The sequence below is a fragment of the Serinus canaria genome, chromosome 1A (genome assembly GCF_022539315.1).
Source record: "Serinus canaria isolate serCan28SL12 chromosome 1A, serCan2020, whole genome shotgun sequence".
Taxonomy (NCBI): Eukaryota; Metazoa; Chordata; class Aves; order Passeriformes; family Fringillidae; genus Serinus; species Serinus canaria.
In genome coordinates, this window is record NC_066314.1 from 68,170,565 (window position 1) to 68,314,743 (window position 144,179).

Sequence of the window (144,179 nt, forward strand, 5' to 3'; positions counted from 1 at the left end):
GATCTGATGATGTCAGGCAATGTAACCTTGTCTTCTTGTGGGACTGTGGAAAAAATCAGGCAAAATCAGCTGTGATTGTGGGGCCATAAACATTGCACCACAATTTTGTGTCACACCCTTTTTGAACTGAGTGTATTCTTTTCATTATACCACAACACACTGTGCCTCAGGAAGATGTAAATATATTTTTTCACTTTACATGTTGAAAACCCTATTAAATTTGGAAGTGATATCCTGAATCTTCAAAGTGCATTGACTAGTCAAATGTCAGTGAATATATCTGTAAGTTTGCTTTCTCAAGTAACATAACTTTAAAAAAAAAAAGCAAAGTAATATTTTGTTCCTCAATTTTATTTTATGACTCTTTCTAAGTTAATATATCCTGAAGCTGCACTGGAAAATATTTAAATATTTGTTCAGGGAATCTAAATGGACTATCTAAAGCGAAGGGTGATCTTTCCTCTCTTTTCATTTTCTCCAATAGGTTATTTTACATATTTCAGATAACATCAAATGGAGAAAGTTTCTTCCTTTGGGCTGCTTTATTAACTTCTTTGGGTGCATAGCAGAGATAGATTGTTCCAATGTATTTGCTGAGAGCTCTGAAAGCACTCAGCATAAGGGCATGTGGGAATGTGAATGGGCTTTTCTGCACTTTTAAAAAATTATCATTGCTGGGGGAAAAGACTGCTCTACTTCATTTAATGTATTTTGGCAAAAAAACCAAAGGCATCAAGAAGTGTCAGTTTTCTTTCCCCTTTTCCAAGCACTGCCAAGAATGTTTGACTGTTCTCTTCTCCATCACCCCTTTTCATCCATGCAGTGCTCCATTCTCTTTTTTTACTGATAACACATAGAGTGAAACTTCTAACCTTAACCTACTCTGATGTGTTTTCTCTGAAAGTGCCAATTGGATTTATGTGCTCTGCTGAGCTGCACTGCATTGTCCTCCTCTGCAAATGTTTAGGACCTTCCTCCTCCCTGTGTCTCATCTGCTCTCTGGGTCCAGCTGTTGTTTTCCAGAAGGCAGCTCTGTGACCCAAACACCCTGAGCCCTCTGAGCAGCCAGCAGTGTCCCTGCAGCTGGGATCCCAAAGGAAAAGCCATTTTAGGTTGTTCCCACAGCCCAGCCTTTTTCTTGACTGCTTACTTTCTCCAGGGCTTGCCATTTCTGCTCTCCTTCCAGAGTTTTTTTCTTCAGATTGGGAACTGACCTGTTGACCCCAGTCCCTGCATCAAGTCCATTTTATCTCTGAGCTGTTTTGTGCTGCTTCAATGATGCAAAACAATCTTCAGGGCTGCTTAGACAGAGAAGGGCTTGGTTAAGTGGGGAGTGTGGAAATTCTCTGACCTGGCCTTGGAACTCTGCTTAGTTCACATGTTTGCTGGCTGGTGAATCAGACATCAGTATTGCTTGATCTGGAGCTTGATACAGAGTTTAGATCTGGAAAGGATCCAGATTTGAGGGATGTTCAGACCTAGGGTTTGAGACCAGCTCAGAGCAGACACAGATCCCAGCAGCAAAGTTTGAAACATCCTTTATTCTCCAATCACTCTCCTCAGTTTTTAACCATTCTCTGATAATAATAAAATTCCATCAAAGGGACAGTGGAAAAGAAACATCATCAGCTGTTCCTTTGGCCACCTTGGTGCCAGATAGACATGAGCATTCTTGGTGTATAAACCTTGCATTGAAAGACCAAAAACTCACACCACCCACCAAAATGGCACTTTGCATTGACCAATAACATGTTTCTGGCCAAATTCTGTGGGTTCAGCACTCTGGCCTCTCTGGAGTTGTACTCTGGCCCCAGAGTGTCTGTTCATTGTTGTTTTGAAATTCAAAAGAGAGAGAAAGCTGATTATGTCAGCATCTTCTTAAAGTCATAATTCTTCCTGCTGTTTCCTTTAGAAAATATTCAAGATGACAGGAATTCTTGTAAATTCTATTCTATCACACATCAAAGAATTGGCCATGATATTCTACTCTTTTAAAAGATGCAACCATGGTTGCACAGTTTTCTCTATGAGAAAAGCTTCCAAGTTCATTAAGATCCTTGGGAGTGAGTATCTAAAGTTCAAATTTTTCTCCTTTTTATTTTTTTGTTGTTGTTGTTGTTATTCTAATGGTATTCTAAAACTAAAATTGTTATTGTCTGGAAATACATCTGGCAAACAAGACTCCTCACAGATAAAAGTCTGAAATTCTGGATATTTGTCACTCTTCCAGTTATCACCCACCATTTCTCTTTGAAGTTCTTATCTTTGCTGAGTGGCTCTGCTCCATACCTCCAACCTGTCATCAACCACATTTCACATGTGTATTTCAAATAAGGAAAATTTGTCCTTTGCCCCATTTAGAAATAAAAAACAGGCTCAGAGGGCTGAAGTGATTTTACCAAAATCATGGAGAAGAATGAGGCCAGGGCTCTTGTGCTGTTCATCTCAATGTATTGGGTCTTTTTTTTCCTCCCAAAGGTTAGATCCCCTTTATTAACCATTTAAAATTTCACTGTTTTCACACTTAGATGAAATACATGGGAATGGTGGAAACAATGCAGTTTTCTGTGGGATTCAAGGGGTTGTGAAACCACCAGCTGACCTTGAGGAGGGGGAGGAGGGGACTGTTTAACATTCTTTTATTGCCTAGCAAAACGTTCAAGGTCTTGTGTACCGAAAGGAGCTGCCAGGGGAGCTCCAGCACAGACACTTTTCCCATTTACCTTCACCTCTGGTGACCCTGGGAGGGTGGCAGCACACCATAAACTCTCCTTTCATGGTCTCCTCACTGAGATAGCCTGGCCCCACAGGCAGTCTCTGCTCAGCCCCTGCTCTCCAGGCAGTCTCAGCCTTGCAGGGTGAGGTTCCCTGGCTTTTATCACAGAGCAGAAAGTGAGGTTGCAATAAATAGCAGAAGATGTGGCTGAGGTGCACTTGAAGCAAGCAAGTCAACCCCCTTAATAAACTCAAGCTCAGGAATCCCCATGGGGTGGATAAGGGTTTCCAAATGAGCAGTCTGAGCTTGGTGCCAAGAGACAGAAGTTTTGTAGCAGAGCCCAAACCAGACTGCTGATCTTTCATTTCCTAGATGCATTTCTTAATTTTTGTTAGTGAGGCTTGAAAAGAGAACAATTCCCTGCAGCTGAGGAACTGTCCCTGTAAACCATCAGTGCAGTACTTAATGTACTAAATAATTTTTAGTACATTAAGTACTGCATTATTTTTTTATTTACATGCATACATGTACTACTAATGTATGCATGTAAATAAAAAAAAAAAAATTAAAAAATCAGCCATTCCTTAGGTCATGGAGAAGCAGCCACTATTCTTGTTATTACAATGAACCTGTGCCTCTAATTTTGTATGATTTCCAGCACTGCCAGCTCGGACAGAGAAATGACAGCAGTTCTTGGTTGTATCTTTTATTCTTTATTTGCAGCATTGCATCTGGGAGAAGATTTTTCTTGGGGCAAACATCCACTGAGGACAGGAGGAGAACATTGGAGCAGCTGTGATCACAGTTAAAAAGCTGCAAAGCTTAGATTCAGTATCCTCTATTCAGAAATTCATTTCTCTTGCCTTTCTTGAATATGGAATCATGTAGGCCTTGGACAAGGTGATCTTTCCAGAGTGATGAGCTGATTTCCTATGGACAAGGAATTGTTAGAGGAGGATAACCCAAGTTAGGGGTTGGAGGTGAAAGGGTTGATGTGCTTTTGGATTTCCTGTTTACCAGAAATAGCTGCCATTAAAAGTAAGAATATAATTTTTCTCTGTTTTCATCTCCTTGCCTTTCAACATATAGGGCTAAGAAATGCTAATTATGCAGTTACCCTTTTCTGCAGCCCTTTTTAATAGAACTTCTCATTGTTGTGAGTGAAATAAGGAGTCACCCTTTCTAATGCAGTGGTGTAAATGTGTGCACTCTGCCATCCCAGGATTCTTCAAATAAAAAGAGAAGTAACAAGCAACAGTGAGATTTTCTATTGGACTTTTTTTTCTGTCTAGAGGTCACTATTTGAGGTGTGCCAAGTGCTCCTGCTGTGGTGATAGTTATTTGATCATCCCTGGGTGGAATATACAGGAAAAAAAAAAAACCTTTCATTGCAAAAAACTTGATTTAAGAACTTGATTTTTTACTTAGCGAGCAAGTGATTTTTGGACTGAATTGGAGGGAGAATATACCTACAAATAAGGGTAGAAAAAGAAAATACACAGGCCTTAAAAGATGTTATTGGTTCACTTACAAGAGTGTAAGAGTGGATGAGACCTTAGGGAAAAGCAGCTCAGAAAGAGTTGCCAAAGCCTTTGAAGCCAGAATTGGCAATTGTTGTGGTTATTTCTATTGGAAAAATTATAAATCTCTAATTTTTTTCCAGGGATGTCATTGGTCTGAAGGGATGACTGAGTGTGTAATTTTTGAGTTCATGTTTAACTGAGTGTGGAAGGAGGCAGGAAGAGAACTGCACTGTGGGAATCATGGAGTGAAAATGGAGATGACTGAAGGGTAGATCTGTCTTTAGATATTTGGACAAGGAGGAGCAATTAGAACATTTACAACAAAGATGTTTTTATGATTAAAAACCCTCCCCACTATCTAACTGTAGTATTTTTAATGTTCATGACATGTTTTTAATCATCAAAAGAGAAAATAGTAGTTGGTTTGAATAAACATCTTGATGCAGTTTAATCATTCTGGTAGGAACACTATCCTTGTTTCTCTCCATTTATTCCAGAAGAAAGGAGCATTGGCTATTGATAGGAGCTTTTTCTTGATTTTAATGACTTTTTTTTAATTACAGGTGCTATCAGAGGGCCATCCCTCTTTTCCATGGGAGAATCACTTGGTGAGCCTCTCAGAGGAGCTGACATCCAGTTCTCCCTTGTGCTGCAACAAGCCATGCTGCTTTAAAGAACCCAATATTCATGTAAAAGAGAGGAATTGGTTGGAAATCTTGAAGCTGATAGGAGGATGGACTCACAATAAATACAATAAGTAGTTTCAGCTTTTACAAATTACTCCCTGTCCACTAATAGAATAAAATCAGTAAGACAGTTGGGCAATTAACTTTGGTCATGTCCACTTTGGTGTGGTTTCCCTGAGGCATTTTAAAGGGGCTGAGGGTTAATAAATTATTAGGAAATTATTAAATTATTATATCAATATATAATTATATAACTATATGTAATGTCTATAATATATATCATTATATCATTATATATCTAATAGTTAGATATAATTATATATAATTCTTATATATATATATATATTATATATAATAATTATAGATATAATATTATATCCCTGTATCCAGTTAAGGGAACAGAACTTAGAAGTTTAAGGGTAAAGATTCAGATCCCAAAGCTCCTGAAAGCATACTGGGAATTATTTTTATTAACTTCAGTAAACAATGAAACAGCTCTAATTCAGGATCAAAAGGGATCTGTCTGAGGCAGTCTGAAAAGTGAATTTAGTCTTGAAGAAGGTGTTTAAGTAGTGAATTATTTTGCATTCTAGTCCTGTCCTGCTATGTATTTTTGAATATTTTGCAATTCAGCAAAGTGCCTCTCAGTACTCTCACCAGTCTTTGGGAGTCTCTGGAAACTTTCTCTGACTTCTCCTGGGGTTTGCCATTGGTACACATCCACTTCATGTAATTAGAAGCAGCTTATTCCCTTCCTGAAACTTGATAAGCACAATAATTGCATGTTGGAAACACCAACTTTTCCAAAAAAGCACTTTTTTGTGCTTTTTTTGTGCTCGGGGTTCAGGCTGGGTCCCAGAAGCCACTGGATCAAATCCATGAAGAACCATGTGGGAAAAGTGAAGGCTTTCTGACTGAGCTGAAATGCCTGCTGTGGCTGTAAATCAAAGCCAGCTGACAGATTAAGGGACATCATCTGGAGCTGCTGGTCAGCCAAGTGGTGTGGCCAAGGACACTGATGTGATAATTATTGTGACAATTCCTGAATACAGGGAATTGATTAGAGCATGCTTAGTAACCTCTCACCTGCTGACATCAGCTGTGAGATCATGGCATGCTCTCTGCAACTAAAATTAATCAATGAACTTGTTTTCATAAAGGTCTGTGGGAGTCTACAAGAATGTTTAAGTGCCCTACTGACCAGAAGTTCACACTAGAAAACAACAGAGTGCACTAAATTGTGTATGAGCTGACAAAAAAAATAGGTTGGATTAGCTCTCTTTTTAAAATAATTGTGAGAAATAACTCTTTTAAGCAGTTATTGAGATCTTTGCACTGAGATCATCACAGTAATCTAAATCAAAGTGTGGTGGGGATTGTTCTTTTGGAAATGTTTTCCAAATGTTTCAGTGGAAAACCAAAACCAAACTGACTTCAAATCCCTAAATTTTGGACCAGCAATTTTCAGGTCTTTCCTTGGAGAAGACAAAGGCACCAAAACAGACCAGAATCTGGTGGAGAAAACTTGGTGCCAACACCTGGGAGAGGCATGGCAGAACATTGTGTAGCTTATGGATTTCTGTCTGCAGCCACTTCTACAACCCCAGGAACTGTTCATGGGCTACACAGGTAAATTAACCTAAAGATCTATTCTTTGCTCTCTGCAGTAATAATTATCTTTTAAAAATCTAAATTTAAAATTCAGGAAACAGCTCATCACTATATGAAAATGTCAGGGTCCTTCCCAGAACTTTACTTAGATTCTTGTCTAGGAAGTTGAGGATGTCACTCTCCCCTTGCTTTCTGCCTCTCTAAAATAACTCTTTGTCCTTCCTGCTATATTTTCTATTTTTTATTGAGTTATAAACTTGAATGTTTTAACTCTATTGCATAAAAATACTGTCCTTCCCAGAAATTCCCTAGAGGAAGTTGAAGGCTTTTTGTGTTTATTATGGTTATTTCAAATATTGAAAAAAACAGAGAAAAGAAGCTACAGGCAATTTATTGGTCTGTTACAAGAGGTTTAATATTTACAGAACTATCTAACATTCCTTTGCCTTCTTCAGTTCTCACAGACAAAGCATTCATTTGTTTATGGAGTTCTGTTAGATACAGAGTAAAACTCTCTGTATTTTCTGTTGTTAATAACACTCATTGCTTTAGAATTGAATTCTGTTCCAAAGAGGGGAAATACACCCTGAGTGCAAAAGTGAAATAATTTGGATTGAAGTAGGAGTAATCTTCTGTCCCAGGTTGGAATTGAGCTGAATGTTTACATGAGTGTGGTTTGGATGGTATCTGTCCTTAGGAGGGACAGGATTTTTGGATAGCAAGTGTCAGTGATCAGTGTTCTAGCACTGGCTTTGGTGAGGAACTGCAGAACTGCAGAAAGCTCTGCACAGAGAAACCCTAACAACAAGGAGAAAATTATTTGGACTTTTTAAAACTAGATTTTTCTCCTTTTATTTTCTTTTTCTCTCTTTCTCTCTCTTTTTTTTTTCTTCTCCTCCTTTCCCTTTTTCAGTTTTCTTTTTCTTTCCCCTCTCCACTTCTCTCCTCTTGATTTTTTGAAAGTTGGATATTAAAAACCTGGCATCAATTACAAATTCCAGACCGAATGTCTGTTGAACAATAATAATTTTACTTCTTTACAGTTAGACTTGCAAAAAGAAATCCAAGTTAAAACCTCAAAGTATTTCACTGTTTCTGATTACTTAGTTTGGTCAGATCACCTGTGTACCAGCACTGGTAGAGGAAATCTTACAATTGCTTTTCAGGAAAATGGGAATTCAACCTTTATTTGGATTATGTCTCTCTGGGGTTATTTATTGGGGGTTTTTAATTTGATTTTTTTTTATATCAAAAGTTCCATCTGGGTCTCCTTGATATTCTTTGTAGTAATGACAGCTTTGACCAGGCTAGAGGAAACAGAGTGGAGAGTTAAATCATGTGTGCTGACAAAGGAGTTTGATAAAAACCCTTATTTTTTACATTTCTGATATATTCTTAGCCTCCAGAACCTGCTGGATTTTGAAATGAGGTTCTGTAAATTCCTGATACCACATAAAATTTAAAAAGAAAGAATGTGCAGGTTTCTTCTGTGAGGTATAATTTGAAGTCTGCCCATAAATTGTTTCCAATTTTTATTATTATTATTATTCTGCATGTTAATATTTCATGGCAGGCCATGGCTGCTCCTTATGATGCAGAATATTTCAGTCTGGTTTAGGGCTGGTACTTGACACACCCATCTGTACTACAATGATGAGAGGTCCCCTTATTGAAAAAAAAAGAATTATTTCCAACTCTTCAGAGCTGCTGTGTTCAGTGTTAATAATTTATATCCAGAGGCATTTGCAAATATCCATCCTTGTGAGAGTGACCTCTGAGAAGTGATACAGCCTCTTTGCCCAGGTCAGAGTCTATTAAAAAAAATCTATTTAACAAAACCCCAAACAACCAAACAAAACTCAATATTACTTTGTTTAATATGATGGAAACAGCAAAAGGCAAATGATGCTTTGGGGAATCAAGCTGGAGATGAAAGAGACCAATCCAAAAAGGCCAAACTCCCCTCAAAATATTGGTTTTGTGTGGATTTAGGGTTTCCTGCCAGTCTGCTTAAACAGAAAATGGATAAAATCCTTCAGGTGGATGAGAGGACTTGGCCATTGGAGTGTGTTCTCCACACTTTGGCTGCCAGGGCTGGGGACCAGGGCTTGACCCAAACCCCCCAGAGCCAGCAGAGTCCTGCCCCAGGGATCTGCCACCTCTCCTCCTGCTGCACCAACAGCCCTGCCCAGGGGCAGTGCTGCTTGCAGAAGCCAGGCTGAGCTGGCCTCACACCATTACCACCTCCTAGGAACCTTGCACAGCACTGGACAAGCTGCTGCTTTGTACTTTCATAGCCTGAGGTCATTAGTGCCTGGCATCTGTAAAGGAAATGCACAACACTGGAGTCTCTAAGATGACACTGTTTTCATTACAGGTTTAATTTTGCAAAGAGCATAAAGGCAGATACATCAAAATGCCAAGAAGCCTCTGTTAATTAAAGCCTCTTTTTCCTTTTCTTCTTAAGATTTGCATATGTATTGAGCCATTAAAGAGAAAGATAAAAGGAACCCCAAGACTCTTTATGCATAGCCTTTATGACTGCAGCTACTTACTTTGCAGGAGACATTATTTTGACTGGAGCAAAATAATGTTCTGTGGCTTGACAGGACTCAAGGCTGCTTTGTAGTGCTCCAGAGGCAGACAGTGACTGGTGTTGGGAGGTTTCACCTCCCAGCACAGATCCTGCACCCAGGTTTTATGCAGTTCTGACATTCTTGTACCATTCCTATACCCCCCACTCCTGTTCACCCAGGTTGGCCCAGGTTTGGGGGGCAAAGAATGGATTACAGCTCCCCTCTGCTGTGCTGAAGCTTCCTCTGCTACAGCTTAATACCCACACTGTGTTTGATTATTTACCATTCATATAATGTACCTTTCATAAGGTACAAGTTTTGTACCTCCTCCTCAGATTAACAGTGAATTATCCTCAGAACACGGGCAAAGTTGGCAGCAGGTGAAAAGTTGCCTCTGTCCAAATCACCAGCATAAATCTCCCAGACTTCTTGTCCCAGGATTTCACCTCAGAAGCTTGGGATCAAGGTCTGTGTTATTTAGTTGGCAGGACAGATTTTGGTGGGTTTCACTGAGGTTAGTTAATTTCCCTGTAACTTTTTTCATCAGCCTTGAAATCGTTAGCAAGGACATTTGGAGCTGTGCCTCACTGGAGATGCTGTTTGACTCCTCTATTCCAGGACTAACAGCAAAATAAGTTCAAATAAAATGATCCAAATTTTACAGTGCTTATTCTGGTACAATTCACTGTTTGTTTTCCTTAGATAAAGATTAAAGAAGAACCAAATCAGAACTTTTGGAACTGGCCCCTTAATAGCTGGAAGGAACATTGGAGACATCTAATGGAAGATCAATATGTGAGAGTTCAGTACAGAAAACACTATATTTGCTTTTTCTTTTTTATTTTTTTTCTTATATATTATCTACAAGCACGAGCTTTCATATTTTTTAATGTAAAAATGCATACAGATCATTATATATATAAAAATCAACTAGCCTTGTAGCAAACTGCCAGATCCAACCATCCCCAGGTTGGGGACAACCTGTCTGGATCCAGGTGCAAACCCAGTGGCTGATCCTCACCTCCATCTGTAGTTGCACCAAACCCCCAGATACAAAGATTCTCAAAGTTCCAGGGAAGTTTTGGGTCCTGATCCAGGTCTTGCAGCACGGGCATGACTAACTCTTCATCAATTGAAGATAAATATTTTAAAAACTTCATAAATGACAGTCAACTTGTTGAAGGTAACAAGTATCCCTTTCACCTTTTCTCCCCATTTTTATCTTCTTCCCTGTCCTCTCTCTGCAGAAATGGCAGAGAGAAATTCAATGTTAGTGTCACATACACACACTTCAACAGCAGCAGGAGAAAACTGAACAGAAAATTCAACAGAATTGAATCTGTTGATGTCTGCTGCAGAAAGGCTACTGAATGTGGGTTCATGCTGCACTCAGCCTTTTCAATGCTTGGGCAATTTTGGGCTCAATTTGCACATTGTTGGAATATGAAAGATTTATAACATAGGTTGCAACGTTGTGAGCATCAGTAGATCAAGTTGCATTTAGTGCTATGAAATGCATATCAACAGAAGTGGCTTAGAGGGAAACCAATTAATGAGCAATTAAGTAAAGAAGTTTGTGTTAGTTTTGGAGGAAAGGTCACAAAATGGCAGCCTCCTTTTTGACCAAGTGTTTGGCAGTTTTCAAATTCACTCTTTGCAAAGGAATGTTACTATTTTTATTGTAGGTTCTTTATGTAACAAGGGATGTTTGCACAGTGGAACATTTTATTTTCACCAGGATTTTATAATTTATCCACAGAGATGTTATTAAAGAAGATACAATTTGCTGGAAATCTTTTGGAAAGTATGAGGGTTGTAATTTAGCTTCTCCTTCCTTTCAGCTCTTATATGAATATGATTAATTATTTTCTCTTGTCATTCATTGAGAACCTTTTTGTATTTTAAATGCAGCTCCAACCTGAACCCCAGGAAAGGATTTTGAGATGAAAGAACTGTTGAGGTTTTCTGAGCAGGATGAACCAATTGATTAGCATACCAAAGTAAAGACATGACTACGTTGCCATGGGATTGCAGGTAAGGATTTTGTTTACTTCGTGCACCAGCACTGATTTGAAAGATAACAGAACCTCAGTGCTTCAACTTACAAATGCTCACTCTGGCTCCTAATGTAACTAAATTGCTGGCAAGTTCAGTCCCTCAGCTAAAGAATTCTGGTTTGTGAACAGGCACTAGCTCACTCTTTTACACTTGTGTTGATTCTACAATACTAAAAATGGCTAAACCTCTATTTTTTTTTTTTATTTTTATTTTTTAAAAAAGTTAACGATATGATGAGCAGTTTGGGAAGAAGTGTGTCACAGAGGCCTGTTGCAAGAACCCCCTGCCTAGAAGCACACAGTGAAGTTTCCATTGCAGTGTGTCCAACTGATGTACAGCAACACATGTGAAGGTGAGGACCAAAATATAGACATTCCAGGATAGTGAAATGAGTTTTTACCACCTAGAATCCAGAAGCAGAGAAAACAAACAACAGCCCAAATAAAATATACATCTGAATGTGATGTTCTTTGCTGGCTGGGTAAAAGTGAAAGTTAAAAAAAAAAAAAGTACTTTGGTAAAATATCTTTAAGTGAATACTTTTAATAGAAGTCATAATTTGGAACTTTTCTCTGTTCACATGGATATACAGATCTGCCTCTTCAGCCTGTTCCACCACCTATATGGCTACCTATATAGCTCTACAAAGTGCTAGCCAGGTAGATTTACTCACTTGCCTACATCTGTGGCAATTTGCTTTTGGAGTCACTTCCTCACAAATAACCACAAGAAGTACAAAGCAGTGGAGAATAAAGTTGTAAGCAAATGCTCCAAGGGGCTGTTCCTCAAAGGAGAACACTGCTAATCTGTCATGCAAACCCTTGGCTGTGGTTTTACATGTTGACAATCTGAGCTGCCCAAAGGGATGCTACACCACTGGTGGGAGACCAGCACAATCTGAATTAAAAACTTCCAATCTTGCTCCTTGCATCTTTTAGCAGTTAACAAACCAACTAGACAGGAGGCAAAACTTGGCAGCTGGCTTAAATGCGATGATGAGGGAGAAGGAAAGCACTGGGCACCTTTTATCCCAGGCACCAAAATCTGATAAACTGCATTTCTGCTTCAATGTGCCAGATAAAAGTCACAAAAAACCTGCACTGCTTGGAGCTCCAGAGTGCTCCAAGCAGCATCTGGGAGTTTAAACAGCTGAAAATTATAGTCTTTTGATATGGTAGAGGCCATTCAGATCTGATTTACATTTGGGCTTAGACTTTAAATTCTTGCCTTCCCAAGGATTCCATTCTTCTTCGGTCTAAAATAGACTATGAGGAACTACTTGAATCGAAAAAAAAGACCAAAAAACCAAAAAAATCTAAAAACTACCCATAGCTACATTAATAGTAATATGGTTCTTTTTTTTTGTTTTCAGTTTGATTTCCCAACACACATACTCCCATTCCCCCAAGCACAGTATAATGCTTTGAGGAGGAAATGGTGAAATGCTGCTGGACTAGATTATTTTGGAGAACTCTGCAGTTTCAGAGGAGCTGGAAGAGCAGCTGAACTTTAGCTCTCTTGAAATGTGTGTCTAGCTGGATAAACACCCCAGGAAATAGACCTTTCCTGTATTTTTTGCATACCTTGCTAAGAACATCAGCACTCATGGATTTGACAAAAATAACAAGGAAGGAGTGAAAGCATACACTGAGCCAACTCAGAGCTGGTGAAGGTGTCAGGTGAACTTTCTGTTTCAACACAGCAGCCTCTACACACATTCAGTCCTGCAGAACACCAGTTGTGATGGCTGTGGATGGACTGAGGGCTGAATCTTCCTCTCCAATGGCTACTGAGCAGCTGTCTGGCTGGAAGTGATGTTTAGGCACTACTGACTTGCAGGGGATTGGAGCTAGCCATGTAGAAGCAGAAGATTCTCTCTTGCTTGCCAATCCCCACAATTGTCTAGTCATTTGGAGTTCATTTGGTGTTTGTTTTTGTTGTTGTTTTTTTTCTTTCCCACATTAGTCAGAAGCAGTGTGGCTAAATACATTTCAAAACAGGAAAACAGTAGGATTCCGTGTTACTCAAAAAACTGGTGGTGTTTGTCTTTTTGTTGTTTTTTTTCTTCATTGCAAAGATTTGACCATTCCTCGTTAAACCTGCTCTGCTTGCCCCACCCCAACTCCAAGCTAACACGCCCTAAAACGCTTCTCTGGCTTAGGACAGCTCTTTTTTAGCTGCTGATTTTGGTGAGCATCTTATTGATGGCCTGCTTGACGTGGGTGGTGGAGCTTCGCCTCCGAGTCTTGCCCTGGACCATCTTGCGGCGCCGCACCTCGCGGCAGAGCTCGTAGAAGGCCTCCATGATGTTCCCCTCTCCCGTGCAGGCGGAGCACTCGTAAAAAGCACACGCGAGTTCCGTGGCCAGCTTTTCACCTTCCTCCGTGCTGACTTGCCTGGAGTGATCCAAGTCTGCTTTGTTGCCCACCAGGATCAGGGTGACGTTTTTGGGCTTTTTGACCTCGTCCAACAAGTTCTTAAGCGGCAGCATCTCCTCGAAGCTGCCTCTGTCCGTGATGTCGTAAACCAGCACGAAGCCCTCGCCCCATCGCACGTGTCCCTCTTTCTGAATGGCATCCTCCTGGTGGAAAAGACAGGAAAATGGCTTAGGAATTTCATTTATGAAGAAGACAGCAGGGCTTCAGAGAGGTGCTGGTCCTACAAAACTGTGTGCATCTGCTTTACCTTATACTTTGCTCATATCACCTTTTCTCTCACGTGGCATAGGAGATCTGTTCCACCCAGTGCCATGATCTATCTGGCCTGTGCAGCACCTGCACCTGTCATGTTTTACAAGGGAGACCTGACTATGAGCAAATCTGCTCTTCACTTTGGTGGGAATCATTGGCTGAAGTTGCCAAGCTCCATCACTTGACTAGAAATAGAGTGTGACTTTGTGCCTTCTTCTTGGGCTGGCCCTGAATAAAAAGGCATGAAAGCAAAATCATTTCACCCCCAGAGTAAACCCCTTGACTTGTTTGTTCTTCCAAGCAGGATCCCTTGCAGAAGGGTGATTTATGAAGAAGACAGCAGGCCTTCAGAAAGGTGCTGATCCTACAAAGCTGTGTGCATCTGCTTTGCTTTATACTTTGCTCACATCATCATTTTTATCACGTGGCATAGGAGATCTATTTCACCCAGTGCCATGACCTATCTGGCCTGTGCAGCATGTTTACCTTTTTTAAAAGGGGGAACTGACTATGAGCAAATCTGTTCTTCACTTTGGTGGGAATCATTGGCTGAAGTTGCCAAGATCCATCACTTCACTGTAGAAACAGACTGTGACTTTGGGCCTGCTTGCTGGGCTGGCCCTGAATAAAAAGGAGTGAAAACAAAATCATTTTACCCCCAGAGTAAACCCCTTGACTTGTTTGTTCTTCCAAGCAGGATCCCTGCTCAGAAGGGTGTGGATCCAGCACGGGGCAGGAGAGGGGGTTCTGCCCAGAGGCAAATCTGTGTCCCCAGAGTAGGGCACACCTGCCAGCCCCTGCACTGCTGCCACCACCACAATTTCCTGCCCTGCTGCACACCCAGCCAAGGCACTGGGTAGCAGCAGCACAGGCACCCACGCACCTGGCCAGCTGTGTCTAGTATCTCCATGGAAACCACTTCATCATCAATGGTAGCTTGGTGACGGTATGTCGACTCTAAAATAAGAACACATGTTGTGAAACGTATTAGAAGAACGTAATTTTCTTTTTTTCTCTTTTTTTATACCTTCCTCACAGATCTCCCAGCACAAGAGCAGACATGTGACGTGCAGTTTGGCTAAATTTTCCTTGCTGGAGCTCTTCCAGACATCCTGGAGCACACTCAAATCCTCTTTTCTAAAACAGCAGCACTTACCTCTCTCCATAGGGCACAACCTTCATTTTCCCATGGGTTAGACCTGCAAAAGCCTGCTGGATGCTGCAGTCTGCACCCAGCAAAGGACAGTTTGCTGTGGCAGAGAGCCCTGCAAAGCTGCATCCCATTTTTCCTGTTTGCCCCCAGGAAAGGCTGCTACCTTTAGAAGACAATACCAGAACTCTCAAAGTATCCAGCTCAACAGACTGTCACTGCATAGCTTGTTGATCAAAACCAGGATGGATGCAGATCAAGGAACCCAACCACTAAGCTCAGGCCTTATACTGTGAAAAAAATTACAGACCAGTTAGGCACGTTAGGAATGTGTGTTTTAAACATGCTGAAATCATCACATTCCCTTCTTCTAGCAAGGGATCAAGCAGTGATTTCCCTGTTTATGATTTATAAGGATAACCAGTGGGCATTAAGCATTTACACTATGGAAAAATAGAAACCAACGACCCTATTTACTGTCACAGGTTTTGGAACCAAGCAACTAATCAGAAAACTAATGACAAAGCAGCTTGTTTTATCTTAATAAGCTGATAAGCTAAATTTGATAGCATTTGACCTAAAATGTGGAAAACTATCTGTGCTAACATTCAGATTTATTTCTGCTGCTAGCTCACAGATGTCCTATATCAAAAGACAAATATGTATGCTGTAAAAGTCTGGCCAGTGACCATGAATGCTTTGCATTGTCAGAGACAGAATTCTTTCATTTGGTGTAAATCTCTTCAATAGGAACAAAGGAAGGAAACTCATTTCTTTAACTTGAACTTCTGGAAGGGCTCGTGTTTGGTGAATGCCTGTTTTCATTATTCACTTAAGAATGTCACCTCTTCACAATCAGGAATGTTTCTGTGCTGTCAGTGCTGCAAAGTCTCTTCCCAAACCAAAAATGTCACTCCCTCCCTGTGCCACCTTAATTGCTTTAACAGCCCAGCTGTCTCCAATAGGGACAAATGGCCAATTGACTTGGGCAGATGGCAAGCAAGCTTGCTGTAGGGTTTCAGGCCATGAAGATTGGCTTCCCTGAAGGCTGTAAATACCCCTTCTGGATGGTATTTCCAGGCTCTTGAAGAAGCTGGAGTCTCCCTTTGTGATCCTGAGGCTATGCCTACACAGCAGAGTGAGGTATGTTAAAGTCCCTGGGTGGAATGTCTTATCTGTGCCTTCCACACTCCCTCCTGGCTCAGCAATTCCCTCAGGGAATGCAGAAAAAGCAGGAAACTCTGGCTTGGTGTTAGAGCTGCACCTTCAATGAGTAATTTCAGTGCTGGGTTGGGATTCCCTGTGTAGTACTCCAAGCTGGAGGTTATTTAGGAACTGCTGCTCTGTTGTTTTGGGGGAGGGTGCTGTGCAGGAGAGATGGCTCTGCAGTAAGCAGTGAGATTTTGGCTCCTTACTTGCTAAGGCTTTGCAATGCTCATTTGCCTTCAACCATCTGGCCCTGCTTGACAAGTGGCTGCTGAGAATTTTTCCACAGAACCTGAGAAAGTGCTCACCCAGCCATGACTGCAGGATATCTGTGAAATGTCCTCAGGAGGCAGGAGGGGGTAGGCCATCCTGTGACATTTATAATAATATAATAAAAATATCATATACAAAAATAAAATATATACTCTATAAAAATATATTCTATAATATACTGTAATATATAACATATAATAACTTATAATAATATAATCAAAATATAATATATAATAAATCCTTGATATTTATTCTCACTATGAAATGGATAATAAATCTCAAGGAATAGACTTTTGCTCACCATGCAAAAGCAGCATGAATCTTAAATGATACTTCTCAAAATAGGACTCTGGCAGCACTTTATGTTGCAAGTTTAACTTGCTTTGGCTGCTCATGTTGGGAAGGAATTTGATCTTGGATGAGTAGCACCGATTTAGGTCAGATTGGTGTAAATAAATCTTCCTAAATGTGCGTCTGCTCCTGTGCTCTGGAATGCATGGTAGCTGGGTGAATTTCAATGAGGAGTGTAAAACAGCTGGATGTTGAAAGCATTTTTGGTGTAATCACAGACATGGCTTCTCCTTCAAGGGAACAGAAAAATCTGAAGAATCTGGTTGTCTTGTAAATTATGAGCCCTGAAGATGTGAGTTCCAGTCTGCTCACACTGATCCCATGGTACATCACAAAAACATTGCCTTGCTTTGGGATTTATTTGTGTCATTTTCCTTGTGGCACTGCCTTTCTTTTTCACTTTTTTTCTTTTTTTTTGAGACATGCAGCCAGAGAGTAACTTCAGGGCTTGAGACAACTGCTGGACCCCTGACTGAAAGAAACACTGACAACACAGGTGTCTGTGACTCAGCTGGGCACCCCTGACTCCTATTAGAGTTGGTGAAATAAAATAGGTGCTGCTGGATATAGCTTGTCTGAGCTCTCTCCTGGATTAAACAGCACCTCAGAAGTACCTGGAAGTCCAAAACTGGTCAGATGAATCCAGGCTGTAAAAGTTTCATGCTTGCATCATCGTGGTTAAGTCGAAAAAAACAGGTGCAACACTCTACCAGCAGCTCCCAAGATGATTTCAGGCAACTTTCTGCACTTCAGACTTTGCTTTGCACCAAGTGCTGCCCATCTATTCCACCTCTGGCTGTGTGGCTGAGCCCCCAGAGATGAACAGACACCACAGAGCTGTGCTTTGCTCACAACAAACTCAGTGTCAGAGCAGAGCCAGGAGCTGCTGTGCACATGAGCCTGCCTCAGCCTGGGAGTGCTGTGGACAGAGTTTGATTTATTTGCTCTGTTTCAAAATAAATCAGTAAATCTGACCTGTTCTTGCTGTGCTGCCTGTCATATTCCCAGTAAGAGGCTCAAGGTGTGGTGATGCCAGATTTCAGAGTGGCTCCTGGTCATAAAGCTGAAATCCCCCAGCACTCCTGCAGTGCAGAGCACTCTTGGTTCTCGTGGCTCCATTGTTTGAAAAACTCAGGTTTATTTCAAATCTATTTAGGGCTGTTAAAAGGCCTGAGAAGCATGTTGGAAAATGGCAGCAGTTGGTTTGGTTTTTGAGCCACAATAATTAATTAATTAATTAATCAAATGACCACGGCTGCTGAATAATTGTGGGAAAATTATTTTGCAGGGAAAAAACCAACTTCCCTGGGGGCTCTTGGTGTTGATAAACATATTATAAAATATTTCTATTCTTCTGAGCAGTATGATTAAAAAAATACACGGAAAAAAACGACTTTTGTCTGGAAAACTTTGAAGCCCATGATCCACAGACTGTCTATGGATGAAATATTCAGTCACAGCTTTTTCACATCACATCCTGGCACTGCTGTGACATTTTAAACAGAGCTTTGGCCTATGAGACTTGGCTGGTCATCTCTCAAACCTTTGTTTTGTCCAGGACTATCCTGTTTTTCTGAGTGTATTTGTTCCAGAATATTGTAGTTTGTAGAGAAAAACTATTATCTGGAAATTAATTTCTAGATTTTTGAGTTATATTTGCAGTGATATAAGATGTTTTAGTGATGTAAAAAAGTTATTTTCAATACTTGTTGATGTTGAACCAGCAATATATATTGGGCTGTGTCACAGCTCTAGAAGATATTATCTGCATGGAAGTGTTTCTTGGTTTTGGAAGTTGGTAAATCAGCTGAGATGGAGCAATTATTTTTTACAGACAAACTTAAGCCAGCCTGGTCTGTTTGCTCTTAAGGGATAAAACCTCTCTTTTCATACATAATTTTAGTTTTTTTTTTTGTTTGTTTGGTTGGGTTTTTTTTTTTTTTTTTTTTTTGGTTTTTTTTTTTTTTTTTTTTTTTTTGTCAAGAGAGTTTACTAAAACAAGGCCATATAAAAATGCTTTATGTAACTGTGGTGTAATGGTGGTTTTCAGCCAGGTGGATCTGAGAAATGCAGGAGTTCTGGAGAAAGACTTTTTGTGTAGAGATTGCAGGAGAGTTTTCAGACCAAAAACCTCAGCTAATAGACATGAACTTTAAAATCATGGTTAAAATCCTGTTGGATGGCAATGTCTAAGACTGAAACTCCCCATAATTAGTTCTGTTAACAGAATAAATGTTCTTGTTTATTGTTTGGGGTGGGTTTGTTGGTACCTCACTACTCATCTAGACTCCTGCAATCTTTGACACCCATCAGGTGCCTCTCTCTGTCACATTTGAGAACAGTGGCTTTGACTCAGCTTACAGGGGTTGGGGAAAAAACACCCCAAAAAAATGATTACTAACCGTGGTGTTGTTCCCCGAACCCTTCCTTGCCCCAGCCTTGGTGAGGTGTGTCCCCCTCTGCATTTCTCTGCTGCTGCAGGAACTTTTCACCTTTTAGAGAGCCCCTGTAAGCTGAGTGTGTCCTCCTGAAAGTCTCTCCTGCCTCCTTCCTTCCTCAGCCCCAGCTTTTTCCCAAGTGGAATTTATTTTTCTTGCTTTGCCCCTGGCTGTTACATGTTCCCTCTGTTGTTTACCTTACAGGAGGGTTTTTATTTTGCCACCAGCAGTGGTTTTACAGTAAGCACAGTATAACACAGTCCCTTGTGTATTTAGCACATTTTTCTAATGCTAATGCAACATAACCTCATGTGTCTCTCTATTCATTAATACCACAGGCCCACAAATGAGAAAAGTTGGGTTTTTTATTAATAATAGCATCAAACAAGATCCATGAATGGCCATTGCATCATTTTTATCATGTGTAAAAGGAGAAAAAAACTAGTAAAAATAGTGGTTTTGAAAGGAAGCCTTGTGACTGATAATTGGATTTGGACTCTCTAATGTTGTGCTGTGCATGTGCAGCCCCAAGTGTCAGGAAATAAGGAAGGAAAAGTTCCTGGAGGTTGTGCACTTTGTCACTGTCATATTTCCTGAAAAATCCCTTCACCAGGATTTCTTCTCCTGGGAAGCTGAGAAGCCTCAGAGAAAAAGGAAAACAATATTATCTGATTGCTTCTCCTGTGCTTTGCTGCTTTGGAATGTGGTTGGAGATTATTTATCCAACATGTGAATTGTTTTTATTTAATGACCAATCACAGTCAGGCTGTGTTGGGACTCTGGAAGCAGCCAGGAGATTTTCATTGGTATCTTGTTAAGCCTTCTGTCAGTATCCTTTCTCTATTCTTTAGTAGAGTTTTAGTATAATATAATAAATATAATATAAATCATAAATAAATAATAAGTTAGCCTTCTAAGAACATGGAGTCAGAATCTCAATTCCTTCTTTGTCCTAGGGCCCCAAAAAATGCCACACTCACTCCCCATGGGTGTTGTGTGCTCTTCATGTGCAGCTCTCAAGCTACACAAACCCTCTGTCCAGCTACAAATTTCAACCAAAACATGGATGAAAGAAGACATTTGTTGGCAGAGATATTTAAACCAGATCTGGGGTTTCCAGCCTGCCTCACATGCAGTGGATGCTGCTCTGGAATTCACATGGTGATGTGCAAACTGATTTTTTTTTCTAACTTTGTTTTTTGCTGCTCCTTCCAAGGCCACCTTTGCCAAAATCAGGATGGTGACTGCAGTGCTGCAGGTGTCCCCAAGCTGGGCACAACAGGAGCCACGTGGGAGGCACTGAGGGCACCTGTGCTGGCTCAGCTGCTTTCAGTGCCTTTCTCAGTGCCTTTCTCAGTGCAAGGTGAAGCTCTCAGAGGTTTCTGTTCTGTGTAAATCCGGGCTGGGTGAGGCATAGCAACCCCACTCACATCCCTAAGTGCTGGAACCCTGGTTACTGAGAATTTTAGACTTCGTGCTGTTAGGCACTGACCCCCAAGAGATCACTGCATTTGACCTGAGGCTGAAAAAAAAGCTTTCAAAATGGAATGATAAAACTAAGATTATGAGTGTGTAGTTTGAATAGAAGTGTGTAATCACATAGCAGAAAACTTAGAGTTTAAACTTTTAGAATATAGTAATATATATAAAGCAAAATAGAAGTTTAGGACAGTGGCTAATCCTTCCTTTTCACCTTCTTCTTCATAGGTTTAGGTAGTATTATATAATTAGATAAAAAAGTCTGCATTGCAGGCCATGAGTAGTTAGTTATCAAATTAAAAGTAAAAATAATTTAGGTGTCATTTATTAATTAAACAGTTTATCCTTAAAAAGCCTTGTAGAAAGAAAGATAGGGCTCCATTTTTAGTTTAAGTCAAGTGCTGTAGAACTCACAGCTTGTGAAATTATAATATAGATAAGAACTCATAAATATCTAAGTCAGAACAAGAAATATCACCTCACACATTTAATCCCAATCTTAACAAAAAAACCCCAAAAATCCATTACCTAAGGGGGCACAGGGCAGTCAGCAGGCAAGAGGCTCTGCAGAGGGCTGGGGGTGTCCCTGCTCCATGGAGATGGGAAGAGAATATTTGTGGGTGACCTGAGCAGAGCTTCAGGTGCTGTGGGGACTCCTGGGGGAAAGGATGCTCCATGGAGCACAAGGAGACATGCAAAAAACCAGCTACTGTAGAGGGGAATATGGAGAACAAATCCAGGAGGAATGAGGCTTGATCAGGTTGCTGCTTAGTGAGAAGTTTTGGTTTTATCACATTTTCCTATTTTTGATTAAGGGGAGAGGCAGTACATGGCTCGTGTTTCTATAGCCCTAATAGATATCAAGTTCTAATCTTGGTATGAGAGGATCTGTTGCATCCCTAGAATTTCCTCTTTTTATGTAGAACTCATGGGTAATATAAACCTAGTCTAGAGAAAACCATTTTTTCTTGATGTGTTGATATTTTCAATAAATAATATTTTGGCCTCCAAACAGAAATTGCAGAATAGTTTTCTTGAAGAGGACTCTAAAAAGAATGAAAAATGTCTTTGTTTCCTGCTGCATGTAAATATGATTTTTCTGCTGCATGTGAATATTGGGTTTGTTTTGGGGAGTGAAGTGGTGCTGCTTTTCCTTTCCTCTAGGTTCTGTCCTCATTCAGCTTTTTCTGGGAGAGGCCAAGAAAATGTGGGCAGGTACCTGGAGCTGAATTCCTCAAGGCATGCTAAAAGCAAACCAATAAAGCCAGAGCAGTGCTAACAAGTAGGGAGTAAGCTCAGAGGTTTGAACAGTTGTTGGTTGTTTTGGTCTGTTGGTTTTTTGGTTTTCATTTAATTTTCTTGCCAGTGCTTGGAAGGGAAGTTGGTTCTTGGTAGGAAATACGTCCCTGATAAATTTAAGCCTCAATAAATAATATTTTGCTATGCCTTTTTGTCTGATTTGTTGGTGAAGCTGAGTTTCACCTAGCTTCTGACAACATAAGTGAAAACTAACCAGTGAGACTTTTCTCACACCCAAAACAAGTAAAACAAAAAGCCCTCTCTCCTGAAGGAGCAGAGGCAAGTACTGGAAAATTCTGCCCATCTGGGAAACATTTCAGAATATGATGAGCAACAAAAGTAGGGGAGAAATATTTTGCAGCTGTAGCTATAGCAAGAACAGGCACTGCCATTCCTGAGTTTTGCTGTCTGTTGAGCTACTGTAAAAAAGCAGTGTTTTTATTACTGGCATCAGGAATATCTTCATCTTGAGACTCATATGAAAGAAAACAAACCACATTTCCAGATAACTGCCTCCCATGTCATTGTAAGCATCCTCTGTTGCTGCTCTCAATTACAATTTCATCATTTCAAGGCTTTGTTGAGAATTTTAGAAGGCAGAGTTGGTGTTTTAAGGTGCTTTAGGCCATGTGAGCCCATTTCCTTAGAAACACCTCAGAGAAACTGGGAATTCTTTCATGGCTCATTGCTATAATACATTCAGTATCAATTCCTCCTGCTGAAGAGCACAGTAAAAATGATACAGCATATTAAATGTACATCAAGTTAAATAATGTTTCTGCTGTTTTGATGTAGGAAAAATATGATCACAGGAAGATGCCTAGGAAGGCAAAACCTAGACTGCTGAGGACTGAATCCCTTAAGCACCGAGGCAGAAGGAATGAGTAACTCTGTCAATAAAAATCCACGAATAGCTGGAGTCTGGCTTGAGAATAAGGCTGTTTCCCAGTGATTTATGAAGTGCCTACACATTTGTCAGGGCAGTCCCTGAGGCACAGCCTGGCAGCCCCAAGTGCTGGTTACCATCACACCCCATCAGCACCACGTGTGTCACTGCCAGCCTGTGCTTGGGCAAGCTGGACTTGTCAGCACGGGTGTTCAGGTGAAATATGCAGAAGGCAAAGTTCTGCAAGATGCTGGCAGAACTCTCTGCCCTTCTGCTCACTGTAGGAAATTGTTATTTCCATCATGAGCTGCTTGCAGACTGCACTGTCCTGTGGGGCAGCTGGAAGGAGAGAGACTGGCAATCCTTCCAGGGCTGGCAGCCTTTCCACCCAGGGGCTGCAGGGGCATCAGTTAATGATTTATAAACCCCTCTTTTACTCTGGGCTGCTCTCTTAGAAGCTCTGTTTGCTGTCTGGGCAGTTTCTCCCTCAGCTGTGCTGCTGCAGGCAGTTAAACCTTCAGGAGTGTTAAGGCAAACTTGCTGAGTAAGCCACCAGCCAAGAAAACCAAAAAACCCACAATGCACAAAGAGAATGTTTCTTTAACTTGGGATCTGCAGCAGGGATGGCAATCCCAGGGATCAGGAGTTTGTATTCACATGGTATTCCAGCTGTCCAGACAATGTGTTTTATTAGCATAAACCAGACAGCAAAGAAAATCCTGGAGAGCTCTACTTGGACCTGAGCTCTTTATCATGGCTTCAGGGGCACAGAGTTGTCCCAAAAAGAGAGTTCTTTTTTCTTCTCTTGCTAGGATATAGTATATAATAAATTATACTAAATAATATAGAATTATTTCTATAATGCAATATTATAATTATATAATAATTTATATAATTATAGTGTTATTACTATAATACTATATCTTTGACATTTATGGTATTGTATCTTAGTAATAGATAATAAATTATATTAATTTTATTTATGTTTATATTAAATATATTATTTATATTTACATTTATTTAAAAAATAAATATATAATAAATGATACTAAATAACTATACTTCTACTCTTTAGTGAGGTTTTGATTTCCATAGCTAAGCTGTTTCTGGTTCTCAACCATTTTGAGGAAAGCCAGTTTGGATATATTCCTGATATATTCCTGATATATTCCTGATATATTCCTGATGTATTCCTGATATATTCCTGATATATTCCTGATATATTCCTGATATATTCCTGATGTATTCCAGATATATTCCTGATATATTCCTACTTTTCTCTGCTGTTTATGTTGCTCATACAGACCTGTATTTATCCAGTGCAAAAAACAAACTCAGGCCAGCATTATTTGCTAGTTTTGCCATATTATTTACATCCTGTATGGGACCTCCACCATTTCCTTGTGATTCCTGAGTGATACTGTTCTGCTAACAGAACCCCCCAGCTATCAATGCAAGCCAAACTGCCCTTCTAATGTAAAAATAATCATCCTTGCAAGAAGTTTTCCAGTGGGAAAAGCCTCCTTGCCAGTGTAAATACCTCCACAAAGTCATTTCTGCTGTTCTTGCCACAGTGGTGTGATTTGCAAGTCTTGAGCTCGTCTGCAGGAGATTTAGTTTTGTGCTGTGGGAGAGTTCAGGGCTCTAAGAGAGGTTTCTGCCTCCTTCCTTCAAGCAGTTTTTACTACTTTGTCTCCTCTCTTTCTTGCTTTGCTGATGCCTCACATCTTACCCACGTTTGAAGGTCTCTTATGGGCTGTCTGTGTGTTGCACTAGACAGGACTTTATAGAAACTCTGTTCAGTGTTTTATTCTGCCAGTGGAGAAAAAGAGTGAATAAAAACCTGTAAAGAAATTGTGATACAGTTGCAAGAAATACTCTTCAAAAATGTCACTATTAATCTACTAGTCCTGGCAAAATTGTAATTTTTCTTAAAACCACCATTTCTAACAGTTATCTCTACCCCTCTAAAGTAGTGAAGTAAAGTAGTGAAGAGTCTTCTCTCTATCCAATTAAATTCTCTCTCTTTCAAATGAATTCTCTCTATTTCAAATTAAATAAACTCCTTTGCTTTGTGTCTTTCCTTGCCTTCACACACAGTCCTGTTCTACTGATCATCTGCTGATTGAGGGTTTTCTTTTCAGAGGATTGCCAAAGTCTTATGAACTGTGTGAATAGCTGGAGAAAGACATCCAGGGGCAGTGTGAGAAAGCCAAGACACTTTGAGAAAGGTCAGCAAAAATATCCTCTCCTTGTTTGCTGACAGAAGTTGATTTTTGTTTCATATCCAGGCTTTGCTTGGTGTTTCTGTGTGCCTTTGAGTGTCCTAAATGTGAGTATCAGTTACTCTGAGGATTTGGAATCCTTCTGTAAGATGAAGGATTTTGGAGGTGAGACACAGAGACTGCAGGCAACAAATCAGTCACTGAAACAAGGAAAGAACTGAGGAGCCTGTCTCCTGCATTTACCTGGGGTTTTATTTGTTTGGAGTTGTTTCCTATATAGCAAAAACTGATATTTAAGCCCTTAAGCCTCAGGAACCTCCTGATTCTCCCAGCTGTACATAAAAATGCTAATCCAAAACAAATGACAAAACAGAGTTCAAAATACTCCCCATTTTGAGGGTTTTTTTGTGTTTTCTTGTTTTGTTTTGATTTTTTTTTTCCTCCCAATTGTTGGATACCCCAGCTCTGTTTCTAGTAAAGCAAATTGTTCAAGTTTTGGTGGAACAACAAATGTGTACTTAGAGAAATGCTGCAGAATTATCTTTAAAAGTGCTCAATTAGAATTTTTTTTCTTTCATCATTTGATCCAGGAGATTGTCCCTGCATGCCATGGCTTTTGGAGGCAGGAAATTTGCTGCTACCCGTGAAGTTCTCTGCAGGCCCCCCATCTGTCTGCTGCTGTGTTGGCTCTTTGGGCTTTCTCCTCCTTTTTTTGCCTCCCAGGAAAAAATAAATTTAGCAGTTGCCTTGATTGCTCTGATTCAGCGTCTCCAATTTTCAAATCAATGAAATATCAAAGTCAACCACAATCTCTCTCCATCTTTGAGCTCAGGAGAAGGCACCATAAATTCTGGGCACTGCCAGTGGCTCCTGGGGGGAATTGCTGAGATGCAGGCTCAAAAATTGATATTGCAATTTACTGGGCCTGGGGAGAGCAGCTATTCCCTGCTGAAATCCCTGAAAATGATGGGGTCAGGCCCTGGAATCACTGAGGTCCATGAGAGCCCCACATTCATGGCAAGAGTGTGACTTCACTGGTGCCCTACCCAGGGAAAGCATTTTGAGGCTTTCTAACATCACACTGAGCTTGCTTCTGTGTTTTTCAAGTTTTGTTCTATTTAAAAACACATAAACATGAATGAATTTGGGTGAAATCCATGTGGGAACTCAATCCCCTTTCTCAGTGCATATTTAACTAGCTAAAGAAGACTAGTTTAGTGCTGAATTATTCATGTATTTAATATTTTAGAAAACAACTGCATTTATTTTTTTTTAAATGTGCTATTCCAGCCCATTTCTACATAGACCTCTTTCATCTAATTCTGTTGAAAATGTGAGATAGCTGCAATTTTCTGTAAATGAAGATGGATGTGGAAACCCATTCACCTTAATAATGCCAGGTAGGAATTTACCTCGAGGAATTTAGCACCTTTTGGAAAAGCAAACAAAATCCCCATGCCAAGATGGTGACAATGAGCTGCCAGTTAAACAGAAATATTGGACAAGTCAAGGCTGGTGGTTAACACTCCCCAGAAAATGACCTTTGCAGAGCCCTGACTTCAGCAGCAGCTCTGTTTTTTGATTTTTTTTTTTTTTTTTTTTTTTTTTTTTCAGGGCTCAGTGATGTTCCTCCTGACAGAAAATGTTATTTTGTGGTTGGTGATTTGGCTCCTGGTGGGTACAGCATTCTATCCAGGTGCTGCTAAAAATATGGCCCTTCATTTTCTCCTGGCAGGTTGGAATAGTAGGGAATATTTAGAAGGTGTGTTTTTTCCCTTCCAGTTAAAATGTGCCACTCTTGAATAAAAAGAGGAATAGTTTTTTTTTAATATGATGCTTACTTTAGGTTAATGTTGAATTTCCATCAGGCCTTGAGCAGCTTGGTGAAAGCTTTCCTAAAAATAGGAATTATCTGGGGGTTTCTTGCATCAGAGGGCTAATGGGTGGTTGAAAACTTGACATAAGAAATAAACTAGAAATTTGATGTTCTTGTCTCAGCCCCAGTGATTTTTGGCAAAAGCTCCCGTTGCTCAGGAGCTGGATGGTTTGCATCTGTTTTACTCCTGTCCTGTTAGAATAGCTTGACAAAGCTGCTTATTTCTCCCTGTAGAGGAAATTACCCTCACTGACACAACTTTAATTTTTTATACTGATTGAGCATGATATCCCTCTTTCCACAGAGCTGCCAGCCCATGACTGCTGAGAAGAAATGAATCTATTCTGCTGAAACTCCTCAGTGAATTCAGATGTTTGCAGGTAAGTGGACACCAAATCACTGCAGGATGACAATGCTAAAAGACAGAAATGCATTTTTTCAGGCATTTTTTGGTTTTCAAAGCTTTTCAAGGTACAGTTTCTTTCTTATTGATCTCTGAAGGCCTAAATAGTGGTTACAATTTCAAGATTATTTGTCATCTCTAACGCTTCAGAACCTTTTTTGAATCCCATTGTGATCTGTTGTTTGAAAAAATAATACTTTACAAAACAATCTCTTGGTGAGCAGCTCCCACCAGAGATGGCTGGGATTAGGAAATAACTCCTTGACAATAGTTTATTAGTTTCTGAATTTCTCAAACCTTTTCCTAGGAGCAACCTAGAGAGCTGAGCATCACAATGACTGTAATACATAATTTAAGCTATTATTCTCTAGACTGAATGGTGATGTAGAATTCAGTAAGTCCAAGGAGATTTAATTTTTTAGTGTATTGAGATAAGACTGCTGCCTGCAGGAAAGCTTTCCTCGTTGCAAAGAGAAGACAATTAGATTCCTGAGGGGCACAGTAATTTGCAATTGCATTCATTTGTAAAACAGAAACAAATGTCAAGCTTTGTACAGCAAAAAGGGCACGGGGCCCTCATAATGGGGCAAAAAATAACAAACCCTGTATAACTTCATTTGTGTGCTTAAACAAGGCAAAAAGAATGCTTTTGCAAGCAGTGGCCCTGTAAGAAATTGATGAACTTGGACTACACAGATAGAGAAGGCTTTATACACTTCTTGTCAAGTTCTTAGAATGATGTACTGGTGATAGAGATGTGAGGTACTAGAATAATGCCAAAGGAGCATTCTATTGAATAATCCACTGTGCAGCACAAGGCAGGTGACACAATTCACTGGGGACTACGCTGATAGTAGCAGATAAAAGAATGTATTTGAGTGCAGGTTGTGCTGATATTTATTTTCCCAGGATGGGAGTTTTGGTATCTGTTATCTCTCCATTTTGCCAAACAAAAATCCTGGATACTTGCTTTTCACAAAGGGCTGCCTGGGTTCTGTAATAGAGTGTATTAAACTTCATTGCTGCTGTGCAATTTTATGGCATTTTCCATTTCCTTAATGCAACCTCTTAAGGAAAGAACATTGATAAAGAAATTATTACTTAACTCTATGATCTGTGTTGGAGCCTGCAAAGAAATGTTAGGAAGGAGAGAGGAACACATTGTTGGAGAAAAGAGAACTTTCCAGCCCTTTACTTTGTGTGTGAATTACTTAGTCCTGAGGTATTGGAGGCACCTTCTAAGAAGTGAATGCCTTGTCTTGGACTTGGCCTGGATCTGCAGAGCATTTAAATATATGCTAAGTTAAGAAATACTAAGAAAATGGATCTTGGCACAAATTTTAAGTGAAGCCTGTAATTCAGAGCAACTGTTCTACAGGTATTTTTGAGATATCTGAGCCAGCTTCTTGAAAATGCCAGACCCAACAGAGCTAAGTGGGAGCAGTGGAAGGGACATGTTGATGCCCTCTAGATGATGGGTGCTCCTATCTGGTCATCCAAAAAATGAGAGACAATGTATGTTTGAAAATGAGGATGAAAAAATTACCTGAGTCTAGGTAGGCTAACTATAAAAACCTTTCTTTGGCCAGGAATTTTTAAGATCTCTATCCCAGAATACAGATCTGTATCCCAGTATCTTATTCTCAAGCAGAAGACATTTGGGTTATTCAAAATGAGAAAACTGATCTCACACTAAATGATTTGAAGAGTTTAATGCTGAAGCAGGTAATTTCAATGGCAGAATTCCCCTGGATTTCTGAGTGGGCAGAAATGTGCCTCACACAGTAACTCAGCCTTTGTCTGGTGCTGCTGCTTCTCTATTCTGCCATCTTAGGCAACAATTTGTTCCAGCTTAAAATGACCATAGAGAAGCATTTTTGCAGCAGATTTAGAGGCTGACTGAGGCTTGGAATTTTAACTCTGTGATTCCATTGCTTCAGTCATGCCATTCCAGGACACAACTTCACATTTTCTGAAAAACCCCTTTGCCCAGGATTTCTCTCCTGGGAAGCTGAGAAGCCTCAGAGAAAAATGAAAACAACAATTATCCCGTTGCTTCACCTGTGTTTTGCTGCATTGGAATGTGTTTGGAGATTGTTTCATTGGTTTCATGTGAATTGTTTTGATTTAATGACCAACCAGTGCCAAGCTGTGTCAGAACTCTGGAAGGAGTCACGAGTTTTCATTATTATCTTTTTAGCCTTCTGTATTCTTTAGTATAGTTTAGTTTATTGTTGTTTTATATAATATAGATCATAAAATAATAAATTAGCCTTCTGAGAACATGGAGTCAGATTCCTCATTCCTTCCTTCCTCTGGGAACCCCACAAGTGCAGGACACAGCCACCTACCCAGCGTTGGGTCGTACTCCCAGATGAACCTCTTGGTCAGGAAGCGCACCACGAGAGCTGCAGGGACAAAGAGATTTTGGGTCAGAAGGACAAAACATCAACAGATTGTTTTTAAAGCTCTCCCAGCAAAGTTTTCTGTGTGAGTGGACAGCTAGCAGCTCCCCTGAACTGTGAGCTTATTGGAGCCCTTGTCTCTGTTTGTGGCCCACTTCACGCTTTTGGATGGGGGCAACAGAACAAATCAAAACAAACAAACCAAAAACTTTTTGCAGCATTAAAGCCACTGCTTTGGCTCCTTTAGGTGTCCTATAACCAGTGGGGAAAGTGTTGGTGGCTTTGGAACCAGCTTTGATGCTTCAAAATGAGGGGTTGATCAAAATAATTTTCTTCTTGAAAACTTTCCTTTGGATTGTAAACCTTGTAAGGCAGAAATAACTGGCTAAATAGCTTCCTTCTCTGCTTTGCCTTGCTTCCTTGTAACAGTTTAATTTCCACATTTTGTCCACTTGAAGAAAACAGATTAAATGTTTCAAACCAATGGTCAACACATGCTATTAATCAATTTGCAAAAATATAAAAAATGTTTAGATTTTGGAGCACTGGACAGGGAGTTCTTAGTTTCAGCTTATAGGATAAGATCTTGCTACTTGCTACTTATATTCTTGTATTTAAGTTTTTCTATCCCTCCAAACCCTTTAAAAACCAACTTATATAGACTTTGATTATTCTTGAATTTAAAACCAAGCAGTGCTTTGAATTCCAAGTGATGCAAATGAATGATTTACCCCTGCAAACCATCCAAAATCCTTTCTGCAAATGAAGGCAGAGATATCACTGCACAAGCTATGAGTGCAGCAATGATAGCTACAGGAAAACTTTTCCTTGTCATCAGAGCCAGATTGTTCCATCTTTTAGCTGCAGGTGGACAGTAAAACCCAGTTCTGATCCTTTTCCAAACTGAAGCCAGGAGAATGCCCTCCATCCCACACTTCTATGCCCAGCAGTAGGATAAGAGTCTGCACAATAAATCTAATGACTTAAGATTTCCTTAATCAGACAATTTCCTTAATCAGAATATTAGTTTTAAGAAGATTAATATACCTCCTCTTGCTTGGAGGGGTAATAAGAAGCTGATCCTTAGGAAATGAGATCACCACACAAGAAGCAATTTGAAGTTGGTGTTATTTTAAGTTTCTATTTTTCCTTAGCAAATCCTACTTTGATTTTTTTGCTTAGGCTTTGCTGAAATGCTGTCCTTGCTCCTCAGAGCAGATGTGGCAATTTCTAGTCAAAGTAACTTTTCAAGTCATGATCCTTAGCCTGAATTGCATAACAAAACAGGATGACCTCTTTGTAGCTGAGTTCCCATCCATGGTGATGTTGCACCAGCACTTTTTTTCTGCACCTTTTGAATAGTTCAAGCATCTTGTTGTTTTGAAAGCTTGGTCATGATTCTTAAATTGCTAGTAATAGATTCTCTCTTATTAGCTTCTTTGTCAAGTACAGATTTAAAAACAGATTTAAAAAATTTAAACAGATTTGACTTAAAACAGATTGTAAAAATCAAACAGATTTTTAAAATTTATTTAAAAATTTTTAGAGAATTTAGAAATGTTTTCCCAGCCATACTCTGAAGGAGAAGCAGTGATGGCTACCTGTGTGGCAGAGCCTGAGCCTGTGCCTGTACCTGGAGAAGCTAATGAAGAAACAGTAAAGGCAGAAGCACCTGTACAACTGATTTATACTTAAATATGGTCCCTTTATTTATGATAACCTTGTACTTGTAGATGGAACTTGCTGGAGAGGGGAGTAGAAATGGTGGAGGGGATTGGAAGTTTGTCAAGCATGACTAAGACAGGTCACAGAGAGCTCTGAAGGGAAAGAGGAAGAAGAGCTGATTTTGGAGGTGCCCAAATATAAGACAATAGAAGGTGACAGGCCATAAGAAGTAGAAGTAGAACTGGGCTGGAGGTGCTGAGATGAGCCTGGGAGGAGAAACCCAGGTTACACAAAAAACTCAGGGTACATAACCCACAGTTCTGCACACAGGATGAAATGCTGCAGAGGTGAAGAATTAGAGATCAGAGGTGTCAGCTCTGCTGAGAAGGGGGAAGCTAGGCTGTATTTATCTCCAGCACATGCAGATACATAAATAATTACAGGTTTAGGAAGGTGCAGAACTAAAGAAAGGAGGGTGGGATGTGGCTGCCCTGCACTGTCAGATGGCAATCAGCCTCTTCTGGCAGACCTCAGAGGTGAGCACAGAAAGCACAGTGAGCCCCTTGCTAGGCACTGCTGCCAATAAAGTATTTTTAGAAGTACTTTTCTTTTCTTTGGGCCCAGTGAAGGGAAGGAAACACCCCCTTATCCCAACCCCAGTGAGTGGGGAACTACCAGCTCCAGAACCATGTGCTCTGTGTCTAGGGGCACCTTGGGGCTGTGCAGGACTGCTGCCCCTCCAAGCTGGCTCTTCTCAGCCTCCCTGCTTCTGACCCAGTCAAATTCCTTCAAAATGCTGCTGCTCTCTGTCCTGGCAGTGCTCACAGCACATCCTATAAAGCTTTTTCACTTCCACACACTTTTATGAGGCTGAAGAATGGCAGCTAGCTGCATTTCACAGAGGGGGAGCGTGAGAGGCTCTTGGTCCAGAGCCTGTTCTGTTTATAAGTATTGCAGACCATGTTGGATGGGAAATGTCTTCACTTTTTCATCATCAGGGGTGCTCAGCAGATGGGCCTCTGACATCCAGTGGGGTATTAAAGCAATGTATGGAACTTTGGTGCCTGATTTGACCGAAAATAGATGAGGAGGGAAGAGCTGGGAAGGGCATCCAAGTGCTTGGGCTGTGAGTCTGGAGACCAGCTTGCTGGCTGGTGCCTCCTGCCCCAGCAATGATCCCCTGGAGCAGGGGTATTACTGGAGCCAGGCTGTTTGTGTTGAGCTCACTCACTGCCAGATTACATCACTCTGCTGTAAAATAGCTCTGCCAGCAGAGGAATCAGGGGTGAGGACATCAGCAAGACTCGGACCTGGAGCAGTCAGATTGCTGCTGCTGCTGGCTTAAATGATGCTTTGGGCAAAATAATGAAGTCCCCCCCTCCCATGTCCTTAATGTTTCATATAAGATGAGTTGAGAAGGGCATTACTTCCCTCTCACCTGAGCAAAGGTGTGTGTACTGTTTGACCAGTCAGTTTTACTTAGACATGTTGAACTCCAATGCTAATAATGAGCCAAAAATAACTCAAAAAACTAAAGAAAACCAATCCAAATGCTGGGTTTTGATTCAAAATAACACTGAGACCGAGACTGTCTGAAACACATCATTTTCTGATTAAATTAAGTGACTAATTCCAATATTCATATTAAAATGGCTATTTTCAGTGCTCATCCTCAAACTGATTATGAAGCAGCCCAGGTTCAGATTGATGCAGCAGTTAACAGGAGGGAATTTCATGGCTCTCCACTGAGACCACTCCAGGCTCTTCCCTGAACACTTACAGCTTGTGAAACACAAGAACTTGCAGGCTTGGAAGGAAAGAATCCCCCACAAGCTGCTTTGTGGGTTCCTGCTGTGTTTGGAGACATGGCCATCACCAAGAGGAGCTGATGTAACGTCCCAGCCAAGGAAGAACAGACTCATGTCTCCTTCTGCCTTTCCTGACACCCTCACTTCCAACTCAGCTGTTTCATACAGGGCATAAATTAGGGCAGAACTTGGCACAGGGCTTTCATTCACTCATGTTTAAAACTTCTGCCTTAGAAGTTATTCTTGGAGAAGAATCATGACTATCTGTCAAATACATTTGCAGTGCAGCTCCACTCAAGACAATGAAGTTATACCAGGATTTAACATGGCATATAAACCAAGGTTATCAACCACATAATTAATCAATTTCTTTCTGGCTTGTGTGGCTGAGTCCCTTGCTCAGCTTTAAAAATCCCATTCCATATATTTTGGGACTTTTTTTTTGTGTGTGTGTGATATTTTGCATCTTGCTTTAGATCTTTGTTTGGATTTAGTAACACAGAAATGCTCTAGCTGAATTTACAATCTGTCTGAATACATATCTTTGTGGATTTGGTATCGTTCCAGCTAATACAAGCTGAGTTTTTTGGGGAAGAAAGGAAGCAGGGTTTTATTTGAAAAACAACCCCCTTCCCAAAAAGTTACAGAGTTCAAAGTTATTCTAAGAAAAATAACAGTTTTCCACAATGAAATAACTGTATGATGACTCTTTTATGCCATGAGAATTTTCAGCTATAAAAATGGTCTGAAAGTAGTCCCATTATTTAACTTATCAACAAGTCCATTCCTGGTGCCACGATGATGTGTCATCAGCAAACCACACTTGGCAGGAGACACCAGAGTGGTTAAAACCAAAGGTTAGAATGATCAAAAGGCACTTTCAGAAATGAAGTATTTCACTATTTCTTAAATTTTAAATTTTTTTAGAGAGTTCATCCCCCATTCACCCTCTCAGAGGCCCTTTAGGTATTGGAATTTCAGCCCCCCTGGAAGATGGGGTGAGTTCCAGCCTGCAGGATGGCAGTGCTGCTGGATTCTGGCAGGTGATGTTCTCTATGTCCACCTTCAGGAAATAATGGTTTGTTTTAAAGACAAAACCAAGAGGATTTAATTTGCTTCTGGAAGTGCAGGTCGTCTGGGGGTGTCTGTGTGTGGGGGAAAGTGTGAACTTATAATGCAGAGTCCTTTTCTGATCCAGCAGGGATGGAAGCATGCACTCATTGCCTTGCTCTGCATCCGTGGGCCTGCGTTTGACTCAGCCCTGATGGGATCTCTGCAGCTCTGTGATGTGGGGATGTGAGAGCTGGCTGAGACATCGACAGCAGGACCTCTCTGCCTCCTCCCTTGGTTTGCTCACCATGGTCACTTCTGATGTTGGGACCTGCTGCAGTAAACCAGACTTTTCCTACAGTCAATCTAATGGAGCAAAGCAAGATCAGTGAGAAAAACAAGGGAGAGCTCAATGAAGCATAAAAGTGTTTTGTTTTACACTGCCTTGCTGTTTCAAACTCTGCATGTCTGAGGCATTTTTAAGTCACTGTCTCAAGCAGTGAGCTGTTCAGAAAAATTCCTGTTTATGATAATTTTTCTTTAACAGCACCGGGAGGTCCTTCACTGACTGCCAATGTCAGTTCAAAAGTATACTTTAATATATAAAGATCAATTAAACAAAAATACCAAATGTATATATTCTTTTATATACCACACAGCAATTTATATGCAACAGTGTGTGTGTATATACAGGTGTATATATACAGTGCTATAGCAAATACAGCCCAGGATTGAGCAGCTGTGGGATGAAATGTGCTGCTTTTGCCTTTCAGGAGGTTTCACTGTGTAATGCAAACCTTTTTCTTCAGTGGTGATGGAAAGGGCTTCAGTTCTGTGGATTCAAATCTGAGCAGCAAGAGGGGTTCAAATGTCTTTTTGTTCTGGTGGAATATAAAAGGACTGGAGTACCTGTCTCAAATATCTCAATTCCCACTGCAGGATCATGGTTGAAACCACCAATCCACGCTCAAGTATTTCAAAACCACTAATAAGCTTTCAAATGTACAATATTAAGTTCTATAGACTGGATTTATCTTTAGATTGAATAATATTTTACATGCAGAATGTGAATGCAGCAGCACTCCAAAGGTTGTTTCAGATAATAATTCAGCAGGTTATCTAATTAGATGTCAATAATTGACCTTCCCAAGCTGTTGGGATGCTCTTTCCAAACAGCTGTGGAAGAGACAAAGCTCACACTCCTGCTCAGCTCTGCTTTTTTGCAGTCTCCATCAGGTCATTCATATTCCAGCCTGACTAAATGTCAGTGTATTTCATGCCACTGTCACTTTTCAATTTCTGCTACAAGGTTTTGGGCAGTATTTCTTTTGTTAGTGGCAATTTCCATCTATCTCAGATGTAATTGCATTTTGCTTCTGTGGGAAATATGCAGCTTTAGGAACTTCTGAGTGGAAAGAGCCTGGGGAAAAATAACCTGTTTCAAGGAGTTCATCTGAAATTCTGGAAGTCCATGGCACAGGGTATTTACATATTCATCTCAGCTGTCTTCACAGGAGACTGGACATCTTTGTATGCTCCTCTAGATTTTTTTATTGATTAGCAGTCATTCATCCCATCCTCACTGGACAGGAGGATTTTTGCTGTAATGTTTTCCTCACTGCTTTCAGTGCTCATGATATATTTTACAAAGGTTGCTGCATATGGAACTCCAGCAGGAGGCTTAATTTACATTACATTACCCCATTCCATAACATATAGTTTCAGATTAAGGTTGTTTATTTCACATGAGTGTTATTGCACTCCTGTGAAAGATAAGTTATCAGACTGGTGTGTCCAATGGTTTTGATCATTTTAGGGTAATATCCACACTTGTATCATTTCTCTCTCCTGACTTCATTGTGTAACTTGTTCTGTCACCCCCTCTGTGAAACCTAAACTTTCTGGGGTGCTGTTGCTGACACACAGGGGCTGGAACCCTGGTCACTGAGAATATTAAACTTTCTGTGCTGAAAAGCACTGACCCCCAAGAGAGCACTGCCTTTGACCTGGGGCTGTGGAGAAATCTTCCAAAATCAAATGATAAAACTAAGATTCTAAGTGTGTAGTTCAAACAGAAGTGTGTAATCACATAGTAGAAAACTCAGAGGTTAAAGTTTTAAAATATAGTGATAACTATAAAACAAAAACTTTAAAACATGCTAATCCTTCTTCTCCACTTCCTCATAAATTGAAGTAGTATTGTGTAATTACATAAAAATCCACATTATGAATCACAAGTAGTTAGTTATTAAGTTAAAAGTAAAAATAATATGTTTAATTTCTTAATTAGACAATTTATCCTTAAAAACCCTTATAAAGAGAAAAATGCAACTCCATTTTTTAATTTGTTAAAGTACTGTAAAATTCACACTTAAAAAAAACTATAATAGAGAATGGCCATAAACACATGGCCAGTGTTGAGGTGGGGGTTTTTGTTTTGTTGTGATTTTTTTTGTAATTGTGGTGATATTGCTTTTTGGGGTTTTTTTTTGTTTGTTTGTTTGGTTGGTTTTGTTTGGATTCTGTTTGGGTTTGTGTTTTGGGGTTTTTTTTGAATTTTTTTGTTTTGGTTATTTTTTTGTTTTGGGTTTTTTTTTTTTTTTTTTTTTTTTTTTTTTTTTTTTTTTTTTTTTGTTGGGGGAGAGTTTTTGTTGTTTTTTGTTTAGGGTCTCTTCCAGCTTTTGGTCTGTTCCCTGCTCTCTTCCCTCTCCCCTGCTCAGAAGCCAAGAGAGGAGTAGGAATAACCAGAAGAAAGGGGAGAGAGGTGAATTTGTTGCCTTCTTAGTGCACACATCTGGGGAGGGCTGCAGGAACAAGCAGAGGGGGCACAGTCTCATGCACCAAGGAGATGAAGAAATGTTTCCAACAAAGTTTAAAGAGATTTTTCTGTGAGACCTTGGCCAGGGTAGGGACTGGTGAGCAGGGCCCAGCTGTCCTGTGAGAGCATCCTGGCTGCCAGCACCAACCTGGCCAGAAATCCCAGCCCTGCCAAGGGGGAAGCTGCTCCTCAGGAACTCAAGGAACCCATCTGCCTCCTCTTGGGGTTAGGATTTGATAGTTCTGAGGTGTTCCAACATCTTCCCTTCTGCTGCTCTGGCAGGGTGCAAAAGACATTTTGTTTGACGTGGTGTGTTCTGGTAATGACAAAGTCATTCTGGAAAGGCACAACTCACTATTTGCAGCTTAGAATAAGTCAAAATGCTTAAAAAATACAGTTTTATCAGGCTCTGGTGAGTCAGTTTGAATGGGAGGGCAGTTGGCACACTGAGTGAATAAAGCATTAATGCTGGATCACTGCCTGTTCTTGTAATCTTCACAACACAAAAAGTACTTTTGTCAGAGTGCCTTGCTCTGCCACTGTTTCCCTGAGAGTGGAGCAGCACAAATGGTGACTAGAAATGTCATAAAGAGATGCAGGGCTCTCTATTTCATGTTGGTGGACAGCACTGGGTGTTTCTGTGTGGTCAGAGTCTGAACAGAGTAGCTGTCACCCTCTTCTCCTCAGCCTGACTATAACAATTTTCCTGTCTTATTTTCAGTTATATCAGTATACTATATCAAATGAGACTACAGCTTGCATCAAATTAAAAACAAGCTGTTCCCTGGCTTTTTCTGTGATAAACTTCTTTTTTTTTTCCCCTTGCACACCTCACACCTTGGCTTTTTTGGATTTGGCTCCATGGAAATCTCAGACAAGCTGGAAAAGCTTTGCATTGTGATTACAATCCAGCCAGAGCAGGATGTTCAGGAAGACCTTGAAAGATCATTTGTCCTGTGCCATTTCCATCTTTCTTTGACAATGGAGCTTAGGTGAGCACCAGAAGTTTGCACCAGCCCTATTGATTGATGACTGATGACTGAGTCAGTTGATGGATGCAGGTCTGGAATGTCCCAGGAAGATGAGGAATTAAGGCCACAAAATACATTGAAAACTGACTCATGGATTTTTTGTGATCCTCTTTTTTTTTTTTTTATGATGACATAAGCCTTGATAAATGTTACATCTTTTTAACACAGTGCACAACACAATATTCAGGGGAACCCATCTTTTTCAAAATCAGCTGTTATTCTCATATTTTAGCTATGTGTTTTTTTTTTACTCTCCCTCTTTTCTCTGTGTTGTAAAGACACCTGCACCTGTTATTTGCTAGCCACCTGGAATCTTGAACTTTTGTTTGCACCAGGAATTTTTTTAAAAGAGAAAACAGCTTTGCCTTAACACCTGGAGAATTAAGAGACACAGCAGGAGGAGCAGAGAAGCTCTTTAAGAGGTATTTCCACAGAAGTGGTGCAGGATGAGAAAAGAGAATGATAGAAACGCTATGATCAAGAGCTGAAGTGAAATGGAAGGCAAACACTGTGGACCACATCTTTCTCACAGCAAAAATAAATGTGTGGCAAAGTGTAGAAATGGTTAGCTGAAGACAGAAGCTCAGTCTGAGCAGAGGTTTCCTAACATGATTGTTCTTGGAGGCAGAAAAGTGACCCCAGGGGAGGTGGAATTGGTAGGTACCTGATGGTATCTCAGAGTATCCCCCCAGCACCACTTTTCCTTGGTGGAGCAGCTTGGAGGAATGGGTGTGGGAGGAGAGCAGCTCCTCATAAACCACCAGTGAGCAAAGCCTGTTCGTGCCTGGAGCCTGACTGGTGACCTGCCTGGGCTCACATCCCTGCTCATCCCAGACAGCCTCTGTCAGGGGGAGGATGATTAATCCCAGAATCTGGAAGCAGTGATTTCCTACAAGGCCATGTCCTAATGGGCAGAGATAAATGCAAGTGCTCCAGTCAGGGCACTACAGAGTGCTGTGCTTGGTTCCCAGTGCTAGTGACAGCACTAAATGAATTTAAACTAATTCATTGTTTTGATAATCAGCTATCATCTCCTATCTCTGGCTGCAACTATGGTTTTATGAGCACCCATTTGGTGCCTGTAATAGTGTAGGGGTTATTATTAGCCTTCTGCTTGGAATCTGGACACACAATCCTGGGAACTGTTCAGGGTAAACTTTAAAATTATGTGTGTGTGTGACAGGGGGAGAAGCATGATCTAAATTTAAATGGTAAATTTCTGCTTTTATTCTCAATGCTTAAGGGCATTCAGCTAATAAACATCACATGGCTTCAAACAAAATAAAAGCCACAGTAGTAGATAATGGGTGCTGTAAAACCTCTGACTTATCTCAAGTCTGAAGCTTGGAGGATTAACATAACTTAGTTTATGATGTTCATCACAGCTGCCAGGAGACCTGGCCCTGCCTGCCCAGAGTGCAGGAGCTAAAGGGAGTGCTCTTCTGGTCTCAGCTGAGTAATTAGCTGTACTTAGTTAAAAGCCTGCATTAAGGAAGCATTTCTACATTTATCCATGCTGAATAATGAGTTATACCCTAAAAGTCTGAGGTGCTATCTGTGTGAGATTCTCTTGTCCACAGAAATTACACAGATAAGAAATATAGCCAGTCATATATTCAGGGCTCTTTCAGTCATTATCTCATGCAGTGGTTTATCCACTTTGAAGTGACCTTGGTGATGGGATTTTCTTCATTCCTTTTACATGAGGCTGAAAACACCAAGTTCCTGTTTGTTCCAGGGGGACTTTAAAGATCCCACAGCAGTTTTGCAAGGGCATCCTTCCCTTCAAGGATCCTCCCCTCCATCCTGAAGCTTGGTAGATGCACACACCACAGTGGATAGCAGTGCCAGGGGCTCAGAGATCATGCAGCTCTAAGGAAGTTTGCAATTATGATGATATGAGCTGTGGCTTTCACATTCTCTGAAAAAATCCCTTCACCCAGGACTTTTCTCATGAGAAGCTGAGAAGCCTCAGAGAAAAGGAAAACAATTCTTATCTCATTGCTTCTCCTGTGCTGTGCTCATGTGGAATGTGTTTGGAGATTATTTTCCCACAGGTGATTGTTTCTTTGGACTCTGCTGGGAGTTGTTTTCACTCTTTGGCCAACCAGGGCCAGGCTGTGTCAGGACTCAGGAGAGAGTGACCAATTTTCATTATTATCTTTTTAACCTTCTCTAAGTATCCTTTCTCTATTCTTTAGTATAGTACAGCATTCTTTAATATAATATAGTATCATAAAGTAATAAATCAGCTGAGAACATGGAGTCAGATGCATCATTCCTGCCTTTGTTGGGGCATTCTCTGCCAATACAATAATTAGCTTCTATTATTTTCTCAGGCTGGTGTGACAAACCTCTCAGGGCTAAGTTTTCCTTCTAATGCTTTGTTTTAAGAACACTTCCTCAGTTTCACCCTGAGCTCTTTCCAGAGTGAGCAGAGAGCACATAAACAACTCCACTCTCTCTGACAGCAGCTGAACAGCACAGTATACATTTCCTTCTCCTGTTACTGCCCTGCAGAGTGCCCTGGAGTGGCTGCAGTGATCTGAGTTTGTTTAGCTGCTCACAATGACATCCTAGGAGAAGTGAAGAAACACAGCCCTGGGACTCCAAATTTAACAACTTAAAAACCCTCCAACTGCTCATAATGAAAGCTGGTGCAGTGACTAGGGAACCAGTCCAAGAGGAGGTTTACATTCCTTGCTCCACTGTGCTTTACATTTTGCTTTGCCCAGAGTAATGGGTGATCACCTTTCCAGCACTGTTAGTGTGCCTGGCAGAACAGGGAGGTAGAAAACAGAACAGGGAGGTGGCCAGCAGGATGCCCAGCAGTATTTAAATGGTGTTGGGCTGAAAGGATGCCCTTTCCCAGTGTAATCCCATCTGTTCCTGCCCTCCAAGTCTCTTGTCACCCCCCAGTCTGTAGCTCTCCAGGTGCACCCACCCAGCCATATTGATTCACTTGTCTGAGGGGATGGACTCTATCTGGAATTAATTAAATTCTCCTGATTTAAAAGATAGATGCTCCTTCCCCAAAACTGGTTTGTTGTGGGTTTTTGTTTGCTTGGTTCTTGTTTGTTTGTTTTCATTGGTTTTGTAGTTATTTAGTTTGTTGTTGCTACACCTGGAGATGTCTCTTACACTAGGGCATTTCTAGAAATTTTTTTGCAGCTTGTCTTCCTCCTTCAGTTTCCAAGCAGCTGTTGAAAATTTTGGTCTTTGTTTTCCCTTTTGCCATTCCCTGGTTTCCTCTGGAACTTGTGTGTAATGCTATTGCTGCTGGTATAAATGGATTATCACTGCAGATAGACTGATGCTGACAAAGCAGAAGTGTTTTAGAAATATAAATAGCACTTGGATGCTGAAACAATGCTTTCACAAATGTACCTTTAGAGGCTGTTTACAGGCTGCAAGAATAGTCTATAACTCTTGGTTCTCTACTGCTTTTAAAAGAGGAAGCAAATTTAGATGGCATTTTTAACTTTCCTGATGCATCCTGGCACAGCCTCCCCAGGAGATAAAGATGAGCCTTGTGGTCTCACAAATGACTCTGCTGAGGGTGGGGTGAGCTCTTCAGCTCCAGCTGAGCTCAGCCAAAGCTGAAAGCTTGGCTGACCTTTTTTACAGGAGCAAGGGTTATTTTTTAAACTAGTCTTAAATCCCTACTTTACTCTTCTGGTTCCATATAGAGGAGGAGAGATGGTCTTTAAACTCTACTCACAAGTAGTGCCCTGCCCTGGAGGCTTTATCTTGAGATGGAAGAGCACCTGGGAAGGCTGAGGCACCTCCTGCTCATCCACTCAGATGTGATGGAGCTCTAGGGAGGGACATAAAACCCAGCAATCCTGTTCCTGTGCCCCCCAGCAGCAATTTTCTGTTCCTCTCTGTCTGCCCCACCTGCTGTCCTGGAGCACCAGCAATCAAAGCAGCAGCTCCTGCTCTCACCATTGCCATCCAGTTCAGAGCTCAAGCAGGAATTTTGTTATTCCACCCCATTCTCTGAATTCCCTTCCCTCCCATTCTTCAGGGTTTAGCCCAAGAGAAGTGGTAAGAAGAGCTGAATAATTCACTGCTCTAAAGCAATGAGCATGGTCTGGCCAGAAAAGGGGCAAACAATCCACTCTCATTTTAACCAGATAAAGTTCAGCACATAAAGATATGTCAGGCATTGCTAGGGCAGATAAGACCAGGACTGTGAATTTGGGAAAGCAGAGAAGCAGCAGGCCCAATGCAAGCTACCAGATAAACCACTGATAGAGAGCTGTGTGCTGGAAAAATAGAGCTGATAGAGACAGAGAGCTGTGTGCTGGAAAAATAGAAAAACATTCCTGGAAATCAAGCTGACAATGAAAGGGAAGAAAATTCATGTGCCACTGAAATTATTCCTAGTGAAACACCATCAGGAGGCTATTTTGGATTGGGCTGTTAAATTTTTCAGCAGCTGGGAAGTGCCCTGCCATTGCTCAGTGCAGCTGGGTATATTTCTGGGATGGTTTTTGTGCTGAATTCTTCTTTCCTCTAATGCAGCCTGAGGCACAACCTACTGGAGCCATCAAAGCTTTTCTGTGTGTAGGTTGAAGCTACAGCCCCAGGGAGTTGTTCAGATGCAGTGAGAGAATTGATCTTCTCAAATTGATATGGGCAGCAGATCCAACCATACAAGAAAAAAGTTAAGACTGAAATCCCAGTGCCTTCAATAACTAAAAACAAGGAGGCTTAGTTAAAGTTCCTCAACTGTAGAGTGGAGTCTCCTAAGGAGAGAGCTTCTCATCTCTCTCTTCTGTGGGAGGGTTCTTGCAAATATTTCACTGTGTTTTCAAGTTCTTCCTATGCTGTTCATGGCTTGGAAAAGCTTGCCTGGAATATCATCCTGCATGTAAATGAAAGTGCAACTGCTGTATGTCAGCAGCTCTTGTGTGGATAGGCTGCCTCCTGGTCTTGCTCTGGGGAAACCTGGCTAAACTACAACATTTCAAAAATCATTGGGAAAAGGACTGTGAGACCAAGTTTTGACTTTTTTGGTGGAGAACTCATCAGAAACTCTTTCTCCCTAATTTTTAATTGCTGTCCTGTGTGTCTGACCCTTCCACAGCTGTCTGGATGATGCTGCTGGGGAGCAGCCCAGCCTCTCCCCAGTAACTGCTGCAGGGTTCAGGTGCTTGCTGTGGATCCTGCTGGCACATCCCTTGGCTGCAGATACTTTACAAGTGTCCACTTCTGCTCCAAGGCATCACCCCAAGTGCTTACCAACCTCCCAGTGCCATTCTCACCAAGCCAAACCCTCATTTATTCACTCCTGAAAATCTTCCAGCTAATTACTGAAGAAACTAACAGAGGAGTACAACAACATCCCACAGACATCCACCACCACATAGCTGAGGAAACATGGGCAATAAATGCTGGCTAGGAGTAGATTCAGCTGGTTTTTGCCCCACCAGACTGAATTTCTCTTCCTCAGGCCATGGGCAGGGTGTTTTATGAATGGCAGATGGCTGTGCTGTAAATGACAACAGGCAATTAATGAATTAATCCACAGTGGTGGCACTCAGGAATCTGTGCCAAATGGGCCATGGTAAAAACACTGGATTAGTGAAATCACAGCCTGGGGAGAAGGGGACAAGGCAGAGTGGTTGAAGTTCCATAAGGGAAGTAGAAAAAGTGTGTGGAGAAAAATGAGTTTTGTACCATTATGTTGCCCTTGCCAGCAGGGATTTGATTGGAACTTTTTTCATTAAACTGTTCCCATTTTAGGCTGTTTCCCTCTCAGTGACCCCTCCCATTTATGTGAAAGAAAACCTGAAATACTTCAAATTTAGGTAAAATTTCATGTCAACCTTCCCCTTTATTCTTCCTGATCTATATTTCTTTTGCCCTTTCAGGAAAGACCTTCTTTTAACACTAGTTAAAAAAATAAAAAGAAAACTTTTCTGCTAACCAAGGTTTGAGCTAGTTCTTAGTAATGATGTTCTCATATCCTTTCTTTTCTCTTACTCATCCAAACAGTGTTGGCCATATTTCCCACAGGTCTTTAGATTTCTGTATCTGAGTCTTGATTCTCCAGCACAGCCAAGTCAGCTGTGATCCACCCACACAGGCTAAGACTTATGTCAAATTAAATTTAATTTCATTCCATTTGAAAAGATTAGGCAGTAGATAAACTTTCTTAGGTTTCTCTCCAACAGGACTTGAATTGATGCAATTATGGGGGTTTTCCCCTCCTTTGGTCAGTAAAATATCATAAAAAGAAGGTTGATAAATAACTGGTCACTCCATAGGCTTGCACAGAGCTTTTCCACCTATCCCTGGCAAAATGATCATTCCACTGCTCTGTAAGACCAGAAAGTACATTTATCACCAAAACCCCAATCTGAGCAAATTCCTACAACATCTTTTGGTCTATGGTTGTCAAAATTTTGCATGACACCAACCTAAAAGATTAGGAAATCACTAAAAGGTATTTGAAAGATTTCCCAGTTCCTTCAGTGAGGTTAGGTTTTTTTCAAAGGCCCAATTCCAACATTAGCCTCAGCTGAAAATTCTCATTTATCATAAATAAAAATGTATTTTCAGATGCAAATAGGGACCTAATCAGATTTTCCTGGCACTTTTTTGCAGCTCTAGAAACATGCACATAGGAAAAATTTTGGCTCTCAGTCTCTGTTTATGGCTTTAACTCTCTGTCATTTTTATGATTTCCAAGAAGAGGTACACCCCCTGCTAACTTTGCAAGTTTTACTGCATCTGTGCCAGTTTAGACTTCCATTGTAGATTTTATATCAATGTAAAATGATATGTAATTGTTCCTATATCTTCCATTTAAATTAACTAGAAGTTTTGTGCATAAATATGGAACTGGATGAGCAAGAGTTTGTTACATGGGACAGAAGAGCAGATGTGCAAATCACAGAAATAAATCAGGAGTAAGTACCAAAGAATTTAGAGGATTTTGTTTCCTCAGAGGGAATCAAGCTAACAAGGTTTTCCTGCATGTGAAAGAAGTATATTTTTCAGCTGCAAATCCTACTGGCAGTACCCAAAAAAAAAAAAAGAGACAAGTAAGAGAGGCCCTCTATAGCCTTAGCTGGGAAATCATGATGAAATTTCAAATGATTTTGAACAAGGTTCTTCACCCTAAATAAATTGGCTCCCAAGATTTACACCCATCTAATTTAACAGACATGTAACATGTTTAGCCACCTGCACAATCAGCTAAATTCAAGAAAACTCAGAATCTTAGGTTGGTATCTAAGATGTGTTGGGGGATATTTGATATTTTGGCCTCATGAGGGTAATTTCTCCAATAAATTTTTGCCTAGTTGATAGATTAGGATTTTGCATTGTGTTGTAATCTGGATTAATTATAATCTACCCCCACCTATGTCCCTGGGGTAAAGGGTTGCAAGGAGCTTATGCCCACATTTAGGAACATATTCAGTTTTGATATTAGGATAAGGATTTTTGGGTTCCTTGAGAATGCAAAAGGGTCCTTTTGGCACACTGTAGGAAGGTTAGGGACAGCCCAGGGCTCTCTGTGAGGAAATGTGGAGCCTGTGGCTCTCTCACAGACAGCTGCTCAGGAAACTTTGCTTCTCTGAGTAAGAGATGAGAGAAATGAGGGGCCAAAAGAATCAGCAGCCACCAGCTTTGATTTGCATTGGTACTGCAGAGTAAATAGTTTACCAGCCTAAATAAAAGCCAAATTCAGGCCTGCCCTATTTGACACAAGCAAAAAGTATTTAATTTTCAGTCTGAGCTTTTTCATTAGTTAACAGAAAAGGCCTGTGTGGAACCAGAGGCAATTTACTGTGAGCAGGAGAGAGAAAGAAGCAGGAAGAGTCAGCAGAGCCCCAGTGGAAGGACAGCAAACACTGACATGGACAAATGCAGCCAGGGCACAACTCCAGCCACCTGACACACCAGAAAAAGCAAAACACTCCAACAGAACTGCAAGGTTCACCTTTCTGCAGGACCTCCACTGTGCTGTCTGAGTCCATATCTAAAGTAGATGGGGCAGGGGGACAGAGAAGTGACCTCTTAGCCCTGGCCAGAGGCTCCTGACAAAGAAACAGTGGGTCAGACTTGAGCAGCTGATTCCTCTGAGCTCAGGGGCTCCATGGAATGCAGGGCATGCAGAAATTCCTGAAAGCAGAGCAGGGAGTCCCACACAGCCAGGGAAGGCAATCCCCTCACCACACCACCTTTTATTCCATCTGCAAGTGCTTCAATGCATTGATTTGGATCAGGTGAGTATGGACAGAGCCCAGAGCATTGGCAGGGATGGATCCCCATTTCTTTGGACACCTTCCCTTCCTTTTGCCAGCTTTATGAGAAACTACAGCCAACAAAACCCCAGAAGGGGCTGGGACACGGGACCAAGGGCTGTGACACAGGACCAAGGGCTGTGACACGGGACTGGACCAAGGGCTGTGACACGGGACCAAGGGCTGTGACACAGGACCAAGGGCTGTGACACGGGACCAAGGGCTGTGACACGGGACAGGACCAAGGGCTGTGACACGGGACGGGACCAAGGGCTGTGACACAGGACCAAGGGCTGTGACATGGGACCAAGGGCTGTGACACGGGACTGGCCAAGGGCTGTGACACGGGACCAAAGGCTGTGACACAGGACCAAGGGCTGTGACACGGGACTGGACCAAGGGCTGTGACACAGGACCAAGGGCTGTGACACGGGACTGGACCAAGCCCAGGCATTCTGTCATGTCTTGGACTGTCTCTCTGCCTTGCCCTCAGTCCCAGCAGCCTGCTGAGCAGACCTGCTGCTGTTTAATTAGAGAGTCTGGGTGCCCCTCCTGTCCTCCTGTAATGACATTAGTCAGGAGTGAACTGTCTGGTTCCTGCCTCTCCTGGGCCAGCTGAGCTGCTGGCCTGGAGCTGCCCAGATTGCTTAATTGCACTGCTGACTTTTAAAGGTCAGCTCTTACAGCATCTAAGAACACTCAGGAGATTTCCAGCACCAGGTGGATTGCAAAGAAGAGCCTGGATCCCTCCCAGGAGGAGTGGGGCAAAGCAAGCACCCTGTAGCAGAGCCACCAGGGCCATGGCCACGTGCTGAAGGGCATCTCCAGGGCCAGCAGCCTCCTTCCAGGAGGGAGGGCAGAATAAGGGAGATATGTGTCTGGGAGGAAGTGGTAAAAACAGATTACTCAGCTGCTTTGTCCTTTTATGAGGTAGCTCATCATGTGCTAGAAATTCTCCATGCTTGGAGTATCCCAATAGGAAAGCTGAATGGCTGCTGGAGCAATTTCTGTGGGGTAGAAGAACTCAGGAAACTGAAAACTGGCTGAAATATTTCAGTAAGGGATGGGTGTGCTCAGTTTCATGCATATAACTGTCCCAAGAAAGCAGATCTGCTGCTGGGGATACCTGACCACAATCTACAGTCTCCATGGTTTCTTCATCCTAGATAAGAACCTCTACATTTGACAAGCAATGTTTTACCCTCTTCTGTTTTACCCTCCTTCACAGGAGTGAGGCCAGCAATGGGCCCTGTAAGACCCTCTCTCTTGGTGGTTGTTATTATTATTGTAATAATAATAATAATAATAATAATATAGTTGCCCTTTTTCCCTCCCTGAGTGCCCTGGCAGCAGGAAAGGAGATCCTCACCTGGGACACTCCTCCTTTCCTCAAACAGATCCTTTCCCCCTCACCTGAAGGAAACAGCTGCATGCCCTAAAATCCTCCAGCCCCCTCAGTGCTCCAAATTCAGCCTGCCTTGAGCCAGGTGGGCTCCACTGGAAGAGCCACAGAAAAGGGGAAATTTTGGGAGATATCAAAGAGGAGCTTTGGCTGCTTCCAGAGGAAGAGCAGTCAATAGATTTGATTGCAGCTGGGACTTCTCTTCTTGGCAGACAGTCTTGTTTAAAATCCTTCATTATCAATTCACAAGTGAGTTTATACAAGATGAGTAGATAGTTTTTGTGTGTGTGTCTTTCTCTGGTTGACAGTTTTCTAACATTGTTTAGTGAGGAAAAGTTTGAACAATTGCTTTTATATTTTACTTGATTTTCTTCATCCTTTTTCATCCCTTCTTATTGAATTTTTGAAGCCTTTTTCCCTTGAATTTTGGCCTGGTTTTGCATGTGCTTATTTCAGACTGATTTGCATGCAGATGATCAACTGGAAATGCAGTTTGGGGAAGATGTTTACAAACTGATATTAAATCACTCTGCTTGTTTGCACTAAACAGTAATTGAATAAACACTGGTTATTAGTTTACTTGCATATTTGCTTTGCATTCTTTCACTTGGTTTCCACAAACAACACAGGGATGTTTGTTCTATAGTTAATAGCATCTAGAATAGTCTAAAGTAAGCAAATAAATAAATAAAATTCTTGGTGTGTTCCCCTTATAAAAAGAGGGTTGAGTAAGACTTAGAGAGTAGCTTTAGTTTTTCCTAGTATTGCTGTTTTTTGATTATTCACATCTTTTATTTTTTATTGCATATTCACTCACTGAGCCCATCTTTTATCCTTTTTTTCTTCTTAATTGTCCTCCTTCTTCCACTATACCCATTTTGCCTACAGCAAGCCATGAGATTAATGAAAGAAAGCCCTGCATAAATGCACTTATATTTTAAGTACTGAAACAACATTTATACTTCCTATTTTTGTTACATTCTTTCTATATCAATGTAAACTTCCATTCACAAAAAAAAAAAGCCAATTTCATGCTGCTGTGTTGTACAATCATATGATGTTACAGCTTTTTGATTTGCTTTTCTGAGTTTCTTACCCAGGGTCTGTGTTGCCTTCCTTCTGCTGTGACCTTGATTTTGTATAAGCTAAATTTTGTGTTCCTAAACCCTGCAAGACCTCCCAAAATATTTTGCCAGTTTATTGCTGATAAGCAATTGATCTTTCCTGCTTTCCAGTTAATTGCATGTAGCTTTTATCCATGGGATGTTTTCAGCTATCCAAGCAGGCTGATATAAGTATTTGGTATGAGCTCTTTGATAATTTTGTTTGCACCCACAGTTCTGCAAGATGATTTATTAACCAGAAGACTTTATTCTACCATTTTCTGATAAACAGGGGTTATATGGAGGTGACATGATTTGCTGAAAGCCATCCTGCAGAGGTGACATAAAAAGAAATCTCCAGTTCTGGACTCCATCAGGTAATGCTGCTTTGTGACATTTTACTGCATGGGCTAAATTTTTTAGTAAAGTTAAGATTTTAATATTAAGATTTTTCAAGTTAAGGTTTGTAAGATTGCCTGTATTTTTTTTCATAAAATATGAAGTGTATTGCATTCACTAATTATAGTTCTATGAGGAAAAAGAGCATTCAGAGTGACTTAGATTAGTTTGAATGAAACCAGAATGGCATTCTGTCTATTTGTTTCTGTTACTTGGAGCTTCTCTGTGGGCTGCAATTGCTCAGCACTCCTTTTGAAGTTGGAAAGTTCTCCTTGCTTACTTTTCCCTTAATTCTTCCACATCCTTCTGCACTGCCTGGCTTTGAGTGAGATCAGGAGCAAAACACTGAGCTTTCCTGGCAGCAGGTTCTCTTAGGGTTCTGGTATTCCCTGTGCAAGCAGGGATGAGCTGCAGGAAAGCCCCCAGATGTTTCTGCACATCTGGCAGCCCCAGCCCCGAGCTCTCCTGGCCCCTTGGAGCAGCCCTGGGTGAAGCACAAGGTGCAGGCTCAGGAGGAGCAGCTGCACTGTGTAAGCCCTGCAATCTGACAGGCAGGACTTCAAAGCAAGAATTGATTTGATTAAATGCTCCTTCAATTTGCCACCACATCCTTCTCTTCCAGCAACAGCATTCACTTGAAGCAACAAGAATGCAAGGTGCATGACAGTGAGGGCATGCCAAAAACTCAGGGGGCAGGTGGGGCTAAAATATTGGCTCAAAATAATTTGCCTGTCTAGATGCTGCAAGAATCTTTTTCTCTAGTTGTACTTTACCTTAAAGTCTGCTTATGTATTTCTGATATGTTTGGCTATATATATATATATATATATATATATATAAATATTTAGCAAAATTGGAGTCACGTGCATGGTTCATATCTGTGCATGTGGGTAACACAGAAAAAGGAACCACACACAATTAAATGGTCACCAAGTCCCAAACTGACTCCTGGCTCTTTAAGCTATGAGTTGCAAAAAGCATCTCTGGGATGCCAGAGAAAATCCCCATTTCATGGGATTGCTCTCAGAGATGAGTCCCAGAAGAGCAGTGACAGGACCTGAGATCACTCTGGGTGCCTCTCTGTGCTCTCCAGTTGTCTACAAAGAGGTTACAAGGAGGGAGTGACCACTCTGGCTGCTTCATGTCTGGGTTTTGAAAGGCCTGGGAGGAGCAGGTCAGGATCTGACTGGCTCTGAGCAGAGGGGAAAATGCTCCATGAAGCCTGGCTGGCAGGAACTACATACTACTAGTTATTATTCTTTTCAGAGAGTGAGGTTCTCAGACTGTAACTTTAGACAAACATGAAGAAGTGACTAGATTCCACCTTTCCCTTCACAATTACATGTTCTCTTATTTCCCATTCACAATGAATATTTATCCTGCACTCTAGAGTCTGATGTGAACTCTAATTTTCTGTAGTGCCCCGCTCTGATTTTTTTTAAATTTCAATTCTGAGCTCAGTAGGAATGATGATGAGAGTGAATTATTGTGCAGTACAGTTTTATTACAGTAGTTTTTATTTGAGACCCTAAACCTGTCTAATGTTTCCATTGGACAACATTTCCCCTGGAACCAAAACTCTGTGGCATAAGTGCCTGTTTCTCTTCCAGTACAGGAAGGTTTGAGGAGGATGAACTCTTTGTCCATCTTGCTTGATGTTGTTTCTCCTACTTTGGGCTTCAGCTGTCATTAAATTTTATACTCTGTTAGAAACTGAAGCTTGAAGAGTTGCTGCACTGCAGGAAACTCATCACAGGGAGAAGCTGCTGTGCTGCTGACCTGGGGGAGTGGAAGACTGGCAGCTCCTACAATAGAGAACTGTGCTCTCCTGAGCAGCAGAGCTTGAGGCTTTGCTGGAAAGTCACACCTATTGCAGCCTCTGGGTGTCACCAGGGATTGCACACAACTGATAAAGCCTTTCAGGCTGAGAGCTTGTGCTTCTGAACATTGATTATTGATTCTAGGGTGTGAACAGGGCAAGGAAAGAGCCAGCACTGCAAGGAGACATCCCTGTCAGAGCTGTGAGCTGCTCTAGAAAATCAGTGCAACCCATGAAGCTTGACATTTTAATTGCAAGAACTGAATTTGGTAATGAAGAATGCTGTGATTAAAGGTTTGAAAGGTGCCATGCATCCTCAGATCTGCACTAGAGTGAGAGCACTCTCAAAGTGCAAGGTTTGAAGTGGATGCTAGCAAAAAAGGGGGCTGAGGAAACAAATGAGCTTGTCAAAACCAAATTAAAATGCTTTTCCTCCTCCAGACTGTCCCCTGAAGAGCTATTGTGTTAGAATTTGGTTTCCAAAGCTCCCATTAATTTGTGAACTAGCAGGGTTTTTATGCTGCAGTTGTCAATGTACCTGTAATGCTGGAGTCTCTAGTGATCCTCCTGCAGTGGGATCTCTAGGCTGTATTTGACTTTCATCACAGTAGTGAACAGTTTAGGGGGAGATTAAAGGAGTGCAAAGAAGCATTTATGGGTTCTGGAGCTCTTTCTTGCTCTGCTAGGGCTAATATCACTGAATTTGATTTGCTAAGAAAAAAAATCTCCAGGATGATGATGCAGCCCTCTACCTGAAAGATTCCTGGTATTTTTCCCATTTAAATTAATTCTTTGCCAGGAGACAACACCAACACCCAGGTGACCTTGAGCACAGATAAAGAGCCAAATGCTCCTTCAGTGCAAAATCTCCTTTGGTTTTATGGCCCCCCTGGAACTCAGCTGTGGCAGAAGTGTGTGTGGGAAACTGTGCTAAAACTGCCCCTTTGAATGTCCTAATTAGAATCTGTCAAGCCTATTTTGCCTGGAAGCAGCTCATGACACAATGAACATAATTTTTGGCCTTAAAAGGATGCAAAGACATGAATAACAACAAAAAAAGCTCATTTCATACTTGTTATATACTTTTGTTATGAAAGTCAGACAGCATAATTCTCATCAGGGATGTACTGACTACAAAATCCACCTTGGAGCTGTGGGTTCTCCAGAACAGCAAAGCTTTTAATTCTGGTTTTAGGCTGGGGTTGTTTCAGGTTTGGGTGTTTACTGCCCAGAGCCCTGTGTTTGTCAGCCACACATGAACGTGGCCTCTCAGAAGTGCCTGATATTTATGGTGCACACTGCTGTAGGATGAATGAGTCACATATTTACTTGCAGGATTAGACACCAGGGACCTGCAGCACAGCAAACCACCACGCCTGGAGGTTCTGAAGCCTTTGGGGGCTGTAAAGCACCAGAATAACGATGCTGTTCTTCCTGAGAAATGTCAAAAATGCCTTTGCTATTCAAATACGGCCTCCAATGGTATCTGGGAGAATATCTGAGGCAGATAAAGGGAACCAGGGACAGGAATTGACAGGCAAGCAGGCTGGCTGGTTGTCACAGCTCAACTTTTCAGGATATCAAGTTGTTTTCTAGACCTTGAGGTGGACTCACTCTCCCCACAGAGAACTTCAAAATTTTCTTGGTTTCCTGGTGTCTGAGAAAGTCTAAAAGTTTAAGAAGACAGGAAGAGAGAAGGGCACAGAGATGCCCTGTTCCCATTTTTTAGGTCAATTGCAGGGAGGAAATTATTTTCTGCCAGGGAAATTTCTGCTTTGGGAAAGGTTTTGATTGAGAGAGCTGAGCTGTTGGCTCATTTCTTTGGAACCCAGAGGCATTTGCCTCCTGGGCTGTGCTTGCTGCTTGGCTGAGTGCACGAGGGGCAGTGGGGAGCTTTGGTTCAGGTACCAAGTGGTGCCAGACATTCCCTGTAGTGCCTTACATGGCTCCAGCAGCCACCTAGAAAAGCACAGACAGGTCCTGACAGGTCCTGTCCCACACCAGCCAGCCTCCTGCAGCTGTCCCAGGTGGCACCAGGTGACTCTGTCCAAGCAGCTTCCCCCCTGTGCACCCCTCATTCCCATGGGAATGTGAACATGCAGGCATGGTGGAGCTCAAACAGAACCCTAGTCTTAGTCTCCCTCAACATCTCCTCCAAAGGGACTTTTTATGGGATTTGGCACCTCAATTTACATTGGAGGTGCCAATTGGAGTAACTGTGGCCCTGTAATAATGCTCAGCTGATCCTATGAGGATGATGGTGTAATCTCAAAATATTGGGATTTCTACTTTTTTTCCTGCTTCTTGCAGATGAGTATGAGTTGTTTCCTACTAATACCCTTGATTTGCATCTCTAAGGATTTTCCTCCATCCAAGAATGCAAATGGCAAGTGAGTCAGAGCCAGCTTAGGAGAATACCCACCTGTGACAGAGGTGCAGATTCACAATCCTGCTGGATGATCCATAACTAAACCCTTTCTATGGGTATTGCTACAGGAGAGTTCACAAACCACCAGAACAGGGATATCACATCAGCTTGGGATGACCTTTGAGAGGCCAAACCCCACAGTTTATCTCATCTTAAATTGCTCCCACAGGCCAAACATTTGTTTTGCCTTTTAAACAACCAGTGGGAAAGCAATGCTGTGGTGAGAAATGGAGATGTGCTCTTTGCTCTCTGACTGGGAGAGGAGTGACATTTACTCTCTGAACAAGATTACTCTGCCCCAGAATTATCTGAGAATTAAGAAGGGAGAAGGTAAAAGTTTATTTAATAAATATTTTACAAGCAGTGGATGGGAAAATTAGATGCCCTCTGCTTTGGCAAAATACCTTTTTTCCCCCAAAGAAAGCACAAAAAGCCAAACTCAAAATAGCCTCTGTCTTACAGAAAATATAGGGATTGCTAAATCTTGCTCTGCATGTACAACTTCCCCCTTCTCAGTGCCCAGTTACAATCCTGCTTTGTGCAAAACAAATGAATCAAGTGACTGGAAAGGCCCTGATGAAAATAACACACATGCTCTGACACTGGAGAGATCAAACAGAAACCTTGGCTGCAAGAGATCAATATCAGCATTTGTGACACTACATAAACCATGGCACAGAAAGACAAATCCTCCCCCTCCAGCTAGACACTGACAGAAAGCAGAGCAGGTCAGGCAGGGAACAGGAAAAACTGTACAAATGTTTTGGGGTTTTCCCTGCCCTGAGTGGGTTCTGGTACTGCCCATTCAAACTTGCTCATTGGCATCACTTGGGTGGCAGAGGGGGCAAAGTCACATGGTATAAAATCCTCAGTGGTTTGGAATAGATTTATAATTTAATTTCATTTTGGATTGTGAGCTGTGTAAGAATTGGAGACCTTCACTTCTGGTGCTGTCCAAACCAAGGAGTTAGACAGTTTTTGTGACCCCTAAAGTAGGACTTGAGAGTGTTCTTAATTATGCTACAGCTCTTTGTCTTGGAAAAACAGACTTAAAACTTTGCACTTGTTCAGGACACATTCCTTATTTGTGTTTGGAACAAGAACAAAAAAAAATATATTTCTGGATTCTGAGGAAAACCTGCACACCATGGACAAGTAAAACACTGAGATTTATTTCCACAATTCTCATCAATTTTCCTTCTCACCCTGTAGTGTAAGCTTGCTTTCATTGCCTAAGGTGGGAGTGACTGAGGAAGTCAAGTATTCAGTCATTTCATGCTTGATGCTGTGAGATTGCCTCTCCTTTAACTTAATTTTCTTTGGAGCTCTTTTTTCTAAGGATGCTCCTGTGCTCTGGATTGGATAACACTTTGTGTTTTTAGCCTCCACAGGCTCACTCTGCTAAGTGTGTGCTGCTTCCAAATGCAGTCTGTAATTCCTGAGCAGGTAATTCCCTACTTCTTAGAGCATCACAGCTGCTGCTGTACTCACACCTGAGTTTTGCACACACTCTTTGGTCTGAGGCACCTTCCAGTTCCCTCTCACCTTGCAATTTTAGTCCTGGCCTTCCCAGCATGTACTCAGGCTTGGAGGCTGAAAGGGGAGGCTCTATTTAACCTGGGTTCCCAAACACAGACCTTAAATTGCAGGAAGAGAACATTGGAAAAGGTTAGGAAAATGTTTGGTAGGTACAATGACCAGGATTTCAAAATGATGCTCCAAAAAAGTGAAATATTTTGTTTGTATCCCTTTTGGTCCCTTGTGACCTTTTTATTACTGAGTGACGTTTTTGCAAGCAGTCTATCAGTGACACTTGCCCTCCCCTGAGCAAGATGTTGTGATCCTTATCATGGAGCTGCTGTTTGTGATAGCAGAATGGCCTAGAGCAAATATCCAGCCTGTGTGATTTGGCATAACTCCATGGAAATCACTGAGGCCACGAATGCTTCTCCAGGGACAGGATCAAACTCAGAGTATTTGTGTTTTTGTAGGAACATGCTTTCATTTTTTGTATACTTCAAACTCAGAATCGTGATTCAAAAATTATTTTGACTTTTCTGGTCTCCCCAAGAGCTTGCCATGAGGTTGGAAAAGAGCTCCTGATCAATTTCACTCTCAGAGATTATTTTATTTATAAACTGTGAGAGATTATTTTATTTATATGCAATGAAAAACCAAAAATAGCTGTGTAGGTAGAGGAGAATGGCCCTTTTATCCAGGCCCTGCATTTGATAGTTGTGATTTCATGAGCTGTGGCCAAAACCAGGACATGGGCAGATCAAATTTCTCGTGCTGTTAGTGCAGTTATATTACCTCAGGGAGGTAATTATTGCCTCAGAGTTTGCTCTACCACAGAGAACACAAACAGTTAAAATCCCTGTGTCCAGCATCTTCTGACTCACAAACCAGCAAGGGACCTTTCCCTGCCTGAAGGTGCTGGCAGAGCTGTGTTCCCAAGGAGCTGGGGTGGCAGGGACAGCACAGCCAGGGCCGCTGTCCCAAGTTCACAACAGGCTGAAGCACCAGCACAGTGGTGGCCTGATCACCACCCCTGTCACTGACATATTTTATGAAAATTCCTTTTGCCAGGTTTTTTTCTCCTGAGAAGCTGAGAGGCCTCAGCAATGAAATGCAAACAATAATTATCTGCTGCTGGGGAAGGTGGCAGGTGCATCTTTGATTGGTCCATGTCAGTTGTTTCTACTTGATGACCAATCCCAGGTTCCAGCTGTGTTGGGGCGCTCTGGTCAGTCACAAGATTTTGTCATCATTCCTTTCTAGCCTGTGAAATCCTTCTTCTATTCTTTTAATGTAGTTTTAGTTTATCATTTTCTTTAATATACTATACTATACTATACTATACTATACTATACTATACTATACTATACTATACTATACATACTATACTATAGTATATATATATTATTGTATATTATATTATTGTATATTATTATTGTATATTATATATTATTGTATATTAAAGAAAATGATAATATAATTAAATATTATATTATCATTTTCTTTAATATACTATAATCAATATTATATTATGTTATATTATATTATTTTATAGTATGGTATAGTATATTAATATATATACTATATATAGTATAATACTATATATATAGTATATATAGTATTTTATATATACTATATATAATATAGTATCTATATAATTATATACTATATGTATATAGTATCTAATATATATTATATATATTATATTATATACTAAATATTATATTATTTAGTATATAATATAAAATATATAATATATATTATATAATATACTAAATAATATAATATTTAGATATGTATACTAAATTATAATAGTATATAATCTTATACTATTATAATTATAATATTAATATAATATAATATAATATATATAATATAATATAATATAATATAATATAATATATATAATATAATATAATATAATATAATATAATATGATATATCAGCCTTCTGAAACATGGAGTCAAGATTCTCATCTCTTCCCTCATCCTGGGGACCCTCAAACACCACCAGGAGCTTTTCAAGAAAACTGAGGCTTCAGGCTGGAAAATAATGGCTTTTTGTTGGGCTGGGGCTGGGGCTGGGACACAGAGGCAGCTCTGCTGGCATGGTCTCAGTGACAGTCCCACTGCTCTGTGGCTGCTCCTACTGGAGATGTGTTTGCCTGAATTTGCCTGCATGGAGCACTCAGGACACAATGTGAGACTCTGCTCCAACCAAGAGCACAAACCCCAGCCAGACCCAGCTAGGATGTGCTGCAGGCAGCCACAAGCTGCAGTGACTCTCCAGTGTCCTGGCTGATCTCCAGAAGCATTTGGATGGGAAAATGCTTTTGACCAACAGCCATGTGGGATAGATCTGCACCAAGGATGAAAACTAGAATCATCTTGTTGCTGCTTTCCCACATGCCATTTCTTAGCCCCCTAGCATGAAATTTGCAGTTCACTTTTAGCTAAAAGCCAGTCACTCCCACTGGAAATGCTGAGCCCAGGGAGTTACAAATGCATTTAGCAGCTTCTCTTTATGAGCATCTTCTTGATTTCCCAGCCAGCAGCAAAATACCCCAAAGATTAATTTCATTCTGTTCTATGCAGACAAAATACATAAGCAACTCCCAAGGGCATAATGAAATAGTAGAGATGGATTTTAATGAAAAATTATGGTCGATATTTTGCAGGTTCATGAAGCGGCGCAGCGTTAGGTTCCCTTAGTGGGAAAATGGGGGCCCCAACGTGGAGAAGACAGGGTTTCCGCCAGAACTGGGAGCCTCGAAAAGGAAGTTGTGGCCTGGGGGGGTCGGTGGGGGGGGGACGGGGGGGCAGGGGGGAGGGGGAAGGGGGGTGCAGGGGGGAAGGGGGAAAAAAGGGGGGAAGGGGGACAAAAGGGGGCAAGGGGGGGGAAAAGGGGGAAAAGGGGGGGGAACAGAGGGGGAAAAAGGGGGAGAGGGGAAACAAGGGGAAACGGGGGACAGGGGGAAATACGGGGCACAAAGGGGGAAAAAGTGGGGAAAAAGGGGGGAAAAGGAGGGGGGGAAAAAGGGGGGAAAAAGGGGAGAAAAGGGGGGGAAAAGGGGGACAAAGGGAAAACAGTGGGAAAAGGGGGTGAAAATGGGGTGTAAAGGTGGGCACGTGTGTGACAAAGGGGGTACACGTTGTTTTCCACTTTTTCACCTTAAACTTTTCCCTGTTCCCCTTTTTTCCCTTTTTTCCTTTTTCCCTTTTCCCTTTTTTCCCTTTTTTCCCTTTTTTTTCTAGTGCACCTCTTTCTTACCAAGAATCCTACAAGCATGAAGATATGTTTCACTTTTATTCTGCTTTGTTACCAAACATTTATTTTACAGAACGAGGATGGAACCTGGCTTATGGTGTTTGCTAGCATTCACCAAACTTCCCTCCCAAATTTAATTCATTTCACCCAAGTCAATTCATTGTTCTGCTCTATTTTGTGTCAGATTATGAAACCATTCGTTTCAAGACAAATGAGGAATGTTTTCCATGCAGAGGAATTCCTCCCAGTGTGGAAGTGAGCACTCAGCCAGCATGTGCAGGTTAAACCACACTCTGTTCTTACATGTTTTCAATGGTTTCTCCATGCCAGGGTGATCATTACTCTTGGAGTTTCCTCTTCAGTGCAAAGGTTTTGCCATCACTGATGTGCAGTAAAATAAAACTAAAGCCATATGTGCTTTGTGTTACCACAGCCTTCACCATCAGCCACATTTGGAACAGGAAATGGATAAATTTGGAGTAGGAAATGGATAAATATTTACAAACAGCACAATCTAAAGATGGAACGAGTGGCCTCTGACACGAAGCACATTTTATCTTTTATCCCTCAAAACAGAGTGGGAGAGGACCACAGTGCCTCTGTCTGTGTCTCCATCTCCTCCCCTGCAAAATGCAAGATGTTCCAAGATCTTTGTTGTGCTCTGGTGAAGCATTTGCCAAACTTTAGGCCTCGTGAGCTGCATGCAGGGCTCCATATGGTCCTCAAACAGCTCCTGGGAATGTGTCAAGGAGCAGAATTTGGCTTAATGAGGTTTCCCAGACCATCAAGTGGGAGTGGGTTCTTCTGCCCCAGCTCAATGTCATGGCAGGGGTGATTTATCTTGAAACTTCTAAAATGTTCAGGGAAAAGCTGACTCTGTCTCCTGCAGTATTTATTATAATATAATTACTCTTCCTTGCAGTCAGTGGGTCATTTGTCTTCCATGGCTCCGGATTTTTAGGAAAACTTTCCAAACTCAGAGAAGATGGACTCTGTGCTCATTTTTTAATTTTTTTTTAGGTCATGACAGACTCTGATCCATAGAGTTGGTTTTCCCCCATCTTTTAATGCCATATATTATTACAAGCTTTTCATTTAAGAAAAGGAATGGACTTGGAAGTTGTGCAGAACCTCTACAAGAATGAAAGCTAGTTCAGAAAGAAGTGAGAAACGCTGCTTTTACTGCCAATATAGAGGGAAAAGGGTGAGTTCCTGAGCCAGTCCAATGCTCTCTTTAAGCTGAGAATTGTTTTGTGAGTTGGGTGTGCCCAAGAAAGGGTGAAGGGCTGGAGAACAGATCTGGAGGAGCAGCTGAGGGAGCTGGAGTTGTTTAACCTGGAGAAAGGGAGGTTTAGAGGGGACCTTATTGCTCTCTACAACTCCCTGGCAGGAGGAGCCAGGTGGGGTTGGACTCTTCTCCTGAGACAAAAAGAGGAATTGGCTTCAAATTGTACCACAAAAAGTTGGATGTAAGAAAAAAATGCTGTCACAGGAAGGGTGACAGTGGCTGAGCCACCAGCCCTGGAGGTGATTAAAGATGTGTGGCTGTGGTGCCGGGCTTGCCTGTGGTGGGTTAATGGTTGGATGTTGTGACATCAAAGGTCTTTCCCAGCTGAATGATCTGATGGTTTTTGTCTGTTTCTGTACCAGCACAGAGGAAACCTGCAGGCCTGCTGGGTTTCAGTTGTTCTTTCACTGGCAGTGTTAACTAGCTTGCAGAATAGTCTAAACTTTTTCCTAACAGGAGCCTATTCCTTTTCCCTTAGAAAGTGAAATATTTTCATTTTCCATTACTAACCACCAAAAATAATTTTTAAAAACAGCAAAAATATTAAAAATATGAAGTCCTCTATTTTCTGACATTTTTCCCGAGACCAAATTATTATTTTCTTCAACACCCTCTATTAATAATACCCTCTAAGATCTCTTGAAATCTTCCCAGTTTCAACAGAATAAGCCACTGCTTTTGGCAATATTATTTCCTATTTCTTTCACACAAGCACTCACATAAAGCACATCAGCCTGTCCTAAAATCTCACTGATTCATCCTTTCATGCTCAGCCAAATTAGGATGAAACTGCAATTAAGATCCTTGTCTTCCCCTGATGTGTGATCATTTGTGCATTTTATTGTTGTTAATAAACACTGACGATTGCATTAATTGTCATTACAAACTAACAGTTTTATTTTTGACAGCCCTGTGTGGTCTTTGTTCTGTGCACAGCCACAAGGTGCAGCTTGTCTCTTCAGCATGTGCACCCCTGATGGAGACAAAAGGTTTCTGAAGTGACCTCTGGTGACCTGAAACCACTGACCCAATGCTTTATTGCTGTGTGTGATCAGTGTGTGTGTTCACACTTGGTCTCCCAAAAAGGTAATTTTATTATCCTTGGCACAGTGACATGAAAAGATACCAAAATGAACAGGCAGCAAAATATAGTTGAGCCTGTTTAAAGAAAAATGGCACAAATTCATAGGATAATTTAGTTTAATTTGGTTAGTATAATTCAGATAGTGTAATTCAGTTTAATTACTGATCAGGCTATATTTATGCATAATGAGAAATAGGTTATTAAAACAGCTAAATGTAATTATCTCATCTCTACTCTAGACAGGTCTGCCTGTCCTTGTACAAAAGCCAGCATGTCAGCTCATCTTTGGTATCTCTAATCATAAGCTTTATCCAATCTGCCCAGCAAGCCTTTTAGTGGGTAGAAAATAAGTCTGCATCTCTCAGTTTATCAGTAGAAATAACTGATTCCACAAAATTCTGCTGCAATTTCCTTGCTGGAGCACTTGGACTGATACTTTCTGGACGCCTCAGCCCATGGTATAAATCAGCCTCCCCCAAAAAAAGATTGTTTATATTTAACAGCAGTTAGTCCCATAGGAAACTGCCCCCTGAATCCCACCTGGAGGGGAGGGCAAGAATTCAGTTGTTTTATTCCATCCCATGCAAACAGCTAAAGGACCAGACCTGGAGCAAAGCATGCAGATGAAGTTATGTGACAGGGTGGAGACACTCTGAACAGTTCTGGGGGTTTTTTGGGCCTTATATATACAAATGTGATGTGAATTCTCATCTCCTTTTCCATTTGTGCTAGGTAAGTGCTTCATTTTATTTACCTACAATTCAACAGCTTTGTATCTTTAGAACCAAACCCACTGAATTTGGAGCTTTTTATTGACTTTTTCCCTGACTTATCCCAAAACTGGTTATTTATTCTACAGCTCCTAAGGTGCCCTTAACATCCAAATATTCAGTGCTGTCCCCAGCACCTCTGCCTCCTTAGCTGAAAGGTGACTCAGATATTACAGTGCAAGTTGTTGTACATTCCTTTCAGGGATATTTAGAGAGATGCCTCAGCCACAAAGACTGTAACCAGATCTGAGTCTGGCTGAAAGGCTGCTTCTGTTTGGATCCAATTGTTCTGGTTTATGTCCACCCCTAGGAATGTTTAGTTATCCTTTAATTGTAAATGATGTTATTCCTTTGTGTACTTGCTGTACCTTCTTCTGCTGTTAGTGACATTTTAAGTTCTGCTCTCAAGGAATTAGGGTAGAAACCCCCAAAGCACTTAAATCAGTTGAATATGCTGAAACATTTCAGCTTTTGCAAGCTGTGGGTGTTACTTTGCCATTGTGCTGACAATGCCACTTAGAAAAGCCTTGTGGCAAACACCTGAACCCACCAGAACTTTAATAACAACTCAGAGCAGCACCACTTCCCCCCTTCCACAATTTCAGCAAACTACAGACTTTGACCACAGGGGCAGGGAATGTGAGATCCTTTCCTTGGAAAACACAATTCTTAATTGGAATATCTCCTTTTAAGAGTATTTCTGATCTGAATTCTGCTGTTCCAACTCAATGACAGCAAACTCCAGTGCTTCCATCCAAAGGGTGCCCAGAGCAGTTCCATCCAAGGAGCTGTTTCCCAAGGCAGAATCCAGCACAGCTTAGAAAGGATCTGTTAGAACTAAAAAACTAAAAGATCAAGTGGAAAATATTTACACTTGACTATCAGTGCTCTCTAAACTTACATTTATACCTTATCAGCTTCAGGTGGAACTATTGCTTAGGTCTGCTGATACAGCATACATTAAAAAAATCCTTTGACAACAGCTTCAGGTGCATTGAAAATATTACTTAATTAAAACCACCTAAGTAAATGTCAGCAGTAGCCTCCAAAGCTTTAACTTTAAAAAAAAATAAATGCAGTTTTAAAAAAAATCTCTACAACTGCCTCTTCAGTGAAGGTTGATGAGTTAATCTAGTACTTTCTGAAAGGTTTAATGTAATAGTTTTATTATCCAGGAAAATGGGCAGGTTCAACCACTCCACATATTTAGGCAGAGATCAGATGTAGATGAAAGCTCCCACTTCAACCTTATTGATGTTTAATGAGACAATTTTACAGAGCTGCTGTTCCTTCTCTTATCAGCAGCCTCCTAAATCTCCTGGATTGTTAATGGCTTCTGTGAAGCAAATCAGATCAGCATCTGGTGTCTTGTAAAAACCAGGGCAGCAACGTGTGCTGATGCCTGAACAAAATCTGATTTTGAGGTCTGAACAACACAGAAATTTCCCATTCAAACAGCTGCAAATATTTTGGTTCCCTTTTTATCTTTACAACCCTCATCAGTTTAGTTGGAACCCAGGGATCTTGCTCACATTTTGCCTCGAGGAGCAGCCTGGAGTGAGGAACGTCCTGGGATGTGGCTGCTGCCCTGGAGCTGCAGGGCTTTCTTTGCCCTTGGCATTCCCTCCCTGAGTTTTTCCCATTCCAAGCCCTGAGAGACCATGATGGATGTGCCCTCAGCAGGGCCAGGAGTGTCTGGAGATCCACCCTAGCAGTCCCCATGGCCAGCTGCTGGCCTGCCTCAGGGGAAGATGAGAGGTCACTGTGCATCCTCATGCTCTGTGCAGGCTGGCAGTGGAACCCTCTTCAGCCCAGAGTATTTTTCCTGCTGCTCAGGACACAGAAATCAGCTGTGTGTGTGCCCTGGGCACTGCAGATGTGCAGGCAGGCTGGTGAGCTGCTCAGGGCACAGAAATCAGCTCTGTGTGTGCCCTGGGCACTGCAGATGTGCTCACAGGCTGGTGAGCTGCTCAGGGCACAGAAATCAGCTGTGTGTGTCCCCTGGGCACTGCAGATGTGCAGACAGGCTGGTGAGCTGCTCAGGGCACAGAGAGCAGCTCTGTGTGTGTCCCCTGGGCACTGCAGATGTGCTCACAGGCTGGTGAGCTGCTCAGGGCACAGAAATCAGCTCTGTGTGTGTGCCCTGGGCACTGCAGATGTGCAGGCAGGCTGGTGAGCTGCTGCATGCAGTGCTGCATGCCAGCCACAGCTGCAGTGCACTGGGAGCATCCTGTGCTGCAGCCTCCAGCTGTGGGACACTAGTGAGTATTGCTGTGGCCATCCTGGGGACACAGCAGAGATCAGGAAAACTCCCTTAATCAATGGGAAATAAATATTCCCACTTAGGATTTATGACACAAGTTGGAAAGGAAAGGACAGGAAGCCTCTTCTCACCTGTGCTAACTCAGCTGGGTTCTGTTTGGGATGGACTGTGGGGAGGGAGTGGAGCTGAGCAAACTCCCACAGCTGGATGGGGATGGACTGGATGAAGCAATTTGCTCTGGTATCAGTCCAGGGACAGGAGAGGAGCTAGAAACCAAAGGAGGTTTGTAAACAAAATAGTAATAAAAGGAAAATTCAGCTTTAGGGAGGCTGAGACCATTTGTCAAATCAGGAAGCAGTCTGCTCTGAAAGGAGAAAACTGTTTCAGAAAAACTAGAGAAAAGTCCAGAGGTTCTGGCCATTGTGAATCACCCCCAAAGTAGTCTGGTTTGGATAGAGAGTGTTTTGCAGCCAGAACTAAATTATCCCACCTGATTCTGGGCAGTGGGGCTGTGTTGGGAATGTGGATGTGCAGAGCTGACAGAATGCACACTGAGCAGGGACTGAGGTGCACCAAGGACTGTGTGCATAATTCAGAGTCTGAATAATTATCCTGGTGGAGAATTAACCTCCAGAATTCTGCTACAGAGCTCTTTACTCTGCAGCTGTGAAAGCTGCACAACTAAATGGGAGCCCATGAGCAGAACTGCCTGCTTCCCTGACAGCACTAATTGCAGCTCACATCATCCTGTGGAACAGCAGGCTCAGGACTCTGCCTCACAGGTCATCAGAGGAGCACTTCATCAATCTAAATATCAGGTGCATTGGTGTCATTCCCCTGGTTTTCAGCTGTCATTTCTAAAAAAAGAGTAATTTTCTCGAATTACAAATAGAAGAACTGATAAATTACATTAAATTGGGGTTAGAATGAGCATTTCAGGCATTCAGGTACGGGTGGAAGTCACAGCATATTTAGATTATCTGCTTGTCAGACCCGTGAGGATGAATGGGCTATGGCAACTCCCCTTTGTGAATCCTTGCCATGTTCATGGTGGCCATATCCTCACACACTTTCATCCATCCTTTTCCAGGAAAAGCACCCCTGAAAACCCACAAGAACATCACTGTCTAGCCAACAAGGCTGAGACAGTGAGGAGAAGAAGAGAGAATATTTGTCTGCAGAGTCAGCTTGATTCAGTGCTCACAAGACAACACACAGGTGTTCAAGGTATGACAATACTCCTGAAATACCTCATGCTTTATTTAATATACTATTACACCTTATTCCACATACTGTTATACCTTAAAAATGCTATGACACAAATGGAAAGAGTTGAGGCAATCTTTGTATTCCCTTATAATTTAAACCAGGGAATAATTTTTTGACTGAAGAAGCAGCTCTGGCACTTGCTGATGTTTTTCATGTTCCTAATCTCTTTTATTTTCACTCTATCAAAACAATCTCCTGTTGATTTCTACAGTGCAATGTCTTCTTGAAGGACTCCACATATTTGTTAATCTAAAATAGAAGACAGCTTATGGATGAGACAATTTTTCTTTTAATACACTATTCAATAGAAGGCTAACACCTGCCAGGGCACTGAGGACATGAGAGATTAGGATCAAAAACCAACCAAGCTATCTCCTAACTCTCTGTGCCTATATCTCCACACCTTTTGTATGTAAAAGATTTATTTACATGAAACATAATGTAAGTGTTTAGGTGCATAAAATTAATGGGACAACCTTTTTTAATATTAGCTTTAACAGACACCCAAATAATTTTCTTTCTTATTAATATGCTTGCTAAACTGGTAAGAAAACAAGCTGTAAATATTTGGCATTCAGGTTGTCTATTATGTCTTAATTCTTTGAGTCTATTATACAATATTTTATTTATTTGTATTGTTAATACAATTATTATACAATATTTATAAACAATACATGTTTATACAACATGTAATATTTTTCCAGGAGCCCAGTTCTTTTCTGTACTCAATGGAGGGTGGAGAGCAGATTCTTGATAATGAATAAACTTCTGTATATCAGAGATCAGTTTCCTTGGTTGCAGAAGGTGGACACCAACCAATTTAGCTCTGGATCTGATTCTGTGAAGCTCCACCTGAGCAAAATGACCTTTGATGCTATGGCAGTGAATATGTTTAGTGAAAGGAAGGTCTTTACTTCCAACCTGAGAATTCCTTTTTGTTATGGGCTACAGAGTTGTAGTGATAAATTTGTTGGTGATAAATTTGCCATCAAAAGCAGTCTTTACTGTAAATTGACTTCTGATTAGCCATATTTTGTATCAAATACTCCTGTGTACAACCAAGTTCATATGATGAGATAAAATTAAAATGAGAGTGGAGCAGGCTTTCAGCAATGCTGTGCCTCACCTGAGAGAATGAGCTCTCAGCTGTCACTGCAGCCATGGCCAGGGCACTCACAGGTATCAACACATTGGGTTTTAGTTTTACTCTGTTCCACTTCATCTAATGAGCTTCCAAACTTCAATATTCAGATCCCACGTTTCCTTAAAAAAGACCAACATTAAACACAGTGCCCCAAAAAAGAGAGTTTAATTGCAAAACTCATCCAACTATCATGTTGTGTGCATACTCCTTGTTTAGTTTAACTATTATTATGAAGGCCTTTGGTGAGTTACTAATGTAGTAATTTTGCAGACCTGATTAACATTGGGATCTTTGCCTTCAAGCAGTACTGGATAAATTGTGCTAAAAGATGCTTTACTCTGGGCAGATTTTAAACTTAGGATATATAATTCCCAGCACTACTGGAAGAGCAAAATGTTTTTCAGTTTATTTCCTCAAAGTGGAAAACAAGACATTTTCAGAAGTCTTAGCAAGTCAGATAAAACCCCCAGCTAAGATTCTACTGAGTACCTTTTCTGGCTTGAATAAATAATTTACCAAAATGTTGTGATTTCTCTTTAAAAGATATTAAAGGCTAAATTTAGTTTCCATAAAGGGAATGAACCCAAAGATGTTAGTATTTTCCTCCTAAGCTTTTGAGGGATGGGACTGTGTTTTCTTTCATATTTGTATATAGCAAAAAAACAGTCCTGACCCTTTATAGCATAAACAAAATAATGGTGGCAATGCATAATGATTAGAAAGGGAGCAAGAATCACTCAAGATTTTATAGAACAGGACACACAAAATGCCCAAAGCAAACACACAAAAGAGAATTTACATAAAAACTATAAAGAAATGATTCCTGATGAACACAGGAAAGCATTCTGTGGTTCTATACAGGAAAAGCAATAATAAATAATAAATAAAGAGTAGAAGAGATGCTGTTCTCCTCACTGACTGTGATATTCCTTTCCACACCCTTTTGTTTCTTCATTGTGCTGTGAGGCTCCAAGAGGTAAAATACAATATGAATGATGATACATTGTGCTTGGAGTCTGATATTTCATATTTTAAACATGTTCATTTAATACCTAATGGATGAAATTCTGCTTTCAGTTACACAGAAGCCTGCACATGAATTTTATTGATTTCTTTGAAACCACTTTGACCTTGTTTCAACTAGAGGCTGCCCTGATGTTTTTCTAACTGGATGGAAATGTGAAGAGATGTTAAGAATGTAAGATTTTTCTTTTAATTGGGCAGGTTTGTGGTGTGTTCTTGATATTTGTGTTTCTGGCATGGAGCATATTCATAAGATCTGCACTAAAATTATTCCTTTGTTAAAACACAGAAAATTATTGATGTTATTAAAGCAGATTGGGGGTTGGTTTGGGTTTTGATTTTATTTGTTTCTCTTGACATAGGCAGGGCTGTATCTGTGATTTTTCTGCACAAAAACCATGGTGCTCCTTCAGGCTATACAACCACTCTGAGGTCAATTTCCTCCTGGTGGAGTACTCCAGGACAAGGGAAAGGTACCATTTTTATTGTGCAATACCTTGTGCAGTGAATGTAAATTAACATTCACTAGGATGTAAATTAAATATCTGTTATGACAAGGCCTCCCCCATCCCAAAGTGGAGGTCATGCTCAGACCCACCCTCTGACGTTCATATTTCAAAAGATGATTTAAATAACCCTATGGATATCAAAAGGATCTAGATCCTTAGCAAAAGGAATTCAAAGCAGGCAATAGTAATTTATTTTGAGCCATTAGTCACAGCCCTGTCAATGCCAGCAGGGTTCAGCAGGAGTTTCATGGATACAAAAATGGGCTTCATCTTATTTAACCCAAAGGATTGCTAACAGTAGTAAGAACTACAGTTCCACTCTGATAATTTCAAGTTTGCCCAGATTTTCTAAACCTAGACTTAGTCTCTGCTCTGCTGCATCAGATTTTCAGTGAGATAAGCTTTACTAAGCCAGTGAAATCTTAGCTGGCACAAAAGTGCTGTGGCAGAGTAGAGAACCTGCCCAGAGACCACCTCCTCCCATCTCACTGTCATTTGCTACTCCACAGTAACAGGAGCAGCCAGCCTCTGAAAGTGCTGAAATGCAGTGCAAGAAGGGCTGGCAGAGTGCTTTACCACCCCCAAGGTCTCCCAGCCACATTTTTAACCAGGGTATGTCACAAACTCAGGCCTGACTCAAACCCAAATATTCCCAAAGTTGTCCCAGACCATTCAGATTTTTAAACATTGTGCTGCAGTTGAGATATAAATCTCTGTATGCATTCCCTGGCATTCGTTTTCCATGGAAGTCATTGAGACTGGGAAATAGGAAGAATCAGACTTTCTCAGCAGACTTCACATTCTCCTTGGCTCCTGCCCACTAAACTGACATGGGAGCAATCTCTCCCGAGGAATTCTGCTGCCCCTGGTTCTGGTTGACATCAAGAAGTGTTGAGGTATGTGTAAAAATTAACATTTCCCCCCTCTGAATCCCAAACAGCACACAAAGTTCAAATGCAGTCACAACCAGACGTCAGTTGTAAGTTCTCCGTGTCCTTGCTGCAGATATTTCATTTCTAAAAGCAGCCTGTTAATGTCAAACATTTCCATTCTAGCATTCAGAGATTATGAGTTTATTGCAGCAGCTGTAATCTTCCTGTATTTCAAGGGAAATGTATTAGGAGACATTTTAAATGCATTTTCCTCTATTAACATAAATCTTGGCATCTTGTGTAATAAAGTCAAATAACAGGGCATAAATTACACCAAAAGTCCTGAAACAATGAAGTCCTAAAGGCAAAATAAAATAAAATTAGGATTTCAGGTTTAAAATTTTTGTGTGGGAAGGCAATTCCTCACACCAGGTAGTCCTTCTGTCACCAGCACACAAACGCTGAGGTGCTTTGGAACACAAAGCTTTTCACCAGAGGGTTTTAATCCCTGCAGCTCCACAGTGTGTGGAAAACATGAGTCTCCACTGTCTGGCTGCTTCTTGGTGCCTTCTGCAGGGCAAGTTCCATGGACACTTTAGAAACGGGCTGAAATCTTCATTTCAAGTTTTTTTTCCCTTTTATTCCCTTTTTTCCCTAGGCTGCTCAGGACAAACTCAACTTAAACAGCATGTGCTCAAGCACCCTCAACATTGTTTAAACTCTGCAAGCATGATGGTGCAGCATGAGAAACCAGAGATGGTAATTGATTCTTTCATTAATTCAGCATAATTCATAAATATTTTGGGTGATCCCTTCAATTAAAGTCCCTGGATTTACACTCCATATTTAGTTAGATTGTTGTCGTGCCCTAATGGCAATTCAGGCTTGTTAGGGACTTATTAATGGAAACTTCCTCTCATTGCTGTGGGACTACAAGTGATCTATTGTATGCTTGATTGTCTCAGATGCTCTGGTTTACATGACCTTTCTTCCAGCTGCAGAGCTAAACTCAGCATAGGCTGAGAAAATGCCATGAACATTATTTCAAATAGAAGAAATTTCTGTGCAACCTTAAGCCCACTCTTCCCCTTTTTTTTTTCCACCTCTTTGTTCACCCACTCCTCTTCTTTGATTTGATGCCTATTTCTGTTTAGGAGCCTACCTAATGTTTTATTTATCGACTGCATAGTTTCCAAATGAAAATAAGAAAGGAGGGAAATCAGAAGAGAGATATAACTTTAGGAAACACTGTGTATGAGCTGAGGTCAGTGTAGTAAAGCCCTTCATATAGTAGCAAATCCAGCAACACTTTTTCTGCCAAGGAACAAATCTTTGTGTGCATGTCAAAGCACTCTCCCACTCCCCCAGAACTTTCTTGCACTCTTAGAAAGCTGAAAACTAAAATAAAGGTAGAGTTTCTGGGGTTGTACACACCCTGTGCCTGAAAATGCTCTATTTTTAACTCCCATTATCTCTTTCTTTTGGCTTGTTCAAGTGTATTTTTAGTGTTTTCCTCCATGCATAGCATTCAGTAAGGAGCCAAGTCAGAACAAGGTCTGTAAGGGCTGAAGCTCCAGGTAACCATGCTGCCTTCTGCCACCTGAGGCAGGTGGGACCTTGGATTTCTCTCCAGATGTTCAACAGGAATCCTGCTAGAAGGCCAAACATGAGCAAGGTTTCCAGAAGCAGCTCTTTAAACCATCCAGGGATAAATAAAGGGGAGGCACTTGGGGCTTTTCTCTGGGCCAGGGAGCTGCAAAACCCAAAGGAGCTGAGCTCTGAATCCTTCTGCTGACACAGCCCAAGCTGCACCCCCATCCCTGCTGGGGATGGGCAAGTGGTGGGCAGTGATGCCACCCTGCAGGGGGATAGAATAGGAGAAAATAAAGATAGTGGAGGAAGTAATCTTACCCCTGAGGAGCTGCAGCTGGGCCAGTTAGCAAAGATTAGGCAGAGGCCTGACTTTAACAGGCCACAGATGAGAAGAAAAGTGCCATAAAAGAGTGGTTGGGAAGGGAACTGGAGTCAGTTGGCTGCTGTGTGAAGAAGAAAGAGTCAGTGCTCTGAGGAGCTGCCCACCAGAAACAGAACACCAAGAAGGTGTGAAACTTTTGTGATAAGGAGACAGCAGTATGGAACCCCTGCAATGAGATGACACCACCACCCCTGCCTCTCTCCTGAGCATCCTGTGACAGCAGGAGGCTCTGGAGCCACAGCTCCTGGAGCAGGCTGAGCCAAGAGCCCCAGCACACTGCTCCACTCACCCCTGCCCTGGGCAGCTGCCATCGCCCTCAGGATCACTCAGCACCAAAGGGAGGCACTTTGCCCAGAGTGTGAAAGAGATGGTGGCAGTATTTTCCTCTTTTCTATAGGTTTTACCAGCAAATTGTTGGAAATAAGGACCTGAGGTCACCCAGTCTGGCCTGTGACAGTCCAGCTATAGCTGCTCTTGACAGATGTTTCTCTTGTGGGTCTGATGCTCCTGTGATTCCCCCACCTTCCCACAGCAGCCTGTTCCAGGGTCTGTCATCCTTCCTCTTGGGTGTTTGGCCTTAAGGTCTGACTGAATGCTCCTCACTGCAATTTTAACCCCTTGCTTTGCTTCTGTTGTGAGCACAACTACATTTTAACCCTTGGAAAATCCTTCTTGTTGCTGCCTCAGTCTTAAGGAGCTCCAAGCAGAGTGGAGTGATTACTACAGATGATACTTGGTTTTAGACACCCTGCTATGATAATTTCCCTATTTGCCACAGGCTGATTTGACTCATGGTCACAGCTTCTGATTCATTACAGCCCTCAAGTCCTTGCTGGACATAGTGATTGTCAGCCAGACAACCCCCAGGCTGTGCTGATGCCATTAATATCCTCTGCCTGATTGCCACAATTTCCACTAGTCAGTGTTGTATCACAACCTCTTTCTAAATAGAAGTCAGAGAATATTTCCAAATAGAAGTGAAAGAATATTTTTCTTGAAAGAATATTCATCTCATACCACCACCCCAAATCACCAGGATCATTTTGAATTCTTATTCCACTCTGAACACTTGTCCATCCCAGCATAATATCACGAGTATATTTTCCAACCCATCATGAAAATTATCAATTATTATGCTGCCCTGTGTCTGTCAGAGTTTAGGGATTAACAAGGGGTATTTTCATCTTGAGCCAATGTCTCTCTGCCCTGTTCTTCTCCTGAATCATTTTCCAAGTAGATCCTCTTTGATACTTTCCTGAGCAAGCAGTTTTCCCATAAATAGTTCCTGACTGATCTGGGGAGACTGGCTCTTTATTATTCACTCAAGGCTGAGTGCTTCAATTCTCAAAAAACAATCCTTGATCTCACTGCAAAGCACCAAGGCACTAAAACTGCTTCAGAATAAATGGAAAAATTGTTGCAAATTTCTTTGGTACTTCAGGTTAAAATCCAGCTGTGATTTGAGGTTTAAAGTTTTGACAACTTCTGCTTTTTCATTCTTTGAGCATCTTGGTGCACAATGCACTCAGTCGTGTCCAGCACCCAGCATAGCTATATCTCATTTTTATTTATCTGCTTCTTCTGACCACAAAACAAGCCTGGCCAACATCCCCAAGTTGACTATAATAAGCAAACCTAACAAAGTTAATGCAAATAAGATTTGCAGAGTCTGTTACACTGAGTACCTTAGTGAGTGGTTCAAGCTGAGATGAAACTTTCTGGGAATGTGCACTGGATAACCAGAACCAGTTATCCTTGGACCCCCCTTGAGCCTGAAAAGTTAATTTCTAACTTCTGTTATTTTTTCTATTCCAGTGAAAGCTTTTGCTTTGAAACTTGGAGTCACACTATGATCCCTGTTTTTATTACTAAGCAAGAAATTTATGACTCTTGGATATAAAGATGAGATGAAAATGTAACCAAACCCATTACAAAGACTCAAAAATATAAATATGAAATACAAGCAATTCTATTTTTTTTTTTTAAGTTACAAGGCAAGTTCCATCAGCTTGTGAAGAAATCCCTTCATTTGAGATGAAATATAGGTCATGATTTCTGAGTCCTTGGGCTTGGCAGCATGATTTTTGGCCTGTGGCTCAAAATGGAGCTGGCCATCTGCACTTTGGGAATCCATTACTGCTGTCACAATCACACAGGGTATTGTAGCAACTGCCCAAAGCAAAACAAAACCAAACCAAAATACTTCAAGATCCTACAGTCATTCTAACCACCTGCCTATCTATTTATAAAGCAGTTTGCTGAGGTACTGCACTCATTCTGGAGGCAATAACTTGCCACTCCTGTTTATTTTTGCAGGTGTCCTTGAGCCACGTTTAAAAAAAGCAAAACCAGCGCAGGGCTGAGAAGGGGAGAGCTTGTTTGCTGCACTGAGTGAAACAGTAAGTCCTTTTCTCAGAGCCTGAAAAATGATACATCAACTGCAGTGAAGAATTTCTGGAGCTGGTTCCATTCATTTGACACTTTGGGGAATACTAATTGAGCATTCAATAGTTCAGCACTGTGGGAGTGGGGTAAACCAATCCAGGAAAGCCATCAGCCATGGGGAAACCAATTTCCTCTCTCAAACTTATTGTTCCTGTGTGTCAAAGGTGGTCCCAAGGGATTCTACTTACTGCTGACACATTCCAGAAATCATTTAATTTTCCCACCTTTTTTTTTTTAATTTTTTTTTTTTTTTTTTAATTTGCTGAAGCAAGCAAGAGAGTTAAGTATCCCAGGGGCAAAAGAGAAATCTTGAGAAAGCAATGTTGAGAAGAGAGGCAAGATAGCTAACAAAAGGCAAAAGTGCCAAACCTGCTGTTTCCACTGCCCTTGGAATACTGTGCTGTCCATGTACATTTGTGTGAACTAATAATTAGTGCATCTGCAAAAAGATCATTTGTTTGACTGCTCTCTCTGCTGATTGGAAATAGAGTAGCTCTGCTGAACTCATCAGAATTCTGTCTTTGTGGCTGCTGAGCCCACTCCAAAACTGAGACAGAAGGTCCTTGGAAGGTGAAGCTGTGAGACAAATGTTGCTAACCTGCTGAGGTGTGGCTGCCCCAGATGTGCCAGATGCAGCCTTGCTCTCCAGCTGTGCTTGAGAAGCCATCAGAATTGAGAGAACTTCCAGGAGAAGCAAGACCCTTTCTATTTCTCCTCCAAACCAGAGTTATCTGGCAGTCCCTGAGAGGAACAGTCACAGGGACAGCCACAAAGACTTTTCACAAAGCAGCTGCTACACCTGTGAGCATGCAGAACAACAGGCACCTCCTAGGTGCATTCCTTTTCCTTTCCAACAGCTAGAAAGGAAAACACACAATTATCACATTTGCATAATTCCTTTCCAAGACTTTGTCTCTCAGCGGTTTCAAAGACATTGCTTCATCTCCTTCTCATTTCCTGCAAGGGATGTTATTGTCATCTGGAAAATTTAAGTCCACCTGACAACAAATTTTCTGGTTGAAACTAATAGCAACACAGCAACAGCTTTCAAACACTCTTTGCACTGCTTGGTTAGGAAGCCAGGATTAAAGATATACTGTGTTTCTCTCCTTCACTAAAAGCCTGTTCTTCAATGTTTTAAAGCTTCTAAAATTGTGTGCCAATAGTATCATATCTGTCACTGGCAACAGTATTCCTCCTGCCAGTGGCAGAATTCAGCTGTGGGGAATTTACTGTGGTTTCCCTCGTGCTGTGGCAGATCCACAGTAGTTCATAATTTCTCACATACGAGGTATTTTCCCTGAAATTTCAACACATGCAACTCTTCCTCACTTCTTTACAAAGTTTAGCAGGCCTGTCAACACTGTTACCCCAGGATCTCACATTAATTAATTTACCCTCACAGCACTCCTTTGTTAGATGCCAGATTTTTCAGAGAGCTCAGACTCAAATTTTTGAGCGCTCAACACCTAAATTGGAGCCAGATTTTCCCAAAAAACTGAGCTCTCTTTTGGTTTCCTAAAGAAGGTGCAAACTTTTCAAAGTTTCCAACAACCCTAGCAGCAGTGCCTGCTGCCCAGATTGTGTGAGAAGTTGAGGACTCAGTGTGCTAAAATCCTTCTCTAGGTATGAACATTTTGGTGCCTGAAGGGGAGGTGATTTCCTTGTGAAGTCTGGCTGTCAGAGTGGGAGGCTGAGCTCTTCTGAAAGCCTGGAGTTCTATTGTAAGGTTATCACTGCTTTGCAGGAGACAAAGTGACAGCTCAGAGGGAAGGAACATTTGTGAAACAGGTGGGAATGAGATCAGGAGCCAGGCTGTGAAACCACCCATTTCTGTCCAAGGAGCTGGGCTGCAGTGGGGCTGGCTTGTGACAAAGTGTTCAGCTGCAGGGAGAGCTGTGTGTCACGGGCTGTGACGTGGGCACGGGCTAAAACACGAGCTCCACTCCATCCTGGTGATGCCAGAGCTGCTGCATGAGACACAGGCAATGAGGCAGAGTGAGGCAAGTTCCTGGAAAGCCACAAGATAACGCTCTGCACTCCTCCTACTCGGTGGAACTGAGAAATACAGATGCACTATCTGTGCTTACATCTCAGAACTAAAGCAATCTGCAAAGGGAAAAAGTGGTTTCTAGATTTTTTTTGTTTGGTTGTTGTTTTCTTTTTTGTTTTGTTTAATTGTTTTTTTCCCTGCACAAATGACTCTTTTACTGTGTCTGGCTTACAGCTTGAGTGCACTGCCCTGGGATGTGGATTGATCCACTGCAACTCTGTGAGCCCATGAAGTGGTGGCAGGTCACCAAAGGCTCCTGCTCAGGACAGCCCCAGGAAGAGAGAAGCCCACAGGTCAGACTGAACAGGCAAGCACAGATATCCACTGCTGGATGGCACAGGGGAAGGGAGCAAGAGTGGGAAACAGCCTCAATCATTCACACTGTCCACTCACCAGGTGGCCCCATCTTTGTTCTGGACTGTGCTAAGCAGAGACAAACTGGGCTCTGAGGAGAACTCAGGGCTAAGAACCTGTCCTTAAAGTCAGTTTTGTGTAGCAGCAGAGGCAGAGCCACAAAGCCTTGCCAACAGAAAAGGTTAATTACCCTGAGCAGGCACACATCTCAGCTGTTCCACTCCTCCTTCCTGAGTGACCATTTTCAGTGCTCACTCAGTGAGATCTGAACTCACTCTTTGACAGGGAGCAGCCTCACCTAAGGCTGAGAACCCAGCACAGCCATGCCCAAAGGAATGGTTTTGGTGGCACAGGAGTTTGGCTCAAAGGAGCCAAACAAAAACCAACTATATAAAAAACTTACTGTTCAGGTTCAGATTCCTCCCCCACTTTGAGAATGTAGGCAGAGCTAATTTTCAATTATTCCTGTTTAAGCTCTGGTGATTGTTAGGCACCACATTTTTCACTTCTAACAAAAGTGTCTCAGTTTTTAAGGGTCAGGAGCAAAGGCCATGGTCACAGATGTGCTGATCACCAACAGTGCAGTTAGAGAGGTGGTTGCTCATCCTCTGTCAAAGCAGCTGAAGGAAATTTCAAGGTGGGTCTGGATTCTCAAGCTCAAGGTACTTCACAGTTTATTATTCTCTCTCCTTTTCCCAGTCATGTAGGCAGCTCCTTGTCCACTCCCTCCCTCCATACAACATCTTAATTTTTAAAAATATTCCCAACCATGCTGTGTTAATGTGGCAGATGGGAATTCTCTGTCAGCTCCCTTCTGGTGAAACATTTACAAGGGGTTGTATGGCTTCAGAAGGCAACAAATTAGAAAACTGGGAGGTGGAGGGTATAGAGGGAGAAGCTTTCTTATTTTAATTTTAAGCAGTAGGAGCATGAGTAGAGTGAGTCATAGCTCTTCAAATATGAATCCCAAATAACAAAATGGGAAGAGGAGAAATATAGATCAGGCAGACAGAGCAAACAATGCTGTTAATCTCTGGGGCAATTTGGTTGCAAAATGCCCAGGGAATGGCCTGAGGTGCCACACATGGGTGTTTTAGCCACAGGGGAAGGTGAATCATTGCAGGTGACTTCAGACATGAGTGGAGCTGCAGTGATGGGCTGCAGAATGGCCAAGGGGCCACAGTTTGTGACCCCAGTCCTGCAGGGAGGGAGGGATGGAGGGTGTGCAGTGCCTGGGGGAGCTGCCTTCTCCACAGCCAGCTGGGATGTTTACCCAGCCTAGAAAATTGGAATAGTAATTAATTACCCAGTCTAGAAAGAGGGAACAGTGATTACCCAGTCTCAAAGAGGGAACAGTAATTAATTACCCAGTCTAGAAAGAGGGAACAGTGATTACCCAGCCTAGAAGAGGGAACAGTGATTAATTACCCAGTCTAGAAAGAGGGAACAGTGATTAATTACCCTGCCTAGAAGAGGGAACAGTAATTAATTACCCCGTCTAGAAAGAGGGAACAGTGATTAATTACCCAGTCTAGAAGAGGGAACAGTAATTAATTACCCAGTCTATAAAGAGGGAACAGTAATTAATTATCCAACCTAGAAAGAAGGAACAGTGATTACCCAACCTAGAAAGAGGGAACAGTAATTAATTACCCAGCCTAGAAAGAGGGAACAGTGATTGCCCAGCCTGGAAAGAGGGAACAGTGATTAATTACCCAGTCTAGAAAGAGGGAACAGTGATTAATTACCCAGCCTGGAAAGAGGGAACAATGATTGCCCAGTCTAGAAAGAGGGAACAGTGATTAATTACCCAGCTTAGAAGAGGGAACAATGATTAATTACCCAGCCTAGAAGAGGGAACAGTGATTAATTACCCAGTCTAGAAGAGGGAACAATGATTAATTACCCAGCCTAGAAGAGGGAACAGTAATTAATTACCTAGTCTAGAAAGAGGGAACAGTAATTAATTACCCAGCCTAGAAGAGGGAACTCTTCTTGTGATTGCCATCACACAACACAAAGGGTGGGTGGGGAAGGTATTTCCAGTTTTGCCCACACCCCCTCCTGGCACTGTCACCTCCATGAGTACTCCCAAAATGTGATGGTATCCCAGCAACAGGGCTGGAAGAACACCTCATGGATGAGTGGTACCTGTGCAGCTCTCACACAGCCACAATCCTCCATTTGTCAGTCAGGGAGGCACTGGAATACCAGTGAGTTTTTGCCAGTCAGAAGGAGGGAACAGATGTGTGTTTTTCCTGAAGTCATTATTTACTTGTTTTGGCCAACAGCAGGTTCCATTTGCTCTCCTGGATGGATTCACCACAAAACCAGGCTGGATCACCTGTGTGGCACAACAGGGTTTAGCTCATGAAGAGGAACTTTCTTGATGTGTTTATTACATGGTGTTATTTAGAGACCCAGCCCTCTCTTGGTTTCTGTGGTCCAACACACCTTTAATCTGGTCTTTATTTTGCCACTGCCAGATTGCAGAGTTAGACAGCAGGGCATGCTTTCCTGTTTGCTTAGCTGGAGCCATTGCACTTCAGTGTTTACTAGCATGGCTGATAAAAAAATCCAGGAGGGTTTGGTTTGGGGTTTTTTGCTATTTTTTTTTCCATTAGCATTTGTTTATTTGTCAAAGTTGAAAGGTTTTGAAGAGATGGTTTGGTTTTGACAGTTTTTTTTCACAACCCAGGAAGTTTTGGGATCAGTCAGCACAAAGGCTGGGTTTTTAGGGCTCTTGGCATTGCACTGCCTGTAGGGAAGAGAGCCAAGATGTCTGCTTCAGAGCCCTAGTCCCATGTCTTTTTCTTTTTATAGAGGATTTAAAAACATGTCTCTCGTCAGAATATTACCAAAATTCAAACCATCTAAATTTTCTCTTAAGCAGAACCACCTTTCAATGCAGAACTGCAATATTTATGCACTTAACACCCTTGCCAGAGGCACAGAAGTACAAAGCAGTGCTATTTGGAATATTATCCAGCACCTACTTGTATTACAAACAATAATGCAGTGTCTTGCTAGAGCACATGTGGAATGGAAGTTCTCCTCTTGTTGATTCACTGCCACCCAGATGACAAAGTCTGACTGGAAATGAATGCACCTTGCTGGATCTGGGACAGATTCCAGATGCTTCTCACTGGCTTTTCTGATCCAAATGCTCTCCACATTTTAGCAGCCATGATATTTTTACACCTCTCCAGCATCTTGTGTCTTAGGGCTTTGTGGCAGGCCTGGGAGGTGGAGGAAGCACTGCAAGCCCCTGTTCCATAAAGGAGAAGGCTGGAAGAGGAGGCTGCCAAAGATCACAGTGCAGAGCCAGGAGAGCAGGACAGATGGCCACCCTTGCAGGAGAGAGGAGCTCTGTTATTCCTGGCACACTCAGGCCCCTCCATTCTGCCAGCCTCCGCTCCAGAAGCTGGGATGGCTACAGGAGCCTGTCATTTTCTGTCCAGAAAAGTCACAGCTACTTTGTGCTCTGAAAAAGAATCCAGGCTTTCCCCCTAGGCCGGATCCATTTCAGGAGAAAGTGAAACAACTTGCTCTGAGTGGCAAGTGTGAAATGCTGGGAGCCAGGGCAGAACCATGCTGAGAGCAGAGCTCCACATCCTGCTGTGCCCCACAGGGATTTAGGGATGAAATATTTCATTTCTCCTGCAGAAAGGACTCCAGTGTTTTCCCAGGAGCTTGATATTGTGCGATGGCATTCATCTCACAGGGTAGAGAGAACTTCAGCATCCTAGGCTATTACCACTTGCAGCATTTTGAGAACCAGTGAACACACTGTCTGCCTGGCATCTGTTACCATGGCCTGCAAGCACTCATTTCCAGAAAGAAGAGCAGCTGTGGTAAAGTAAAAGCTGTAGTAAATACACAGCATATAGCTGCACACTGCCTCAGAAGTGCTACAGAAAGCAAACCAGCCCCTTCCATTTCTTCCACACCCTCCTGCCACCTGCACCCTAAAGAGTGGCCCAGTTTCACTGGAGAACTTTCTCTCAAATTGCTGAGGCTGCACCTGCTTACTCAGTGCTGGTGAATTTGACTTACAAGCACAAAATTACTCTGGCATCTCCAGGTCTGTTTTCATTTCAGTTCACAGGCCATGAATAATTAACTACAGCTCTGCCACAGAGGCATCTGCCTTGGCAGAGAAATTCAGGGCTGGGGCTGCAGCTGAATTCAGCACTCGAGCATCATTCCAAATGAAGCCCTCTAACTCTCTCTTTGGTTCACTTTGGGAATATGACAAGTGATGAAGAACTGCACCTAGACTCATCCTTTGTTGCTCCTTGCATTACAGATGTGAAGCAGTGTGGGAATGTCAAGCAACACCAGTTTGTTTGTCTGGATGTATTTTACTCTGGAGCTATTTTCTAGGCATGATTCTGCCCTGGGACACCACTCATGATAATCTTTGCTCTTGGTCTGTGTTTGCACAGCACCTAACACAACCTCAAGTGCTGCAGCCATGGAAGGAACTCAGCTGGGAGGAGCAACACTGAGGGAGTCCAGGTGTTCTTCCAGATGTTAAGCTCAAATGTCTAAAGAGGAGAGCTCACAATGACCAATTTCTACAGCCAGGGCTTTCCATGCACTGTCAGGACCCAATGTGCTTCAGCTAGCCATATCTGTTTGTCAAATTTGGATGCAGCTTGGTCAGCAAATAATTAAAATAAGAGACAGATGGCTAAATAGAGCAAGATGGAATGAAGGGGGGAAAAATGATGTTTCCTTAGGAAACCAGGACCACAAAGGCAACAGTGAAATGGAACTTTTGGATTCACATATTTTCTCATTACACAGGTTTTTTTGGTGACAGTTCACACTTTTCCAGAAGTTCCTCCTCTTATTGCTTTTACCTTGCTGATTAGACTCGTGCTTCTCGTGTAATTAAATGTGAACCTCCCAATTTCTCAGAGATAAAATTACAGTGTAAAACATAGTGGACTACAGGAAGTTAATATGAAATTAGAAGAGCAAACACAAAGCACATTTAAGATAATTCCTCACTAATATATACCATGACAGGTAAATATTCCCAGCTCAAATTAGGCCTATTTCAGTCTTAGCAAACTTAAACATTGATTTCCTCTACAGTCCAGTTCAAGCAGAAGCAAAGAGTTCCACAAATCTCATTATAAAATGTATTCCTGCAAGGCTTCCAAACTATTTTAGGAGGTTCTGAAACCTTAGAGAAATACAATCAAAACAGATTTTTTTGTGTTCCTTCCTAACCAAGTTATGTGGAAGTTTGACATACCATTCTAACAGCAAGACCTCTTACACAAGAGAACAGTTTTATAATAAGATGGTTGCAAAACAGTTCCTTTTGATTTCTTTAGTTTTGAAGGGAAAAAAATCTGAGATTTATAAAAGTGATCTCCTTCCTCAGCATTTCAAAAGGTGAAATATGCTTGTATAAGTGGAGCAGTATTGTGGCCTTGGTTGAGCACAATTCCTGGTGTCATGATACAGGACAGAAACATTGCACAGGACATTTGTTGACCCTTTGTACAAGGCTGTACCCTGAGATACAAATCTAATTAAAAAGGAAAAAGCCATAGTGATGGGAAGACCACTTCATCTCCACCTTGGAAATGTTCCACCATTCCCATCTGCACAGGGGGAAAACAGGAATGAAACCATGAAGATTTATGAAAAAATTGAAGCTGAATACTGGCAGGTTTTCAATATATACTTCTCAAATCTGCAGCCCCCTGGGGATTCTGTGCAATAGGCTGATAGTGCCCATGTCCTGATATAACTTGGGGAGTGTTATAAAGAAAGGATTCCTCTCTGCTCTGATGAAGTGCACAGATTGATAAACTCTCCCAATAAACTCTCCTTCAGCTATTAAGAGCTGAAATATTGTGCTTTTGCTGGATAACTCATAAGTTACTCAGACATAAACATCACATCATTAGCAAGGCCTGTATCAAATGTAGCTGTAAATCATGAAAATAAAGCTTTTACTTATAGATCACTGCTTGTAATCTTGAAAATTTATGCTTAGACAGACAATTTTACTCATCAAGACTGAATAATTAAGCCACAGCTTTAAAAACTGGTATTTTGGCACCACAGTAACTTCAGGGCTTGCTGACTTCCTTGGGATGTAGGATTGTACTCTGGGCTCTGGCTGACCACTCAGGTACAATAGTCTCCATTTCAGTAGCTGGAAACACGTCAGAATTATTCATACTGCCTAAAAGTCTCTCTCACATTGTTCCACACTCAGTTTTGCTGGTATTTTACTCTTTTAACGGGCTTGGATTGTGAAGAGTGATGCATGTTTACAGCATGGTGCCTTCCCTGTCCATCAGCTTCATTCCAGAGCGATCTGCCAAGCAGAGAGAGCAGCCAAGGAGCTTGCAGAGCCCCTGCTGAGAGCTCTGTCACCCTGCCTGCCCTGTCACTTGCACCAGCTGGCCCCAGGGCTGCTCCTCCACCACCTTCCCCACAGGACAAAGCCCTGATGGGAAATGGAGCCTGTTGGAACCTGTTGGATTGCACAGAGACTCCAACCCTTGTGCTTTTCCCACAGAAGATTGGGGACTTTGGGTTTCTTTATGGATGGGGGGAATCAGTGGGGGTGTAGAAATTTTTTAGATGATAGCTGAACTATGGGTTCAGCCAAATGTGTGTCTGACACATGGCTGACAAAGTTGCCAGTGCAGTGTTCATGGTCCAGACAAGAGGGGGAGATGTTGGAACCCTGGATGCTGAAAAGTTTGAACTTTCTATGCTGAAAGGCACAGACCCACAAGAGAGCACTGCACTTGACCTGAGGCTGTGCAGAAGCTTCCAAAACTGATGGAATAAATGGATAACACTGGGATAACAAATGGATAACACAGTGGATAACACTGGGATTACAGGTGTGGAGTTTGAATAGGAGTGTGTAATACCTCAGGGTGGAAAAACTTAGAGTTTAAGGGTTTACAATATAGCAATGTATGTAGAATGATGGAGGTTTTAGGGTAGAGACAGGTTGCTCTTCTTCACCTTCTTCCTTCTTCTCCATGGGTTTGGGTGGTATTGCACAATCAGACAGAAAAGTCCACAGTGCAGAATTTGAGGGGTTGGTTATTGGGTTAAAAGTGAAAATAATTTAGGTGTCAGTTCTTAATTGGATAGTTTAGCCTTTAAAGACCTTGTAACAAGAGATAGCTGGCCATTTTGTGCCTTGCTAATGAAAAAGCACAGAGCTCCCTGCTGTGATAAGAAACAATAAACACCTAGGTCCCAACAGGAGCTCTCCTCTCAATCCCAACAGAGGTAGAAAAAGGAGCCCAAACCTGGCAGCAGCCTGTGGCTGACTGGGGGCCAGGTGATGGAGATCAGCTGATTGCAGCCCTTCCCTTAACCTGCAAGCCCCTCAGACTGCTCAGGGCAGCCTGAGCTTGGCCAGGATGCTCTTGGGGGACTGGGATGCTCTGTCAGGAGGATGGGAAGGAGCCACATGACAAAGGTAAGAGTCCTGCACAGAAACTAGCAACTGTTTGTGGGTATTCCTGGAGTGAATTTTGTGATTTTGTGTCTGGATTCCACACAGGGATTTTCATGTCTACCCACTTACATCAGTTGCATTAATGTAACACATGTGTGGACTTGTGTAAAGCAAGCCCAAAAAGCAGTGAGAACTGTTTCACATTATACAGGCTTGCAGCAGGGAATTCAGGGAAGGCTCTGTCTTCTGGCCACAGTCAAAGGAGCAAATCAGAAGTTCTTGGGGAATTCAGACTGGACTGGCTGGGGCAATTTTTCTGCTTTGCATTTCTTGTGTAGAGAGCTACTTGAAAAAATTCCAGCTAACTATTTTCTTTTTTTGTTTTTGTTTTTTTTTTTCCCTTCTGGAAAATTCCAATTCATGAAAATCAACAAGTTTCATGGGAATATGCTGTTTTTTTAAAATAAAATATTTTCATTGCTCAGAAGAGCAAAAAGCAAATGGTGATGACAAGGTCAAGGAATGTTCTGATATTTCATTTCAAGCTTGTCAGCTTTAACATTTCATCCTGCATAAAATTTTAAACAGAGGCAAAAATGAACCATGACTTATTTAAGTAAGAAAATTAGTTTACAGTTAACTTGTGGAGCTGGAAACAGGGTGTACAGAAAATAACAGGCTTTTTGTGAGCCTCCAAAATCTACTGCTGTTGGTCTCACTAAAGAGTTTTATCCTGGATCAAGGAGATGGGAGAGGGTGGAGCTGTGAGTGCCCACTGCTTGGGGCCCTCTTGAGGAATCAAGGTACTGCTGTTAATAGTGAGTTTCAGAGAGGTCATTGTGAATCCCTGGGCATGGAACTGCAGCTCATTGCTGGTGCCTTTCACACAGCTGTGTCACCCAAACCTTGGGATTAGATGCTTTGTCTGGAAAATCCACTCTCAAGCTTTAATTCACACCTATCCCTTTCAAATACTAACTCTGGATTACTTGAGTGTCCCATTTTATCTTTGTGGGAGTGGGACTCTAATAAATCCTTAACTGGGGCCAGTGAGGCTCCCAGCCCACTTCTGTGAGCAGTCCTGTGTTCATCCTTCTGATGTGGTAAGATATAAAATATCACCAATTTTGTTTTTAATTAGTGATGTCTGCTCAAGAACCCAACTAAGTTCAGGTTCTCCGCCTGCTCCTGTGTTTTTCCTTTTATTAGGACAATAATTTTAATTTCTTGGAGGGCTTTGGGTTTTTTTTATTGTGGAGCAGGGGTTGCATGTTTGGTTTTTACAATGGCAGTAAGTTTTAGAAGATGTGCTTGTCCTGGAGATCTAAATGCATGTGAACATGAAAAACTTGTAGAGAATAAAGGGCTTTTGTAAAATTTTGAGATTCATGGTCAGCTTCTGGGCTAGAGGCATTTATTTTTCTGTATTTAGTCTAAATGAAGCAAAGGAGCCCATTTGAACTCAATTGAATAAAAAAACCTGCTCTTGAAATATGGCTTTTATGCAGAAAGTGTCAATTTTGTAACAGAGCTGTACACTGACTGCTTCCTACATGCAAACTGTGCCCATGTTGAGGGTAGAAGTGTTAAATTCAGCACATGCTTCTTGTCTGGAGATGGGGGAGCAGCTCAGAGCCCCCTGAGAGGGCCATGTGTTGAAGCTGGCAGTCAGACCCCACTCACAGACAAGGCTGATGTGAATGCCTGTCTGAACAGCTTGGGAGCAGAACTTTGGGGGCTTTTCCCCACTTCAAAGGCTCCTCCCACCATGTGAGTCAGGCCTTTGCTATCATTTATCTAGCTCTGCTCCTAACTCATTTTATTCATACCCAAAGCTCCAAACAGCCCTTTATGATTTGTTTCACAATGCCTTTCCTGCATGCTTTGGAGAACAAGCTGAGAATCCAATTTATGACAAGGTTTGCTCTCACAGAAGGGACCCCAAGGACCATTGGTTGAACTCTGGGCACTGCAGAGGATGGGAAATATCTGATGTTCTCTAACTTGTATTCAGTTTCAACCACACAACTGGGTCATAGCAAATAGAACCTGATCTGTATGTGGTAGTCAAAAAACCCTTGGGGTGATCTAAATTTTCCTAATTCATCATGGTGTGTTTTTATGAGGATGTGGGCCTTCAGCAGCTTTACTTTTGTTGCCTTGATTATTTTTCTAAACTTAGTTTGGTTCAGCTGATGGAAGAGATCACTTTATTTCCTGTCCTGGAGATCATGGCTGCATTCCTATGCTATGGATCACCTGCAAGCTCCAAGTGCTTTGTGGAATGCTTCCCCTATAGGGCTCCTTGCTTTGAGAAAGGGCTTGTCCAGAAATTGTGAGCTGTTTTGAAAGATGCATTTAAATAATCAGCTTCCTCCTAGGAGCCACAATGCAGGGAATGAGACTTTTGGCTTACACTTCAGCAGGTACCAGAGCTGCAGCACTGATTTTAGCAAGGCAATGCTTTTTTGTCTTCTTCTCTGGGGCTAACCAGGCTGTGCCATCTGTTCTCCCTGCTGGACAGGACCCAGGGAAGTGGCAAGCAGAGAAATGGGGACAGAGCTGAGCAGCTTGGAAAGTGAGAGGTGAGGGTGGTGAAAAGGAGATGCCACGCTGGGCAGAGGAAAGCAGGACCAGAAAATGATGAGCAGAAAGGGAAATATGGAGGGAAAAAAAAACCCCAACAACCCAGTCATGTCCTACATGTCTTTGTGTAGCCTGTGCCTGGCTTGGTGTGACTTTCAGTGCAGTGTCAGTGGTAACCCTGCTAATGGGAGAACTGAGTTTAGGAGCTCAGCAAGTGAAGGAAGGCAAGAAGACTCCCAGGTGAAGAGATGCAGCCCTTATCAGAGTTGGTCTTGGCTTGTCTGACCTTAAAAACATGCAGGTGCTAGGAAAAACTCTGTTTTAAAGGGATGTGACTGACCTGAAGCCATGAAAAGAAAGGTGGTGCCTGGCTGCAGCCAATGGAAAGCACCAGGAAACCTTCCTAGGCAGAAAATCTTCTGCACTGAAGGTTCAGCATTTGGGCCTGAACTAGTCAGTGATTTCTTTGCTGTTTTCCTGGATTTTTGGCTCGACTCATTTGTGAGTGGCCCTTCTCCAAGAAAAATGTTATGCTGTTTCTATGGGATACACAACAAGTCCAAGCTTTTCCAGGATCTGATAATCCTACTTTCCTTGTATGCACTTTGGGATCTGGTGACTATCTGCTAGCTGCTGGTGCTGTGTTCTGGCCCTTGCACATAAACACCACGTGCTGCCTAGAAAATATGGGCAACTTTGGGGTTTAGCAGCAATGAACTCCCTGAAGACACAAAGCCTGTCCCAATGAGACACTCAGAGTGTAATTCTATAGTCCTGAGCTCTAGCTACCAAAAACTTGGCCTTGTTGTCTTGACTCTGCAAATCTTATTGCAGAACCTGTAGGAGAAGTGGTGTAAGGCACTGAAGCCCCTTCAGACAGGGAATGTGATCATGGTGGCTTATAAAGCAGGATGTGAAACTTCAAACAGACAGTTCCAAAAGCCACTTGATACCACACAGGCAATATTGTAAGCTTGTGGCTTATTTCTGAATCCCTGATGTGGGAAATTAAAGGTAGACAGTTTGAGCTCTTGGAGATGTGTTTTTGAGCAAGGACAAACACCTGAAAAGGAATTCAACTAAATTATAAAATGCTAGGCTTTAAATCAGGACAGAGTATTCTGGGATAGTCATGATGCTTCAAATTAACACTCACTCTCCTAATTTCAGAGCAGCTTCCTTGTCCTCTGGGAATGTTCTTGGCTGGATGTGCTCACCTCAGAGCTGCCTGTCATTGCAATCTGCTGAAGATGAATTAGGTTCCATGTACTTCTAAGGCTCTGCTTGCTCATCTTTGCCCACAGCAGACCAAATTGTGCACACCTTCTCTGGCTCACCTATGGCTGCAAAGCCCCTTTGTATGCAGGCAGAAATACTGCAGGAAGGCCCTTTGGCATGGGCAGCATATTGAAATTTCTCATCTGGCTTAAGCTGTCCTGACCAAACTGTGTGGAGCAGGCTGCCTGTATTTGTTAATAGTAAATTTTCACACTTAGAGGGGGAGTAGGATGCTTTTTATTTCTTTTTTTTTTTTGGGTTGATTTCTGACTAGGTGTCTGTCTATAGTCTTGGTTCTTAAGGGGAAGCATCCTTAATTCTTACTGCATCCTTAATTCTTTCTGCACCTGCTTGCAGGCAGGCTTAGTGTCTCAGCCCTCCTGGTTTCCACAGGAAAAGGGCATCAGGTACACATTTAAGGATTAATAAGTTCCACTGGGATGTTGCATGAAGGTGTTCTCTGGGATGGAAGGTTCTGCAGGGGAGAGCTATTTCAGATGAGTGCTTCAGTGCCAATGGGAAAAACGTAGGGAGAGGGTTTAAAATGGACTGAGAGGAAAAACATTTTCTTTGAACCAACTCGCTGAGTCTCCTGCATTCCACTGAGAAACATTTTATAACCTTCAGTCTTTTAAGAGCAAGAGCACGAGCCTGCCCCTCAGCACACAGAGAGCAGAATTTTCTTCTACTTCTGTTGGAAGCCAATGTGCCCCTTGCTTTTCAGAAGGGCCCTGGTGTGTTCCTGGGTCAGGTACCAAAGGTTGGGGACTTGGGGGTGGTGTTTAAATGCCTCACCAGTGAGATGGGAGGAAATGCAGGAGCACAGGGATGTGTTCTGTAGGACAGAGTGGAGTCACCTAAGTCGTGGACTCTGGTTGATCCAAGCAGGAGCACCCAGAGTTGAAGGCTCCTTGAATCCTCATGTCCTTGAGATCCCACACAGAGAACATGTTCTGCTGGATGCCCAGTGAGTGGACAAGACTGGACCTTGAAATACTGCTGGAGAAGTTAGGACAAAATGGGGAAGGTACAGGTGAAGATACAAAATCCTTAGCTTAAAATATTCTGATTGGTGGCTTTTTCTCCCCTGGGGAATTGACATTTCACATATTCACACCCCCAAATGTTTTTCTTAGACATGATCTTTATGGTCTTTTTCTTTTACAAGAAATTTATTGTTACATTAAAATAGATTGATATAAAAATAATGTGGAGGCCAAGGAGGTAGCCACAAAAGAAATCTGATCCACTCCCAAGTTTTTACACAATTACAACACAAAGCTTGTGTTGTAATTCTGTAAAAACTGTTGGGAGCTTCCCACTGATGTGGTATTCAATTTTTTTAAGGCCTAAAAGGATTTAATACCCCCAGGCTTTTTGAAGTAAACCTATAGTCTAGTAATAACACTAAGATTGTACAAGACCTAAGGTTGTACAAGAAATCTCTGACAGATTGAAAACCAACAGCTTGAATTCAAATTTTCTAAGACATCTACATCATTTACTTTGTCCTAGCTGCTGGTTGGGTAGTCTTTTCCAAATAAAGAAAGAAGTTTGCCTCCCATGAGGGCTGCCTTGAATCTTCTACAGTGTTTCTTGCAGATAGAAAAGTGGGGGAACAAAAACGTTCTGCTGGGCTGTTAAAGGTTTTATTTGAAACCTGATGATCAGCAAACCTGCCCCCAAAATCATAACATTAGTACAAGCAAATGGCTTTCTGCTACATCTGCAGAAGCATGGAAAGTCTGAAAGTGGTTTCTAAGAAACATGACAAAGAAAACTCCTCACAGAAAGGACATTCAGGGAAAGCTCTTTAAATTTAAGGAGAAACACTTCCCCTGAGTCATAACTACATTTAACTCCCATATGTCAGATGTTGGAAATTCACAGTGAGCCCTGTGGCAGGGAAGAATGATGCATCTGATTCCATGTTGTCAGAAGGCTCATTTATTACTTTGGTATGCTATATTATATTAAAGAATGCTATACTAAAGAATACAGGAAGGATACTTACAGAAGGCTAAAAAGATAATAATGAAAACTTGTGACTCTCCAGAGCCTCAACCCTTGATTGGCCAAAGAGTGAAAATAACTCACAGCAGAAATCCAATGAAACAATCTCCAAACACATTCCACATGAGCACAGCACAGGAGAAGCAAATGAGATAAGAATTGTTTTCCTTTTCTCTGAGGCTTCTCAGCTTCCCAGGAGAAAAACCCTGGGTGAAGCAATCATGTTCAGAGAACGTGAATGCCACAGTCAGGGAAGGAGGAGGTTGTGGCATAAAGGAAATGGGAGATTCCTCCAGGAAAACTTTCAGCTGAGCAGTTCCTTCTTCAGGCATCTGTTTGTAGGATTATGCCAGACGTAAAACTTTGCCTCCATATGGTGCACTGCAAACAAGGCACTCACTGCCACACAAACATCAGCTGATTTCTGCACATCCTCTCTCTGCCTTCTAGCCAACCCTCTAATCTCTGCTGGGGCTTGCTGGGTCCTGCCATAATTAAAGAGGAAGCAGGAAATTAAAAGGTGCTGTGTTCTTCAGGGACAGGGATAAACTGAGGTAGAGAACGACTGGGACTTGCCAAGACCACACAGGGAGTGGGAGAGCCCTCAGATGATTTCCCAGTTTGCAGCCCTCACTGGGAGATGTGGGACTTGCATTGAAAGTAGGATTGCTCTTAAAAAGCATCATGAACTTGGGAAGTGGCTCATTGGATTCTTGGTCTGGATAATCTCCTGTGTCCCTCTGGCACACAGGGACAATGGCAAGGATGTCCTCAGGGTGAACCATCCTGGGCTTGGACACAAGTTGCTGCACACCTTCTTCTTTAGTGATTTCATGTCCCTTCTAACTGACTCAAAATTATCAATTCTGAGTGCTCAGGCTGGCAGAGCTCCTTTGAAGAACACTATGGTCCCACAGGGGTTTTGACAAGGGTGTTTTAAAGCACAGTGGTGTAGCTGAAGTGCTTATTTACAGTGAGACAAATCTTTCTCCTCCTTGGCTACAGACTGATAAGGTTTTTTTACCTAGGAATATGGTTGACTGTTAAAAAAAAAGAGAAATAAAACCCCAAAAAACTCCAAAATTAACAACAAAAAAAATCCAAACCAAAAACCTGCAACACTTTGAATAGCTCTAGCATGAAATATTATTAGACTTCTGAATAAGCATGTGTGTTATCTTCTTTTATGAGGGCTAAACACCCTTGCTTCCAAAGGAAAAGAACACCTTTTGGATGGCCCAGCCAGCACAGATCTGTGCCTTCAGATAAAGTACCCTTGCCAAAGAGAGCAGAATGAAATATGAGCCAGTAGCTTGAGAATCCCAGTAAAATGGAATGCAACTGCCCAGATTTTGCTCTCCATTTCACTGGCATGGCTCTGTGCTCAGTCTGTTGAAGAACTTCCTAGATTTAAGGGACAATTCATCTGTTTAGCCTTAAGAAGAACCACCCCATAGTGCTGTGACTGTGGTGAAAGGAGTCCTATATGAGAAAAAACAGCCAATTTTATGCCAGTTTTGTTTAATACCTGTGCTGAGACTTGAAGTGCTGGTTCTCTTTGATGGAGACCTTTGAAATAGGTTAACTCAAGGAGCTTTTTGGTTTGTGGAGCTGAGTGCATATAAAATCATCCAGATGGCTGAGAGCCAGATGCAGCCTTCTTTAGTCACAAAAGTATTGTCATTTCTCATGAGTTAACTGCAATGTTCTTTTGACATTTGCTGCCTTTTCTGCATCCCTGACTGATGGCAGCAGACACTGAGAATCTCAGCTTTGCCTGAAAGCCCATGGAGATGTGTGCTCAGCCACAGTGATTGTGCAGGTGTGTTCTGAAACCTCACACACAAACAGAAGGATCTCAATCGCTGAAATAGAAGTGCAGGAATTCCTTTCCACCTTCCCCTTCTTTTACTCTGTTCCCGGGAGATTTTCTGTCATCCACGCTTTGCACCTGTGCAGCTGCCACAGGACAATGACTCTCGGAGCTTAGGAAAACCTTCTCCTTGAGTCTCAGTTTAGGATGGTAAATAACTCCAAATTGATCAAAGATTTTTCAAGTTTATATAACAAATACCAGCAGAATTAAGAATAGATCCTGAAAAACTAGGACCAAAGTCTCTTGCTGTCAACAAGCTCACTGTGGTTCACTTTGAGAAACAATTACTGGAGAACATTTTAATGTTACTTCAGACCTTTACACCAGCCTGACTTCAAGGTTAAATATTGAAATTAATGCCTTTTTTTCTGGCTGCTAATTAACTGTTGGTGTAGACACACGTGGACTTCAGAACTGTCATTCATTTGCTCTCTGCACATAAACACAATCCACAATGCCCTTGTATTCATATTGAAACTCTTCTCTGTAGCAGTTAAAATTCTCTGGGAGTAGCTTGGGGCATTCAGGAGAATTGATATGAATCAGACTGTGACTCCCTAGGAGATTCAAAAATTCAGGGAGGTGCTCTCTGCCTATAACACAGGATGAAAATTACTGAATACTCTGCATCAAACTAGTAAAGCAGTTAACTTTTTTCCTTTCTAAAAAGATTTTAAGCCCACTGCTCAAAGAGGCTCAAGCTCTTCTCAAAATCCCCTCTTTTTCATACAAAAAACATGGAAATATGTTGAGGGGAAAGCTTCCATAAAGAAAGAGAAAAATAATGTGCCATTCTAAATCTGTAGCATCTCCTGTATATTTGCTAAAGATCAGACTTTTATCACTTGCTAGAGGTGTAAAATTAATATGCCTCAGATTAATAAAAGCACTAATTTCATGCTCCTGCAAGGCACAGGGGAAATGATGAATCAGTGCAGCTTTTGCTGTGAGCAAAGCAAAGGTTTCAGCAGGAGAAGTCCAACACAAAGACATCCAGTGTGGAAGGATGTGTCCCCAGGAATGGCAGAGAGCTGCAAGCTCCCCTTCCCACTGTTCTTCAGCAAAGGAAGAACTTGAAGGGACCAGGGAATAAAGGGATACTACGGGGAGGCAGTGGCAATCCATCAAAAACCTCCTTTGTAGCAGCACACAGAGCCCAGGAAGGACCAGGGAATTTCAGGCCCTAAACTCCTGTGCTCAGGGACAAATGCTGAAGGGGTGTTTTGTTTCACCAGGCAACAGTCAGAATGATTAACTTAACACTTGCACAGGCTGCTGATGCTGCCCTATAAATAGGCTTTAAAAGTTTTGAGTTCCACAGACTTAGGGCTTAAGCAAACAAGGTGCAGTTTAATGGGAATATCAGGACATATAGGATCAAGAACTACTTCCCAACCCAGACCTTTTTCTTTTTTTTCCCTGCTTTTCTCTTAGTAATGCACAAACCAAAGCCCAAATGTGGACATGCTCCCAGGGTTTTAGGATTCTGCAGAATTGAAATTGGCCTTCTTCTCACTGGGATAACAAATTTTTCATCGTGGCAATTCTGGACAAAGTGAAAAATCTGCCTTTCAAACAGTTTGCTTCAGTATTGCAGCACTGAAGCAGAAAGTGGAGGGAACTGGAGGGAAGGGCAGAGGAAGTCACTTTATAAAGAAAAATTGCACCAAACTAGCTTTCTGAGAGAAAATGAAATTGAAGTTGCCCTTAAATGAATTATTTCCCCCACGGCTTGTTTCAGCAGCAGACAAACTGCAGAACACTCATTTATTCACTTGTTGCTTTGTGGGGAAAGGAGACAATTATCAACTTGTGTATAAGGCTCTGGCTTTTAAAAACTCATATCAGCTTTGTGTCATTACTGCATGCACATATCAATTCATCTATGCACAGAGTAAATGCATTTTTAATATAAATTTCCTGGTGAAAACTGCACTGATGCTGGTAAATAGGGCCTGTGTTGGTGGTAAATGTGTTGAGCTTTACAGGGAGATACTTTCCACCCCTAATCTAAGTGAGGCACCAGCAAATCCATCAGAGGAGATTGATTTAAAAGGCTCATCCCAGTGCTGGCCTTGAGCAGTCAAACAGGCTCTAAAGCTCCAGCAAAGCTGAGCAGCAGTGTCCTGCTGGGCTTGTGTAAATGCCAGTGCATGGAGTGCCCTGTGCTCATCACTTGGGGCAGCCCAGACTGGATTTTAGTCTGCCCCAAAAGGATTTTTAGGATTTTTGTTTAAAAACAAAGGGCTCCCCATTGCTCTGCAAGTGCTGAACCTTGGGAAGGCTTTGGGATCACTGACTGGTTTTGAGAGTCTTAAAAGCATTTAGCCAAGACAAACATCTAAGAGTAAGGTGAGCACCCCAAATTAATGTGATGCACTGACAATGCCTTCTGGAGCTACTGCTGTGTGGTATATATATATATTATATATATATGGTATATACTCAGGGTTATATTATATATATATAAAAAATATATATAATACACTATATTTATAATCTACTCATTGCTTCCCAAGCTGCTCACTGTCCTGACTTGAATAGGGTATTGCAGCCTGGCACTAAAAAGCCAAAAAAACCCATGAAAATAAAAATGCAGCAAGCAACTAACCTTCAATTGAAATGGATGAAAAAATAACTCTTCTGGAATGGCCTCTGTTAAGACAGTAGATAAAATAGAAAAAAAAAACCATGCCCTGATGGTGCCTTAGTTCTAGGTGCACTGGATGGAGAAAAGGTGCAGAGTGTAAAAAGCTCCATCAAAGCCCAAGCCCAGAGGAGAGAGTTTCACAGTGATGTGCAGAGATGAGGTAAAGCAGCTAGGATTTTGCCACTGATCTCTGATGCTGGGAGCTGCATTTTTTTAGCTTCCAGAGCCGCTTGCCAAGACAAATCTGTTTCAGATAAGCTAATGGAAAGGCAAACTTAATCCTAAATTGCTATTTGCTCTTCATTTCTTGGGGCTTTTGTCTCCCATGTACTTCATTTCCTCTTCAGAGAGTCTGGGCTCAATTTTTTTTTCCCTACACAGCTTCTTGAAAAGAAAGTGTCCTATATCTAGGGCTGGAATGTTTTCATGAGGAGAATTTAACTTTTACCTCCAGCATGTGACAGACAGCTTGGAACTTCCAGAGGCATTGGTTTGCTATCAAACACAGTGACACTTTCAGAGGAAAAGAGAAAGAATACCCTTGCTGCCATCCTGACCCCACTCTTGTCATGTTTTGTGTTCCTGCTTTGGGGACTGATAATACTGGAACACCTGGGCAAAGCTGCTACAAGGATATTTTTTAACACAGACACACAGCTATTTTTTGTTTTCCTAACCTTGTTCTCAGAAATATCTGTATTGCTTCTGCAGACCATCTGTATTGCTGCTTTTTGTTTTTCTTCCAGTAAAACAAAAAAGCAGCTTGGAGCAGACACCCAGCATGGAAATGTCAAGTCTGAACAGTTAAACCTAAGCAATGTCTGAAACTCAGGAGGGTGCTGGTGCTACCCTAACACTATTTAAGGCTATATTTAGAAATTTTGCTTTCAGTGAAGCCTCTAGTGAAGACTGAGGCTTATCCTGACACTCATCCCTGTCAGAGAAAGAAGTGCAGGAATCCACTGACTTCACTAAGGTCAGCATTTAGAGGCAGCATAGCTAAATAGATCCTTTTATTGAACTTAGGATCCTGACATGTCCTGTGCTAGTCATTATCATTGTCTCCTCATTATTTTAATTACCAAAGCTCTTAGCAAGCCACCCCTTTTTTTGTTTTCTTTGCTCCTCTGAGCAGTCCAAGCCAGGCTCATGTAGAAGTACCAGAGAGAATCTCCTGACTTTGGGCATTTTCTTGCTGTCCTGTGCTAAGAAGCTCTGTACTAAGGGCTTGTTATCTAGGAGGTGAAGACCCAAGGTTGTGGTAAGCCTGTATTTAAGAGACTGAAAAACAGAGCCTGCTGATAGGGGCAGTTTGAATCATTCAGACAGCAGGGAGAGTCCTTGGTCCAAGGAGTCAGCATCTGGATTGAGCTGGAATGGTCTGGTTGGTCACCTTGGCCAGTTTGGGGTTTTATTCAGGGTGAATTCCTCAGTTTGTGAAATCCCTGCTGCTGCAAGGGTGTCTTAGTGCTCTGCTACATAAACTCTGCAAGGCAGGGGTGGGAAAAAAGTATGAATATAACTTTTTCAGATGATGTGTTTTTGGAGAATTTGCAGGAATTTCTCCAAATTTTGAATGAAAAACGATGCAGCCCCTATGACTGAGGATACAGCCCACCACACTTTTCCTGCCTCTGTGGCTTTGCCCTTACAGAGCTTGCTTTCAAACTGTGTTTTGTCTTTCAGTTCATTATATTGCTTTCTGGCAGTCTGCTAGCACTGGTTTGGGGTGATCCCAGACCCCCTCTTTCCCCTGGGGGGAGGCAGAGTGAGCATGGTCCATGGCATGACTGATCCTGCTCCTGGTGGCTTTCCCAAGCCCACAGAAATAAACACAGGCTTTTTCTTTTTCATTTATTTTCATATATCAACCTCCTCCTATCTGTGAGGGCCACAGCACAAGGTTATTTAGTCTAGCACTTCGTGGAGCCTTGAATTAATCTTTAATTTTCCATAACTAATGTTCTGTATTAGCTTTGCAAATAGTCCCTTGAAATTTCCATCTAGTTTTGAAGAGTTGTAACTAAAGCTCACCCTCTGTGACTTTGCTTTTTCATCTTCCAACAGTGTTAGCTTAAGGTTTGTCTTTCTAAATCTGACTGCTTCTACATTTCCTCTTTGATAGGTGCAGATCTTCTCTGTGCAAGCTCTTTATTTCCCAGTGTGTTTTCAAACCTTACACCTTGTTCAGAGGTAAAAATATTCCTGGTAGCATGGAAAGCTCTGCATTTTTGTTCTGATCTCCATGAGAAAAAAAACTGCATCTGTATTCTGCTCCTCTGTGTGCTCCTGTTAATCTCTGTTCTTGCAAACAAGCCACTGTTGCACAAATTGTGCTGTTCATTTTAATGAGTTCAAAAGCATAAAATTTGGATGTTCTCATTAACATCCCTGCAGTGCAGTCCAAACATTGACTTGGTGAATGCTTTCAGCCTAGTGCCATAAAGTTATATGCTAAATAAAAGCAATGCAGAAAGTTATAGATTTTTTTTCCTTAGATATTTAATATTAAATCTTAAAAAAGATTTCTTAACAGTGTTATGAGGATCTGCCTCATCAAATGAAGAGAGGGCTCCATGTGGTTAGTGTGTAGGAATAAGCAGATATATAGAATACAAGCACTGCTAAAAAAAAGGGAAGTGGCCCAGAGGAGAGGATCATGACTACAGCAGGGTTTTAGCTCAAGAGGAATTAAAAATCCACTAAGCACCAGGGAAAGATTGTTAATTTAGTATAGTCATGGTCCACAAGATCATATTTTTTATGTCAGGAATGATTATTGCAGTCCTCTTCTCTGACCCCCTTGCAATGAAGGACACGAAATACTTGCACTGGGGAAATTCTTTAATGAGGAATAATTAAAAAAAACCCTTGGGTGTTCATGAGGCTCCTAGAACTGGACAGGTTCTGCACTGCTGAGAGCAGCAGGGCAGAAAGCCCTGCACTGGCTGCAGGGTACCACAGCATGGACAGTCCAGGCTTGTCTGATATTGGAGTGTGGTGCCAGGTGCAGCACCTGTGGGACAATATTTGGGTTTCCTTTCCAAATTCAAGGGCTGAGGGAGCTGCTGTGATTTGCCTTCTGGAGACACAGGTGGCCTCCTACAGCAAGGTGGTGCACAGCACTTGTTTTAAGGGTACAATTTTTCTTTCTTTAGAAGCAGTGGCTGTGATGTTGTGCTGAGAGGTACAGGGACAAAGAAGGTGGAGCAGTCATTAAGCAGAGACAGTCCCCATTCCCATATGAGCCAGCACTTCCATGTATTCATGTACTTTTCTGGGCTATTTTGTGGGTTTCTCTGGAATACTCCTTGCTCCTCAGAAAGCTGCCACCCAGCTGGGAGCCAGAGGATGCCACGCTGTGCTCCAAGCTTCAGGAACATTGGTTTTTCTACAGGTTAATACTAATACTGGAAAAAACCCAAAGCAAACCCACCACACTAATTTTGCTCTCCAAAGACAAGGGCAAGATCACTAAAAGCATCCTTGTAGAGGTGATATTGGATTAGCCCTTACCAAGAGACCCAGGTGCAGAACAATTCTCCTGGTTTGGCACTCTGGGAGTCACGCTGAGCATTCTCTGTTTGTGACTGGCCTGCAAACCTTTTTCCTGGGAACACTCTGAGATCTGAGAGCATTTTTAAAACCAGCAGGTGCAAAGTGTTCTGAATACACCTTTGGAATGTCACAGGGCTGTGGAGTCCTGAAGAGTCACCTGCTGAAGTGAGCAGAGAAGTCCTGGACTTGCACAGTGACCTCTAACACAGGATGTCAGGTTGCTCATGCTTAGAACCAAAGCCCTTTTTCCATCCCCTGCTGTGTTATCCATAACAAAACCATCTGAACCTTCACCAAGAGCAGCAGTTTTGATGGGAATGAGCAGAAATAACAGTGCACAACCAAGCTCCAAGGTACTTTGGTCATGAGCATGTTTCCCTGAGCCCTGTTCCAACCCCTGCTGTTGGTCATTGTATTTTCCCTGCCTTTTTGAACATGCCTGCCAGCCACCTAGTGCAGCACTAGAGGCAGGATCTAAGGTGGCAATGTGCTGTTTTAACTCAGCTGGGAAGGACATTCCCTTCTGTTGAGTCCCTGACTTCTATTTGCAGCCAGTCCCTGTCTGTGCTGTGGCACTGGGAACAGAAAATAATATTTCCAGGGCTCTGATGTGCAAATAAAGTTCTTAAGGCTGGATGATATTAATGTTTTCACAGCTTACTGGAAGGGCATCGTTTAGTAAATGTTTAGTAATTGAAGAAATGCTGCAAAATGAGCCATGCAAAATTATTTTAGGTGGATAAAAAGTCTTTTAGGTGCAGACCTAATTTGAGGTGAGATATATCATACTGAGCATGGAATTAGTCTTAATACTACTGAAACTTTGTCCAGCTGGGTGTGAAGAGCTGCAGGCAGATCATGAGATTTTTCACACCTGTAAAACGTCAGAACTTAAGAAACTGCTCAAAGGTTTTTCTGCATTTTCCATGGTCTGCCTCCTGCCTCATCTTTACCAGGATACCAAACTATCCTGCTCCAGAGCTAATACTGACTGTACCATGAACATCAGTAGCTGCATCTGATTTTACAGATAAATATACATCACAGCTGCTTAGGAAAAAGGCAACTTTAATGAGGTTTCCTCATAAAAATAAAATAAAGAAAATCTATATATTTTGGTGCTTTATTCTGAAGAGGGAGACTAGGAAAACAGAAGAGGAAAAGCTCCTCTCTTAATTGAGAATCCAATATATCTGCCTTATCAAGCAGGAAAGAGTGGAATTAGAGTGTGGCCTTTTCTGTGGAGTCCTCAAAAGTGTGCAGAATGATACATAAGAGCTGTCCAAAGTATGGAAGTATTTCTTGGAGTACAGGCTCCCAAACTCCTCCCAGCCTGCACTGAACACTATGTGAATTTCCAGCACAGTGGTACCGAGTTAAATCTCAGGGGCCTCTTTCATACAAGATCCCAAATAGCAATTAATGAAGAAACCAGTCATACTGAGTATGTTTAAAATAGAGGTAGTTTGTTTTCATGAGAGAGGCTTGGTTATTTCACATGCTGGGTCAGAAACTGCAAACAAAACTTGCCAAGAAATTACCAAAGTGATGCTGAGGATACACAGTGGTGGGTGGTGAGAACTAGACTGGTTTAATTGCACTGAACACTAACAAAAGAGTATTTTTGCATGAGATGTTATTATTTGAGATTACCATGGGAGACTGAAGATAAGTGTATGAATGTTTGATTGTCCAGGACACAGTTTACTGTAATATCTTGAGACCTATCATGCTCCACGTAGACAAAGGTCAAATTTTCCTTAATTGGAGTTAAATTTTTTTGAAACTTTTGCCAAGACATATTGTGGATCACTATTAAATTACTTCATGCTGGAAATCAGCCTGGAGGAGAACCAGCTCCAGTGCACTTAACCAAAGGAATCCAGTTGGGCTGAGCAGCAGTGCATCACAGATTCTGCCCCTGAGGCTGGCTGACAAGGTGTTTGTTTTGGCACTCCTCCTCCCATGTCCAGCATTTGGGAGAGTGTGGGGTTTGGGGGGGATTTTTTTGTTTGTGTGTTTTCTCTGCCACCCCTGGGTTTAATACTGCATTCTTCTGTGGTGACTCTTCAATAATTTCCAATTTATTCTGCAGTGAAAAAAGAAAGAGCTGACTCTGATCTTCTTACACTTTCCTGCTCTGAATGGCACTTTTGAAGTTCTCACTTGTGAAGCTCCTCTGGGTCAGTTGCTGGGTAGGTCAGGCAGAGATCATGCCTGACAGCTCTAACTGGCTTCCACTGCTCTGGGGAGGGGGATTTTTGTTTCCCAGGGCAGGCACAGAGACGAGCTGCTGACAAAAGCAGCTCTCTGGAGTGAGGTTGTGCAAATCTCTGATAGTCTATATTATAGTCAGACTGAGGCTTGGATGGAAAATGCAGCCACATGAAGGGGGGAAAGGAAGTAGAGACAAGCTCCTTTTGTGCTTGTGGTCCTGTGGGTCAAGATGAAATTAAGCCCTATTGGAAAAGCAGTGAAAGACAGGATTGCCAAATATGTTTTTAATGAAAATAAGTGCTGCTTCTGTGCTTTATTTTGCTGTCAATAGGAAGTGTCAGTGGAAGAGCCATAAAGGGCCAGAAGGATCCCAGAGGGCTGGCAGGGGTTGGCTCTCAGACACTGCCAGCCTGGGAGCATCCCTCAGGCTCCATCTCAGCAGCCCTGGCCCTGAGGAGAAGTGATGGAAAGGAGCTCTGGCAATGCCCAAGTCACAATTCCCTGGATTCCCAGCTGACTTGGGGCTCTCAGGCTCCCCTTTCCTTCACCTCAGTTCCCACTGTGGCCCCTTGAGGCCAGTCCCAGTGGCCTGCCCTGCAGGAAGGAGGATGTGCTGGTGGCCATGGCTCCCAGAGCCCTTGGGAAAGCCACAGTGCTGCTCAAGCACTGAGGAAATTCCCTCCCTGGGAGAATACATCCTGCCCACTTGCATCCTTCCACCCTGAAAACTTCTCAAGCCACTCATCCCAGCAGTTCCCCTGTGGTAACACAGCACTGCCCCAGGACTCTGCTCTGGCTTTTCTGCAGCTCCTCTGCTGCTGACCCCAGAGGCAGCAGAACAACCTGGGGATGTCAGCAGCTCTGTGTGCTTTCAAACCCAGGCTGGATGTTTTCAACATATTCCCTCATTTTCCTGCAAGCAGACTACTGTCTAACATTCCTGGAAAGGCAGCTGGAGGCCCCAGCCAATTTCTATCACATTTTAAAGCTGCACATATGTTTAATATATCTACTACTTCCTTCCCCAGGGCTTCATGCTCCTCTTGCCATTCATCTTTTCATGCTGGATGCAGAGAATATGAGTTATCCACAGCATCACTGCCATAACATATGGCACTTCCCAACACCTACATGGCAAATCCATCAGGAGCTGCAACAGCTGCAGGCTGACTCCAGCAGTGTGAATGCTCTACCTGGTGGGAATCAGCCAAAAAAAAGAACTTTTCCCATTCAGAATTGTGAAAAGGCTGTAGAAACAGAGGCACCTCCCTCAGCTGTTTGCCTGTCTCCAGGAAAAGGTAGGAGTCAATGAAAACAGGAGGGGCTGGTTTGATCTGAGGTGAAGGGGAGGAAATGAGGGCTCCAACAGCAGCCCAGGTGGAGATCTGTGAGCTGGGAGTTCCAGAAGTCTGGGGGAGCTCCAGCAGCACCCCTCAGACTGCCTGTGCAGAGGGAAGGGAAGCTGAGGGGTGTCCCTGCCCAAAGCTGGGGTTGCCTCTGCAGCAGGGGGTGTCCAAAAGGCTGCCAGAAATACTGAGCAAACACAGACTTGGAAAGAAAGCAGCAAGTGGATGAGGATGCCACAGCTCCCTTGCCACCTTAGAGCAATTCTTTGTCTCTCCTGCTCACCAGAGCCCTGCAGGAGTGTGGTGAGAGGGTACAATCACCTCCAGTCACCAGCAGATAATCACAGCCCTGTAACCAGGGCTCAGCTAGAGCCTAAAGCATTTCATTGATCCTCCTGCTTTAGGGCAGTGTTAGTTTTTCATACACCTAACATATTTATTTTTGGGTGCTGTAAATGTGAAAGGCTCAAGGGTGACACCAAAGTAAATGCAAAAATAAAGAGGTTTTTTTGACAAATACAGACATAACTTGTTTCTCCTGCTCTGCCACAAAGCCAAAATAGGTTAATTTACCCAGTTCTATGACCAAGACTAGCTATGTACAGATATAGACTGCTTTCCTTTTCAACCTGTGCAAAGCTGGCTTCAGGCAATGACTGCCTGGAACAACCAACATCCTCCAAATCCACACCAAGGAGTGGTTTCCAGGACCAGTTCCAGTGGGAACCACTTCAGAGTGACTGTTCTTTGCTGCATCACACCCCTGCTGCCAGGATTAGCTCACCTGGGTCTCACTGAGCATTTGATGATGCACAGTGTGGGCAAAAACAGAGCTGGGGATGAGAAACAGAGATGGGAGGAAGCCCAGAGTGAGGAGGATGAGACAGGAACTGAACATACCAAGTCCTTCTGTAAAGAACAAAGCCATTTCACCACAGGCAGTCTTTAGGGAATATGCACAGTTCTAGGGAATTGGAAGGAGGAGGGTGACAGCTGAGAAGAAGCAAGGCAAGAAAAGCATATGTAAGGCAAAAGGACTTCAGATATCAGGGAGGCAGCAATAAGTTTGTGGAAGATGAGAAATCTTGCTGTTTCTGAAGGCACCCATGTTCTGTGCCCTGCTGGGGAGCAGCAGACTGACCCAAAGAGTGCAAACCTTTACCAAAACCAGACAAACCATTCCTGGAACTCCAGCAGGAAGCTTTGCAGTTGCCTTTGGCAAAACTGCAGGAGACAAGGGGGCAGGGCAGCTATCTTATCAAGGCAAGAGCTGCAGGGGGTGGCCAGGCACAGGACTAGGGAAAAAATTTGTGCTGCAGGCATAAATCTTGAATCCTAGCATTCCTTCCTCAGTAATCAAACAGCAGGCTATATTTAGCCCAACCTAAACAAGAAAAAAAGAAGAGCAGCAGGACTAGTCTTAGCCCCAACAGCTGCCAGCAGCTGCTCAGAGGGGATGCAGGTAGAGCTGGTGTCAGATGTGGTTAAATGAGATGGAACAGGAGAGGCAGCTGTGCTCGAGTGAACAACGTTGGCATTTGGTTAGAGAAATTCTGCATTTTATGATTTCATGGTGAGGCAGAAGGATCAAATGCTGGGCAGAACATGAATGGTTTCCACTACAGCAAGGGCAAGGCTAGAGTGAACCATGGATAGGCAAACAAGCAGAGGAAAGGGAGGAGGTAGCAGACACAAGCAGAGCAAATGTTTGCATGTCTAGCCCAGGTTCCTGGTGTTCTTCTCTTTAGTTCTAGCATGACAAGATCAACAAATGCAGTTTTGAGAAAGGCTGTTGGCTAAAGAGATTGCATCTGTGTGCTGAAGCCACAATGCAGCTTATTTCACCAATGCATGCACCTGGGGCTCTCCCTCTGAACGGGCATCAGCATCACCCACTGAGCAGGAGCTTGGGATTATTTCAGTGCAGCTGTTTGCTTGCAATAGTCCTTGCTCCAAGGGGACACATCTGTATTTTTGTTGGGGAAGAAATAATCTTCAAGTTACAGGCCTAATTACTGTTATGACTTACACACATACATGCACAGTCCCTTCAGAGAAGGTGGAGCTGGTTGGAAAGTGTAAAACCAGAGAATGTAAAAAATTTGGGGTGTTTTATGAGCACTTTACCAGCAAAATAGTACAAAATAGCAATTTTTTTTTTTAATTCTGCAAAATAGCAAAATTAATATAGTGGGTGTTAAACATGATCACTGAATAATCACTTAAGCATCTGGCTGTCATTGCCATTCATAAGAACAAAGGGGAAAAAAAAGGCAACTGACCTGTTTTTTATTTACACTAGTGTAAGTAAAATTTAAAAAAAAAAAAACCAAAAAAACAAAACCCACAGCAGAAAATCCAGTCTCTTTCCACCCACATTTCTGCATTTCAGAGGCACCTTATTACAGTAATCCATACATCACTTGGTACAGCAAGGACTTTGAAGATCTCGTGGCAGCTTTCCCTGCCTTACCAGCAGAGCTGTGAGCTTGATAACTAATCACTCCTTAATAACTCATGCTTCCTCTGCAAAAGTCCCTGAAATGCAACTGGTGGGGGAAAATATATGAGCAGGGATTTGTGAAGGAGAAAAATCACTTTGGGCTTCTTTCCCAGTAACCCACAGGGTTTTTTGAAGGGGGGGGGGGGAGGTGAGGTGATAATGAATGCAGTTCCATTTCCCACATGCCCGGACCTTGCAATTGGGAAGTGATCCCTGATAGGGTATTTCAGACATATCCCCAAATGATGAAAACAAAGCACAGATTTGTTGGACTCTCTGGTTTGGCTGATGCTTGAATTTTTCTGTAGGAACTTTCAAAACCAGGTATCTTTCTCCCAGCTATGTTCCCCCATGCTGACTTAGACATGGGAGAATACCATAAACCAACAGATACAAATAAATATCTGCTCAAGACTTTCCCAACTGTGACTCTAAAACAATTGGAGCTGCTGAGATCTTAATTTCTGTGATGCCACAGGCTCTTTGTGAGGTGACACTCACTTTCTGGTCACCCTTTTGCCCAGATGGAAGCATCCAAGCTGTTGCTGGATCAAAAGGTGGGAACAGCCCTCTGCCCCACATTTGTGATTGCACAGGCACTGATTTGCTTAGGAGCTGATACATTTATTGGGGGAAATCCTCAGTATCATTTACTGGGGGAAATCCTCAGTATCATTTACTGGGGGAAATCCTCAGTATCATTTACTGGGGGAAATCCTCAGTATCATTTACTGGGGGAAATCCTCAGTATCATTTACTGGGGGAAATCCTCAGTATCATTTACTGGGGGAAATCCTCAGTATCATTTATTGGGGGAAATCCTCAGTATCATTTACTGGGGGAAATCCTCAGTATCATTTACTGGGGGAAATCCTCAGTATCTTCCCCATTGCTGAATCTTCAATATCTTCCCCATTTCCAGGTCCCATTCCTCAGCTGCATCTGCACAGCCCATCCAGACAGATGAGAACTGCATCTTCCAGGGGCTGGGCAAGCCAGCCCTGCCAACCCAGAAATTTGGAGTGCTCAGCCTGGCACACACACAGCAAAAAGGCACCTTGGGTAGCACATGCTGCAGCTGGACACTGTCTCTTTTTTGGCCAAAATAGAAAGGCTCCTAAGCCTTTTGAGGTATTTTGAGTGTTCATAGTCAACTGAGTTATGATTTGGAAGAGCATCAGCCATGCAGTGTTATCCAGCACGTGCCCTGTTTTTCTCCTCCTGCTTCATACATTTTCACTCCTCTTTAGATTTCTGGGCAAATCCTGTGTCTTGTGATGACATGGAAGAACAAGGCCTTGAAGTCTTTATTAATTGCTACCACTGTAGTTTTAAAAGGAGCTATTTAGGAAATCCTCAGTTTTGTTACCATAGGAATGAAGCTGTAGGATTCAGTGAAAGAACAATTTAAACAGCAGTGTTTAAGTGATTCACTTCAACTTTAATTCTCTGCTCCATCCAAGCTCCTCTTGGCTGTAAAGAAAAAGACTCTAAAAGCTTTCTCCCCTCCTCAGTGCTGCTTGACTCCAGCCCAAATTAGGAGGTACAGCCCTGTTATCTCTCGCAGGTCTCAGCAATGTCCCTTCCCACCCACAGAGCACTTCCTCCTCTTCCCGAGTGAAGCAGCTGCAAACTGCTCCTTGGCTCAGGCAGAGCTCCTCATCTGGCTTTCTTCAGCTGTTTTAAAACAATGTTTATGCAGCTTTTATACAGTAAGAACGGGGTGAATGGAGGAGTACCTAGTGCACTGGATGAGAGCAGGTTGTACCTGGTGAGTTTGGCCATTACTCAGTGTAACTCTGGTCTGGGGGAAGCCCTGTGTGCCTCCTTCTGAGCTGCTCTGCTCTTCTTCTATCTGAAAGGTTTAGCTCTGCATTAAGTAAAAAGGCAGAAGAGGACAGGTGAGTTGATTAGCCATTCTGCTGTTCTTCTCCAGCAGGCAGGAGGAGACAAGGCAAGGAAGGAGAATAGTGAAAAGCTGACACTTACATCAGCCTCCTGTTTGTTTTTTAAACCTTTGAACCGTGGAAACTTGGTAAGCAGCAAGAAAGTGGAAAGAAAGAAATGTTTTGTTTTCCCTGGATTTAACTCTTTTGTTATATCTCAAGTTTTGAGATATCTCAAAAGAGATTTCTCTTTTGATAGAGAGGCTATCACTATTCAGTGAGTACATTTTGAGATATTTCTTTTGATAGAGAGGCTATCACTATTCAGTGAGTAGATTTTGAGATCTCTTGGAAGAGAGGCTATCACTATTCAGTGTATATTTTGAGATATTTCTTTTGATAGAGATGCTATCACTATTCAGTGTATATTTTGAGATATTTCTCTTGATAGAGATGCTATCACTATTCAGTGAGTACATTTTGAGATATTTCTCTTGATAGAGATGCTGTCACTATTCAGGTTTGTGAGCAGTGTTCTGTTCCCACCTCACATTTTGGAGAGTCTTAGGAAGGACTGCTTTGTACAACAGGGAGTCTTTCACCCTTAAAACAGGTGCCTGGCATTAACAGTGAGACTGGGATGTTCCTCAGCTCTCAGGAACAACAGCTTCTCACAGGTCCCACAGCTTCTGTAGTGCCTGAGGGACAGCTCTGGCTCTCCACATGTCCTGGAGCCCAGCACTCCTTTCTCCACAGCTGCTGTGACTCACTGACCCAAGCTCTGCTCAGGCAGTGGGAGAGGAGCCTCTCCAGGAGGCTGCAGAGCATGTCTGGAACTCCACAGACCCTGTCAGGTGCTTCAGCCACTTACAGATTAAGAACCTCATGCCTGGCTCTTCCTCAGCAGTGAAGATGAGCCAGGAAAGCGAGCCAGTGACCATATTTTGGCATGACTTTCTGGCAATTACAGTGGCCCTATTTATCACCCAAAGTCTCCTTTTCACTGCATGAGTGCTCCAGCATTCTGCCTTGTGCTCTTGCTTCTGGAGTCTGGCTTATCTTCCAGCTTTCTGGCCAAGTCTGCTCCTGCAAGCTCTGACCACAGGATCCTGTGCCCACAGCACATGACAAACTGGTCACAGGGACAGGGCACGATGGGGTAACACCAGAAAAAACACATTCCCAACACTATTCTAGCAGGGTGCTGCCCACCAGCCCCAGCTGTCTGGAGGCTGCTTTGTGCCCAGCCCTGCTCCTAGCAAAGGTGCAACAAACAGCACTTGCACAGCTCCCACTGTTGTTGCTGTTGGCTACAGGCACATAGGTATTTTCAGACACCACCCCCCTCACACACACACACACACACACACATTTATTTCTCTGCAGTTGGCCAAGCTGTTGAAACTGGATCCTTTTATGGGAATGTACAAGAGGGGTTTTCATAAGCAAGATTCTGGAAGGCACAGTTCAGGCTCTGTTCAGGTAGCTGAGAGTGCTCCGTGGCCCTTCCACCCCACTCAATTCACCCTGCTGTGCTGCCCACTTATCTGTGCCTTCACTTCCACACAGATTGGCAAATGTGGTCACAGTCAAAGGGGGAGCTCATTCATATTTTATGTAATATTTCCTTGTATCTCAAAGAGGAAAAAAGGAAAGGAAGACTTCGAAGAACTTGGATGTTTCTATTTGCTTTCTGTTTCTTCTGTCTCTCACCCAATTCCAGGATTACAGTAACACTTTTTTATACTATCCTAGTATATATTAAAGTCTACAAAAAGGATACAATAGATAAAAAAAAGCTTTTGTTGATCCTGTGCTGGTGTAGCATTTCAACGGAGCACTTCAAAGGTAGTTTTGTATTTTTTAAATATAAGCTCTCAAATTATTAAGAATATCAGGGAGGGGGGACTCTTTAAATGTTTCTGTTTTCCTGAAAATATTTCAATGTTCTCTTGCATTATTTTGAATCCAGCCAAAAGTAAGGAAAACCACAGAAACCATCAACTGAATGTAAGATAAACCAAAAGAGGAACCACTGAGGTTGCAAAACTTAGGTAGGACAATGAAATATGAATACAAGAGAGGGGATGGGGTAAGGGCAGCAGGGAAGAAGGAAGAGTTTAAACTTATCCCAGTATATTATCAGCATTCCCTGGGGCATTCCATTCAAAAAGGTGGAATTTAATCTGCATTGCCTTTGAATAAGCAGTATAATCTCTAAGAACTTTTGCCTCACATGTGCCTTTTGTCCTGATAGCTGACAGAGCTGCTCCACTGATAGTGCTCTGCTAAAATACCTTCAGGGTAAATGTGCTTTTATAAACAACCCATTCCCAAGTTATTGAAACTGTAATGCTTTTATAGGACAGAAGCTTGGCATGAGTAACATAAAAGTCACTTTGGGGAACTGGAGCTGGTTGATGGCAGCTGAGTCTGGCTTAATGCTCTTACCAGGACATCCTATCTCCTGCCTTCTCTTGTGCAGATTTTTTTTTTTTTTCTAAAAGAAACAGTATCTTACAGTTCTCAAAGTGCCACAGGAGCATGACTAGGCTCAGTCTCCTCATTTCCTCATCCCTGTGGTGCAAGGACTTGTTGGAGTGGTCGTGGAGCTGTCAAGTTAATGCAACACCCCTGAAGTACCCGAGAGAGATTGCAAGCCTCACACTCTGCTCCTCATCTCACCAGAGGAAGGGCTGTCTGCAGAAATGGATTTTTAACATTTATGCCTCCCCCTTGTGTCTCTACCATATGAAATCAACAGACTATGTTTACTTCTCAAAGGATCTCTGCAAATGCAAACTTTACACATGGTGCTGCCTTAGATGGCTGGTAAACATGTAAATCCAGGAGAGCACTGAGAACAAAACTTCTTTGAGTTGCTGAGTCTAAAATCTCCTGTGGAAATCAGCCAGAATTACAACTGTTACAGAAGTCATCTAATATTTAACAGAGGATAGGGAGCATAATATTCCATGCCTTCATTGAGCACAAGCTAAGAGGCAAATTGAATATTACTAATTCTGTTCCACTGGGGAAGAATAATGTTTCCACTCACTCAATGAGAAGTGGGTTTGATTTAGGAAGTTTGTTTTGGTGTTGTTTATTGTTGGGCTTTTTTCTTAAAAAGTGATAAAAATACTTTTATTTGGTAGAACCTAGAGCAAATAGCATGAAAAGCCAAAGAAGGGAGAATTCCTGGCCTGATCCCAACCTCCCTGACAAGAAGCTCAGAGATGCCCTTTTATATGAAGAGTTTATCAGCACAGAGGGAGCAAAAAGTTACCTAAAGACAAGCAGAGAAAAAAATCAGAAGTCAAACGTACCTGACTTGCCCACGCCAGCCCGACCGAAGATGGCCAGCTTCACTTCTGCACTCTTGGCCATGCTGGAAGGAAGGCAGTGGTGGCAAACTCCCTCAATTACCAAAAGTGAAGCAGAAGAACTGTTCCCAGCTCCTGCCTTCAGCTTCACCGTGTCATTGTGACGTCAATGCAGAGCCTGGGGAAGAACAGCACAAGGATGGAACTGCAAGGAGCCAGGCTCTCCCCTTCCCCTGCCCACCCCCTCCTTCTTCTTCTCCTTTTTAAATAATCATGATAATTGATGCTGTGTTCCTGCTTTAAGCATTGCAGTAGCACCACTGACACATTTGGCACTCTTTGTGCAGAATCTACCTTCAGCTTTCACGCTATTGCTTCGCTTCACACTGGCACTGTAAGACTGCAAAAGGTACTTAACAACCCCAAGCACCTTGAAAGCTCCTAATTATTAATTTCTTCCTTTCTCTTTCAGCTGAAATTGCATCTATTTACCATATTTGAATCATATGCAGGGGATAATTTTTTGTGGAATATATTTCCTAGCTGTGAGCTCTCACTAGCAGTGCCTGCAGATAGCTACTCTTTCCTTGATCCCTCCAGCTCCCAAAGGGTTTCAATTCCTCAGCAGCAGTTGCCTAAAACCTTCTAAGCACTTGTACCTTGCTCACTGCCCTAAACAAATCCATACCCAGAAAGTTCTCTAGCGCTCCTTTTTAAGCTGCCTCAGCTCATACATAAACATTCAGCAAAGCACGGGGTCAGCAGGAGGATGCCAGAGTTACTGGCACTGCACTTTGAGCACGGGAATTATCTCTGCTCACAGTTTTGCTGCATTACCTTGATTTTGCTAACCTGGGCAGTGAAATCTATAACCATACCTGTCACTGTAGACTGCTTAAAGATCTTCAGTGAAAACATGGCAATCGTGATGATGGTGATCCCCAGCCCTGACTAAAACGTCAAATACTCGGTCTCCCCTTAAAGCAGGGTAAACTTTGTGTGAATGCAGCCAGTGACGGGTTTGCTGCTGAGCTGAAGTGCCCACTTTAGCCATGAATTCTAACAGTAGCGTAGGATGCTTTCCTTGTCAGCACTCCTCACTTACAGCAAAATGCATTTCCATCATCTTATTTGCAAAAAAAAAAAGCAGAAGACTTTCTTCTTTACAAAAACGCTTGTAAAAAGAAAAAGTAAAGACACCTTACATCGAGGACGGTCCCGATTAATCTTTGATGTCTAAATGCTCCTGGTTCTTTTTGCTTGAGTCAAACCACTCTCAGCGTGCACGGACAGCACGAACTGTTTCAGGACGTGTCTGGATGGGATACTCAGGGACCGGGACAGCGGCTCAGCCTCCCGCGGAAGCTCCCGCCGCCCTCAGCAGCGCCGCTGCCCCGCTCCGCAGCTCTGCTTCCCATTTCCGTGCAGGCTCCTATCGATTCCTCACCGGCTTCCTCCCTCCGGCCGGGCTTTGCTCCCCACCGCTCCGGGCAGGTGCGCGGGGCGGCTCCGCGGCTGCGGCCACCTCCCCGCACTCCGCATCCTCCCTTGTGCCCGCACCCGCGGGGAAGCCAAGCCCCGCTCCGCACCTCATCCTCCCTTGTGCCCGCACCCGCGGAGCAGCCCCGGCGCTCACCTCTCCGTGCGCAGCTCGGCGGCCCGGCCCGGCCCGGCCCAGCGCGGCCCCGGGCGCTCCCGCCGGCAGCGGCGCGGCCGCACAATGCGGAGGGTCCGCCCGCCCCTCCGCCCCTCGGCCCGGCCGCGGCTCCGCAGCGCTCCCCGCGCCCGCGGACCTGCCGCGCCACCTGCGGGCCGCCGGGAGCAGCCAGCGCCGAGCCGGGAGCGATGCGGAGTGAGAGGGATGCGGAGTGAGAGGGATGCAGAGCGGGAGGGATGCGGAGTGAAAGGGATGCTGAGTGAGAGGGATGCGGAGTGAGAGGGATGCGGAGTGAGAGGGATGCGGAGTGAGAGGGATGCAGAATGGGAGGGATGCGGAGTGAAAGGGATGCAGAGCGGGTGCGATGCGGAGAGAGGGAGGATAGGACACAGAGCACGGCCCAGGCGGCTCCGTCCCCTCGCAGTATCGTCCCGGAGCGTAACCCGTGCCCGCCGCGGTGCCCGGGAGGAAGGGACGCAGCCCTGTAATTCGGCGGTGCAGCAGCCTTTAATTATGTGGGGCAGCTGCTGTTCCCTGCATGGATTCTGGGTAAACGCTTGCTGGCGGGTCCGGCCAGGACTGCCCCGCAGTTTATTTTAACATCTCGTGCTCTCTCTCCTTCCCTCTCCGTCTCCCTCAGTGCTACCGGCCTGTGCCACCCTGTCTCTCCCGTCCCGACACAAAGTGTGGCAGCAAAGTGCCAGCAGGGCTGCTGCCCCATCAGGCTGCTTTCCAGCAGCGCCAACTTTCTACTCAGCTTTTCCTCCCGACTTCCACACTTGGCTTATGGCAAAAGAAAGTGTTGTTATTTCAATTTGGGAATGGGCAGAACGAATCATGGAAATGCATCAGCCTCTGCAAGATTCGTGTCAGAGCCAGGGATCAAGTTCTGAAATGATAGGACTGACAGCTCTTACTTCCTTGTTTATTAAACTATCCAGTAATATAAAGATGCATTAGTAACAGATGTGAACCAGAGCTGGAAAGCACTTAGAGTTCAGTGGGTGTTCCTCCTCTGTTTCTGTTCCAACTCAGATCTGAATGAGATACCAGATGAGTAAAAGAAACAGCTCTCCCCTCACTGTCTTCCTTCGTGCGAAATTAAATGAAAGTTGGATTGGAAAAGATCTTCCATGGCCCAAGACTTTCTACAGGAGCAAGATAAGTGTTTAGGGGGCAGGGTGGCAGTCCCGAGAACCTAATTCTCTCCAAGAAGTGCCTGTTGGAGGCACTCAGGAGCAGACCTTAAAATAGTTGCATTGCAGATCATGGAAAGGCAAAAAAAATCAGAAAGCAGAAATAAAGCAGTAGTGTGGTTTATGCTTTACTTCTTAAAAGCAAAGGCTTTAAGCCTGTTCTCACTGCTTGGTTTGCATAATTTAGAGGGATTAGTTTTTTCCATCCTCCTAAGAGAGCGACTGATGTGTATTTTGCATCTGGGGAAATGTCTGTTGGTCTCGAGGCCTGACATTTGTTTTGTGTCTATGGAATTCACCCTGCATGGGGCTGTCAAATTAAATACCATAACTGGCTTTTCCAAAACAGCAGATAATTTATTGGGCATTAAAATCCCAGGGGCTGTGCAGTCGGCTTGTGCTGAAGTCTCTTATTGGTGAAGAATTCAGTAAACACTAATCATGGACACAGGAGAAGGTTTCAGAGGGTTGAGACCCAAGACTGGCCCAGGAGTGCTCCAGTTGCTGTTTGTTTTCTATGTACTCACTGTGCTTCATAATGCTGATGAGGTTTTGGGGGCTTTTTTCCAACCCAAAATGGATTTTGAAAGCCTCAGTCTTTCATCCTGTAGATCAAGGGCCACCTTGCTTTGTCATAAGCAATGTTTTTTTTGGTTGTTGTGGCTGACATAATGTATTTTCTCCATGGTTTTGCCATCTGTGCTGATCAAAAAATGTAACCCTGGCACTGGTATCGAAACCAGTGAGTGAAGTCCATCACATGGCTGAAGGTTTGGGGAGGTTCCTTCTCTGCCTTTCCATTTTATGAAAATTGGAGAGGAGGGAAGCACTGCTGGGGTCTGATACCTGGTGGTCTGTGTGCTGTCAGTCTGAATTCAGCCTCATCCAGCAGAAGATCTGGAGAACACTCTTTCCCATCCAGCACAGCCAAGTGTCTTAGAGTTCTCCCTTCTGCCTCCTGGTGAAACTCCTGGTGAGTTTCATGTTGTGTTTCACAGCATAATTAATTTTTGAAAATAGCATTTTGGTATATTTAAAAATATTATTCTTGTTTCACCAGGAGCAGGAGTAATCCCAGCACAAGAAGACTGGGAATGTCTTATGGGAATTACTGGCTGAAATGAAGTTGAGGGAAGCTCACTCCTCTTGGCACAGCTGCAAAAACAGCTGTGGGGGATATACCCAGTTTAGCTCCCTGCTATCCTGCAGAGATCCTGCACCCCTTTTTACTTAGGAAGATGCCAGCAGTTATCCACAAGGAGAATTTTGGTTCATTTGCTGTCTAGCCTGTAGTCAGAGGACTACCCTTCTTCACCAGAAACTTGGATGGCTGAGGAGCAGAATGAAATAGGAGTGTGAACAGCTTGAAATGCCAATGAAGCCACACGTTCTTAAGTGAAAACAGAATGCTGTTTCAGGATTGATTAACAGAGGTCCATCCAAGCAGTTACAGTTGACAGAAGCATTTTAGAAAGACTCACCATTTCAAGTACCACTGAACAAAACTTTACAGCTTGAGAAGATGTACCCAGGTGCTGCCAAAGCCCAGAGAGTTCTTTCTCCCTGGTCTGGAGGTGCTACTTTTTTAATGCCAGGCATTTCCACTGGCTTATTTTTTCATCCTGGATGCTTCTGGTGTGTTTTCTGAAGGTGTCTTTTTTTGTGAAAGCCAATGGCATTTGATTCCTGAGAGGTGGGAGACAGGACTGGTGGGACACTGCAGGCCTGGGAGCTAACATGTGAAGAAGAAATGTAAGCAAGAAAGGAGCTGAAATTGTGGGTATTTGGTTTTTTGGTGTTTTTTGTTTTCTCCTTTTCTTTTCTTTTCTTTTCTTTTCTTTTCTTTTCTTTTCTTTTCTTTTCTTTTCTTTTCTTTTCTTTTCTTTTCTTTTCTTTTCTTTTCTTTTCTTTTCTTTTCTTTTCTTTTCTTTTCTTTTCTTTTCTTTTCTTTTCTTTTCTTTTCTTTTCTTTTCTTTTCTCCTTTTGAAGCTGGAAATCCCATTGTAGATGGCAATTTTGCAGGTTCCAACGACTTCCAAAACGAGATTTGGGCACGGGGTTGTTGACACCCATGAGAGATGAAAAGCAAGACAGAGATTTCAGAAGGTCATTTAGGAGTCTCTGAATACTGTGGAACTGAGTGGAATTTCATCTTCTGAGCACCTCTGTGCAGCTGAGCCCAAGTGTCTCCCAGCTGTAGAGCAGATCCTGGCACAGGTGGCATGGATGAGAGAGCAGAGTCCTCTGGGACAATTCCTGCAGTAAGGAAGGGGCTGTTGGACTCAGGGCTGCTGTTGCAGAGAGCAGCCCAGATCTGCCTTTAGGATTGGACTATAAGAGAGCACATCTGGTCATTTTTGCATTCAATAGCAAATCAGTGACTTGGTTTATTTGTCACCCTTCCTTCTGCTGGGAGATGAGATGATACTTGATAACTAGTAGGAAAATTACCAAATAAATGGTATGTTAACACTGTGTTTGCAGCTATTACTAAAGGTTCACAGGGAAGGATTCAGATTGTTTTCTTAATTTTCAGAGAATATCTTCCAAATGTTTTTGTGTTGGCTCTCAGCAATGTACATAAATCTGCTCAGTTACAGTATTCTAGCACAGTGAAAAATATTGCAACTTTTTCATTAAATTATGGATAAACTTTGCTGTTAGTTTGGCTTGTAGTCAATGTGAAATATTGCTGGTTTAAATTAATATTGCATTTTCTCATATTTTCCCTGGTAGCTTAAGAAATGCTGATTTTATAGTTATGGGTTTTCTTGAGTGTAAGCTAAGCATATATAACTTCTTTTCCTCTCCATTTTTTCTTTATATAGAAGAAAAATCAAATATGCAATGCAGGTTTTATTCCTTAGAGGTGTTTATTTCTAATGGAAGAAATAAACCACAATCCTGGGAGTATTTGGACAAGCTTAATGGAGTGGCCAGAGGAGGTACAGCTCCCCCATCAGTGCCACTTGAAGGTGCTCTGTGGAGCTGCCTGCAGAACCCAGGCTTCAACCTTTTGTCCCTTTTGGCTCTGTGAGGTGCCCAACGGGGCACAGGAGATGGACATGGGGTGCCCTTGACAACTCAGTGTGGATCTCACACCTGCAAATGCCTCTGTCCTAATGCAGACCTTCTGTCCCAGCAGGCATTTGGCACTTTTGTGCAGAGAAAGAAATACACAGCTGGGGTTTCTTGCAGTAGCAAGATTGTTATCAGGTATATTTAACAGTGATGCATGAGCAAAGCTGAGAGGCACAGCCCAGCAGCAGCTACTGCCAACAGAGGAGAGAGGTATCAGCTCTTGTTTTATGACACATGGCCAGCAGATACACTTCATATTGCCTGAGTTAAAATTCTGCTAACCTTTGTTTCTTCTCACCATTGAACTGGTTTTGTGCTGAGAGTCTGTCTTTAAAAATGGGCAAGCTGAGAGTCCACTCTCATGGCCACACAGCTGTGACAGATCTGATCCCATCACAGCTTGGTTTGCTGTTGTTGGGTTTGCTTTTCTGGTATTGCTATTTCTCTCTCCACACTTAGATCACAGAGAGATTGTTTAGGTTTTTGTTAATGTAAATGTAATTGCTGTATTATCAAAAAGAAAGCAGGGTGACTGTAACTCTCTTCCACATATCTTGTAATAATTAAAGATGTGCTTACTGTAAATATCTACTGGAGCTACTGTAAATATCTGTAAATATCTACTTACTGAACAAGTTCAGTTTCTGCATCAAAGTAAATTTGAACTAAAAACTAAATCACCTACAGAATAGTCTGCAGTGGGGCTAGAATTCTTCTCCTAGAGAGATTTGTGTTATGGTTTTAATAAAGTGCACTTCTAGAATAAAAACCCACTGGTAACAAACGCAACAAATTTTGCAACAAATGTGCAATCCCAGACTTTATTAATGAATGAGTTTCACTGGTGTGTCATCTTAATTTCTAACAGATGTATTCATGTTCTTTGAAAGCACCAGTGGAAATTGTCATAAATTCATTTGCTGTTCACATTAATGAATGCTAGCCCTTATTCTTCCTCAGTGGTATTATGATTGCAATCTGGATTGCTGTAGGGACCCCACTGTAATCCATCATTGCTTCAGCATTCAAATTCTCTGGTGGAACCAGATATTGGTGTCGACAACATCTGGAGCTTTATGTCTCTCATCTTTTTTCTACCTCCTTCCTTCTGTTTAATCAAGAGAATGGAAAGGGGAAATTGCTGCTGCTGTTAATGTCTTCAAGACCCTGAGTGATTGCTGGGAGTTTGGAGCATGGGCACACCTGTGAGGGAGGGGACACAGCCCTGTCCAAGGAGGTGAGAGTGAGGAGCAGCTACTTACAGCTCACTGCAGGCCTGGAGAGGCAGGAGAGCCCTTTTCCATCTTCTATTCTGAATCCAAGCAGTGGCTGTGACAGGGGATGCCCTTTCACACAAGAGTGTCTTGGCAAGCATATCCCCTGTTTCCTTCACCAGGCTCATTTCATGTTCTATAAACCAGTTCTCTACTTGTATCAAGGGGAGACATAGGTGGACATGGATTTTAAATAGGAATCTTTTATGCCTGATCAGATCCTCTCCTTCCTCCCCAAATCCTTCAGATAGAAGTCCATTCTCAGGGCCAGGGTTTCAATGAGCTCAGGAGTGCACTGCCAGGTAAATCTTGAGTGTGGCGTGTTCTTTAGATTAGAGTGTGTCTGCCTGTCCTTACAGAGTGTGACAATACACTGCTTTGTGGGAGTGTGACCTTGGCCCAAGAGACACTTTGATATTTATAAATCCTCCAGAGAGAATTTTCCCTGTCCTGTCTGCTGTGCTTGGGAGGGGCTCACATAAGAACATCCTTTAATAAGATAATTCATCATCCTCCTTCCAGTCTAGCCTTTAAAATTCCTCCTTGCCACAATACCTAACATCAACTTGAGAAGTGTTTGTCTCAGATATGACCACTGCCTATTGTGCTGAGGAATATTTAACAATCTTTGTCCTTCTCCATCTATCCAAATCCACCAGTTGTCTTGCAGGGCTGGGGGTGTGTTGTGGTGGGGAACCAACCTTTGTGCACCCAAGCTGGAATGGCCTCTGTGCAATTCATGTCACTGGGATGGTGACACTTCTTCTAAACACCCTGAAGGAAAAGTAGTAAGTACACTTTTTAGTCAAAGACTGGATGATCTGCTTTCCATGAGCCCTGCAAACAATCTGAGTCACTGCTGGGGGCTAAATTATTTCTTCTCTCCTTCCCTGTGTGCTTGGACTATGTAATTTTGCCTTGAAGTATATTCCTTCTCTTTGGTGCTCTTTTAAAGGATGATAGACTGGGATTCATGTTGCACTTTTCTCCACAATATTTTCTAAAAGAAAAAACCCAACCAACTATAGGAATACTTGATATGTTAATGTCATCCAAATACTTTCTTAGACCTATCCCTGAGTTCATTATGTGCAATTTAGGAGCCTCAGACTCCTCCTCTGGTGGAAGTAATCAGCTCTTCCAGCATTAGGAAAGAGCTGTAGCTGGTAACAGATGCTGAGCATTTCTGTGCTGCCCTGTGTCTGTAGGACAGGAGGTGATGGGGCTGGTGGATCATCCATCCTCATCTGGTAATCATTATTGCTGATTAGTCCAGCTTTTGGGCACTAATTACTGTTGTCATATTCCCTGTCAAAGTTTCTGGGAACTGGTTTCTGAGATTTTGTGTGTGCACTGGAAGTTCCAGGCATCAACAAAGACCTTTAGGCACCATTTGTAAATGAAGGATTAATAGCATAAAAGTTTCTTAGGACAGAATGAGAGAAGCAGTCAGAGCTTCCCTCCAATGAAAAGGAAGAAATTGTTAAAAAATGGATGTCACAAATTTCCCAGCATGGTATCCTGCAGATAGCTCTGAAAGGACCTACTTTAAAAAGCAACTAGTAATGCCAGATTTTCAGAATCTTTTAAGCACAAGTTGAATTTCTATGGACTCCACACTCAGCTGATGGCACTTGAAGGATTCAACAAAAAGCAGTAATTAAAACTGCAGGAAAAAACACCCCTAGTTCTTTACTCAGGGTTCCCATCTTCATATAAACACAAAACCCATGGAAAACAGTGTAACCTTTTTATGGAGATTAACTAAATAAGCAGTCACTAATTAATTTAAACTGTTCATTATTTCAGTATCCACTGATGGTAAGATTGCAGGAGCACAATGAAGTGTTCTCCTTAAGAACCACTATTCTCCAATGCCTGTCCTATACCCTTCATTAGTATGGTATCATCCATAACAAAATGTAGTTTAAAAATTCATTAAATGTTTTGAGATGTAGTCAGAAAAAAAGATTAAAAGAATAAATGTTCCATTTTGAAATACTTGGAGGTAATACTTAAAATTGGTTGGATTTATTTGCTGTTTTGGCTTCAGTTAGAAATGTAAACTCTGCAGGAAACTTATAATTTAGAACAATGAATATAGCTACCATATTCCTGCATGGTTAAAGAACATGCTGTCCAATGGTACATTGTTTTTTTATTTGTTATTTGAATGTTCTGTCTCAGGAATGAAACAGCATTTTTTTTTCCAGTCACACAAGATTGCAGTTCAGCCTTTTAATGCATACAGGTGCAGAGCAAATGGGCACTGGGAAAGAATATATCAAATGAAATAGCTTAGTTATAAGAATTTTATAATATTTTGGCTGGTGTGGATGCAATTTATTCCAAACTCTGAATCTTAAACAAAAAAGACCAGTACCTTTCCCACAGTCAAAAGGATTTCTGTTTATATATTCCATTTCCATCTGGTAAAGGACAGAGTTTATCTGAAGAATATACTTGTAGAAAAGAATGAAAGATTGAGATTTTTCTTTTGTTTTCCAGACTGAAACACCAAAAGAGCAGCTCACTGCTGACCTTGAGCCAAAACACAGAGATGCACAAGGGGTAGCTGTTTTTGGTGATGAGAGCAGAAATGGTTTCAGGTATTACTATTAAAGTTCATCCATTGCTAACACAAAAATCTTAGTAAAAAAGTGTTGAAAGGTATTTGCATTCCAAATATTTTTATTTCTGTTTAGGAAGTCTTTAAGAGGTCATGATATTAATGAAGAATTCTGAAGCACATTTTCTGAGTCCTCTGCTGCTTTGGGGGCACCAACTCTTGCCTAAAAGTGCTGTTAATTGGATCAGTATTCATCTTGTGAGTGGTTTAATGAAGGGATGTGGAATCTGCCATCTCTCCTAGGAGGCTGATGTTCAGACTGAGTATTTTGTAAATACTGGTTCTGTGTTAGGGCTTTCCAGAACTGGGGGGCCCCATCCCATCCCTCCTGCCTGGGGGGTGGCTGTGGGTCTGTGTCCAGGCTGCTTTGTGTTGTTTCCTCTCCTGATTTTGTCAGGAAACAGGCAGAGAGCCCAGCCTGGGTACAAGGATGTCCTCATGTGTGTTTGTAACTGGTGTCCCCATGCTGGGTGTGACTGCTCACAGTGTCCTGTTCAAAACAGCCTGGGCTGGCTGGGTTATTTCATTTACCTTTTAAAGCCATTTCATGCACACCCACTCCAAGCTGCTGACCTCATTTTCTGCAGTCCTTGGAGTTATGGACTGCAGTCCATGGGGTTATAATCCCCCTCTAACTCCATCCTCTCTGGCTCTGAAGGCATCTTGGAGGCTCCAGTGTTTCAGTTAAACCTAACAATTTCCTGCTGATAAAATCTACTTGCAGCCACCCTTCTCACCCAGCTGGAGATTGGTCACAGGCATCCCACCTCTGCTCAAAGTCACCGATTTTGGTGAGATACATTGAGTTTAGCACAGTTCTTTTTGTTTTTCTTCTTTTTTCCCCATTGCCTGTGAAGTGATTTTAGTTAAGTAGGTTAGATGGAGCCATTTACTATTGATCAAATAAATCATATTTCCAGCTGAAGTGTTGAAGGATTCATTCTCAAGGTCCATCCCTATTTCCCAAGAAGTGACTGTCCTGCAGCTGGAGGTGTGGGACTCCCCTCCAGGAGTTCAAAATTTGGCATTCCTATTCTTTATGATGTAACCTACCAGGAAAGTTGGTGGCTTTTGTTCTTGTTTTTACAGAAGATGAGAAATCTATTAAAATTACATATATTATGGTACAATCTTGTTTTTACTTTGTTTCCATGGATAATTTTTTGCTCTCCAGACCACAACAGCAGCATTCTGAAAAGCTTCAGATGTGGCACTCCTGAGAGTTTTTCACTCAGCAAACTTTGTCTCAACTCCTGGTTTTGTCTTCCTCCCACTTTTACAACCAAGACCTTTTACAGCCACTTTAATTGTGAACTATGCTCTGTCTGGCTTTATTATAAGATCTGAGGCAATCACCATCATCACCTGCAGCTAAATAAAGGGCTTGATTGCACTTTCTCTTGAGCCTGAATGGGGCAGACAGCTTGGTGCACCCTTATCCCCCTGACAACCCCAACCCTTGCACTGAAATGAGCATCCCCAGAGGCACACAGCTATTTACCACGGGGCTCAGGGTGGCACCTCTTAAAAGGCACAAGCTGCATTTAGAAATTTGAATTACTAGGCTGACTTTCAAGTGAAACAAAGATAAAAAAACCCTTTCAGGTTTTCAAGGCATGCCATGGGGAGAGGAAGGTGTTTTATGTCTTTTTTTTTTTAAGGCAGGCAGCGTGCGCATTCCATGACCCTGTGCCATCTGTATCATTAAGCCACCTTCTTCCATGATTTATGGAAATCTCACAAGCACCAAAACTCTGCTAAATATCCAGCCAAACTAAAAATAACCTCTGAGAATAATCCAGTGTTAAAATGTTTGCCTTCAAGAGAGAAAGCATTTATTCTTTACAACCCTTCTACTGTGTTAAAACTCTGATTAAGTTACTGGTTACAGATGGTACCAAGAAATGTAAAGCTACTAATTACCTGCCAGCTTCTTCTGAATGATAATTAGAGAATCCTGGGGTAGGTGCTGCTTTGAGCTATTAAAATGCTCTTAGATTGATGTCTATGGAAGAAACATAGCCCTTAAGATTAGACTGTTTATGCACAGAAATTCCCCTAATGGGGTGCAAATTTATCTTTCATTTGTACCAAGTGTTGAACATTTACCCTATATTTTAAAGTATTTTCCTGATTTTGTTCATTTTTCACATGACTAATTGGAAGGGTGTGTTAAGAGATCAAAAAATCTGCAGAGCTGAACTACCACTAGCAGCAGGACTGTTCATGAAATCCTGCTTTCTGTGCATGCCAGCTTGAACAGACACATTTTAACTACTCTGTAAACAACCAAACAACTGGGGATGTGGTTTCACAATTTGGGATGGCTTTTATTTAAGGAAAGGAGACTCATCTGAGTGCTGCTCTGTTGTCAGAGGAGAAAGGGGAGGAGTCCTGCAGGTAACTCAGGACACCTGCAGAGCCTGATTTTTCTGGTTTAACAGCAGCAAATCCTGATCTCTGCCTATAAAGGGAGCAAAGATGTTTAGCCTCTCTAGGTAATTTGGAATTAATGCCTTTGCCTGTTAAGACTCATAACTCCCTTAAGTGTCTTCCCAGGTAAGGAGATGGAATGTCGGGATGGTGACTGGTCAAAACATTTATTAATAGCTACATCAGCCACAAATTGTTGTTACACACCAGCTCTGGATTTATTGGGAAAGGTTCATTGTGTGCTCTGTGTGGTGTAAGGCTTTGAAATGTCACAGCCAGGCAGTTTCTGGCACAGGGAGGAAACTTCTAGAAAAGGATCTCATCAACATTTTTAGAATATTTTTATTTAATGCATAGGAGAAACAGAACAACAACAACAACAAATAAAAAAGCTCCAAAAAACCCCCCAAAAATCCCACAAAAACAAAAAAGTCACCCAAAAATAGACCATTAGTGGCTTTTTTGTAATGTGTTGGGTTTGAAACTGCTGAGACAGTAGAATAGCATTGGAGCTCTGCAGCCAAATCATATTAGAAATATTTCATCTCTGCTATGTAGGACAGTGGCACTACCTGAGTGAGCACTCACAAAAGGAAGCAGGTGGAGAATCTCCAGAACCTCTGTCTGCCCACTTTAATACTTGAATTCTGAAAAGCTTTATCAATTAATTGTGAATATCTGAAAAAAGTGCTGGAAGGATTTGTTTACAATAGGGTAAACAAAGTGATTTGGTTTGAATTATTCTTACTAAAGACATCTCTCTGTTTGATGCTCCTGTTCTCAAACAGCAACTTTCATTTTTAAGCAGCACCTTTAAAACCAGGGTCCTGTGCAGGGATGACGACCTAATTTCTGAGTTATTCCACATCATTGTGTCCTCCTGCCCCTGAATGCCCTGGAACTTGTCTGACCCTGAGGCTCAGCAGGGTTGCACCCCTAAAGTCAGCACTGGGTGCTGCAGGCTTGACATGAAGGGGACAAAGATCACCCAGAGGACAATCAGACCTTGGAAAGGGCTGCCAGGGAGGCTGCAGTGGACTCTGTTTTGCAAACCCAGCTGAAGGAGCTGTGGGCAGACAGGTCTGAATTCAGGGCTGAGCTAGAGGTGCCATCCAACCTGAATTATTCCAGGGTTCTGTGCTCTGAGCTTGAATTCTGTGTGTTTCAATGCCTTTGTGTAATTCTTTTCTATAAAGCAGCATGCTTACATGAATTGACTGTAATGACAATATTCAATAATTATGATAATTGTATCATTAAAAAGAGGTCATGTTTTCTGGCAGGAATAGACTAAAACCTTTTTTTATAGATTCCTAAAGATAGCACTTATTGCCATAAGGCCTACTTTGTTTATGCATAGGAAAATTTTTCCACCAATTGCTAATGACAGGCTAAGATAATGGCCTATAAATGGAGTAAAGAATTAAATAGTAAAAAACAATTAAGATAATTGCAGCATAGTTACTTAAAATAAGAGGCTTTCGAAAGATTTTTCTCTTTAAGAAGTAGAAATGTCTAAAACCAGGGGTGTATTTGTTACAGAAGAAGAGTGGGTTGGAGTAGAAACTACACAATTCAGATATCGCATAAAAGTTTTGCTTTCCAACAATCACCCACTTGTTGAGTCATGTTGAGCTTAAAGCTTCTTGTTTATGTTACAATATTTTCATTTTTCTTTCAGATGGAAGATCAATTCCTGCTCTTTTAAAAGGATGTGTTCTCAGTTTTGGCCACTGGTCCTTCAAAACAGGTAATTATTCAAATGTTTTCCAAGTTGTCCATTTCTGCATTGTTGAAAAATAACTAATTCATTGTTCCTGTGGCTGTTCTGAAGACTTGAATGGCAGAATTGAAGGCTTTGAAAATGTGGAGAGTCCAGTGTGGTTTTATTTGAAAGATTAGAAAGATATTCTTTTTTACATTGCAGAAAGGATTGTTGAAGTTTTGAAATTCTTTAACAACAGAAATAACAGGGAGACTCTTTCAGTGACTGAATATAAGTGAATATTTAAATTTTTGTAATATTAATGCAAAACCAGATTTTATGCTCACTGAAGGTTGAGCTAATGCATTGATTGGGATTACAGGTAAATCATGGCAAAGTGGAAAAGATGGAAGTTTTATTCAGTGATAGAATTTATCTCTCCAATATTTCTTGCTTTGACTTTTACCAAGTAGAACCAAAGTCAATCACAAAAATGAGTGAGCTGTGTTTTTTCCTCTGTGAAAAATCTCCACTTTTTAAGGAAATTGTTTAAGGTTAAGGCTTGACCAAGGAAGAACTTTCTGATGAGTTCTGTGCTCCAAAGGGCCAGCAGTGTGTGGGTGCAGCAGTTTTGTGGCAGGCCATGGGTGATGTCCCTTTGCTGTAAACTCACTTTTACCTGTCAGAACTCAAGACATACCTCTGAGAGTCTAAAGTTTCCTAAGACCCTTGCCAGGCAGCTCAGAGACCCTGGCACACAGCCCAAAATACCAGCGAGTTCGAGTGCGGGCCATAGAACATCTTGGCACCTTTGCATGAAAAAATATTAGCCACAGCAGTTTAGATAGTATAGAAATAAAGTATTCACAGAGTGTAAATGTAAGTTTTAAGATTTTTAATATAAGAGTTTCTAGTGACAAGATGGAGAGATTTGAGCGTGTCTAACCTTTCTTCTTCTTCTCTACCTCCATCTTGTCTAGTGATGTTAACACTTTTAGATTAGTCTAGAGTAGAAACTCAGTGTCTAGCGTAGATAATAAGTATTAGAAAATAACTGCAAATATTGTACACGTAGTTTGTAGTATATAAAGATAACACCGCCCTGGGGGAGGGCAGAGTGCCTCTGACTGTCCTGCTGAATGGATCTCAGCTAAACAGAGAGAAAGAATTTTATAGATAAGATGTAATAAACAACCTTAAAACTGAAAAATAAAGAGCCCTAACTCCTTCTTCAAGCACCGGGCTGAAAAAAGAAACTTTTAAACTTTTTCGGGGTCACTCTGACCAACTAGAGAGAGAGAGAGACCCCGACACTACCTTCCATGAAACTGCACCAAACTCTTTTCCTTCCATAACCAGGCTCAGTCAGACTGCAGAAATGTGCTGAGAATGGCTGCTCTGAAGTGTCAAAAGCCTGCAGTATTTTTAGTTCTATGACCTCATAACCCATGGCATTTCTGGCTTTTCTTTACCTCATCTTGCTGAGCATGAGCACATGGTATTTTATCTTGTCTGGGAGTTCTTGCTGCATGGAGATTTTTCCCTGCTCAAGCTGCAGGTCTTGGGCAAAGCAGCTTGCTGGGGAAGGCTTGGAGTCAAATGTGATGAATTTTGACCTGGATTTGGCAAAGGGAAGGGCTGGGGGCACCCAGAGAGGTTGGGTTTGAAGACAGACTGAATTTTGACCTGGATTCAGGTATTTTACATCTGTGCTGCTCCTTGGAGCTTCAGCTAGAGCTCACTTTGGCAAGGAATATGAAATGCAGTCCTGGAGCTGTGCTCTTTGCCAACAGGCAAGTTTGCTGGTTACTTATAGCCTTAATTAGTCCTGGAGGCTTCAGGAGCCAGCTGTTGGGAGGAAGGTGCTCCTTAGCTGGATTACCTGAAACATTATCCTTCAGGGTGAGGCTTGGTGGAAAAGGCTGAGTTCCAGGGGGGAAAATAATCATTTGCATCATATAATTAAGGAATGTGTCACTGAAAGTGAATTATGGAGGCTTTTGGGCAGATTAAACCTGGAATTTCCTATTGTGTGTGCTCTTCTTGTGTTGTTTTTTTTTTTTAAATGCAATGTACTTAGCTCCCAAGATGGATATTTGATCTGAAACTGTACAGAAGAGACTAACATTGCAATGCTTTATAAACAGAGAGATAATTCAAGTAGGTTTGGATAATTCAAGCAGCTTTCCTTGTGGGAATTGCATGCAGTGAAGGTGCCACAGCAATCTTCTGTAACATTCACCTACAGGAAAGGACATAAAGACAAACAGATTTTTAATTACAGTACTTAAAAAGACACTACTAGAAGTTCAGATTTCTACTTTTATTTATTTTTTTTAACCCCTTCTTTACTTTCTGCTTAAATGAGGCTATACCCAGGCTCCAGAGCCTGGGAATAATCTTTAGGTCTAGATTTATTTTGATACAAGCCAAGGTGAGAGCCCAGTGTGCACCAGGAGTCAAAGTCTGCCATGCTTTCCCCCCAAAAGGCACCTGGGATCCATCTGGCAGCAACACCAAGGGTTTCTCCTCCTTTTCCCCCCAGGAATATAAATGGAGCTTATCTGGGCAGGGACTTGTGCTGGCAGAGGAACTGATCCAATTATTCAGGATAATAATTATTATCTATTTAGGATATAATATTGTTGTACAGATCTGCCATGAGATGCTCTCAAGATGCAACTCTTCCCTGACCAGCCCAGCTTTCTGTTCTTGCTGAAAGCTGCCTCACTGCCTGTCTTAGTTAAAGCATACCCTGAAGGAACAGCTCACACAAGATTGCATTAATATTGGCATTAAAGAATTAACATCATCCTGGCATTGATTTCTACCCAAGCAGGTTTTGTTTGAGGGATTGTATTTAGCAGTCCTTAATTATATCAGGTTTAGCCAGAAGCATTCTTTCCTCACAGAAATATGTGCCTAGGTACACTTGCTCAGTAGCCACCTCAGCTTTTGTTGGGATGGTCAAATAATAATTCTTTGGAAAAAAAGAAACTAAGAGCTCAAAATGTTGAAGAAAATCAGGATTCATTAATTGTTTACTTCAGTCAAAGCAGTTTGTATCTGTAATAAAAACACCAAATATTGAAAATTTTAGCACTTTTATTGAGATGAAAAGTAGGAGCAATCTGCTTAGAATGATTGGCTCAAAGTGAACTTGAGCTTTGATTGTTGTTTACTGGATTAGACAAGATGCATTTCAGCTGATAAATAAAGAATGGAAATTTTGCCAGATGATTCATTTTCCCTAAATCTTGGTTGACTTTGACAGGATTTGCTCGGCTTCTTGTGTAGTTTTTCTGTTACACAGCCTGAGATGAGCTTTGACCACGAGATGTGATTACTTTCTACTGCTCTGTTTGACTGCACAAATTGCTGTGAGCTGAAAACCCACTCACATGCTGGAGCTTGGACTGAGCTTTCATCAGAGCTATGGAGAGAAACTCCATCACTCCTTCTGCATCCTTTTGGCAAGGCAGGGACAGAGCAGACTTTGCCCATCAACATGCAATAAAATGGTGTCAGTGATATTACTCAGAAAATTCTGTCAAATAACTTTAAACTGAAAATTAAACCCCACAGTGAAATTGCTTTAGACTTCCACTCCCATGCAATGTGAAAGGCTCACTCTGATAGGTTTTGAAATCAGTTAGAACAAAGGAAACCAAAATTTTCCAACACCTCACCCACAAAAATGAGAATTTATTCCGTGGCATACCACAGATTTCTGCCTCGGTGATTTTTGCCAGAAATGCTGTTAATTTGTTTTTTAAACTTGCTACATCTAAAAATTAATCATCACCCTTAAACATGCAGGCTTCCAAACCTTATATTGGAATAATGGATTTTAATTCTCTTGCTCTCTTCCTTGTCCAGGCCCTCTTTATTATCAGGAGGAGTTTTTGAGTATCCCCTTGGCAAAGACCCTGTGCTTGTTTCATTCTTATCACAAAGAGGAGAAAAATCACACTTTGGTACAGTTTTATTCAAGTGTACAGTGGTGAAGAGTTTTTTCCTGGTGACCAGCTGCCTGAAAGCAGCAGTGCATAAACACTTCCATTCTCCCAGATAATCATTTTCCCAGATTTGATTTAAGACACTTCATGGAAGTTGTTCTGCTCATGTAAAAGAGCAACAATATATGAGTGAGCCAGGCCTTAGGCCTTGATTTTCCTCCAAAAGATGAAAGCAAATGAAGAATTTCAGAGAACAAAACAATGTCTAAAAAACCTGGAACTGAACCATTTCTGCAGGGAGATTTAGGACTTAATCCTGGGAAGAAAAACCTGCTCTGGCTCTGATCCAAAACAAGTCTTAACTCTAACTCCATCAGCAGTTTCCCTGAAGACAAATGTCTGTCCAAGTGCTTTGGAGACTGGGGGCAGAATATCAGCAATTTGCAAGGCTAAGCCCCCAAAGAAATGGTCTTGGCCAAGTGATAAGGAGCTGAACTTGTAAGAGATGAAGGAGCTGGCTGTGGGCACATCAATGGGTTGTAAAGTCCAGTGAGGATTAGTACAGAAGTTGGAGCAAACCTACTGAAAGAAACACCTTTACTATCATTTAAACATTTTCACCCTTCTCTTTCTTTTCTCCATAAAGTAATTGCCAAGTAGATTTTGAAATAATGCAATGCTTTTGAGAATTGACTTTTTCCTTTTTGGTTTTTGTGTTGTCATTTTTTTTTTTTTTTTGTCCTCAAACCTGCTATCCAGATTTGTTAGGTCAGAATTGAGAATCAGAAATCAGGCTTGTTAGAATGCCTCCAGCTTTGTTCTCTGGATGTAGAGGTTGGATTTCTTGTCCCATAAATACCTCTGGTGTTCCTCTGATTATTTGATACCACTCTTGTGCTACATGTGTATAAATAATATATTTATTATATTCCTATTTTTTGCTATCAGCACACTGGTGCAGCCTATACCATTACCAATTTTTTTACAGATTGCTGCTCCTTAAACCAAAAATTTACTGAGCCATTTAAAATAATGTTTGTTCCATGGTTCCCACTCTTTTCAGGCAGACAAAAGAGCAGTTATTTTGGCTGTGGGGGGGGAAAGGCAGCCTCTGAATGGTGAATTTCTTTTCAGAAGGCCAAGCATGCCTGTAAGAACATCAGTGGAGATGGAAATAGATTGCAGATAATTTCTTGGCACTGAGTGTGGGTTAGCTGAGGTGGGAGGCAGCCCAGAGCTGGCCAGCCTGCATCCAGGGGTGACACAGCCTGGGGAGCCTGGATGTGCAGCTGGGTGGCCAGAGCTGCCTGTGGTGTGCCCTGTCCAGGGCCAGGCTGTGTTTCAGACTCTGTGTCCCCAGCCTGGGACAGAGGGGCTGGGGAGTCACCCTGGGCTGGGCTCTCAGGGCTTTCAGGTCCTGCAGGGTCAGTCCTGCCTGGAACTCACTGTGGGGCTGCTGTGGTCTGGGTTCTGCCTGTTCCTTTTCAAACTAAATGTGATAAAAAATGTCTTTATAAGGAGTGATTAGTGCAAATAACCCAGGAATCCATAGCTCTTAGGGGCTCAGAGTTCAGCTTCAATTTTGAGCTCACACTGGCTTAGAACACCTCACTCTTCCCAAGATTTCCATTAGCATCCAATGCTTGTTTGTTGGTTATTTTTCTTTTTATTTTCTTGGATGTCTGGATCTGGGGCTGTGGTTTGTACCATTTGAGAGAGGATATTCACATCCAGACATAGTTTAAATGTAGATTTAATCTGAGCTGTCTGTAGTTACAAACACAAGAGAAACAGGGAACAAAAATACTCACTAAATTTCTCAGTGTTCATGTTCAGTTTCACTTGTGTTTGGACAGAGATTTGAATCATTCTCAAATTATTTAAACAGACCATCTCCTTTGTCTTAATTTAAACTGGACCTCTTTCTAGACAGATTTTTTTCCAAGTGCTGCTGCAAACCAATTACAAATGACTGATGTGATGCAGGAGTTCCTATTTCAGAATCCATGGCTTCTGGTATTTTGCCATTTCCACTGGATGATTTACTGGCTAATAATTTAGATGGTTAAGAGGAAGACAGGAATGAAAGTGACTGCAGATGGTCCCCAAGCTGCTGGAGTGCCACATCCAGATCTCCCAGAGGCCTCCAGCTGTTTAAATTCTCATTATGCAAAGCAAGGGTTGCCCCAGAATTCACTTTTACTGCCAGCCCCCCACCAAGGCTTTGACCACCCAAATGGCTATGAAGGAAATTTCTACATATCCTGCCTCATTTCCCACACTTCATTCCATGGGGTAAATAAAGAGAACAAAAATTCAACAAGAATCCTTTTGCCTACCACCCCACCTGGGAGTATCTAACCTTTACATGGAGGATGTGCTTTTGGAGTTCAGCCAAGCTCATAGTGGTCCTTCTTCTACATTTGCTTGTCCTTAAGAAAATGCAGTTCATGCCCTTTCCCACTGAGTAAATGTTCTAATTATATGAAATCTTTCTCTTTTGGTTTTTTTTTAATTTTCTTTTTTTTTTTTCCTTTTTTTTTTTTTTTTTTGTTCCCAGCATTTAATCCCTGGCTTCCAAAAAGCCTGGACTTGGAAGAGTCTTGTAACTCTGCATGACCAGGAGAGTTTAGCTCTTATCTGACTTAATCTTGCCCACCTCAGGGATAATTTACAGCTATTTGATCTGTTGAATAAAATACATCCAAGGGTATTGACCTCTAGTCCCACTTGCTCACACAGGATATTCCAGGGTTGCTTTAGCTCAACTGAGCAGAAATATTTTCTAAAAGTAGCCCCAGTGAAACTTGTAGGGCTGGCTACTTGTTTAGGAAAGTCATTTTTACTGTGTGAAAGTAACAAAGCTGAATTTCTGATAATGCTGCCTCCTTGATGAAGACAATTATTGAGATAAGGCACGAAATGATGACACAGACACTGCCGCTCTCGAGGGGAACAAAAAAAGAGGACCTTTATTTTCTGACTCCAACTTTTATAGTTTTCCAAAGGTGACAGTGGATTGGAGGGTGACAGTGCCACCTCTCCAATGCCACTGGACAGACCAAGGGTCCATCTATTCTCTCCACTTCCATGAAAGAATGCAAAACATAGGTTATTTACAGAATTGTGTGTGAGAAAGTTTGTTGAAAGAATATAAACATCAGAAGGCTTTACAAAGTTTTACAAAATCAGGACGACAGACAATTGCTCTTCAGCTGGCAAAAAATAAAATAAAATAATCAACCCCCCCATCAGAGCCAGTATCATTAACAACATTCCTTAAAAAAGGATATCTGCACTTTTCTGAAAATCTGAGGTGTTTTATAGGGCTTAAGATGACTGCAGGGTTCACGTGGATCATCCTACAACACTGAGCTGCTTTTCAGGATGGGGGAGGCTCCTTGAGCCAGCCCTGGCGTGCAGTGCTTGCTGTGCTGCAGGAGTGACTCCTTCCCACTGCTCTGGTGGCTTTGGGCAAACTGGGGTCAATCACATCCTCTGCAGTCAGGGGAAAAGGGGTGGCCTCCTGGGTGTCCAGGTCTGAAATTGCTACTCACAAGTCACAAAAAAGGAAGGTGTTGTCTCAGCTTTGCTGGTTGGTTGGGTTTTTTGGTTCCTTTCTGATGCTGACTTAATGTTTTGAGAAAGTTGACTCAAAATGGATGGATTTATGGAGATGAAAGTGCAATTAGGGGTTTAATCCATGCCCACCTCTGAGAAACTGTGTAAAACCAGTGGGAAGGAGCTGTGGAGCCACAGTCACATGTGCTCCTGAAGTCTGGTGCTGATAGTGGCTCCTTGGCTGGGACCGTGTGACCTCTGAAGGGCTTGACATGGAAAGAGGAAGAAATGTCTCCTGCCTGTAAAAGCCTTTCAGCCTCTGATAAATTAACTGCTCTGTTCAAGTGACAGCTCACCCTGTTTGAATGCCAACAAAGGCAAAAAATGGGAACGTGCCTGCCTGGCATAGAGCATGGAAGCAAACCACATGCCTCTGTCCACCCCTGGCTCCCTAAACCCACAGAAATGCAGCATTTGGAATATGTCTAGGAATGTGTTGGATGCAGCATCAAAGCATTGTCTTGATCACCATCATCCATTCACAATCTTGCAGGCTGTAGTAATGCATATTTTCTTGCTTATTCTTAGATTTGTAGCTTGATCCATGAGAATGATTTTAACTCTTGCTGGGATCGGGGGAGCAGACAGGCTGCACTCCAGCTTTGATATATGAGCTGATTAGAGCTTCTGGCAGCTTCCAGGACAGGGTTTCTCAGCAGCAAGTTCTCCAGAGGGTTTCTGAGGGTGGGATTACTGTTAAGGATTTTTTTTTTCTCTCCTTGATCACAGTCCTGCTGGTAGAAAAGCGTGTGAAACAAAAGTTCAAATGTTGGCATCCCCTCCTGTGGGATAGCAACACTCACAGGAGATAATGTCCAGATCTGAAATAAGCTATACAATATTTTTTTTCAGCTGAAGCAGATTCAGTGATTTCTAGTCTAGTTATTAATGCTTCTGTACTCCTTTTCCCATGCTCATGCAAATTATTGTAAAAGAAAAAAAAAACCTCATAGTAGTTATGTGATTGCTTTTCTGTAAAAACAGATTATCAAGAATTGAGAAATCAGAAATTCCTACCTCCTCAGATGCCTGAATTAGAAGCACAGTCATTTTTCAGCTCTGATACAGTCTTTGTAGAAAGTTTAACAGCTGAATTTCCTCCAAAAATGCTGATTTTAACCAATGACAAAAGAATAATCCTCCTGTGCCTAGATGTTAAATTCAGTACTTAAATTTGGATGGGTTTAGTTATTCCCCTCACAACTGCTGGCACATTCTGGGGCTTGCTTCTGTGCCTCAAGAGCTTTAAAATCTGTGTTAGAAATATAATTGGTTTCTTTTTCTTTCTCACCCTGTTTTGAAGGACATGGACCTTACTGTGGTAAACTGGGAGACTATCAAGAAAGAGTATGTTTCAGACAGTTTAAAATAAATTCAAAATAACCAAAACACAGGAGTTGCAGCCTTTTACCAGCCCCACAACATGTGCAGGATAATTGAGCAATATGAATTTATGATCTTCTCTACAATGCAGTATTAGGTTTAAGGGGATTATGAAAGGGACTAAGAATTTAAAATCATCTTTTGCTCCCTGCAGTAGTTGATCACCATCTGTGAGCCCTGGTTTCTCTCTAGTGCTTCTACTGGAGAAGGTGAGAGTTTCTTTCTCTCATCCAGCTGAGTAAGAGAGCTGGGCTCTGAGATGTGTGTGATCCTTGTGGCTTCCAGGGGAGATGCTACAGCTGAGCAAAAGCTCCTTTCCCTCTCCTGGCTCTGTATTCCTCATTACAAAATTCATTCTGGAGTTCCCACTGTTATCACCTTCCAAAATTCATTCTGGAGTGCCAGAATTCATTCTGGAGTTCCCACTGTCATCACCTTCCCTTGCTGCTGTCCTCAGGGTCCTTGATAATGAGGTACTAGGGGAGCTTTGCATCTGCCAGCTTTGTGTCTGTGGAGAGAAGAGAAAAGGAAGATAAATTATACTCTCTCTTCCTTCTAGCAGTACTTAAAGTGTTGAGGCTCCTGGAATAAATCCTTGGCCCGAAGGAGTCTTAAATGTACCGAGCACAGAGTGGTAATTTACACCTCCTTAGAGCCTGGCAAGGTCGGCCAAGTATTGGCTACTGAAAGCATCAGGTAGAGAATTCAACAAAATCTGATTCTTCCCAAATCCTGTCACCCCAAAAACCCACTGAGAAAACCTGTAAATGATGGGAGATTAACACGAGTATCAGCAAACCAGAAGTGAATTCAGCACTGGAATGCATCTGGTGAGTGCCCAGTGTGGGATGAAAATAAACGAGAGGTGATGGGGCAGGAAGTGGAACAGAGGAGAAAGGAGAAGGCAAGGAGTGCTGCATCCACTCTGCGGAACAGCATCCTTAAAAACACATCCAACATTGCCACCTGCGGGTCGCTTTGGTGAGGAGCTGGAGGGGCCACTCTTGGAGAGGCCACGAGTGAAAGAAGGAACAGAAATAGGCTGGAGCACCACTGGCACAGTAATTGATATTTTACTCTTCCTCTTTTCCTTTTTAAATATATGTAGATAACATGAACTTTTAAATTCTGTGGTTTGGGAGAAACACTCTTTTTTTCCCTATCTTTGGAAGAGATATGCAAGTCCTGAGACCCTGGGCCAGTGCTCTCTGCATTTTATTTATGTTTTTACAATTAAACAAGGAGCTGATAAGATTGACAAGGAAGATATAACTCAGGAGCCCACCAGGCAGCTGCCTCCAAACTCTCTGGGTGATGCAGAGAGCAGTAGGGTGTGAAGCCTGCTTTCCAGTGTGAGATTAATCCATAATAACCTGCTCACTGACATCAAAGTCACTTCCTAGAAGGCACTTGCTATTTCCCCAAGTGCAGGAGCTGGAGTGTTTGACAGAGCCTGGGCAGAATGATGAAGAATATTCCTGTCAGATTTCTCCAGCAAGAGAAACCCATCCTCATGAAGGGTTTTGTTCCTGTGTGACAGGGTGTAGGTCAGAGCTAAAGCAGTGCCCAGCAGCATTAATTATTTAATCTACACTAATTATTTAATCTGCCCCTTCAGACATGTGGGGTCTGAGCAGTGTGCTGGAAGTGGAGGCACAGAGGCAGGGGAGGGTGGGAATGTGGGAATGTGAGCAGCCAGCCTTTGGGAAGGGCATGGCCAGCACAGGGGAGTTGCTCTGTTCTTCCAACACAACAAGTAGTGCTGCTGTGAGACACTGGGGACTGAAACACTCTTCCCCTTGTGAAGCATCACTTTTACTGATTTAAGGGATGGGAGCCATTAATCACAGAGTTGTGGAATAGCTGAACTGGTTGGGCTGGAAAAGACCTTTAAGATCATGGGCTCCAACCATTACCAGCACTGTCTGGCCCACCACTAAACCCTGTCCCCAAGTGCCACATCTATGTGGCCTCTGAATCCCTCTTCCCTGGGCTGGACAACCTTTTCCAAGACAGAATTTTTCCTCACACCCAATCTAAATCTCCCCTGGCACAACTTGAAGCTGTTTCCTCTTTTCCCCTGGACAAGAGGCTTGCAGCCTGGGAGAAGAGATTGGCCCCCACCTGGCCACAGCATCCTTTAGGGTGGTTTGGGAGGGCAGGAAGGTCCTCCCTGAGTCTCCTTTTCTCTTCATTTCCCTCCTTAGGTCAGATTACAGCACTGGCAATCCAGCTAAATTTCTCTTTGTCACTGGGTATTTGGAGTCACACACCACTCTCTTTTGCAATGTAGGTTCCTCAGTAGCTCCATCAACTTCCCTGGGTTTTACTTGCAGGGAATTTTGGCTTTGGGTGAGTTACATCAGAAAATAATTTGTCAATTACTGGCAAGTCCCTGGCTGAGTGCAGTCACTGACCTTTAGTAAAAATTATATTCAAGGGCAGCCTTTATTTCAGCAAAGGGTGAATTTAGCTGATATATATTCATTCAGTAGTGCTTTATTTAAATGCAGATTTTAAATAAAGATTTAAGTTTCTTCATAGCTTCATTCACTAATCACACATTCTGATTGTAGTTGTACATTAGTTTACATTAGTTTTACACCTTCATTGTTAGAAATGAAATACAGCAGCAAACAGTGAAATAAAATTGTTATAAACCAAAAGAAAGTGGTATATACTATCTATAGGTATATAGTTATATATATATAGGTAAAAGACTTGTTATGTATGTGTTCATGCCTACAAAAAGGCCAAAGTCAGAGGATAATGATGCCTTTAAATTCTCCAAGGAATAATTGAATTATCTTGTTCAGGGTTCTGTTTATGCAGGTGCTGGCTTAGAGAGAGAGGCAGTACATAATGCCATCTGTAGTATCCTGCATCTTTCCAGAATATTCCATTCCCTCCATAGGGAGTGCATAGAAATTAATAATGTGCTGATTTCACTGGATCTGTGCATTTTTTGGAGATGTGCTGAGAGAGTTGGAGTTTTTTCCTGAGAAGAGAAGGTTCTGGGGAGAGTCTACAACACCTTCCTATTGGAAATAGGAAATGTATATGTTTATAAAGGACCTACAGGAAAGCTGGAGAGAGCAAGAGGGGAAACTGAGCAATATCAGCTGATGATGGCTTTGAATTGTGGGAGGGTAGTGTTAAATTAGATATAAAGGAGAAATTCTTTACTGTGAGGATGGTGAGGCACTGGTACAGGTTACCCAGAGAAGTTGTGGACTCCTCAGCCCTGGAAGTGTTCAAGGCAAGGTCTGATGGGGCCTTGAGCAACCTGGAAAGTGTGGGAAGTATCCCTGCCCATGGCAAGGGTGTTGGATCAAGGTGACCTTTAAGGTCCCTTCCATCCCAGACTGCTCTACCATTGCCCAGCTCCCAACTGATGATTGGGTACCTGGCAAAAAAATCCAGGCTGCTTGGCAAGTGTTTTCCTGACCAGGTTTTCCTTCTGGAAGGAGCAAATGAAGCAGATGGAAAGCTTGCAGAGCTTTCAAGTGGTCAGCTGCAGCAGGAGAGCTGCTGGGGTGGAAAGGTGACTGATGCCATCTCTGCCAGGGAGCACTGCAAAAACAACCCCAAAAAGACCTTGGAGCATTACACACACACTGCTCTTCTGGGAAAAATGAAAGCAGGACTTTTCATGCTTTCATGTGGATTTCTCCACCTTCAGAAGCTTGAATGTTGGGTTTTTTAACAAATCATTGCTCATAGAACATAGAGTTTGTAGGTTATGCTAAACGAAATTACTGCTGTTTAAACTATCCATTGCAATTTGTTGTGAAAAACATGTACTTCACATGAAATATAACTGTGAGGGACAAAATCAGAATGAACTGAAAATAATTGAGACCTTCAGAATTATTACTGAATTATTTTATTATATTACTATATAACATTTTATTTTATTACTGATTATTGCTGAAATAATCCTTCTAAAACAATTGAGACCCTCAGAAATATTTGATGCTCCTCTTTCTATTCTCTCTGGCTTGTTTCACAATCATGACATTTGGATTCTCTCTGGGACTTGATACATTTCTTGTCTAGTTGTAGGGCAAAGACATCAGATTGACTTAGGCTGTATCATTTGAAGGTTCCTATCAGATTTTAGGGTTTTTTAGAGTTGGGCTGAAACTTCTTAACTCTCTCTCTCTGTCTTTCCCCTTGGAAGGCCCTGGTTGTGTTCACAGCCTCATTACCCCACCCCAGGCCAAGGAGAAGCAAATGGGGCCAGGCTGTGGCTTCAGCCTCTGCTTTAGAGTTTTGCTGCTTCTGCATCCTGTGAATTGTGATCCCCCAGTCCTGTCAGAATGAGTGCAGATCATAAAAGGGGAAGGAAGGGTAGGATGCATTTGAATGTTTTTAAGCTTTGCTGAGGACATCTGGCCTGTGCTGGTTTGCTTAGAAGAGGATTAATTGGAATGCAGGCTCAGGAAGAACGGGGATCCCTTAATGACAAGTGTCAAGTATACAGGATGTGCACTGTGTATAAGAGCCAGTGGAATTAAAACAGAATTATAAAACCTTCCTAGGATCTCCCTGATGCTTCCAAATGCTTCAGAGAAATCCATTGTGCTTGGAGAATTTCCCCAAGAGGAATTCTTCATGTCCTCAACATCTCCCATTTTAATAAATGAGTGGTTTGAAATCCCCAGTCCCAGCAGTGGGGTGAAGGCTGTGCTGTGTTTTCCCTGTGCACAGAAGTGCTTTGCACAAATGCAAAATGCAGCAGTTGGACTGGCTTGTGTCAAATGAGAGTGTGGTGACATCTAATTAAACTCTGACTGCTTTGTTGCAGACAGATTTTAATAAGAACCCACAGCCTGATTGCTGAGGGTGAACATTTGCAGCCCTAAAACCTCCCAGACTCAGAGAGCCCAACCAGGCATGGCCTGGGGAGCTGGGGCTGGTACAGAGACACCCAGGATAGCAGAGCTCCCAGCCAGTGGGAATTTCCCCTGCAGGAATCTGCTTTCCAGCAGAGCTCTGAATGCAGCCCAGAGCTGATTCATTCATGATTTTTGTGGCTGTGGTGCTCAGGTGAATAAATCTGCCCCAGGATGGGCTTTGGCTGTGGTCCTATAGATACACGTGGGGACAGGTTAATAAATAAACCAGAACTGGAATGGGATTTCTCAGGGGTGACTGGACCAATTCAATTTTCTAATAACAACAGAACTTGCTAGTTTTGAAAATGAGATGCTGAGAGTGGAAAATTGCTACTTTCAGAATAACATGGAGGCCAGCTATTACAGTCTTTACATGAAATAAATATTGGATACCCATAAATAACTCATGTTAGACTCAGAGATGTTAGAAGTCTTTGGCTTTTTGTTCTTAGAATGTGCTTTTGTAGAGCATCAGTTAGGAAAGCTGTGGTGCATGTTTTAAAATATATTTTCCCATTCCCAAATATTTAAGTATTTTTTTCCATTCCCTCTAGAATTTTTTTTTGAGAATCTGAGATTAAATGGCAAGTCTGTCAGAAAAGTAGCTGTGTGGTCAGGAGTGCCAGGGAGAGAGCTCTGTCTGGCAACAGGAACTTCATTTTCTAAAAGTCTGTATAAGAAGGAGGTTCAGAACAGTTCAGTTCCTTTTTTTTTTATTCTTTTTAATTTCTGTAACTGACTGCTTGTGAGACCCAGAGCCACAAGCAAATAAAACTGTCCATTTCCTAAGACACAACCCCCAAAAGGCAGGAGAGGGATGGAAATGTTTTTTCTTGGTAGTAGTGTTTGTTGGATTGCTTACTGCTTCAGATTGTGGCTTGCTTCCAAACAAAACATGAACTTAACATGATAAAAGAAAACAAGACTGAAATTATAAATTTTTTTCAACAACTTGAGGGTTTTTTTTTCAGGTAATTGCATGAATTTACTACAAATTTCTGAATCACGTCAGCTGATAAAAATATTTACCTTTGCCAAAATGTTTTAGTGACTCTACTGTGACATTTCCAAGTCACTTCAGCTTCTGCTGTCTCCTGCTGGGTGCATATCATAAATGATAGAATTGTTAGATGTGATATAATTATTATTTAGAGAATCATGAGAAACTGTGTTAGAGGTTTGAGGAGATCATGAGAAATCCATGCTTGGATGAAATCAATGTATACAATAGAACAATGTAAGTTTAATAATTAACATGTGAGTTATATAACTATAAAATGTGTTGAGTCCAAAACCATGGCAGAGTCAGATTTGGGGTTGTGCCCCCTGACCCCCAGAGCTCTTCAATAAAAGCACCTGCATATTGTAAGAGCTGAAATGAGGGATGTGGGACCCCAGGCAGCTTCCCAAAATGTTGTTTGTTGTATCCAAGATGTCACAGCAGTCCAGGGTCAGTGGTGACAGAGCTGTGCCTACAGCTGTCAGCTCCAGCTGCGGGCAGGCCTGGACACCCTGAGTTTAGGTTACAATGCATTATAGACTTTTCTTTGCTGAGCATCTTCATACAGTAGAACCAATCTATCCCTTAACTATTGTCCATAGCCTATCATAACTACTATCATTACCATATTCATGTCACTGTTCTCCAATCACTAACAGTCAGTACATTACAGTTTAAGCTAGAAGTTGTTTTTCAGTTTTCTTGCAGTGGGAAATTCTGAGACCTTTTTTCTACTTGCAGCATCTGCTGCCTTGTTTGCCCGTGCTTTCTTTCTGCTGACCTGCTCAACAGAGAACTGAAAATCTTTTACTTTGGATGGCCACAGTGTGGCAATGTTTCAGAGAATTTTGTTCAAGTCTGGTGAGCCCAGCCCTGGGCCGATGGAGGAGCATTTCCCTGTAACCCCCTCTGTACTCTGCATGATGATTCAGTGTGGCAGTGGCAAGCTCCAGTGTGAAAGAGGGAGGAAGGATGCACTGAGATGCTGTGGTAGAGAATTGCAGTGATTGGGCTGAGGATAGGGTACGGGGATTTAATTATGGTTTTTTAAATTCTCATCTTATTTTTAATTTGTAATAGGAAGAGCATTGCTGGTCTCTGAGCTCTTCATGTTCTCTTCCTGATATTTTTCCCCTCTACATCCTACTCAAATAATTTATTTTTCTGTAGGTAAAACCACAACTGTGATTTTTTTGAAACTAAACAATTGGCAGAGTTGCACACTTGCCTGTTTCTTATGTATTTGTTTCCAAATATTCTGTAATGTGAAAATAACATATCATTAAGGTATGAATTGCAATTAGGTTGTTTAGCACCTTCCACATTATTGTTTTTTTTCCATAAAGTGAAGTAACCCATGTTCACACAGATCCTGTTTTAACCTCTCAATGCACTGACACTTGTGCCTATTGGAAGCTTTACTCCAATAAATGCCTGTGAGGGGGTAAATGCCAATCTCATTTCTCAAATTAGACATATTTTACAGGGGCCAGAGAGAGGACACTGCCAAAACCCTGGATGCAGCTTCCTTCGAGCTTAGTCAGAGTCTTGTAGCTGAAGTAGCTATCTGTATATTTTTTTAGTGCCCATATTTCCTTACAGAATTATCCTTATTTAAATATTTGGGCAGGGAAAAAATTTAATTTGTTGGGTTTTGGTTGATCCCTGGAGTTATGGCTTGAGATTATGCCCTGTAATTGTGTAAAATCAAAGGTAGCTTTTCTCTTTTCTTTCTTCTTTTGCCTGATCTTGAGGTGGAGCCTGAGGGCTCTGCAAATGCACCTGCTCTGCCCAGACTCCATCAGGCAAAACCACTCCAACTTGTTTTCTGTGCTGTGGAAGATCAGGCTCAATGTTTAGCTTTATTTTCACCCACAAACAAGGTCCAGGGGGACCTGATGGCTGCAGCTGCTGCTGTGAGGAGAGTTTTGCGGTCAGTGTCAATTTGTGTGGCACTTGGTGAGTGTGTTGCCCATCAATACCCTGGTGTGTGTGAGCTCCTTCTCTATCCAGTATCTCTACTGTCTCTGCTTGCCCCATCCCTCTCATTTCAGAGGAGCATCTCTGAGTGTCCCTCTCAGCACAAGGAATGACCTGAGCACCAGGAATTAAGAACCATGTCCCACCAATTCAGTGATGCTCTTTTAAGTCTCACTGAGCTCTGCACAGGCCTGCTTTAACAGCAATTAGTTCCCAATGACATTCCTGCTCCTGAGGGGATCTTAAACTCACTGAAGGGTTTTCCTTCCTCACTGGAAGATATGAAGCAATAGAGTTATCTTTGATACCAATTTAATTAATTCTGCTGCAAGACACCAATGTATTCAGAAGGCTGCCATGGATATTACATGCCCTGTGTTGCTCACAGCCACTCTCATTTAGGCTGCTGCACTTGTATTGGTTTTTTACCATGGCAAAATTGAGTCAGACAATAATGCATGGGTTTGGAAAAACTCTGTAGTTCATAAACACTGGCACGTTCATATTTGACTTTGTCAAAGGAAAATTAGTTCAAACAAGGTGCAATGATGCATTCACTGCTCTGGGAGCCTCCAGTTCAGAACTTGACACTGATAAACTGTTATAATTAATTCTTTCCATTTAACAGGATGGCTTATACTATCAGCAAATGTGAGCTTTGATGTCTACATATTATATTGACCCTCTTCCTGTATTAATTAGAACATGACTTGATGGAGGCTTTTCTTACAGAAGACCAAAAGACAAATCCAGTGAAGTTTGTTTGTGTGCCTCACTAACTGCACATATTGAGGCAGCTCATGAGTACTTACCCTGAATCAGAGAATGGCTTTTAGTGATAAAGCAGGAGAAATTGGGAAAGTGAACTTCTTGGCTCTCTTCCTGCATTTGTCATTGAGTCAGGCAAGCCATTAGACACAGTTTGAGTCCAGCTCACCTATCTGTTTAATGGAGATAATAACACTTTCCTGTTGGGGAGGGGGATTTTAGGGCTTAATTAATTCATTTTGTGGAGCTCTTTTCCACACTAAAATGAAAGTCAAAATATTGCTTGCCGTAGGTTAAATTGGATGGAAACAAAGTGTAATCTGACAGTGCTTTAATTTTATGCATTTTTACTGAAAATTATACTAACTTGATTATATTGATGCTAAGATCCACATCAGAGTTATTGGAGTGCTTGTACTAAAAATGAATGCAATAATGGTTTGCAGATTTGCATGTAAAGGGCTAAGAATAGCTGGTTACTGATCCTGTTCTCAGCTGATGATTTTATTTTGCTTTATGGGTGCAGAGAACGTGCCAGAAAAATAAAAAATTGCAGTGTGTTTTGACATTAACAGACACTAATAAGTGGTACTCAGTGGAGCTGAAAAATAAAGTGATTAAGTAGGTCAGCTTACTTAAAGAATAGGGAATAAAAATAAGGTTAAAACAAGTGTAAATGCGTAGAAAGCATTAAATCCATCAAAGACAGCAAGATTTGTACAGGTGTGCCCAGGTAGAGACAAAAGGGGAGGTTTTAATGTAAAACAGTCTGGAAAAAGAGGGGGTTTGAGGTCCATGTGTGGATTCCTGCTGTGCATGGGAAGGAGGGGAGAAGCAAAAGGTGATTGGTGTCAGCCACAAACTGCTCTGTGCCACATCAGGCTAGTGCAGCACCTGTCTGCTCTGAACTCAGCACCTGTCTGCTCTGAACTCAGCACCTGTCTGCTCTGAACTCAGCACCTGTCTGCTCTGAATTCTGGGGGCTGGAGTGCCCTGCCGCTCCGCAAGGGCTCTGCTTGCTCCTCAGGCTCTCTGCCAGACTCTTGCTTCATCATGTGTTTTGGATGCTCAGGATAAGCATCACCTTAAACATCCACCTCTATGGATGATCTGAGCAGGAAGTTTTCATTTGACTTCCTTTACTCTCTCCTTTCTTTAAAATACATTTTCCAACATTATTCATTCCATCTCAGTGATAAGAACATTGCTGTCTTGTGTCTCTTTGATGTCTACTCTGCTCTGGAAGAAACAGATATTTTCAGGCTTTGCCCAGCAATGTTTATTCCTGTAATTGCAACAATAACCTTGTTCCTGGCAGAGTAACCAGCTTCACCCTTCTGATTCCTGTCACGGTGACTACTTGAATCAGTATTGCACCTCAGAGTGAAAAAATACCTTGATTCAGGATGGATGGATCAGTGCTTTGAGGATGATTGACAGAAATCTTGCAGATAAGTCTCTGAGACTTAGAATGCACTGAAAATTATCCTGAAAATCTGTGTTTTCATCTGGGTGTTGTCTGTCATTTTAGTTTCATCCTCCTTTCTGCAGTAATTTCAGTTGACCTCAATATGTTGTGTTAGTTTTTTCTTGTAGCACAGTCTGATTTCTGCAATAAAGTGTGTTCCCATATATAACAGGATCCCATTTCTCATCTCTGTCAAATGGAATTTCTCTGATGGCAATGCATTCAAATCCACCTTGATATTACAATCACAGTTGTTTCACTCCGTGATGGGACAGGAACTGAAGACTTGTTTCTTTTTTTAACATGGGCTTTCATGGTCAGACCTTTGCAACAATGCTGCTTAAATTTGTGCCTTGGTAACCTGAGCCCCAGCACGTACCTGTGCCTTTCTGCTGTTTGTGTGTGCTGCTGGAATAATGGAGCCATCTTAATTTCAAGCTGTCCAAGTTCAGAAAGCTCCTCAAATTAGAAGCAGATCTGGGTGAAATTCCTGGGAGCCAGTATCTAAGGAGACTGGGAGGAGGGTGTATGGGGCTGGCTGCATCAGGATAGATTGAAAATGGGTGGGAATCCCTGTAGAAGACAGGTGGAGAAATTATAAAAAGAAAGGCCTCATAAGATCAGGCCTGTTCTGCTAAATTCATGGCTGACCTGTCACTTGTTCTAAGTGCAGCTAAGTACTTTGCAAGTTCCCATGCAAAAACAATCTTGGTATGAGTAGTTTGTTAACACAACAACCAATTCTTGGGGACAAAACCAACTAGCACCTGCATAAACATTAAATCTGTCCCATGAGAATCAGTGAAGAAAAGATGTAAATAATTCAAGAATAGAGATTTGATAGACAAGTAAAATATCTCTTACTGATCAATGGCAAGAAAGCTCTTAACCAATTAAAGTTGCACATGAGGCCTGTGAAAACTGTAGAAAATGAGTTGTGTGAATAAAGAATTGGCTTTTCCTGCATGAACAAAATGGAGTTAGGTGATTAATTACATCAAATCCCAAAGCTGAAGTATTCTTGAGATGTATGTGAATTATTTTCAGTGTCACCCCATGAATTCCAGGGAGCGAGTTCTGAGGATTTTACTCTGAATAAAGGAGGTTTTCTGCTATAAAGTGATCCACTGACTTGAGTGGACATTTGTCACAGGAATGTGATGCTCTAACAGAGCAAGCCATTGTCAGGAGCAGTCACAGCACTTCCCACATTTCTATTGGTGAACTCCATTTTCTCTTCCTTTGCTGGATAGAAGTGTAAGATACATCAAACCTCATGGACATCACCCTTTCTTAGCTGCTTCTGGCTACACCCAAAATTTGGGAGGAAATGCACCTGGTTGCCTTTGGTTTTGGTGGTTTTTTAGCCCTCTGCATGTATTTGGGTCACATCAGCCAGCAGCCTGAGCAAAGCTCCACATTTAATTATTGCAGCTGAAGCTATTCTGCTTGGAAACACATTACCTCTCTCAAAGTCCCCATAATGTCATCCTGATGTTTTCTGTGCTATTGATCTGCCTCCTGCTTTGTGCAGCTTTCCTGAGCTGACAGAGAATGTCAGAGCTGTCTTGTCCAAAAGCACTGGGCCACCCCAGCAGTTTCCAAGGTGCTGGGCAGCCCTTGGAGCAGCTCTGTGGATTCCTGTTTGATGTGTTCCAGGGTTTCACCCCGAGCTAATGCCAAGCTTCCACCCTGTGAGATGGAAATGCCAAGGTAATTTCATGCTTTGTAAAGCTCTATGAATATTTTTAATTACGACAAAAACGCCATGGAAATGAAGATTGTTCTGGGTTTCATTGTTGCGTGGAGTTCTGTGTGACTCTAATTTCATAGCAGTTTAGTGCATTTGGCACTTTGAGGTTTGTGGGTTGTCTGGAAGCATAAGGAAGTGAACCCCATATTTGTCAAGGCTATCAAACCTTGGCTAAGCTAATGTGGGCACTCTTTTGCACACTGCTAGCAGTGATGGGTTTTCTGTTTTATTTTTTCATGCCACCCTTGCCTTGGAGACTGAAAGCCTTGAGGCTCTGAAGTGCCTCTGAAGTACAATATTTCCCCACACTCTTTCAGTAGAATTCAGTGCCACCCTGTAAGGACCACGTGGGCCAGGGCAAAAGACAACATGTTAGCTGGGCTTTGTCAGCTCAAACTTTGGGTTCTCTTCAGAACCAGTGGGAGTTTTCCCTTGTGAAATCCTTTCTGCCTTGTTGTGAACTTGGGGCATCAGATGGTTTCCTTTAGGACACAGGAACTGAAGATATCAGCTTAGGGCTCAGCTTTTGTTAACTCCCCTTGACAGCACAGCTGCCTGTGTGGCAGTACCAGCTGTGGGTTTCTCTGGGGCTGGATTGAAGGCACTGGGACAGTAATTCATGTTGGGACTCAGGTGTTTATATTTCTTACCAGTAAAAGAGTCTCATTACTGTGAGTTTGACAGCAAGGCACAAAATGGCCACAATCTCTTGGTACAAGGGCTTTTAAGACTAAACTATCCCATTAAGAACTGACACCTGGATTATTTTCCCTTTTAACCCAATAACTGATCCCACAGAGCCCCCAGTGCAGACTTTTCTGCCCAATTACAAAATGCCACCCAAACCCAAGAAGAAGGAGGAAGAAGCAGGATGAAGAAGAAACCCAGGATGACACCCTGTGCCCTCCATCTTGCTTCCATCCACAACACACTAAAAATCCCAAACCCTCAATTTCTCACCCAGTGACACACTCACACTGCTCTCTAGAATCTATTCCACACTTTTGTGAGTTCCAGTCAATCTTGGAGTCCAGGAAACTTTCTCATGAATGAGGGTCACAGTCAGTGCTGCCCTGGGGGTCAGGGCACCCCAGAGCAGACACAGAAATATTCCCAGTGCCCTGGGTTTCCACAACCTGGCTGCCTTGCTCTGCTCTGCTGCATTCCTTCTCATTTAAGGGCTGGTTCAAGGTGTCAGGGTAGGCAG

General features: G+C 42.2%; 1 protein-coding gene across 3 annotated transcripts; it reads right to left on the reverse strand.

The window, feature by feature from the left end:
• Positions 1–12,158: 12,158 nt before the first annotated feature.
• Positions 12,159–109,859, reverse strand: RERG (RAS like estrogen regulated growth inhibitor). Of its 3 annotated transcripts, none has more exons than XM_050969750.1 (5): positions 109,801–109,859; positions 108,168–108,342; positions 29,798–29,854; positions 14,744–14,817; positions 12,159–13,751 (listed from the first exon to the last, which is right to left on the reverse strand). In XM_050969750.1, exons 2-5 carry the CDS (start codon positions 108,226–108,228, stop codon positions 13,344–13,346), a joined length of 600 nt encoding a protein of 199 aa, XP_050825707.1. In that variant the 5' UTR covers positions 108,229–108,342; positions 109,801–109,859; the 3' UTR covers positions 12,159–13,343. The 3 variants fall into 3 exon arrangements, with proteins under 3 accessions (XP_050825707.1, XP_050825708.1, XP_030094176.1); XM_050969751.1 differs by having other exon boundaries at positions 109,754–109,830; XM_030238316.2 differs by lacking the exon at positions 109,801–109,859 and adding an exon at positions 109,043–109,160.
• Between the last annotated feature and the right edge of the window lie 34,320 nt (positions 109,860–144,179).

Bases quoted from the DNA above. Each gene is read 5' to 3' on its own strand.
- RERG (XM_050969750.1), bottom strand. From the start codon at position 108,228: ATGGCCAAGAGTGCAGAAGTGAAGCTGGCCATCTTCGGTCGGGCTGGC. The intron at 29,855-108,167 runs GTACGTTTGACT...TTGTCCCTGCAG, and splicing joins GGCTGGCGTGGGCAAGTCAG to CTCTCGTGGTGCGCTTCCTG. The intron at 13,752-14,743 runs GTGCGTGGGTGC...CTTTTCCACCAG, and splicing joins TACTAGACACAGCTGGCCAG to GAGGATGCCATTCAGAAAGA.